The following is a 144179-nucleotide window of genomic DNA, read 5'->3' on the forward strand; positions in this document are numbered from 1 at the left end:
TGTTTTTAAAAAGATAAATTTAAACAGTGTAATTTAAAGCAAAATAATAATTTCACCATATAAACTAATAAAGGAATGTTGACTTTTCTCAGAGTAGTCAAAACCTGTATAGTGATTGTCCTCAAACTTAATATATTTGATGTTACAGTCTTCATTATAATGTAATCTAGAACTAATCTTAAATAAAAAATCATTGTCAATTAACAGAGTTATAGCTTCATATTTATATGTTTGCATACACATTTTTAAAAAAATCTGAGACTTTTCAAGTAAGGATTCTAAGTGTGATATTGGTAAACCCATGCTGGAATGTATCCACAAGTTTATTAAAGCATAAACAATGTTTTTCTTTCAAAGTTGAGATGATTGTACTGATCTGAAAATTTCCGGGGAGTTTGTGGGGTGGGGGGGGGGGATATTTCTTTATGAAAACAATTCTTGCTGACCAAATTTGTTCATGATCTAAGATGTCAGGTTTGAAGTTGAGCATAAGTTTGACTGGATAGTTTACCTTGCCAAGCGGTAAAGATAGTTGAATATTTTACATATGCAAAACAACAAGTGTGCATTTCTCATGTTTGTAATTTGTTCATGAAGTCTGGCCCAATTGTTTACATGCAGTATTGAGCATGCTAGACTGCTGATTAACCCTTTCTGTGAATACACTAATTGTTTCATATTCAACCAGATTTCTATTTGTCTATTATACTCATGGTAAAAGTGTGAACACTCCTACCTAAGTCAGAGGGTCGCAAGTTCAAGCCTTACTTGTACAACCTGAGCACATAGTTAGTTGAAGGAATGTTGCACTGTTAAACAGTGTTGCTCGAGGCACTTGTTGTAAATGGGTCTGGAAGAGTTGATACTTGATTGACTACAGTAAGTATCACTATTGTGATGATGTCATAAGGACTTGGCTTGATCTCCATGTTAATACAGGTCATAGTCACGGCATGCAATGCAGAAATAACTGCAGCAGTACAATAAGTCATGTTTTTTACTCAGCAAGATTTCACGTAAAGACTTGAAATGTGGATATTTAATTCATTCTGTGTCACTTTGGACTTGAAGAAACCTACACTTGAAACAGCACTGATTGTTCTGTCAGGTAGACTTGAAAGAATCCAAGACACTGATCAATTCAAGAAGAAAATTGTTAAGTTTTCTCATATTTGCCTTGCCCATCATGAACATAATTACACTTTACTGGATCACTTAGCTTTTGGTGTTTTTGACATCTTCCTGTAATTAATAGGTAACTTCACTGCACTTTAACGATGGCGCAGAAAAGCTTTGGGACAATGAGACTGTCAAAATGCATGGTCTTAGTTTCTTTCTCTTCCTATTTGAAATGTGTACAGGAGCAAATAATGCTTATTCAGATAGCAACATCATGGCAGAATAAGGATATGATCGTGGTAGCACACCAAATGCAGGATGTTTACCTCGGGACATTGTTCTCTTCAGAAAATTGGAGTCAGCACTTTGAAGAAAGTCATCAAGTAAAGGAACCCAAAACTGCAACAATCTCAGTTTTAAACAATTATGGCGGTAATTCAATGTAGCTGATCCTGATTATGATTGTGATTTTGATTGTTCAATTTATTTCCTGCCAAAAAAGATGGGCAAATAATATTTAAATGTAAGCATTTAAACCAATTTATATATAATCCGAGGTCAAGGTTGAGGGCTTTGCTGAGAAAAGAAGAAAATCAGTTTTTTTTTTAACTTCATAGCAAGGTCCATCCTCAAGTATTATGTAACATCATACATTTCAAAAACTCACTGGTAATATAGATCATTGGCAATAATAAATCAATATTCCTGAACTGGCTGCAGGAACATTGGCCTTTTGTGCAGAATATTGGAGTACAGGAGCAAGGGGAAATTACAATAGTTGCACGGGGCCTTGGGCAGGGCCTTGGTGAGACAACTCATTGGTCACTCTATTCTCTTTGATACCTTAGATCTGAAGATATGAAATTGTGATTGAAGGAGTACAGCGAGGTTCACCAGACTGATTCCTAGGATGGCAGATTTATCATATGCGCAAAGATTGGGAGAGGATCTCATTAAAACTTACAACATTCTGACATGGCTGGACAGACTGAATGCAGGGGCGATATTTCCCCTGGTTGGCGAGTCTAGAACAAAGGGTCAAAGATACAGGATGAGGGATGGTGAACCTATGGAATTTTCTACCACTTATGCAATGAAACCAAGTCACAGAAAATACTTAAATAAAAGATGCAGATACATTTCCAGACAATGAAGAGATATGAGGAGAGAACGGGAGCATATGTTGAGATAGAGGATCAACCATAACGATATAGAATGGTGTTGCAGGCTCAATGAGCTGGGTGACATAATTTGCACCTCTGTTTCCATCCGTGCCACTGACTTGCATGATTGATTCCAGAGATGAGGAGTTTGTCTTGCAAAGAGAGATTGAGCAGTTTAGTCCAATACTCTCCAGAGTATAGAAGAATCAGAGGGTAGAAGAATTGAGGTATATAAGATGCAAAAAGAGATTGACAAAGTTGAGACAGAGAGGATGTTTTCTCACGTGGGGCACTCAAGAATGAGGTCATGGTTTTAGGATAAGCGGTACCAGGTTTAAAACAGAAATGAACAGAAATTACTTCTCTCAGATCTTGAATCTGTGGAATTTGCTTCCTCCAGAACATGATGGATGCTGGGACATTAAGTAAATTAAAGGAGGTGATAGTCAAGATTTTTAATTAGTTGAAGGGTTATGGTGAGTGGGCAGGAAAGAGTGGCTTTGAGGCTGAAATGAAATGGGTCATGATTATATTATGTGGTGGAACATGCTCAAGAGGTTGAATCACCTACTCCTGGTCCTAGTTCTTATGTAAATCAACCTGAAAGGTTGCTGCTCAGTCAAATAAAATTCACATCTGCATGCTTTCATGATATTGTTAATTGCATTCAGTGTTTGCCATTAAATGATTTATGATTTTGTATGTTGCTGAACCTTATTGGAGAAGATTATGGAGATACTCATCTTTCCTTTCAGAGGCTAAAGCTTTAAGTCTTTCTGACAGAACAATTTGTCCAGTCCCTGCCTTGATATCAGTAATGTCAATTAACTCAGAACACGTCATTATACTGACTGATGCTTGAAGTACAATATAGTTGAATAAAATAATCAGAATTCCTGTTTTAGATAGAAACATGTTTTGCACTGTGTATTTAATCTAGAGACATTGATAAAATAAATCGATTACATTTTTTATATTTATTGCAGTGACTATAATTGAAATTATCATGTGCAATAACAGCATTATTGACCATAATTGAATCAAAGCTAAAAATACATTGTCATCTCCTAAAATCGTATATAAACTGGCAGCTTTCAGAACTTTAAATCTGAAGGTCACAACAACATAAGCAAGTATTAAGAAAAGCCTTTATAACTTTCAGGGGGATGGAGTCTATTTAATAAATAGAATATCTCCTGCACATTCATGTGACACAATATTTGTTCTTATTGTAGTCAGTATTCATGTCTGCTATTGAAACAAGAGTGCAGAGACTATGAAAGTGTCTTTCCCACTATGTGTCTCATTGTGCCTTGGAAGGTGTTGACTTCATCTTCACTTTAAAGGAAATGGAAGCTCATCCAGATAGTTATCATTCACCTCCAAGAGTTGACTGTGGCTTTTGGTATGCCATCACACACTGTGGATAGAGGAACAGACAAAATTGATTTATTCTCCCCAAGTAACCACACACTTACGTGGAAGGTAGGAATCCTGTTCAGCTCTCCCTTCCTTAACAGGGGATAGTGCATCTAACTACTGCTAACATTACCCAAGCTTTGGTCTCTGTTCTCTTTAGTCTGGGATGGACTAGAATTTGTACACGATTTACAGATTGCAAATAAAGGCACAAGGCATAAAGCAAGACTGAGCCATCTAGCTTGGCAAGGCTGATCCAACATTCAATGCTATCACAGCTGACCAACCAAGAAATCATACAGGATACTTCAGCTATTATAAATACAAAGACACAGCACAGTCCCCTAATCCCCTTGCCTACTTCCTGATGTTTTGAAATGACAATTCGGCTGTCTATAATGTATCAACAGGGAGCTTGCCACACAAGAACCAGTAGCATCAGCACAACTGCAACATTTGTTTCTTTTTGCCTTTAATTCCCACACACAGGAAGAAAAGCATTCACAGTTCATAATTATAGGTCACTGGACAATAGTAATAGTATTTCATCAGAATTGCTTGTCAACTCAAAATCTGTGGGCTTTGTTCGGCCAACTCAAGTATATTTTGTTATGGAGATACGGCAGCTATATTTTACAAAACCTGTTTGATGTCACTGATACTTCTGGCTGATGATTGGAAGATGTCAAATTTTAATCTGAACTATTTGGAATGTCTGCAGAGTAGAATGTATCCTCGGAAATTGCTTTTTGGTCTCAAAGATTTCTTGAACTAAATTAGAAAGGCTCTTTGATGTAGAGCACAAAAACCAAAACTCACTCAAACAAGACGCTGATAAAACTAATAATGCATAACAAGCCCAAGAAGGTGTTTTTAAAGTTCAGTGAGGAGGTGAGACTTAAGGTATCAAACACAACTTACTCTTCTTGGTGTGTTGACTGTGGAAATGTTTGAAAGAGGACACAGGATTTTTGATCTGTTTTATTCTTCCACTGAAAATGAAAATACACAAACATTACCCGCTCCATGGTGCACAAATATTCAAATATTTATCTTGTTTTCTCTCTGAAACCTTTTACTTCTGTGAGAGCCTTGGCTGCTTCCCCTAGTTTCCCAATTAAAAACAGAGTGCGCATGCAGATGGGACTCTGAAGCACTTGGATTGCTTGCACTGTTTAAACATGAATAACTATGAGATAAGTGTTAACATTTTGTTTAGTAACCATGCTCAAACTCGACAAACACCCTGCCCTGCAGCAATGTATCAGAAATATGACTAACCTGGTTTTGGATCTATAATGATATTTGGAAGTCATACTGAAGACCACTGCTTTGATCACTTTTTACTGATTCCCAAGTAAAAGAAAATCTGCCCATTTCTCACATTGTAAACAGCCAAAGTGCTGTCACTTTAATGTTATCCTCAAACCATCTGACAAACTGACAGATTTATTGGAATTTCCATTCAGATTTGTTTTGTTGCTGACTGCTAATGGGCAGTACTGTGTTACCTGCAGAAAGTAACGTTAAACATTTGTATAGTATTCCACTTTAGAATTTTATATTGGAATGAATAAAGTGAACATGTTGCTCAAAGCTCTACGTTAAATGGTCAGATGCTGCATCATCATGTGACTATTCACTCTGTTTTATTGTTCGGCCAGGTGGAGGATTCTCACATATTGAAGGCAGTATTTTACAGACAGCTGAGTAGCAAAAAACAAAAGTAATAAATGAGCAAGCACAAATAAAAGGACATTCAGAAAGCCAATTCTGGAGTTTGAGAGTTGAACTCTACTACATAGCAAAAACAATAATACACAGTTCCAAATAATAAAGTTTGTGCGATCAAGCAATTGGCATTTGGGAGGATATAGTTGAGTCCAACAGGACAAGGTTCTGGATTAGAGTGATGCTGGAAAAGCACAGCAGTTCAGGCAGCATCCGGGGAGCAGGAAACTCAACATTTGGTCAAAAGCACTGATGAAGGGTTTTTGCCCGAAACATCGATTTTCCTGCTCCTCGGATGCTGCCTGAAATACTGTGCTTTTCCAGCACCACTCTAATCCAGAATCTGGTTTCCAGCATCTGCAGTCATTGTTTTTACCTATCCAACAGGACAAGTAAACACATCACAAAACCAGTGTTTTGACATATGCCTCACAAGTTTAAGGAGACAGTGTGTAGTGGTAATGTTGCTGGCCTAATAATCCAGAATCCATGACTAATATCCTGGAGACCCCTGTTCGAATCCCACCATGACAGACAGTGAATCAGCTAATTTGATTTTAATATAATCTGGAATTAAGAGCGAACATAATGATGACTATGTAACCACTATCAACTGGTATAATAACCCATCCAGTTCATTGATGTCCTTCAGTGGAGGATATCTTCCATCATCACCAAAATATGACTCCAAAACCACATTGCTGCAGATCAGGAGACACATTTAGGTAATGATGGAAGACAATCAATACTAGCTGAGCCAATGATACCTCCATCTGTGAGCAAAAATAAGGAACTTCCTATGTAATATTTACAATTGGAAGACAAATGAAGACTTGGCTTAATATCAGATATGAAAAATATACAAAGTTAAAAGGTGAAAATTGTTCTCCTTTGTGGTGGAAGCTATAATTCCCCATATGTTTTGAGACAGGCCCTAATTGGGAAAGGACTCCAAAAGGAAAATTGAGAAATAAACTGGGTGGGTTAGTTGCTAAGAAAACTAACATTGAGACTGATATTGGAAAACAAAACTTCTCAGGAGACTGAGTGTGATTGAGATCATATATAAAAAAAGAGCTATCAAAACACTATAGTCAGAAGTCACACAAGACCACGTAATAATTCAATGGGTTTATTGAACATCACAAGCTTTCAGAGCACTGCTCCTTTATCAGGTGATGGGGAGGGAGGACCGAAAGAGGACAGACCCTCGACCCAGAAACTAAAAGGAGGCAAATAAATAGTTGCTACAGCCGATTCTGTTATTTGGAGCATTAGTGGATTTACAGAATCCAGCATGAGAAGAAATGAGAAAGTTCTGCAGACATATATAATTTTTTGATGAAGATCTTGCCTGTGAAACTTGGATTGATAGTGTGCTACTGTTGACTGAGGACCAGGTTGAACTAAAAAGGATTAAATTCTTTGTAAGGAGGACAGAGAACTTGGTGACTGATAATGATGACATGGTTTGGATTAACTGTCAAATCAATTCATAAGATTTGCCCATGTTCCATTTTCCATTTGTTTGAAATAAATTAACAAGGCTATTATTGTCTATATTTAAATCAAGCTGATGCTGGCTTTAAAGTGCAGTGGCTTAGCTAAGGTAGCATTTAGTGCATGGTTTGACTTAAGTAAAGAACATGGAATCCCATGGTTTTCATATTTACAGTAAATAACGAGGATTGCGACCTTTTTAATGTCAACAGAAAGGTTACAGATCTTGACCAATGTGAATTTCCCTTTGACAGCAACTTACAAACACACAATCTGGGAGGAAAAGGCAGCAGCTGTATGGGAAAACCATCCTCTCCATGATCCTCTTGATAGCACACACTATCTTTACCTTAAGTGAAATTGCCATTCTTTCTCTGTTGCTTGGTCAAAAAGCTGAAGCAGACTTTCAAACGGCACTTGGGTGAACCTCCATCTCAATAGTTCAAGGTTTACAGCTCACCAACATTATTAGGGGCATTTGAGCAATAAATGCTAGTCTAACCAGTGACTCCTACATCTGTGAAAGATTAAAATAGACTTTGCTAAATAATCATCCATGGGTGGAAGATAAGAATACATCATTGTGCCCCAATTTAATTTTCAAAATTTCGAAGAAAAAATGAAAGGTGAAAATGTAGAACATTCAAAACTTGAGACTTTGGAAAGTATCACAATCCTTGATTAAACTTACTTTATTCCCAACTGGCAGTGACCAGATGAATTGGATCGGCACGCATCTTATTTTCCACAGCGAGTAGTATAAATGAGCACAAGATGTCCTATTCTGATTGTATCCCATAACAAAAAGCCTAAGTTTACCTAATTGCTAAACAGCAGACCATATTCCAACAACTGCAGGCCTGACAAGATGAAACTTTGCAGCCAATCTTTTAGATGGCTGCATCTGCTCAAATGTGACTACAAAAGCATCTGAGATTTGCTCCATCTCAACACCAGATCGGCAAATAATTCCATGCTCTCTTCTGTTAAGTCTTAATGGTCTTTTATTATGAATTCTGTAGAAATGGAAAGATAAAAAGGCACTTGGTACAAATACAATTTCAAGGGTAATATAGCTGAATTTTAAAAAGAACTCATGTTATCAGAAACATTTCAGAAGAACTTCAATTTTCTTATCAATATTGAGCAGTGGAATTGAAAGATACAACATCATTTTGTTTTACAATCAGTTAAATGTTGATGATCTAATTAAAAATCAACATTAGTTCTAATGAAACTAAATGGAAAATGAACATGGAAATATAAACCTTTCATATCTGAACAGAAAAAGGGATACTGGAAATACCAATATTCACATTAGTAACAGAATCATAGAGGCTGTAAGTTTTGCCTGTTTAGTCAGTCACTGGTCAGTTTTCCTCTGAATTAGAGACGCATGCTGCAGTTCATTCATAATGAGAACTCTGTCGAAGTAATCTACATTAGCATCCTAGCCCAAATTGCACATTAACTGGAAAGGATGTCAAAACATAATGCACATTATCCTCCGTCTCCTGAATGCCAGTTTCAGGATGTATCAATAATTTTTCTTTTTCCTCCCTGCCATGTCCTCACTTACATTCTTCACTATTCAAATCATTGAGAGTGAACTGTTACTGTCTTAATAAACTCAGCAGTCCACACATAACCTGTAGCTGATGGTTGCAAATCCCACTCAAGAAAATCAACAAAGTAATAATATGGGTATAAACAGAAATGCTACAAATCGGCATGTGTGTAAGCTATGATACCCAAGAGACAAACAAAAACCACAAACCTTTCTTCAAAACCAATTTCATTGTTTGCATTTCAATATTGCATGGGGGAAAATGTCAGTATTGGCAAAATGCAGGTTGTGGCGCATTTCTAGTGCTTTGATCATGTGCTTTATTTTCAAGTATCAACAGGTCTGATATCATGACTATAAATACTAAGCTGCACTAGGCAGTAATGGAATTGCTCATGTCACATAGCAGTAAAGATTACTCCACACAATTGGCTATGAGAACCGATGAATACACGTTGTCACCTGTACCTCAAATGAGAGACACTTGCTATGTTATAGCAGCAAGTGATTTATCCTAGAAATAGTGATCTCCAAGCTTTAATTGCAAAGCTCACCTTGAAAAGGATTTTGGGTAATTCAAGATGGAGGACTGGAAAATAATGTGGCTGTAAAAGCTGCTTTTTTTTTAGGCATTTTTAGTACTGATGCTGATTTCCCCGAATTCTAGGAGCAGTAATTATTGTTTTATAAGCTATTGCATTGTTTTGGAATTTTGGGGAAAAAAAATTAAAACAGTAGCACTTTAAAAAGGAGGAAGAGAGAGACAAAGGTAGTGACCCTGTGGGAAGTGAATCGAACATCAAAATAAATTTACACAGCTATCTGACCTAGAAGTGAAAATCAGGAGGGGCATGGGTAAGGGTGAATAACCAAGTCTTTTCCCCAGGATGGGTGAATGCAAAATTAGAGAGCACAGGTTTAAGGCAAGAGGGGAAAAATTTAAAAGGGACCTAAGGGGTAATGTTTTCATGCAGGGGATGGTGCATGTATGGAATGAACTGCCAGAGAAGGTGATGGAGGCTGGTACAATTACAACATTTAAAAGGCATTTGGGTAGGTATATAAATAAGAAGGATTTAGAGGGATATGACCAAATGCTGGCAAATCGGACTAGATTAATTTAGGATATCTGCTTGGCATGGACACGTTGGTCCAAAGGGTCTGTGTCCATGGTAAATATCTCTATGACTCTATAACTGGTTCAGAATATCTGAACCCACTGTAGCAATATAACATTCTTCACATATATTTGTTTCTTATCAGCGTATGTTGCTAGTTAATAAGATTAGTTGATTAAAAGACAATAACAGACTTCAAATCCATAAAAATCACAAAGTAAATGAAAAACAACTGTATTAATGTTCCAAAGAAGCTGTTTATATTTAGTTTCTCAGAAAGGTTGGGATTTGCTAGTGATATTTGAACTTCTGCTCCTGCTGCATGTAGCTACTCTTGCCAGGGGATCTGCTGTCATGATATGTCACACTTCTCTGTCTTGTACCATCCTCATACATCCGCTGTAGCTCATCTGCAACTGCTCTGTGACATCTGTCATCCAATTACGCCTGAGTAGACCCCTTTTTCTGTGCCTTGCCACTTTGCTCTGTAGGAGAGATCTCAATGGTTTTTCAGCTTTCATCCAGTTGCTGAAACACTGACATGGCTTTTATGAATGTCTCTTTTTGAAAGTTATTCTTGCTGTTGAAATTGCGAATAATTCTTCATTCATTATATGGTCTGTGCATAACAGCTTTAGTGTGCATCTTAATATCCAAATTTCAACAAGTTTCTATTTTATTTCCCATAATTTTCATTCTATTCAGGTTTATGAGGCATACAGGAAAGTGGATAGAATGCAGCATTTTATGTGCTTTTATCTTGTAATAAGCATGTGAGTTCTTGTTGAAAATGCATGTTTCTTACTCAACAACCTTATCCTGGCTATGTTCTTCTTTTAACATCTGTCAATACCTGTTAGCAGTTGTTCTAAAGAGGCTAACTTAGCTACTTGTTCCCATGTTACACCACCTATTTCAATCAAGCTTTTGTACTTTTGACATTCATACTTGATCCATATTTTAAACTGAGATTTTTTTGAATTACAGTATTTTGCAGGACATCTTCTGATCCTGAAAATGCCTTTGTGTGCAGTCTGTGGCAGCCATTAAGTACATATTACTTGCAACAGGGTGTCAGAGCAGTACAACAGAAAATATATGGATGTCCTGAGCTGTAAGAGAGCTAGCAACTGAACAAAACAGCAAGGAAGAGAAAAATAAAATAGTATGCAACTTTTAAGTGCTGGGCGAGTCATTTTCCAGTATCACTTGCTATGGATATAAAAAGGTTTAAGAGACAACATTGGACCTTTTTTTCTACTCAGTGGCAAAACAATCAGCGACAGAACTATTTTTTAAAAATCCTGAGAATATAAGAGTGGTAACCCTCATACCAATGCTAAAGAAACAGTGCTGTATTGTTGCCTGAATCTCACAAAAAAGGAGAGGACAGGAGAGGATGTGAAGGTACACTTTGAAACCGATTATACTTATAAACAGTAATTGTTCAAGTTAAGAGCTCATGGGTTTGGAAGAGTATTAATCAGTCTGTGAGTGCACTGAGACATTTAGCTGAATCCTGAGATTTTTCCTGAGAAAGATGATTTTATTAGATATTAAATTGTCATAAGCATAAAAGATGCTGCCCTTTGAGCATGTTTCTTGAGAAAGCAGGAATTTACTCATAGAATGTTACTAATGTGCAGAAGCACCGATGTTGGCAAATCATCAGTTGGATGATCTTAATGGGAGCTGAAAATGTGTTGCTGGAAAAGCGCAGCAGGTCAGGCAGCATCCAGGGAACAGGAGAATCGACGTTTTGGGCATAAGCCCTTCTTCAGGATCTTAATGGGAGAACAAACAAGGCTTTGCTTTGTGCTGAGACACATTTCAGACCAATTGAGAACAACAGATTGTTTGACAGAAAATAAATATTTGCAGAAAAGCTGCAGGAGAGAGGACATTGCAGGGGTTATCTCACAAAAGAAAAGGAAACATGTCAAGTGTGTCAAGAATGTCATGTGAGCAATGATTTAACAGTTTAGCACACATTTCTTTTGCCCCAGGAAGTACATTTAACTCTGAGCATTTGTTCTGTCTCCTGATCAAATAGTGTTTTTTTGTATCTTCTCTTTAATACAAACCTTGCCCCTCTCTTAGCCTGAGGCTTGCTCTTTGATCCCAGTAAAGGTTTTTGATAAATTTCAATCTTCATCATCAATGTCACATTTCAACAGAATATCAATTCCTTTCGGTGATAATACCAAATTAATACTTCAGCATAGTCTATTATATCTTAATGTCTAGTTTAGTTCCAGATGTTTCTTGAAGATTTTGCTTGGATTAAACATTTTCCTGCTTGTTTCTCCTTCATCAGTTCCTGTTTCAAATATGTTGTTGTTGCATTATGTTGTGTTTTAATAACTTGACCCATTAGTTTTAAAATAATTGCATTGCATTGATTTAGTTATTTTATGTAAGTTAATAATGAATAATGATTCATGTGGAATATAATTTGAAAATGAAAACTCTCCCTCTGCATGCTAGGCTCTCAGTGCACATCACAGCAACAGGAAAACCTTGAGCACTGTACAACACATAATAAAATCTGACCATTAATCTTACTATTCAAAGTAAGCCATGCTGAAACCTTGAATCACATTATATATCTGCAAGCTGTAAGCATTAATTTTTCTTTTGAGTTTGAATGTGCAGCAAGAAGAATGCAATAAATTATAGACAAACTATATTTCCTCATACCAATGTATGTATTTAGAGAGAGAGAGACTCCAAATTAGTGAAATCCACATTAAGTAGCTTCATAAAACACCAGTTCATAATATTAATCAACAATAACAAAAGCATGCAAGTTTGCCAAAGACACAAATAAAGTGGCATTATCGAGATATTGACAAGTTGAGCAAATGGGCAATAATCTAGTTAATAGACCTCAATGTAAGGAAATGTGAAGGCATTTACTTTGAAATAGAAAGGGTAGAATACAATGCATTCTCAATGTGAGAGATGGGAGAAGTCAAGGTCCAAAGAGTCTTCACATACACAGATCATTAAATATCATGAAGAGGTGGAGAAAATAATTTTAAATATCACTGCCTTTATATCTAGGAGACTAGAATCAAAGGGGATAGATGCCATACTTCAGCTATCCAAAGCCCTAGTCAGATTTTACCTAGAGATACCATGAGCGGTTCTGCTTGCCACATGTTTGGAAATGCATACTGACCTTGGAGAGAATGAGGCATAGATGAAGCAGAATAATATCTGCACTCCAAGTGTTTGGCTTCAAGGAAAGATTACACAAACTTAGCAGTTTAATCCATGGAATTCACAAGGGACTAGACCAGTTATTAAATTGGAGTTAATTTTTTTCTTGTCAAACATATTATAAGAGGTTACAGGCAAAGTTGGGATTTGAAATTAGTTGATCAAACATGATTTACATTAAATGGTGGAACAAGCTGAAGGAGCTGACCTTCTCTACTTTCTATTCATTCCTCAAGATGAACAATGTGACAAGATATTTTGCAGTTCACAGTTGGAAAGTAATCATTAGGAATTAATTGAAGCATTTGCAGTTTTGGTAGTTAAAGTTATCTCCTTTCTTAAAAATAAAACTGAGTTTTTTCTAACACCTTATTCATATTTCAAAAACCATTTGGTAACAGTGCAAGGAATACATTTCTTGGAATCCCTACAGTGTACAAATAATTCTTCTGCCCAACAAATCCACATCACCCAGATCCATTCCCCTACCCTATATTTACCCTTGACCTAACCTACCCATTCCTGAACACTGTGGGCAATTTAGCATCGCCAATTACCTAACCTGCACATCTTTCTGATTGTGGGTCAGAACCAGAGCACTTGGAGAAAACCCATGCAGACGGTGGAGATTGTGCAAGCTTCACACAGATAGTCACCAACACTGGAATCAAACCCGGGTCTCTGGCACTGTAAGGCAGCAGTGCTAACCACTGAGCCAACGTGCAGCCCTTTGATTGACATTCCTGCAATTTAATTATTGCAGCCTCAGAACCTATCTGCAAAAGTTTGTCAGGGCAGCGACTTAGATCCAAACATCTTCAGCAGAACCTACAGCATCTTCCTCACTGAAGTAGAAAGTGAAGTGCTTTGTAGACACTTGCAGTGTTCAGATCCATTCATAATTCCTCAGGTACTGAAGCTGTCCATGCCTACATGCAATAAGACTAAGACAAAACTCAGACTAGGCTGATTGCTATCAAGTACCATCCAAACCATTCTAATGTCAGGCAACAACCATACTCAACATGCAAGTCTAATCATTTCATCTTTATGTTGGCTGTTATTTCCATTGTTATAGTGCACACCATCAGCACCCTGAATCTAACCATTGACTAGAAACTCAACTGGACTAGCCACATAAATGAGACTGGAAAGACTAGGTTTGCAACTCAGACTTTGAAGAGACACAAAGTCACTAATCATTTCAACCTTTAAATCTAGCAACATGCACATTTTATTTTAGTGAATCCCAGGACACTCTGCCAAATAAACTGAATCCAGCCAATTCATCTTTATGGACTGGCATATCAATTAGGAAAGTCAATCAAAAGTTCATTTTGCCCAGGTTGCAAAAAGAGCTAGAAATATCCTCACAGTGTTGATCCAGCTGAAGTGATGTGGTGTGGCTTCAAACATGAAAACTTATTATGGTATCATTTCCAAAAACTGAAGATTCACGGCAAAATGCAATAATAATTTTGAGATTTTGGCAACTGCCAATCAGCAAATTATCCCAGTACATTTCAAAAAAGGTCAGCAGAACTGGACAATATAACTTAAGTGGGTCCGACTCTGAACAATATATTGCCCATAAAATGGTTGCCATTTTTCAAGTGAATCCTGTTTCAAACTTACCTATCTTTGTGTTTCAGCCAATTTTCTCCTCCTGAAGGCAATGACTTTTTTTTGCTACAGTTCTTCAAATATTTTTCAGCCTTCAGGAATTGTAGTCCATGATCCTTCATGTAGAAACTTCAATTGCCAAAATTGACAGATTTTTCAGGGTACCATTACAGCAGAATCACACTCTGTCCTCACACCACTGTTAAGGCATGCTCATCTCTCCAGTTAGGGACATCAAGTTGCAATAAGGAGCAGCCTGAATCTGCAATGATTTATTCACTTCATAGCTTGATGACATAGAAGGCAGTTGTAAAACCCAAATTATTGTCCAGAAAATGTCAGTAAGATCAACTAGCTGCACACAGTCCAATGGCACCTGGGACATTCTGATCTGTATGACTCACTGTTACACAAGGTGATAGATTTATGCCCTAGGCCATAGCAAAGCTAATGCACAATATTTTATATCAAGCAAGATGGGACAAAAATTGTTAGAGAACTGTCATAATTTATCTAATTCTCCAGAGGTCAGTCCAGTACTCAATTACTGAACATATTAATCTAATTTTCAACTGGTTGTTGTCAGCTAAATGCATCCATAATGTTACTTCGCTTTGAATCATTGCCCAACTCTTCCACACCAGCACTTAATACAACCATAAAATGTTAGCATACAAATAAAGGTAATCATGCCAGATGCAAGAAAAATTCTAAAATAATTGCACCCCTCCTCTCAATACCCAGGAGAAAATAGCACAATTACTTAACTAGTTTAGAAAGGATCACACAATAGAAATGAATAGTGAACACAAAGACCAAAGAACAGCGGATGCTGGAAATCAGAAGCAAAAATGGAAAATGCTGAAAAAAACAGCAGGTCTGGCAACATCTGTGAAGAGAAAGCAGAGTTAAGAATTTTGGGACCAGTGACCTTTCTTCAGAACTGTGTCCTCCATCCAAGTCTCACAGACATGTGTGACAGACAGGAAATGCCTTTTCATAGTCCCAGCTATTAACACTTATGGACTCCAATATTGCAATTTCTTCAGCAAGTGATATACGTTGTAAATTGGAATTGTCTTTCCATGTAAATTAAATCAAAATTTTCAAATTGTTTCCATGCGGGAAGCAGCTGTTAAAGATTATTTTTCATGATCAAAAGGTTTCTTTTTGCATTTCAAACCCTTCCTTTGAGACTCAAAAGACAGAAGATGATAGTTTGCGTAATATGTACTTTAAGTCTGAAAACAGAAGGTATGACAGTCGCACAGTGAAGTCTAGAGACTGATTCAATCTGCACTCATTCTGTTTACACAGCACTTTCATTGCCATTGGGAAACAGTTACAGCTTTTCAATGATGCTAAGAATTGTGTCTGGCTGCAACCTAATCTAGTCATTAACCTTGCAGATTGCAGTGACAACAATTTAAATTGCACACCAGTTTTGTTAGAAATTATCAGGCTTAAGTTGAAACTAAATCTTCCAAAGATTCATCAGCAGTCAGCATTTTAAAGAAAACTGGTCAAGTAGCTAGAAAAGCAGATGATACATTTTAGTTGCCAACAAGGGAATTCAATCAAATTTGCATCAGTAATAGTTTTTGGTGTAGCTGGAAGAGAGACAAATACATGAGGAAAAATATTGCGTCGTTTAAAATGGACTGTTTGAAAGGCAATAGAGATATAATTCAACAGTAATTTCAGGAGGCGGTGTAATAGAAATTTGATGAACAGTGCTTAGCTTTCAGTTTGAAGTTCTTGGGATTATCACATTAATTAAGAACCTTCCTGATCTTGCATATTGCAGCAAGTACATGAGCTGTTTAGTATGCACTTGACAAGGTATCGTGAGCCAGGACTAAACTCAATTAAATGCAAAGTACCATGACATCTACTGAAAGCAATGCATTAGAAGGTGATGATCGGTTGCAGGCCAATGATAAGCCAAATCTTCTGGGCTTGAGAAATTTGGCAACGTGAAGAGTGAATCAGAGGTTCACTTGAGGGGTTATGATTATGTATCAACAGTTTCCAGAGTCCATGCGTATTATTGGGATAATGTGTGGATATTATGGGAGAGGAAGAGAGAAAGAGGAGAGACGAATGATAGATGTTTTGTAGAGTTCCATACAAACCAATTGAACTTGATGCCTTTGGCCCTATATTAAGTCATTAGAATGTCCAACTTAGAACATCCTCTTTTAGGAAGGATGGCAAGAACATGGATTGGTCAGAAATTGGTATTCAAAATAACATGCCAGGAATAAACCACTTTAATTATGAAAACTTAAGAGTTATTCAGAAATGTGTCTGTTCTATTGGAATGAGAAGTGCTTTCAGAAATTGTCAAATTATGTAAAGTTTTGCTAATGTTATTTGGGATAAATTATTTTTATCTTTAAGTCAATAACTAATTTAATATGTTCACTTAGCAAAAGAGTTTTTTTATGATGTGGAGAGTTACTGGGACATAAAATGCCCTGTCGAAAAGGTGGTAGAAACTAATTCCTTATGTAAGAATTTTATAGGTTTCTGAAGAAAAATGTGCAATAGCATGGGAAAATGGCAAAACAGTGGTACTAAATAGATATTTTTAATTCACTTCATAATGTGCACCCTGACATACCTTTGGAATAGGTGGGACTTGGTCTTGAGCCTACGTCTTCTATCAATGTGTCCCGAGAGCCCTGGCATGCATTGTGTATTTGACATATGATAGAGATTGACCTTAATTGGTCATGACTTAAATGTTGTGATTGCATCAACACGGTTTTCATGACACCTTCAGAGACTTCTTTGGAAAAGAAATGCCAAGTGGAAAAAGTCTGACCTCAGAATTGTAATTTTCCAAATACATTCCAAATACATACGATGAGATGCATGTTAGATGTCATGTATGTTTTATCCACATACATTATTCTTCAGCATACTCCGGGTTCAGTTACTGCTTTCTCTTAAGATTTAATATTCATGAGGATACATATAGAGGAACTGCACTGAGGGTGTGAAAGTTTATAATCCTGGATATCACCAAGGTTAAAAGAGTTGGAGAAACGAAAGCAGTAACAAATGCTGCACTGGGGATTTTGAGGTCGTAGGCTGTCATAAATGTATAATGCTTCAAAGAGATGGAACAGGCACAATGGACAGAATGGCTTCGAAAATGTAAATTGCAAATATCCAGTTCAATAGCTCGAACTTTGCAAAAGGGAAACCTATAGTGAGTGCAACCCAAGTTCTTTAAAAGTTCTGATGAATTAAGTTTTGAAATGTAATATGGAAAACTAGTGACAACTACATTTGATATTTAAGGAAATACAAATTTTATAAACAATGCTTGCTAAGGAGTGATTGATGCCCTGCTTAGTGTTCAAAGGCCTAACTCCAAAAGAACTATTACACTCCTTTGCTGCAGACAAAAATAAGTATTCAGTTTCTCCTTTATCTGCTAGACATGTCAGTCCTAAAGTAACAAAATAATCATCTGACAACGATGTATCTGTTTTTACTACGGCTCTGTATAACCAACAGAAAAACAGTAATGGATGCCACTTTTACTCAGAAGCATGCATAAACATGCACAGATATGACTCCTTAATTGTAGTTTCACAATTCAAGGGAAATTGCTTACAGTTGTTGGGAACCTGTAGCTTTGCCTGTCGTGTTTCTTGTTAGAGATTGAACAAGTTACTGAACTAAAATATACAAGATTGCCTTTTCACTGTTTTCCTTCAAAATATGCCTATGGCAAAAAATAAAACCTGCTCTTTCTCCCTTGTGCAAAACATTTCTGTGGTTTGCTCAAGAGCATTAATTCATATGCCCTGCTGGGTGCTATTGTTAAATACCTCAAGATGTGTTCTCTGAAAGAAACGTCGCAAATCTTGGATAGTGTGATTGTCACTGGCTATCATGTGAAAAATCCCTGCAGTTACTAGAAACAGTAGTAATGTGCTGTATGCAATTTGAACCTCTCCATCAGGTACCATCACAACACAGGGGGCCTGAATGCTATTTGGAAGCAAACGCTGCACTTCAACATGATCGGAGGCTTTCTTTTGACAGCCTACGACCTCAAAATCCCCAGTGCAGCATTTGTTACTGCTTTCGTTTCTCCAACTCTTTTAACCTTGGTGATATCCAGGATTATAAACTTTCACACCCTCAGTGCAGTTCCTCTATATGTATCCTCATGAATATTAAATCTTAAGAGAAAGCAGTAACTGAACCCGGAGTATGCTGAAGAATAATGTATGTGGATAAAACATACATGACATCTAACATGCATCTCATCGTATGTATTTGGAATGTATTTGGAAAATTACAATTCTGAGGTCAGACTTTTTCCACTTGGCATTTCTTTTCCAAAGAAGTCTCTGAAGGTGTCATGAAAACCGTGTTGATGCAATCACAACATTTAAGTCATGACCAATTAAGGTCAATCTCTATCATATGTCAAATACACAATGCATGCCAGGGCTCTCGGGACACATTGATAGAAGACGTAGGCTCAAGACCAAGTCCCACCTATTCCAAAGGTATGTTAGGGTGCACATTATGAAGTGAATTAAAAATATCTATTTAGATTAGTTGCTTACTTCTTGGTAATGGGCAAATCAATTGCACAGCAAGTACAAGAAAGGCATTCAAAGCAAATAAAGTCATATAGCAGTTGGACTCTTCAGTCCAACTCGTCCGTGTCTACCAGATGTCCTAAATAAATCCAAGCCCATTTGCCAGCATTTGGCCCATATTCGTTTTATTCATATAGCCATCCAGATGCCATTTAAATGTTGTAATTGTATCAGCCTCCACCACTTCCTCTAGCAGCTTATTCCATACACACACCACCCTCTGCATGAGAATGCTGTCCCTTTGTCCTGTTTAAATCTTTCCCCTGTCACCTTAACCATATGCTCTCTGGCTTTGGACTCCTCACCCCAGGGAAAAGATCTTGGCTATTTTACCTATTTATGCCCCTCATGATTTTATAAGACTCTATGAGGCCACTACTCAGTCTCTGACACTCCAGGGTTAACAGCCCTAACCCATTCAACCTCTCCCTACAGCTCAAACTCTCCAACCTGGCATAGTCCATGTCAATCTTTTCTGAACCCTTTCAAGTTTCACAGCATCCTTCATATAGCAGGGAGACCAAAATTGCACATAATATTCCAAAAGTGGCCTAACCAATGAATATACCTCAATAGCATTTTGCCAGTAAAATTGATATGGCAACTAAACCAGCAGCACTTAACACTGATCATGTTTCAGTCATTTTTAATGTGGCATGGCAATCACATTCCATGGTAATGTCCTAGAAGTTATGAGTTCAAGTCCCACCTGCTCCAGACATGTAATGTAACACATCTGAAGCCAATCCAATTAAATTAACTATAACGTGCATGTTTAATTGTAGCTTACACTACTATATCAACACATCCCTTGTATATAGATGAATTAAGACACTTCTACACTTAATCTGTCTCCCTGGGATTGATCAGCTCTTTGCTAAATTAATGCTTGATAATTTTAAATCTGGCAATACTCTAATGATCGTGAATAATTCCTTGAATAAAATTTGTTATATTGAACATAGTTTTTCTCACCATCAAATCCATGTAAGTTAGTATCTCAAGGAAATGAAAGACAGTATGTAAGGAAGATCATAATAAATAGGGACAGAAGCAGACTATTCAGCCCCTCAAACCTGCTCCATCATTCAATAGGGACATAGGTGAAGCAGCATTCTTTGTATCCACTTTCCTGTGTTTCACTGTCACCCTTGATTTCCCTATTGATCAAGAATCTGTCTCAGCCTTAAATATATCAAAGGATTCTGTCCCTGTAGCTCTCTGTGACAAGGAGTTCCAAAAACACTCAACCATCTGAGAAGAAAGCCATCCTTATCTCAGACTCTTCCAGGAAGGGAAACATCCTCTCAATTGGTATCCCTTAACAAACCTTGATGTGTCAACGAGATCACCTCTCATTCTTCTAAACATCAATGAGTAGAGACCCCATCCATTTAAATATTTGCTTGTAAGATAATGCTTCTCCACCAAGGATCATTCCAATGAACCTTCTCAGAACTGCACCAATTAAATAGTATCTTTCCTCAAATAAAGGACATAAGATTACACTCAGTACTTCAGATGGGGTCTCACCCAATGCCTTGTACATTCACACCAAGGTTCCCCTGCTTTTATACTCCAAACCCCTTGAAATAAGATTTGTGTGCAAGCTTTATGTGTTTTGAGTACATGTACCCCCAAGTTCCTTTGTGTTCCAGATTTCTGCAGTCTTCATCCATTTAAATAAAACTACTATTCCTTTGTTCTCCCTTCCAAAATGAACAATGGTTCATTTTCCCACTTTAAACTCCATTTATCAACTTCACTTAACCCATCAATATCTCTCTGAACTGTATCTCTTTAACAACTTGCCGTTCTTCCTAATTTTGTGTCGACTGAAAATTTGGCTGTAATACATTTACTTCCTTCCTATATAGTGACCAATAACAGTCATAGAGTCATAGAGTCATAGATGTACAGCATGGAAACAGACCCTTCGATCCAACCCGTCTATGTCGACCAGATATCCCAACCCAATCTAGTCCCACCTGCCAGCACCCAGTCCATACCCCTCCAAACCCTTCCTATCATATACCCATCCAAATGCCTCTTAAATGTTGCAATTGTACCAGCCTCCACCACTTCCTCTGGCAGCCCATACACGTACCAACAATGTTGACACTCATTGAAGGACTCGAAACTAAACAACTTCGGTTATCTGAACGTCAATGATCCAAATTTCAGATTATCCGAACAAGATCTCAAGGTCCCGTAAAAACATTAGCCGTTATCCAAACAATCATTTATCTGAACAATCAGTTATCCGAATAAAATACTCCCCGCCCATCCCTCGTTCAAATAATCGAGGTTGCTCTGTACACCAAAAATCAGAGCATAGCCTCTGCACCAGAGCCATGGATCCCAAAGTGGCTTCAAGACTATTACTAAGTATCAATTGTTTCATTAAGTGCATGCATCCAAAATAATGTTACATGCCCTGCAACCATATGCTTAATTAGATGTAATGATCAGATTGTTAATGCACATTAACTCTGAACCAAGTAAATCAAGGAAGATTTGTTTTCAAGTTGCCTTTGCATTTAGAGACTGAATTCTCAGAATCTGCCAAAATCAGTTTTCTTTTCCTCTGGATTCGCAAATTCCATCTAAAGGTCATTCAAGGGTATCATTGTACATGTTGATTATTGGGAGAGATTACACATTGAGAGTGCACATAAAAACATGGAAAATTATCTTCTCCATTATGTCAAGAAGATTTCCTACTTCTTTCCTTCTTTTTCCATTTAATTTTTAATTTTGCTCTAAATAGTGAGCTTCATTTCCAGACCTTACTTTACGATGGATCTTCACATTCTAACTGCAGAGAATTACATTGATTAGTGCATTCATGGTGAGGCTGCTAAATGGATCACCTTGTGAGCAGATACCAATTCATCACAAATAACAAATGTCTCACTCTCCTCAGTACAAACACAGAGGTTGCTAACTACAATCTCAAAACAAGGAGCAACCAAATTAAAACTGTTTGTAGGGAATTGTTCTATTCAATGGAAGCAAAATGAAAATCAAAACTACAAAGTTTTGGAGTGTTCTGGATAATTATCTATCTTCTTCAGTTTCTATGCGAATGGAACAAAGCTCTTGTAGTAGAGTGGGACTGTCCCTATCTCTGAGCCAGGAGGCCTTGGTTTAGGTCCTAAACATTCCCGAGGTGTATAAGATCACGACTGAACAGGTTAATTCGGGAAAATATACGTACAGAACAATCACAGTCTCAATTCATAGTCTGTGACAATTGGTCTGATAGGGAAGACAGAGTCTAGATTAGAGTGGTACTGGAAAAGCGCAGCAGGTCTGGCAGCATCTGAGAAGCAGGAAAATCGATGTTTCGGGCAAAAGCCCTTCATTCCTGATGAAAGGCTTTTGCACGAAACATCGATTTTCCTGCTCCTCGGATGCTGCCTGACCTGCTGTGCTTTTCCAGCACCACTCTAATCTAGACTCTGATCACCAGCATCTGCAGTCCTCACTTTTGCCTGATAACAAAGACAGCCATTTGGATGCTAGAATCATTTCAATTGCCCTGGAAGATGGGTCAAAACAACAGCAAAGTCAGGGTTCCAGTAACTTTGAACAAAGAGAACAAAGAAGAACAAAGACAATTTACAGCCCAGGAACAGGCCCTTCAGCCCTCCTAGCCTGAGCCGATCCAAATGTACTGTCTAAAACTGTCAGTCAATTCCTAAGCATCTGTATCCCTCTGCTCCCCACCTACTCATGCATCTGTCCAGATGCATCTTAAATGAATCTACCATGCCTGCCTCTACCACCTCTGCTGGCAATGCGTTCCAAATGCCCACCACCCTCTGTGTGAAGTACTTGCCACGCGTATCCCCCTTAAACATTCCACTCTCACTTTGAAAGCATGACCTCTCATTATTGAATTCTTCACCCTGGGAAAAAGCTTGTCTCTATCCACCCTGTCTATACCCTTCATGATTTTGTAAACCTCAATCAGGTCCCCCCTCAATCTCCTTTTTTCTAGTGAAAACAAACCAAGCCTACTCAAGCTCTCTTCATAGCTAGCACCTTCCATACCAGGCAACATTCTCGTAAACCTTCTCTGCACCCTCTCCAGAGCGTCCATATCCTTTTGGTAATGTGGTGCCCAGAACTGTACACAGTATTCTAAATGCAGCCGAACCAATGTCTTGTTCAATTTTAACATGACTTGCCAGCTCTTATACTCAATACCCCAGCCGATGAAGGCAAGCATAGTATATACCTTCTTGACCACTCTATCCACCTGTGCAGCAACCTTCAGGGTACAATGGCCCTGCACTCCCAGATCTCTCTGCCCATCAACTTTTCCCAAGGCTCTTCCATTCATTGTATAATTCGCCCTAGAATTAGACTTGCCTAATGCATCACCTCACATTTGTCTGGATTGAAAGCCATCTGCCACTTTTCCGCCCAACTCTCTAGTCTGTGAATGTCCTCCTGTATTCTCTGACAGTCCCTTATACTTTCTGCTACTCCACCAATCTTTGTGTCATCTGCAAACTTGCTGATCATGCCAACAGTGCCCTCTTCTAGATCATTTATGTATATTACAAACAACAGTGGCCCCAATACTGACCCGTGTGGAACACCACTGGACATCTTTCTCCATTTCAAGAAACTCCCTTCTCTGTCTCCTGTTGCTCAACCAGTTCTTTATCCACCTAGTTAGAACACCCTGCACACCATGTGACTTCATTTTCTCCATTAGTTTACAATGGGGAACCTTATCAAATGCCTTACTAAAGTCCATGTAGATGACATCAACAGCCCTTCCTTCATCTAACAACTTGGTCACTTCCTCGAAGAACTCTATCAAGTTGGTGAGGAATGATCTCCACCGCACAAAACCATGTTGCCCATCACCAATAAGCTCATTCCTTTCCAAATATAAATGGATCCCATATCTCAGTACCCTGTGCAGCAACTTCCCCACCAACGACGTCAGGCTCACTGGTCTGTAGTTACCCGGAATATCCCTACTACCCTACTTGTACAGGGAGACAACATGAGCAACCTTCTAGTCCTCCGGCACCTCACCTGTATTTAAGGATGCCACAAAGATATCTGTCAGGCCCCCAGCTATTTCCTCTCTCACCTTCCTCAGCAACCTGGGATAGATCCCATCCTGTCCTGGAGATTTGTCCATCTTAATAACCTCTAACATACCCAACACATCTTCTCTACTTATGCCAATGTGATCCAGACTAATCAAACTTCTATCTCTAATCTCAAGATTCATCGTATTCCTCTCCTCAGTGAACACTGATGCAAAGTAATCATTCAGAATCTCACCCATTCTCTCAGGTTCGGCACACAGCCTTCCTTCATTATCTTTTAGTGGACCAATCCTCTCTCTAGTTACCCGATTGCTTCTTATATAAGAATAAAATGCTTTGGGATTTTCCTTAATTCTGCTTGTTAAGGCTATTTCATGACCCCTTTTAGCCCGCGTGATTCCTTGTTTAAGACTTGTCCTATCTTCCGATATTCCTCCAGGACCCCTTCTGTTCTTAGCTGCCTAGACCTTATGTACGCTTCCCTTTTCCTCTTGGCTAGTCGTACAATTTCTCCTGTCATCCATGGTTCACGAATCTTGCCCTTCCTAACCTTTGCCTTCAACGGGACATGATTATCCTGCATTATCTTTAACCTATCTTTGAAAGCCTCCCACATCTCAAATGTGGACTTCCCTTCAAATAGCAGTATCTAATCCACATTCCCAGCTCCTGCCTGATTTTGATTTCATTGGCCTTGGCCCAGTTTAGCACTCTTTCCTTAGGACCACTCTCTTCTTTATCTACGAGTATTGTAAAACTTACAGAATTGTGGTCACTGTTCCCAAAGAAATCCCCCACCACAACTTCTACCACTTGTCCTGGTTCGTTCCCCAGTACCAGGTCCAATATGGCCCCTTCCCTCGTCGGCCTATTGACATACTGCTCTAGAAAACTGTCCTGGATGCTTCATACAAATTCTACTCCATCCAGACCTCTGATGCTAAGTATATCCCAGTCAATGTTGGGAAAATTAAAATCTCCCATCACCACTACCCTATTGCCTCTACACCTATTCATAATCTGTTTACCTATTTGTTCTTCTACCTCTCGCTCACTGTTGGGCGGTCTGTAATAAAGCCCCAACAATGTAACTGCACCCTTCTTATTTCTCAGCTCCACCCATAATGCCTCACTACCCAAGACCGCCATAGTGTGCTCCTTTAGCACAGCTGTGATATCGTCCCTGACCAGCAATGTAACTCCTCCTCTCCTTTTACTTCCCTCCCTGTCCTGTCTGAAACGTCTATATCCTAGAACAATCAGTTGCCATCATCATGCCCTTCCTTCAACCAAGTCTCTATGAGGGCAATAACGTCATACTCCCAGGGACCAATCCAAGCCCTAAGTTCATCTGCCTACACACTATACTTCTTGCATTAAAGTAGATGCATTTTAGGCCACCAGTTCTTTTGTGCTCACCTGCTCTCTGCCTACTCTTCCGTTTATTAATGCTATCTTCATAATTCTTACAGTCTGCAGTCTCCACCTCGCTGCCTATTTGTTTTCTCTTCTGGTTCCCAGTCCCCTGCCACACTAGTTTAAAACCTCCCCAACAGCAGTAGCAAAAACTCCCCCAGGGACATTGGTTCCAGTCTGGTTCAGATGTAGACCATCCCTTTTGTAATAGTCCAACCTTCCCCAGAACCGATCCCAATGTCCAACAAATCTGAACCCCTCCCTCCTACACCATCTCTCAAGCCACGTGTTCATCCTGCCTATTTTTTCATTTCTACACTTACTAGCACGTGGCACTGGTAGTAATCCCAAGATCACTACCTTTGAGGTCCTCCTCTTTAACTTCTCTCCTAGCTCCCTGAATTCTTCTTTCAGGACATCATCTCGTTTTCTACTTATATCGTTGGTGCCTATATGCACCAAAACAACTGGCTGTTCACCCTCCCCTTTTAGAATGCTCTGCAGCCGATCGATGACATCCCTGACCCGAGCACCTGGGAGGCAACATACCATCCGGGAGTCCCGTTTTCGGCCACAGAACCGCCTATCTACTCCCCTCACAATAGAATCCTCTATGACTATGGTCTTATGAGACTTTTTCCGGCCCTTCTGAACAGCAGTGCCCGCCCCGGTGCCATGATCTTGACAACTGCTGCCCTCTCCTGGTGAGCAATCTCCCCCAACAGTATCCAAAACGGTATACCTGTTTTGGAGGGAGATGACCGCAGGGGAGTCCTGCACTGCCTTCCTCCTCTTTTTCTGTCTTTTGGTCACCCATTCATTGTCTCCCTCAGCAATCCTAACCTGCCGTGTGACCAGTTCACTAAATGTGCTATCCACGACCTCCTCGGCATCGCGGATGCTCCACAGTGAGTCCATCCGCACCTCCAGAGCTGTCATGCATATGTGTCAAATGGGGCACATGTCAGGTGAAGTTGTGTTGTCATCATCATCATTGGCACTCCCTTGCAGATGGGATGACGCTTTTCCACTCTCAGGGTGAGTCCGTAAGAAGCTGTCCAGTCTGATGTGGCTTTCACAGGCTCTGTTACACTTGGGTCAGCAGGTGGTCATGGGAAGGGGTGGGTGGAGCATTGGTGAGGCAGCGCATTTCTTTTGCTGTTTGTGCCCAGGTTCCACCTTTTTCCAACAGCCAGTCTGGAGATGCTGGAGGCCTTTCTAGATGCTCCACCTCCACTTTGGGCCAGTGATTCCCAGATGTCTGTGGGAATGCCGCACTTCACCAGTGAGGCCTTGAAGGTGTCTCTGAAGCGCTTCCTCTATCCACTTGGGGCTTGCCTGCCATTTCAGAGCTGGGAATAGAGCACCTACTTGGAGAATCTCGTGTCAGTCATGTCGACAACATGTCCAGCCGATCGAGGGTAGTCAGTGCCTCGATGCTGGGGATGTTGACCTGGTCAAGGACGCTGGTGTTGGTGAGTCTGTCTTCCCAGTGGATTCACAGGCAGCATTGGTGGTACTGCTCCAGTGTCTTCAGGTGTCTGCTATAGATGTGAAGTTGTAATGTACTTCATGGTTATATAGCTTGCACATATATGTCACCAAGAGAGAAATACTCACGGTTAACAGTCCATATGGAATGATAAATCGAGCAAGAGTCACCACTCTTAAAAGGTGAAGGACAGTTTGGAAGAAAGCACAGAAAAAGTTAGAAAAAACAGAACAAATGCAAAAAGGCAGAGAAAAAGGAGATTCATTTCACTTTGAATTGGATAATCTTGGCAGAAAAATATAGATTTCTGGTATTCTAATAATAGAAGGTACAATGTAAAACCGCTTTATCAATGAAGAGTTTGTAGTCACTAGTTCAGTCAAATGCAGATGAATAAGCTAACTTTACAAAGCTGTGCTTCTACTCTGTCGTTTCAATGCACAGTTACAGCCAAAATCCCATCAAGACAGATGCTGCTCAGTTCTCATTGCAGAAAATTTCATCCAATTGACCAGTTTTCCAATGCATCACCCTGTCGTTATTCAAATTGTTTCTACAGACTGCAGCACAGCTTTGCAGTGGTCACACCTGAATACTAAAACTCCATTTCTGTGCACATTTGATAAACATTACACGGTCCGTCATTCACAGTTAATGTTGGTTCCTATTCAATCAAAACATGATATTTCCATATTGAGTAAAACCAAACCAAAGAACTACAATTGCAGAGTGTTAAAAAAAAACAAATCCCTGAAAAAAATGAGTTTCTCTCTGCTCTGGAAATGCACTACAAACAGGATTTCTACAGAGTTTGTTCAAAACATGTCACATTTTTCATCAATGACTAATTACTGAGATATCTCAACTGCAATGTTTCAAGTAACAGCATTGCTGTTTCAAAAAAAAGACTTCAGTCAACAAGAACATGAACCAACATATTTTCTATGTATTTGGAAAATGCAATAAGAATACCAGCTTTCAGCCACATTTCAAAACCAAACCATGTCTTGCGAAAACAATCGCATTTTTACATGAGATTCCTGCAAGTGTTGTCAGATAGCTCATCAAGACATCTTCATATTTTCATGCCATGACATTGACTGCAATTTACATGTATATGTTGTTGATATCATTTATTGCAAGTTTGGGGTTTTGTTTTTTGAATAACTAATATGTGGGTATTTTGTGTGTCTGAAGTTAATAATTAACCTGTAAGTACTTTGGTATCTGTGGTGATTTTTTCTTAAACAGTTTTTGAGGCCTAACTTTGGAATGATTGGGTTTTTGCGTAATATTAGTGTATTTTCATTTACCTTCCAACAGTTCTGTCGCCCAGCAATGTAAATACTGGGATCTCAAGTTCTGTAAAGAATTCTGGATTTTTTTTTTAAGCTGAAAGGCTACAGCTTAGAGAGAGTGGATATTTTTATAGTTTTATTTCTGAGCTTTGAACAATCTTGTAAATTCCTTGGCTAAAGATAGCTGTATAGACAAGTGCTTCTATGAAGGGAAGGATATAGTGAAACTAGATTACCTTGTAGTAAGCAGTTAGTGTAAGATCCAGACTAGAAGCATTGGGATAAAACCCTGAAGAGGTCACTTAAAGCTGGGCATGTTTAAACTTGTGTGTATAAATAGCTCCAGGAATAAACTATCTGGGATTCCATCATTAAGTTAAAGCTGCAGTGACTTTGACCTATCCAGGTGTTAGAGAAGGAACTCAGATGTGAATACTGTACAAGTGGAGGTTTTAGTTCCAAGACAAATTGTGTTTTGGGTACTATGCATAAGCTGTGATGTTATTCAATTTATGAAGCAATACTTTGGGATAACTCAGATCATACGTTACTGTGTGCTATCAGTAGATCTTTTGGTTTATTCTGTCTTATCCTCTTTTTTTGTATGAAGGGGTTTCTGTGTTATTGTTGAGACAGAATCTGCAGCATTGCACACTCATGTTTCAGTGAAAGATCACTTTGTTAAAACCAAAACAGAAGAATAATTATCTATCAAGCCAGATTTTTGTTTGTGATCTGATCAGTCCAATATTAATGTCAGCTAGGATTATAACACCGCTCAGCACCATGTATTAAGATTGAGCCTCTTAGAATCTTATCTTAGAATCTTAGAATCCTTGTATAGGATTTTTATGGCAAAACAAATGGTGGACATGACAAAATTATGTTAATAAAATGCCAACAAAACTGACATAGAGAAAGTAAAGAAGCTTTCTTTACAAAAGCATCTCAAAATGTTCATTTGTTAGATGAAGCCATTCAAACCAAGCATTACACTTACAAATATAGAACATAAAATGGAAATATTCAGCAAAATATTCAGTAAAATACTCAGGCAGCATCCATCGAGAAAGAAACATAATTAATGGGTGAACCTTCCTCTCTTTCTTGGTGGCAAGCTTTGAGGCATGAAAAGCACTTAATTGGTCTGGCAGCATGTGGGCAGAGAGAAATGGAATTAACATTTCAATTCCTGCATGGTTCTTTGCCAGAATTCTGAGCTTTAGTTCTGTAGAGGAGTCATACTGGACTCGAAACTTTAACTCTGTTCTTCTGTGTGCACAGATCATTGAGGTTCTCCAGCATTCTGTGCTTGCTTCAGATTTCCAGCATCTGCAGTATATTGCTTGTATTGAAACATTCAATGTTGTGCGATGGAAGCACGTCAGAATCCTGACACCTTTGTGCCTCTCCCTGTATTCAGTCCTGGTGGACTGGTTTGTAGTTGACCCTCCCACCCTGCCGTTGATTGGAATTACAAATGGCCAAGTACAGAAAATCTAACGGCACATAAGGAGGCCGTTCAACCCATTGTGCCCGCACAGACTTGTTAAATGAGCATCATTATCTAGTGCCAATCTCCTTCTTTCTCTCCCAAAACATTTGCACATTAGTTTCATCCCAATAATAACCCCAATGTCCTCTTGAATGCCTGAACTGATCATAAATCTACCACACCTCCAGGTAGTGGTTTGCGTACTGCAATGACTGGCTGAGTGAAAAAATGTTTTTTTTTTTCTCTTTGGCAGATAATTTTAAATCTACACCCTCTCATTCTTCTTTGTTGTATGAGCAGGACAGTTCTCCCAATCTACACAGTCCAGCATCTCACTATTTTGGAAACCTCGACCAGGTTTCCTTTCAGCCTTCTTCTCAACAGCAGTCCCAACATCTTCAATCTATCCTCATCACTGAAGTTCCTCATCCCTGGATATCGGAGAAGTGAGCCCAATTGAACAGAGACCACACAAGCCAGATCGGGTGAAATTGACAAGCTGTTTATTACAAGTGATATCGCTGGAAGAGAAATTGACTAGGCTGACAGTCTGTGCAGGTAGATCAAGGGTTCTCTTCCCTGAGCTGAGAATCAAGCCAGTTTTTATAGGAATACTGTACAATGATGTGAATTAAAAATAGGGAAAATACAATGGTCTTGATAATCAAGTATTCCAGTAATGATAATGATAATCGCAAAGCAGTTATTAGAAGAATGTCCTGAATCTAGATACAATGAAGCATCCTGGCAGCATCAATCAGTTCTTAATGGGATCAGGAGATGCCAGTTCTCTTTGAGGGTAGGTGAGAATGTCCCTTTCCTTGGCAGTAAGATGTTTCCATTGTTACTCTCCTATGAGCGAGGTATTCTGGTCCCTCTCCATCTGACCTGTCCTTTGTGTGGCTTTGGTATCACTGGGGTACGAGACTGCCCTTAGGGCTTTGGGACAGCTGTGTTAATCGAGTCCAGGAAGCTTCTTGTTGGTTTGTCTTGGGAAGTGTATTCCTTCGTCTACAAGTGACTACGGTCATGTCTGGTTTCTCTTGTCAGCCTGTTTGGTTAATGTGAGACATTCTGGGCATTTCTTGTATGGTTTGGACAGGCTTGATTTTCTGTGTGGCATCCTGTGGGTGGGCAGGGTGGCAGAGCTTTTCCCACACTGGATTAATTCATCCAAACCGTTTCTGTGCCCTCTCAATGCTTTTACTATAATGTGGGGCACAGAATTGTATGCATTAGTACAGCTGAGGTCTAAGAAGTGCTTTAACAAGTTTACCATCACCTTCTTGCACTTGTATTCTTGACCCTATTAATAAAGCTGAGGATACTATACACTCTACTAACTGCTCTCTCTACCTGTCTTTCTATTTTTAATGATCCATGCACATATACCCTCAGGCCCCTCTGCTCCTATGCCCCCATGCGCCCCCCCCAACCCCAACACCCAATCTCCTTTAGAGATTATTTTTAACAAACATAGAAGGATATCATCCTACTCCAGCTTGTAGTAACTATGCTGCAGGTTCCTGTCACCTTGCAAAATGCACAGTATCTGAAAACACATCGTCAGCTTGTCATTCAAGTGTGTTAGTACCTGATTAATGGTTGGGAAGACTCCACCATCAAAGGTACACAGTGTCTGATCAAGGAAAGAAATAATAGGAAAGAGGGGCTCAGATATTGATACCCTTCCCTGCTACCAAATCACTTTCTGTGACCCACAAGTCTGAAAGACCAGCAGCACTCAATAAATGAGACATTGTCCCACCCTGGGTTCAGGATCTCAGGGGAAAGCCTACCTTAGGCCCGACAATTCTCTGATTAACTGGTGGTTCGGTGCACCTCTCCTGGAAGAGGCAATGAGGGTATCTCACCTGCTCTCCAGACCGCAGACAAGACCACCACTGTCTCAATGAGATTCTGCCTAACATTTCAGGCTTGAGGATTTTCATCCAAGCACTTGAATACAATCAAAGAGACAAAAGGAGATCCCAGCAGAAGCAAGGAAAGAACAATTTCTGGATAATTGTTCCTGGAACCGAAATGCTCATGAATTAAAAACGTAAATGAGAGCAACATACTGTAGATATTGGTAACAAAATAAATAAGTGAAAATACCGGAAATACACAGCAGGTCTGACAGTATCTGTGGAATTAGAAACAGTTTATATTTAAATCTCTGACCTTTAATTGGAATAGTTGGTTCACTGAGTTTTCAGAGAAGGTGTTTAGGGCTCTCTTGTCACCAATGAACTGAATTCTCATCAGCAACCAATTGCTTAACTCACCCCGTCAACCAGAGTAGACATGATGGGCTGAAAAGCCTCCTTCTACATTGTAACAACTCTGTGGTTCTGGGAACTCACCACAAATCTGTATAGTTTCTTACTGAGTGAAATTTTATTGAGATATGGCTTTGTATAGTCAGGAGATATTGAATGAAAGTGTGAGCTAATTATTGACCTTCATACTTCTTATGGATATTTAAGATAACAAAGTTACAAAACCTGAATATTTGAACCAAGTGGGAAATATTGATAGTTAAAAATGTGCAGTACCTATTGTAATGCCAGCCATAGATTCATAATAAAATCAAAACCGCAGGGCAGTTCTCTTATTAAAGGAAGTTGACTGGTGGTGGTTTAACCAAAAGCTCACTACACCTCAGGTGAGAAGAGAGGTTGACAAGGAGAGTTCATCACAGTAAACTCATCCAGTGCAGGAATTGAAACCCATGCTGCTGGCCTAGCATCACTGGCCATCCATCCAGCCAACTGAGACCTGATAGGTTTATGACCCCAATGACAGAATACATCTGGCAGCATCTGTGGAGAGGAATCAGAGTGAATGTTTCCAGTCCGGTGACCCTTCCTCGGAACTGCTTCCAGTTTCTGATTTCCAGCATTTGCAGTTTTAACAGAATATGCCAAGCAAGTCATCAATTTGGCAAAACAGTCTTTCAAAAATTTGTTCATAGACTGTGAGCATCATTTACTTGGCCAGCAATTACTGCTGGTCTCTAAAATTGCCCAGGGGCATTTAAGTGTCAACCACACTACTGTGGTTCTGCAGTGAGATGCAGGCCAGACCAGGTAAGGGTGGCAGATTTCCTTTTCCTAAAGGACATTAGTGAAACATTTTATAACAATCAACATCATCATTATTAGGCTAGCTTTTCTATCAAACCAATTCAAATCTCACCATCTGTCAAGGTGGGATTTGCGGCCATGTCCCTAGAATTAGTCGGGGACTTTGGATCGCTTGTCCAGTGACAGTATCATTATGCAAACACCATTTCCTATTCTCCTACACAGAAAGCTATTAATTAAAAGTTAATTTAGAATTTACTTCAGCTACATTATCATTTCACTTTTAAGAATATGTAGATGACCCACCACCCCACAGAGGATTCATACTGAAACAGTCTATTTAGCCCTATATTTAATCAAAGTCATCTAGTAAGAATTGGGTGGATTAGGGTCAGATGTGTATTTAAATTTCATTCAATTTTAATCTTAATTGAAGTCAATGTGAAATGAATGTGGAAAACATGAAAGAACTGAATTGTAAGGATAAATCATTCCCCACACTATAGTTCAAATAGGAGTCATTGACAGAAGTGTCAAGGGTGAAGGAGTCAGTGCTTTCAGGCTGTTATTTGGCAAATGTGTGATTTCATTTATGCTGGTTGCAAGAATTATTCACTCATTGAGTTGCATTGTAAAAAGTGAAATTAAATATTCAAAAAAATTGAAAAGTTTAGCTAGTATCATTATTTTCCAGTTAGAATTCCTTCATAATAACTTTTATTTTGCCCTGACCTGTCCTTAATTTGAAACAAAAGAGATTGTTCTGCAGACCGGTCACTGGAGCTGAAAGATTAACTTTTTCTCTTCATAGATGCTGTCAGACCTGCTAGGTTTCTCCAGAAATTTCTGTTTATCTTTCAGATTTCCAGCATTTGCAATTCTTTGTTTCAGCTTCCTTAATTTGTCTGCTCATTTGGTTTAGCACATTGTTGTTAGGGACTTACTATTCACATTAGGGGTGGCACGGTGGCTCAGTGGTTAGCACTACTGCCCCACAATGCCAGGGACCCGGGTTTGAATCCAGCCTCAGGCGAATGTGTGTGGAGTTTGCACGTTCTCCCCGTGTCTGCATGTGTTTCCTCCGGGTGCTCTGGTTTCCTTCCACAATCCAAAGGTGTACATGTCAGGTGAAATGGCCATGCCAAATTGTTCATAGTGTAAGGTGCATTAGTCAGGATTAAATATAGGGGAATCTGTCTGGGTGGGTTACTCTTCAGAGGGTTGGTCTTGGGCCAAAGGGTCTGTTTCCATACTGTAGGGAATCTAATCATGATCTATGACCCACCATGAATGGGACACTTGAAAATCTTCTATATTCCGATGAAAACAGCCCAAACGTACCAAGTCATTCTCATGAACAAAGTCCATTACTTTAGCAAGTCTCTTCTGTTCATAACCTTGTTACTGAAGTGAAACTGGACCAAGTTCCAAATGCAATCTGAAGAGTGATTTGTATTAAGTTTGCATTGTTGCAAACAATCTATAAGTCAGATCAAAATGTGTTACACCAAAATGTGTTAAAGCAAGACATGTGTTATGATCAAACGCTTGGCAAGGTTCCGAATGTGTTACACCTCCAGACAGGATACCACAAAGTGTTCAGTTCCTGGGTGAGGAGGGATGGACTGGATTCCTGCTTTTATTCATCCACCTCCTTAATTAGTTGCAACAAGGTTAATTGGCAAAAGGATCCTTTGCTTTATGGATTTCTTTCTCCCAGATCCAAATGAACTTTTAAAAGGAGTCAATTTAATCAAGCTTTCTTGAATGAACAATATGTAAGTTTATTAATTAGTATGCATGGGAAAAACTACTGATGTTACCCACATATACACAAATTCAAAATAAGAGACAAGTCCAAAAAGTAAAAACAGAAATTGTGTGGATCAGTCTCGCAGAAACAGTATTTAGGACAATGTTGTGGTTGTCATTGTGTTGCTGGCAACTGAACAGATGATTTCTGGGATTGTGGGTTTTATAGGTTAATGGAAGTTCCTTTGTCCTGATTCCTATATTTTGAACTGGTCTGCAATATCCCAATTGAGAGGAGACCATCCTTTACTGGTAGTACAGAGGTAATTACAGATCCGTTCTTCAATTGCGATCATCATAGCACACTAACACTCAAACCTAGGATGGTACACCCAATAGCATTCAGTCCCATTAATCCACTCCAGTAAAGATAAATTGGTGTTTTAACTCTTGTTCTTGAGTACTTTTCCAAAGTAAATTCACAAAAGCTGTCTCTGGTTTGGAACATAATCCATCAAATGAGGTGCAGGGTGAGGTTGTCAACCTCCCAGTAATATTTTTAGCCACAAGAGAAACTGTTTGAAATTTCTTTCTAGTTTTAGGTATTGCATTCCATCAGTCTCTCTGGACAGCCACCTAATTTGCATCTGCAGTCAGTTTTGGCTATGTCAGCACTCTTTTAGAAACATAATTTGGAATTACAAGTAAAAAATATCCACAGCACTTTGGGTTTCTGACCTATTGCCCTGCCATTTCTGCTCATGAACAGTTGGCATTGGAGATTTTTCAGTTATTTGAAACAAAACTCTAACAGATGCTGCTACACACCTCTGAAGGAGGTAGGTCTTGAACCCAGGCGCAGAGGGAGAAACACTACCATTGTGCTACCAGCACAGTCAGTATGGGAAATTGGGTTAGCTCAGTTGACAGGATCGTTGGTTTGTAGAGCAGTGCGATGCTAACAGTGTGAATTCAATTTCCAACACTGGTTTGAGGTTACCATGAAGGACTCTCCTTCTCAATGTCTTCCCTTGCCTGAGGTCTGGTGGCCCTCAGGTTAAATCACCACCAGTTGCTTCTCTTAAATGAGAGCAGCCCTTATGGTATGCTACAGGTGTTATATATTTGGATTATGTTTATTTTTCTACTAGAGCTAACCTGAACTCTTGTAAGGAAATGCGGGGTCATCACAAAATGTGATTCAAGAGTACTGCCACTTGGTGCCTTCATTACTAGTTCCAATACACACGCACACACACTCACAAACCAGTCAGTGCATCTTATCCACCACAGAACACACCGAACTGCCTCCTTCTTCAAAGACTGCAATTTCCCCTCCCACGTGATTGATGGTGCCCTCCAGCGCATCTCATCCACATCTCGCACCTCCACCCTTGAACCTCACCCCTCCAACCACAACAAGGACAGAACCCCCAGTCCTCACCTTCCACCCCACCAACCTCCATATACATCACATCATTGTCCACCATTTCCGCCACCTACAAATGGACCCCACCACCAGAGATATATTTCCCTCCCCACCCCTATCCGCTTTCTGTAAAGACCGTTCCATCCACGACTACCTCATCAGGTCCATTGCCCCCCCCCCCCAACCCATCCTCCCCTCCCAGCACCTTTCCCTGTCTCTGCAGGAATTGCAAAACCTGCACCCACACCTCCCCCTCACCTCCACCCAATGCCCCAGAGGAGCCTTAAGTTTCACCTGCTCTTCCACACATGTCACTTACCATATCCATTGCTCCTGATGAGGTCTCCTCTACATTGGGGAGACAAGATGCCTACTTGCAGAGCACTTCAGAGAACTTCATTGGGACACCCGCACCAACCAACCCCACTGCCCCATGGCCGGACAGTTCAACTCCCCCTCGCACTCCAAGAAGGATATGCAGGCCCTGGGCTTCTTCCATCGCCACTCCCTAACCACCTGATGCCTGGAGGAAGAACACCTCATCTTCTGCATCAGGACCCTCCAACCCCACAGCATCAATGTGGATTTCACCAGTTTCCTCATTTCCCCTCCCCCTACCTTATCCCAGTTTCAACCATCCAACTTGGCACTGTCCTCATGACCTGTTCTACCTGTCCATCTTCCTTCCTTCCTTCCTATCCATTCCACTCTCCTCTCTGACCTATTTACTTTACCCCCACCTCCATCTACCTATTGCACTCTCAGCTACCTTCCCCCCAACCCAACCCCCCCTCCCATTTATCTCTCCACCCCTCGGTTCACAGCCTCATTCCTGTTGAAGGGTGTATGCCTGAAACATCGATTCTCCTGCTCCTCGGATGCTGCCTGACCTGCTGTGCTTTTCCAGCACTACACTCTTGACACTCATCAGCAGTCCTCACTTCCGCCTAGTACATCTTATCTGCTTGTTCTAATCCTAAATTGCTGTAATGCAAATTGGACAATACAGAACAACTTCAATTATCCAAACAAGACGGGTGGGGAGTATTTTGGTAGGATAACTGATTGCTCGGATAACTGATTGTTCGGATAATGGATAACGTTTTTACGGGACCTTGAGATCTTGTTTGGATAGTCCGAAATTCGGACAATTGATGTTCAGATAACCGAGGTTGTTCTGTAGTTGGGTCAGAAAAATGTTACATCTTCACAGTAACAAAGTGCTGAAGCGTGTTGATTTTCAACAGTGCATCCCACAAAACAGTTTAGAATTCTGATCAAGACATCCAATTTGTTTGCCCTGCGTGAAGTTTTCCTGGGAATAAATATCGATTTTAATCAGCAATATAAAGAGCGTTTACCCAAGGGCATGGATCAATAAGTTTCAGTAATCCATTGGTTGCAGACAACTACCAAATGCACATTGGGCAAGTTTTAATGATCATGAGAAAGTATATCTAGTTCAAAAAATATGTCAAAAACTCTTCCACAGTGTAATGATGATAATAATTCAAATGAATAAGGTTATCTTTTCTTGGAAACATTTTAAGTTAAATGAATCACAGAGGAGTTGAATCTACCCACTGATCCTTATTCTTTCTGAACTAAAAGAATCACAACATCACACAAAAACACAAGGCCACTGGCCAGAGACTGAATTCACTTAACTAAAATCTTATTAGAATTGTGCATCTTTAAAAAAACTCACTGCAAGCCTTCGCCAGTTCAGGTTTCACCTGACTCTAACCTTCCAGTCCTCAGCAAAAGTTAAATGTGGATGGTTGAAACTAAGAAATTTTAACAGAACGCTTTGTTTTGTTAATGTAGCAAAAATAAACGTTGGAAAAAACTTCTAACAAGGTCAATTTCAGCACAGTTGCACTAAGAGTTTCAACTTTAAAAGAAAGATATCTCATATTAAAGGGGGGGGTCATTGCTTCGTGGTATTATCACTCAAGCTTAATCCAGAATCCCAGCAAATGTTCTCAGAACCCGGGTTCAAATCCAACCCTGGCAAATGGCAGAATTTGAATTCAATGAGGAAAGCCTTGAATTAGGAATTTAATAATAAACATTGCCAAATATTGGAAAAGCTCATCCAGTTCATTAAGTTCCCTACATGATCTGGCAATGTGGATGACTCTTAACTGCCCTCTGGGCAACTAGAGATGGACAACAAGTGCTGGCCTAGCCACTGATACTCTCATCCCATGGATGAATTTTTCAGTCCCTTCAACTGGTTAAAAAAAATGTGTCAAAAACACATGATCTCAGCCTCATAACAATTCTTCCTGACTCCCTGGAATTTTATGGAAAGGAACTAAATTGTACACCTCAGCTTGAAGGTCCTTTAGTGGGTCGAAATGTCCTTGGGAGGGAGGAGGAGCAAGAGTTATCGAAGTCAGGAGATCGAAGCAGGGTGCCAAACAGGCAGAGTTTCAGTCAATTCCCAATTTTCCATTTTTCAATCAGTGTGTGTGTGTTTTTCATTGCCTAGTCCTGTAGGAACATACAATTCTCAGACAGGTTGGCAGGGTAGATACTAAGAACTTGTTTCCCCTTTTGGGAATGTCTATGTCAGAAGGCAAAATGTCACCCATTTAAGGCAGAGATAAGGCTGAATTTCTTATATTCTAGGTGTGGATCAGTGATTGCAGAATTGTTTACAATGGAGAGTTGTTGAGTCTTTGTTGTTAGTATATTGAAAGTTGAGATGGCAAGATATTTAATCCAGGGTTATGGAGAAAAGGCAGGAAAGTGGAATTCGGGATTATCAGTCCGTCATGGTCTCATTCAATAACAGTAGCAGTGAAATGTTCTCCAGAACACTCACAGCTGTCTCCTTATTTAAAACATTCCTAAATATATCTCTCTATTCATGTTTTTGGTCATCGGTCTGAAAACCGCCAGTGTGACTTACTGTCAACTTAGGTTTGATATTGCTTCTGTTAAAAGAGCATTGTGTTGAAAAGGAGAAAGTGAGGACTGCAGATGCTGGAGATCAGAGCTGAAAATGTGTTGCTGGAAAAGCGCAGCAGGTCAGGCAGCATCCAAGGAGCAGGAGAATCGACATTTCGGGCATGAGCCCTCATGCGCCTTTCCAGCAACACATTTTCGATTCTGTTGAAAATACTTCATCAGTTTTACTTGATGAGCACAAAGGTACATTTAACACTTTTATTATTCCACGACATATTTGAGCTCTGCTGTACAAAACAACAATGAGCATTTCTTTTTATTCACGCACAGAATCATTGGTTGGCCAGCATTTATTGCCCATCCCTAATTGCCCAAAGCCAATTAAGTGTCAACCACATTGCTGTGGGTCTGGAGTCACATTTAGGCTAGACTAGATGAGGATCATAGAGTTCCTTCCCTAATGGGCATTAGTGAACCAGATGAGTTTTCTTAACAATGGGCAATGGTTTCATGGTCACCATTCGACCCTTAATTGCAGATTATTTTACTGAATTCAAATTCCACCATCTGCCATAACAATACTTGAACATAGATCCCCAGAACATTAATAACAATATTATTCAGCCATTTCCTCCCTAGCTCTGTTGACTGGATCGTAGGTTCACAGAGCAATGTGATGCCAACAGCTCTCTCTCATGAGAGAGAAGCCTCTGTAGTCTGGTAAGATAATGGTGACACAACAACATTTCCTCACTGTTCTCGGGGCTTTTAAAAAACTGTTTGCTAATGGATTAAAAATAGTTCAGGCCCAAGGAAATAACCTCCAACTGAATCATTCCTCTCAAATATACAAACCTACTATGAATTTTCACAATTATATGTTATTTGTGCTTTTATAAATGGCATGCTTGCTTTATACCTAAGTAAATTTACATTGTGAGTTTTTATTTTGAAGATTTCTTGCTTCATCATTGAATTTTAATGATACCTCCCACATTTTGTATAATAGACTGCTGACAGTGAGTTACAAAGCTGTAATTTAAATCAACGAAATCAGACTGTGAATATCCAAGAAAACAGGTTATGTCTGTCATTTGGACTTTATGATCGAATTACAGGAAGAATTCATAACCAATAATTATCTGTAATATTATGAAGACATTGAAGCAATTTCCTTTCTTGGCTAAAACGGTGCTATTTTAGTTGAAGATTATGATGGAGTAAATGTCAAATAATATAGCAACATAGTAAATCAAACAAATGGTTCAACAATCTGAAAATATCTAATGTTTAACAGAAAATGGACAATTAGAATGGCCGATTACTACATATTTTCACTTTGAGGCAATATCAATTAGGAAGGCAAACTGCGTTTGGGAAAGGGGTTGGTGTACAGGTAAATAACGTATTGCTACAGTTGTTTAAAAACTTTGGAGAGACAATCCTGACATAATTTGCACGTTTTTGGTCTCCATGTTGAGGGAAAGATTTCCTCACTTTGATGGTGGGGAGAGTAAAATTTCACTAAATTGATTCCTGAGATGAGAGGCTGAATAAATTGGGCAGATATTCTTTCTCTCAAATTTAGAAGAATGAGAGGCAATCCCTTGAATTATACACAATTCTGAAACAGCTTGTCAGAGTATTTATGGAGCGGTTGTATCCACTGCTTGGGGAATTGAGAAATTGGAAGGGAATGATGGGAGGGTGCAAACAGTCTCAGGAAAAAGAGGCTGATCATTTATTACTAAGTTGAGAAGAAACGGATTCGCTCAGGCGATTGAGCATCTTTGGAATTCTCCTACCCCCAGAGGATTGTGGATGCTTTATCATTGAATACATCGATAGTTTTGTTCCCCTGGTCAGTCAAAGAATCTGGAATTAATGGTCTAATGATGACCAGAAAACCATCACCAATTATCATGAAAACCCATCTGGTTCACTAATGTCCTTTAGGAAAGAAAATCTGCCATTCTCACCTGGTCTGGCCTACATGAGACATGGGGAGCAAGCAGCACAGTGGACTTAAGGCTGATAACATGATGGAGGAGGCTTTAAATGGGTACTGCTACTGTTTTACATGTTCGTATGTTCTTCTCAATCTCCCAAACCTGCTTTTACAAAATATTCATGGATCAGTGTTTAAATTATAATTAAATTATTAATTCCTTTCATTTAATGGGTACGTGGATATCTCTTTACTGTATTTCCCGACCACTTGTTTCTGATCTCTCCTCTGTTAGCTAATTATTTGATAAGCCATGTGATTTTTTTTGAAAGACGAGGAGAAATTTTGGATGCTTTCAGTTTTGGAAGACAGGCAACACCACTCACATCCATGAAGAACAAACATATTCAGGCACATCAGTATTCACCTCAGCACATGTAATTCATGGAATAATGGACAGGAGGTGCACTCTGTATGCTGGGTGCAGACATTTGAAATAATTATATTGTACAGGCAAAGCAGCACAAATGTAACACACTGTAAAAAGGACATGTATAAGTGAATGAAGTATAAAGTCACCATTTTTAATACCTGATCAGTCAGAATCAGTCTAATTTAGACTAAAGTGCATTGAAACAATTTGTCTAAATAGTCTTACAACAAAGAAACAGACAACCAGTCCAAGTCGACCATATTCCCATACCAAACTAGTCCCACCTCTCTGTGCTTGACCCATAACCTTCCAAACGTTTCCTGTTGATGAACTTATCCAAATATCCTTTAAGCATTATAACTGTACCTGCATCCACATTTTACTCTGGAAGTTCATTACATACTTGCACCACTCTGTGTAAAAACGTTGCCCCTCATGTCCTTTTTAAATCTTTTTCCTCTGACCTTAAAAAAATTCATTCAGACTTACACTTCTCCTTAAAATACTTCATATTGTCTGTTCCATTTACATTGCAAGTTTTAGAACTTTGCTTCTGTACTTGATAAAAAAAACTGCCTAATTTAATAGGGTCATGAATATTCAAATCAGTGATCAATAAACCAGTGATCAGCAAAAAGGCATACAGATTAAGTCTTTACATGTTTTCTGCACTCGAGACTGAAATGCTTATGATATATAAATATATTTAAAATGTGAGAAAATTATTTGAGATAATAGATAGTTTTGTGAAGATTGTGCCCTCTAATCCCCAGCAGACTCTGGTTCAGTAACTTCTGTGGTTCCCCCATCCATAGTAAATACAATTTTTCCACTGGATCTTGGTGCTAATCATTACTCTTCATTGTTTTTGAGGCACTTTAAATAAACTAAATTCTGTTTTCAGTGCCAAGTTGGAAAATCATTCATCCATTAGGCATGTGATCAATGCAAGTCAAGATGAGACTTTTTACTTTTGAAATGTTCATGCATTGAATATGATTGACCTTCCACAGTCCATCAAATTCTCTGGCCCAGGAAAAACTTGTACATTAGGGAGGTTCAACCTATATTTCCGACAGGAGTAATTTTATTACGCTGATCTAATTTACTCAACTGTTTAATGTCAACCAAATAAAACATTCTACATTAGCAAGCTTGCTAATATCAGTGCAACTCATAGAAACACAAAACAAGAACCTATTACATTCCAGAGACTGAATGCAATTAAATGGAATTTTATATGCAGTGCTTCAAGTAAGAAATAGTCTTCACCTGACAATACATATCTGCATGCAGCATGTATTAGTTGATAACAAACCAGACAAGGAACTCTGTGTTTCCTCTTAACTCAGGAGGAAGTACAACAGGCCTGTCACCAGCTGAACCGAGATTTCTAAATCCACAGAGATAAAATCAAACTCACCTCTCCTACAATTGTGATTATTCTCTTCAGAACAGAGGACCTTAAAGGGATAGGTTATTGAAATGTTCAAAACTGTCTCGGGAATGTGACAGAATAAATATGGAGTAATTGTTTCCAGTTGGAGTTGGTAACCAGAAGACAGAAACAGAAGATAAGGAGTTTCTTTAAATCCTGAACTAAGTTATTCAGGGGTCACATTCTAAATCTGCTAATGACACCAAACATGGAAGAGCTGTGATAGCGACAGAATTCAGGAGGACATGGAAGGACTGCCAGAATGGTGAACATGTGAAAGATTAAATTTATTAAAGAAATGTATGAAGTGTAATATTTAGTAGCAAGAAGTATATGCAACATAAAATAAGGGGTGTAATACTGAAGACTGTGAAATAACAGAGATATCTAGGAGTGTATATACATACACAAATTGTATATGATGGTAGGGCAGGTTGAAACTGTGGTGAAAAAGACATAGTTAATCCTGGGCTCATTAGAACTTGGACACACAAAAAAAACTGACTTGAAATAAAATGTATGCAGTAAATTTATGTAGTATAAAGAGGATGCTTATTGTTTGGTTTACAATTAGCATGGAGATATAGCAAGAACAGTTAACTGTCAATCTTAATTCTCAGTCAAAGCTAGGTAAATTCTGATTGTTCAGAGCATTGCCATGGAGATACAACTGAGTTTGACTGTCTCCATGACCCTTTGTTTCAGACAAAGTATACAATGCATGTACAAAAAGCAATGAAGTTAGGATAAACTCTGATAAAACACTTATATGGTCTTTACTGGAGTACTGTCTCCAATTGTGGGCACTACTATGGCTTTACAGAGGGTGCCAAAATGATTCCCAGGAATGGTTTCAGGAATGGAGACCAAGTATAAGATTGGAGAAGATGAGATTTTTCTTTTTGAAGAAGAGTAAGACGAGCAGATTTAACAGTGGCGTTCAACATGAAGGGTTCAGGACATCATGAGGTATTGGTGGAAGTGTCAAGAGCCAGAATATCCTGTTTGTTGTAAGGTGGTTGGCAAAAGAACAAATAGTAGCATGAGGAAGAACCTTAGAATACACAGTAGCGAGGATTTGGAATGCAATGGCACAGTGTGTGATTCAAGCAAGGCTTTCAAAATTGGATTAGGAAATGTGCTGAATGTAAAGAAATAGCAGAGCTATGCAGGAAGGGAGGATGAGTGGGTTTTGTTGAGTTGCTCTTGCAGAGAACTGTATAAATGAATGCAGGTGAAAGGCCTCTTTATGTGCTGTAATCATTCTATGATTCTGCAAATATGTTGAATCACATTGTCTATATGATAGCAATCTGGAGCACATTATGGGGAAAGAGCAAGGAAACGGGGCAAGCTTGTTGAAAGAGATAGCACAGCTGAATGGACTGAATGGTTACCTCCCATGCTACATCATTCCAGCTTCAGAAGATTGCCATTCTTATTTATCAACACACATTAAGAATTCACTTTGAAGATCTAGACTAAGTTTTATATGAACTTTTGGGAAAAAAAAATCACTAAGTTCTTTGACTCTGGATATATAAGGGCCACTCAAGGAAAAACATGTAAAAGAAAGTTTCTGTAGAAATCATAAAAAAGAAGTTGAAAGAATTGGACTGTGTCATCAATCTCAATGCATTCTCTTTATTGTGAGCAATATCTGGACTGAACAGAAGCTAGAAATTCGAGTGCTCTGGTTTTGAGTTGGGTATGTGATTTATACACTGCCTCTGCAGGTTTTTATTGAGATGGATAAAATGCAAAATATGTGCCCCCAACTATTTGCATGCTTACCACATGTGGCTACATGGGTGTGTTGCTGAACCTCTCTTGTTGACACTGACAAGTGCCTCTGGATAGGCAAGGGGCCAAACATCATCACATGGCCATCACACAACACAGGGACCAAGTTTTGTTTTGTTTTCCATTTCAAAGAGATGCTGCACAGAGTAGTGCTGATCATCGAAAAGCTGAGGCTCCAAGGTGACAGATACACAGCTGGAGACTTCAGTGTTGGAACTGGACAAAAGGCAAGGTGTTGTGGTTCCTGAGGTGGAAGCAAGAAACCTTCTAGGGCCATTCTCCAGTTGGCATGCATGTCGATGGCTGGGGGGTCTTCTCCCAGCTGAGGATCTGATAGCTTTGCTACATAAATCAATGAGTTTATCCAGGAGTTGAAGACAGTGAACATATCTCTCAGAGGCATGTACTCCATGACACTCGCACGTGCACACGCCCACACACACACATACACACACACTCTCCCTCCCTCTCTGTCTCTCTCCCTCTGTCTCTCTGTCTCTCTCTCTCTCTCTCTCTCACACACACCCACACATAAGTCTATGGGGTGAATTTGCATTTGCAGATGCATTCTATTTTGTTCAAAAAGCACACAATCTGTAGGCAGTCAGTCCATGCGACATTTTATAAATTCCTACTTTGGAAATACAACCAGTCTGACTCAAGGTTGAAATACAGACAGACTCTAACCTCACACCTTTAATGCATTGGCTGAGCTGAGATGTCACTTTTTTTTATATAACCGAAGTTATCTGTGATTTGAAAAAAGTTCTGGGATTTACATATTAATGATTGAAACCCATTCTAAGTGATTAAAGACAACAGTAATCTAGGTTTATTCAATACATCACATTAGTTGGATGACGCTTTGATCTTTTGCTGTAAATTCTGTGTCCTATGATTCTGCCCGGATAGCTACCTGATGAAGGAGCAAAGCTCCGAAGGCTTGTACTTCAAAATAAACCTGTTGGACTATAACCTGGTGTTGTGTGATTTGTAACTTTGTCAACCCCACTCCAACACCGCACCTTCACATTATATCTTCAGAGGAAACTGACTCTCCACTATTTTCTCATGTTACCCAATTGTTGCATAAGGCTGAAGATATTAGAATCGATATGAGACTATACAGTGGACTGGAACAAATTAGCTGCAAGCCACACAGAAGGTATTGTAGAAAATGGTTCTGTAAGATAAATGGGTTACCACACCCAAGTTTGAGCTGCGGTTAGGAAGAATGAACAGAATGACAGTCCAGCTGCAGTGAAGACCATACAGGGAGCTAAGTTATGATTGAGACCAGAAAACTAGAGAAGAATTTGTAGAAACCAAAGGAATTTGACAATTGACAGCTATGCACAGTAAAAGCATTTGAAATTGAACAAGTTTTACAAGCAATTCCAAATAAGGAAATTGAAATGCCAACTTGGGAGGTCTGAACCGTATAAAAACAGCCTGGAAAACCCTCATTTTAGCAGTAACTCTGAGACTAATAATTGAAGAAATACCGTATGCCAGAAAGCATGGTGACAATGCCCAGGAAGAGTTCCAACATGGCCAACTCTCCCAGGTAATAACATTTAGAGCTGGTTACACAACCCAGGATAGTGAAAGGCAGTGGTTGAGATATCTCTAGTAGTTAATGGCATGTATGATTCCCTTAAGTCCTGAATAAATTAATTAAGTTTTATGGAGCTCGAAGTGTCTCTGCTCTATCTTTGTCTATGTACACACTGCTGTCGCACAGAGACAGGCAACACAATGCATTCAGAACTCATTATTTCCCCAGCATCATAGCCCTGGTACTTGAGAACTCACACTTCACATCCAGATACTCCACCTCAAACTCTCACATCAGTGTCTGCCTTACAAGCAGATCTTGCTGTTTCCACATACCTCCAACTATCAAGCAAAAATGTCACCTGAACAAAAAGTAATTTCATCAATAACATTGTGTTCTCTCCATTGGAAGACAAGGTGGCTCACGAAAGAAGGGAGTGGAGTAGAACTAATGGGAGTTAAAGGTGTCTGCAACTCCTGTCCCTCACAGAGGGAATGGCTCTCATCATCACAAAGCAGCAAAAGTCATGTCATCATCACTGAGAGCACAATGGGCAACAAAATGTTCCTGTCCACATCCCTTCTCTACTCCTTTCTCCTGCCATCTCTGACATAATGAGCAACCTGTTCGAGCAGTCTGTACCCCTTGCATCTCTTCCTACCTGGGTTTTCCATCACATTAACTTGCTGATTCTGAGTTCCTGATTTCAGACATCTGAAAACCTCTTCCTGCCCTGACACAGTAACGCAATAAGAGTTATTATTTATTGTTAATAATGAATTGCTTTTTTTTAAAGATATAATTTTAAAGATCTATTGTCCGTAAAGACTGGTTAGAAACATCTGGGCAGTTTAGAGGACAATTGAATGTTTTAATTTCACCGTGTGAGAAATCCAGTGATTTGTGAGGTTGAATCAGTTTATTGTGCTGTCCTTGTGTCATAATACAAGTTGTTGTGGCAGATTGGCATGTAAACTGGCTTGGAATGTATATATTTAACTTTGACAGGGTCTCAGAAATTATTTTTCCCCAAAATGGATTCAGTAATGCAACAATAAAATGTGGTCTGACAATAATGCTGTTCAAAACAACATGGCTCAAAACAGACTTGAGGAAGAAATAATGTTTTTTTTTTGCCAAATTCTATTAATACTTCTATCCATTGCCAACATAAAAACAACTTTAATATTATTCCTTTTGGTGTATGGAACATATTGAACAAAACCTCCTAACACTGAACTAAAAAGCAATTCTGCCTCTTTGGACACATGCATACTTGCTGTGCAAGGGATAAAATAGCTTATAAATGATTGCTTAACAATATTGCATTTCTAAAAGCACGTACTGAGTAATAAAACAGGAGCTGAAAAAAAAACAGACTGAGTAATGAAATAAAAGCCAAAAATAACCCTCAATATTACACATTACTGAACAGCACATATTATAAAGCATTTTGGTGGCTGCACACCATTACATGTAATGTGGAGATTACCCATTGCCTGTCATTGAAATGGCTCACTCCTCACAATGTTTAAGCTTTCCATTTAGAGTTCAGCATTAACTGTATCCAAGAAAACTAAGCCTTTTCACATACATATGCATATACCTTTCAGAGCAAAATTCTCTTAAAATAAAGATAAATGAAATACCTTGAGACTTGCAAGTCTAAGAGAAGTCTACCTTTCCAGCACTAATGGTTCAGCGAAAGTAATGTGGAGGATCAGCGTCATGATGTCTCATGTATGGGGCATCAAGAAAGAATTCTCCACTCTATTTATTTTCTTTTGCTCTATTTTTCTGGGTGAAAGTGGCAAGTTCACTGTGGATTTTTGAGGCAGACGAGTTAAAAATGCCCATCTCAGTTTTCCGAGATTTCATTCCAATTGCTTTGGTAAACACAGGATCCTCTAGTACTCATCCCTCACATTCTATCAGGTCTCACTCATGTCAAATCATCAACCCCAGCAACAAATTTTGTTCTTACACTCTCCGTTTCAATTCACTCAGTACCAACAGAGAGACCAAAAGAATCAGGCTGAGAGAGAATAAAGAAAAGATCTGAATATCTACACTATAATATGTTAACACATTCATGAAAGCTCATTCAAAACTTTTAAAATATTGCAAGTACTTAACCCCTTATTAAAACAAACTGATTTGTATTCATAACACCACATCTATTGCAGCTAATCCTTAAACAATACATTCAATCCATCAAACTGTGAACTCTAGCCCTCCCCTTCATTCCCTGACATAATTACTGGTTGTAGGAAAATAGTCAAACATCAATAATAATATAATGACAACAACAGAGTAACATCAGTAAACAGCAATTGTAACTGCTCAAATATGGTTTTCAACCCACAAAGACTGGCAGGCATTTTTATTATAAAGGATTAGGGATATAAATAACTTCATAGCTTCATTGTTCAAGATTATGTTTCTGCTTTTCTTGAGCATGTATGTTTTTTTCCATAAAATTGCGACTCTTGCACTGGGACTAAGGTCTTTGCTCAAGCAAAAACAATAGTCCATTTGAATTCATCACTGCGTACAGGTGGCCTTGCTGAGTTCAGGGCTTGAGTCACATTGTATTCCTTTGTGCTAGCGGTAAAAATGGGTTCTATCAGGTACGGGGTTGGACTTCCAGATTCAGACCATGATTTCTTAAAGGCCCACAAAGTTCACAACATCACAAATTTGTGGCCCTTTCTAAGAAAGTTCTGTGATATGGAAATTCTCCATTGCGTTATTCTCCTCTCAACAAAGACAGATGGAAGAGATTTAAATGTGTTAAAATCCTTAAGGGATAGATGGAAGAAATAAGGACAATTGCTGCCATTAACAGAAAGTCACAAGTCAGAGGACATTTTTTAGATTTCAGATTGGTCATGGAACCAGAAGGCAAGTAAAGATTTACGCACACTCTCCCGTCGTCATCATTTTTATATTTTTTTCTTCAAAATAACATGTCATGTTTGTTATATCTCATCACTCCTTTCTCCTAAAATACATCTAACAAATGGTAAGTCTATATATTTGACTTAATCTCCTTCATTAGCTGGGTAAATTACTGAACTCGTAAATGTGAAAAGACAGTGTTCTAACTATTGGAAGCCACCATTCTTGTTCAGTTAAACAGTTCAGTTAATTATTTTCAGTCAGTTTGTGTGCATTTTCACAAACACATATACATATATTGTTCACTTTGGACAATAGTGGAAAGTCTAGCTATTCTGGAGATAAATTTGAACCTTACATTTCTGAAGTAGAGGCAGGACATCAAGAAATACCATTAAGTTACACGACCACCATCAGCTTAATGTATGCAAATATGATACCTTGTTTTGTAAAACAAGGAGATTTCTCCATTGTCTGAGTCAATATTCATGACACAGCAGTCATTCAATAACAGATAATACAATCGACCATTTGATCCCTGCACTTTCAGGAATTTGTCATATACAATTTGACAGTGAAATAGCTTGGGGACAGGATGGGAGATTGGCTCAGTTGACTGGATGACTAGTGTGTGGTGCAGAATAAAGCCAAGAGTGCATTCCAGTCATAGATGGACTTGGTTTGTGGTTTTTCATTGAGATTGATCCTGTTCCCTTACTCCATGCTTGTAGAGTGGTCACTTGCTGGTTATACGTAACCAGGTGAGCAAATCTGTCCTTCTACAGTTCAATTATATAACTTAGAAATGTATCTAAGTCCTTTGTGAAGAGGAGAAAATGTATAGTACTCTACTGTTCTCAACAGCCATTTGTCAGACAATGCGGCATGGAAGCTTTCATAGAATTAGAGATTATGAAAATGAACCACTACTCCTATGGAGTCTATCACCTTCCATCAACAGTAGATACCTAATTAATACAATAACAACATGGATAGACCTCTCATAGGACAAGTTTTGAGAAGGTATCACTTTTGAATCTGATTTGCCAAGGTTAAAAATATATTTATTTTGTCAGTAAACTTGATTACCACTGACCTTGGCAGCATCGATCAGTGAAACTTTCAAACCTCAAACCTTACCTTCAAAATCACGGGTCAATATATACGCCAAGTATAGAAGTGAACCAATGGCATGAGTTTGGACAGTCACCATTTTTGTCATTCATCATGCTGACTCTGCTCATTATGTGTGTGTGTGTGTGTGTGTGTGTGTGTGTATGTTTTTCTTAGATTCCCATGGATCCCTGCAGCTTGTTAAATCTAATATATTCACTTATGGGCCACAAAATGATTGCTAATACAGACATAGTACATTGTGATTGAAAGAGGAATGGTAGTATTTAATTGATACATCAAGTAAATGCAAAAACATGATTTTCAGGGCCAGAGTGATGGGGTCATCTTATACACCAGCTAACTGTACATGTCACTGATCTATGGAACACTTGCCATTTCCTTCTCTGATGTTGTTGAACAATATATCGCAAAGATATAATTTATACAGCATCTTTCATACAGCAGAATTCCTCCAAGTGCTTAAACATTAAGGAACAAATACAGGCAAGAGAAGCAAACTGGATAAAGCTGATGGTGTCAAGCTGGAGTATAGGAAAGGCAGAATTGAGAAGCCAGATGCAGTTGTATGGATAAAGCTCAAATTTTGAAAATTCCAATATTAATGAATTCCCTGCAACTATGAACAGGTGTGAAGTTACCAGACAATTCAATTCTTAGATCACCTTACATTATACATATTATTTGATTTGATTTATTGCTATTGTCACATGTACTGAGATATTATGAAAAGTATTGATTTGCATGCTAACCAAATCATACATTACATAAATACATCAGGGTGTTGGAACAGAATGCTGATCATAGTGTTACAGCCCCAGAGAAGGTGCAGAGAAACATCAACTCTAATGTATGAGAGGTCCTTTCATAAATCTGATGATAAAGGGGAAGAAGCTGTTCTTAAATCTTTTGATAGGTGTTTTCAAACTTTTGTATCTTCCGCCAAATGAAAAAAGATGAAAGAGAGTATAACCGGGGTGGGAAGGATTTTTGATTATGTTGGCTGATTTCCCAAGGCAGCAGGAAATGTAGATGGAGTCAATGGATGGAAGGTTGGTTTTCATGATGGATTGGACTGCATTCACAACTCTAATTTATTGTGTTTTTGGGCATAACAAGCTGTAATGCATCCACACAGGATGCTTTCTATGGTGAAACTACAAAAATTGGTAAGAGTCCTTGTGGACATGCCTAATTTCCTTAGCCTACTGAGGAAGTAGAGGTTTTGTGTGCTTTCTTGACCATTGTGTCAACGTGGATGGACCAGGATAAAAACTCTGAGAGACTTGAAACTCTTGACCAAACATTATTTATAGATACAGTATTCCTTTGATATATATTACCTTCAAATACTTTAAGACAGTTTGCTGAAAGAATATCTCAATTTTTCCAACATATAAATTGTCACTTATCTACCCTGATTTGATGACTGACCCAGGTCCAGCTACTCTAAACTACTGAAGGTTATGCGGCAACTGGAAATATCTAAATGCCACAAGTATCTAAATAGTTAGAAAATAGATGGTGTACAAGTGTCATAATGTTTGATTATTTAGTAACCACTGCAATGCTTTACATGACATATGCATGCCAATCACTATCGATGTTGATAATGCTACTCCATGATTTAATTTTCCGTAAAACACTAACATCCATCAATTATGTCTATACCTTTTGATAAGTCTCAATGCAAAGGATTTCCCATTATTGGAAAGATTTCCTGTACTAATTGGTTAACATTCTTGACCATTGTGTCAACGTGGATGGACCAGGATAAAAACTCTGAGAGACTTGAAACTCTTGACCAAACATTATTTATAGATACAGTATTCCTTTGATATATATTACCTTCAAATACTTTAAGACAGTTTGCTGAAAGAATATCTCAATTTTTCCAACATATAAATTGTCACTTACCTACCCTGATTTGATGACTGACCCAGGTCCAGCTACTCTAAACTACTGAAGGTTATGCGGCAACTGGAAATATCTAAATGCCACAAGTATCTAAATAGTTAGAAAATAGATGGTGTACAAGTGTCATAATGTTTGATTATTTAGTAACCACTGCAATGCTTTACATGACATATGCATGCCAATCACTATCGATGTTGATAATGCTACTCCATGATTTAATTTTCCGTAAAACACTAACATCCATCAATTATGTCTATACCTTTTGATAAGTCTCAATGCAAAGGATTTCCCATTATTGGAAAGATTTCCTGTATTAATTGGTTAACATTCTTAAATATTTCAAAAGTCAATGAAAAAATGACAAATATTTGAAACAACAGTCTCAACCTTAAAAATATCATTTGTCCAGTGCAGGGTCATTAACACCCCGTGTACACCAAATTAAAACTCCTTTAGTTATTTTCTGTAAATGGAAAATCTAAACTGTGGAAAATGTAATAGCTGTGTAAAATTGTCTTTTCTGGTGACAATAGAATTATTTCCAAATTGAATTGTCTCAAAGAGTTCTCTTGTAGTGGCACAATTTCCCATTAATTTCAAACATTAATTCTCAAATTGATTAAATTTCTCCTGAATTCCTTTCCCTTAATGGCTTCTATAATCATTGCATGTCTCATAATCAGACACTGTTCATATTGAAGTTCAGAGGCTTCAATTTCATGTTTGAACCTGCACATTTTGCTATTTTGTTGCAAAGGAACTAGCCAGACTTTATTCAAAGTGCAAGGATTCTAAACTGTCATTCACTAAATTTCCACTTCATGACAAGAATGCATTGATGCCAATCTATGACTAGTATTAAGATGAAGTAGGGATCTTGTTGCATGTTGGTAGTGATCCTATCTTTGAATAGGAGGTGCAGGTTCAAGTCCCATCTCTGAATGACATCTCTGAACAGTTTGATTCAAAATAGCTAAATTTAAAGATTTTTACTCTATTTTTTAAACAGAAAGGATTGGAATGATTCCAACCCATTTTAGCGATTTCCTTCTGGCACCTGCACCTGGAATTTGACTTACAATGGGACCAGAGACATTTGATACAGTCAATGCTAAAGAACACGGTGTTTACAAATTAACAGCTTGTAAATTGGTGCAATAACGTCTGCTAACAATGGGAATTTTAAGATTTTACTGGAAAGATTCATTTCCATATTTTCTTTTTCATGCAGTCTTGGATGTAGGGGGATACTGGCAAAGCTACATACAATGTCCATTCTGAACTTTTTCAAAGTTAACTTTCTCCTTGAACTGAAGCTCAACAGTGTTCACATAACAGTATGAAACAAAGACATTTGGTCCAGTAACAAAGAACAATGGTTGCAATGCTGTATTAAAATGGAATGTGATCTGGTAAGAAAGTTTCAGAGGATAATTCTTACACTAACTATGTTGCTGCTCATCCATCTTTGTAGCAGATGTTTGAGGTGCTGTTTGATGAATCACTACAGTGCATTCTATTGAGAGGATGTACTGTGACAGTAGAGGGGGTAGATATTGAGTTTCATAGCAAGGTGACAATTGTACAGATTGTCATGTTTAGAATATTATTGCAGCTGGAGCCATTTGAGAAAACGTTGATCATTCCCATGAAAAGATCTTGAATAGTTAAGTCGCCTTTGCAATGGGTCAAACGTCTGACCTGATCATATAGCTACAATTTGTTGTAGCACTAGTCCTGTTACATTCTGGTCATTGGTGACATAGCCAGGCAGAGAATTCAAAAATGATGGTATGAACATCAGAGAGTGGTAACTAGACTGTTCCCTGCCAGGGATGGTCTTGAAAAACAAGTACATGACAAGGACACGAGCTTCAATTTGTCAACCAGAACCTGGTGATTTCCAGATTATGTGAAGGCTGGCCAACGGTTGTTCTATTATTAATGGAGTTCTCAATAGAATAGGGGGAGTAAAGACAAAGAAGATCAATATGGAGCTATTTGAAACTTTTCAGATATTCGTGAAAATAAATATCTTGATCTTGGCATGGTCAAAAGAACAAAAAACTACAAAGTAAGGCTTGAGCTTCTGTGTTTAATGGAACAGGAATAGGTCATTCTCCCACATTTCGGTTCTTACACAAGATACATAATTCCTCCCAACTTCTGTCTCTGGGATAAGTTAATCAAAAACTAAAATGATGAAGGAAGTTAAGCGTTTTGAGTATCAAGCAGATATAGTATCAGCCTTTCTCTAGTTGGGCACTCTGTTTTTTGGGGGAGAAAGTGAGGGCTGCAGATGCTGGAGATCAGAGCTGAAAATGTGTTGCTGAAAAAGCGCAGCAGGTCAGGCAGCATCCAGGGAACAGGAGAATCGATGTTTCGGGCATTCCTGAAGAAGGGCTTATCGAGAAACGTCGATTCTCCTGTTCCCTGGATGCTGCCTGACCTGCTGCGCTTTTCCAGCAACACACACTCTTTTTTTAACAAGCAATTTAAAGAGCATTAAATTAAGATATGCCTTCTTGGGACAGGGGAGGCAAAAGAACAATTGGCGAAGGAAAAGAGTTATAAATAACTTCTTCAGCCAAACTGTAAACAATCCTCAGCATTTAGCCAAAATAATCTACATTGTACACAATCACGTACACAGTGATTTCTATGATATATAGTGATGTATTGCAATATAGTACCACATTCAAAGTAGGTAATTCAAGACATAATTGATCACAAAGTATGTAATACTGACAAGACAAAACAGTTTTAGTTTAAATCATGGTTAACCCCACTTCAATTAATATTCTCTCAGTTTTATGTTATCTAAATTTCTACCTGTTTGCAAACAGTGTTTTCTGTAATGAGACATATTATGATTTCCTATCATTTGTGTGCAGACTTTACACAGTTTAGATTGAAGTGATGAGAAAATTATGAAGTCACAAAAAGACTCAAATTATTTTCAAGCTATTTATTCTGGTTCTTGAGTCTAAGCATATTATATGGATTGCTGAGGTTTTAAGTGTTTGAAGAAATCAATGTTGAAATTGAAAGCATCATTTAAGATGCATCTCAGTACAGTATTATATTTTCTGACTGATTTTTTAAACTTGCAATTCAAAACTCATCTTCTGCTTTTGCAATGCATTTAGGTTATCCAGTCTGATGCAAGAGTTTGTGTCTTATTTTTAATGTCAAATCTGACAAAAAAGTCCATTTAATGCACATAGCAGCTAATGCACAAATGTATCACTGATTATTGATGCCTTTCTAAAGTGAACTGCAGAGTAAATGGGAAGCACTTCATCACCATCTGCTGTATGGGGTTTTCCCACAAGCTAAAACACAAATTGGAAAATTCCCATTCCAATATTAAATACTTCTACCAAATTTCCCTATGTCACTAACTTCATAAAAGTTGGAAATTTTATCCCAAAGATCACATTGAGATAAACTTACAATAACACTTGTGGTTCTGTAAAGTCTATGAATAATATGCTAAAGCACTGGAAACATAGAATGCTTCAAACAGAATTGTTGTTTAATCTGAGAAGACAATTTGTTTTCAAATGTAGCAAGATAGTACTGGAAGGACAGAACTGCAATGGAAAGGTTTACAATGACATTGATATAAATGCCCAAGTGAGGGAACACTGTGAATTAAGAGCTGATGGAAACCTTTTAATGGTAGACAATGGTCCAGTTGATTTTCAAATATGTAAAATTGCTCAAGTGGCTTTGAAAAAAAACCCTTTGGGAACAATTTTCAGAGTGGGCCTTGTGGTGCCCAGTCAGAAAGCCCTTCTTCACACTGTCTTAAGCTTTTCACTTCACTAATTATGCAAGCAGGGTCTTGCTGTCTTTCTCTGGGAATTGCACACTCAAAGAGATAGAAGCATTCATCACTGCTCAGAGTTCCTGAGGTACATGTCTCTGCCACCATATTTAAAGCCGAGCTTTTCATCACTTTGGACGTTGCAAGCCTGGAAGTGGCCCTCATGCTCCACTGCCTGACCATGATCACCAATGGTCACAGTGAATAGTCAAGGAGAGCTCACCCCCTGCTTTGCTGTCAGGTGCCTGGAAGTGTTGGAGAGGAGGGCAGTCCTTTTTCGAGCAGTCCCTCTCCGGATAACATGCCACCAGCCCAAACCCAGGTCAGTGCAATATCCCAGCTGAGGTGGGATGCTGGTTGTGCAGGAGGTAGGTCAATGATCTCCACAACGGGCACGTATTACCATCTTCTCTGCTACCTCACACTTACAGGGCCACTCCTAAGTCTAACTCTGCCAATGCACACACCGCTTACTAAGGCTCATTGTTACACCTCAGTTAAAGATTAGATAAAAACCCACAAAATTTCCTGTATTTACCTACTTTTAGACCGAGGTTGACAGAAAGCATGGGATCAGGTTTTTATACATAACTAGTTCTACTTGTTGCAATTAAATAGATTCCAGTTACAATTAAAACATTATGAACCACTGATATACAATTCTACTAGTTAAACTCTAATCCAATTACAAAACTTCCCTCACACATACAGAGAGACAAAATAAACCATGTTTTAGGTGGAGAGAAAACAGTTTCCTTTCTGTACATTTAATGGTTTCTGATCAAACATTCAGACCCACAAGCTGTTCAGCTGCCTTGGAGCCAATCACATAGTTGTTGTTAGACAAAGGGCCTTTCTTATCAACACTCAGTCACCAATTCACCGAACTTGTTGCCAGCCCAATCATACTCCTTGGTTCCAGTCTGTCTGCAAATAAACCTCCCCCACTGTTTGAACAAATAGTAATCTTCACAGCAAGTGTCAGTTATTGGCTTTAAAAAGTACAAATATAATTTCTGCAATCCCTCATTGTTTAAAACACTTCTCATTTCAGTCCACAATCACAGACATGGTAAAACAAATAAAAAGATCTTTCTACACATGGACTACCACTGCCACAATAACATGCATCATGTCCACTCAATAACACTCATTCATCTCATCTTCCAAAACTACAATTCGTCCCTACCCACTGCGATTCAGGCAAAGACCATTTCTTATACATGCACATTAAGTCATAGGGGTAAAGATTGACATTGATATACTGTTCATTGAAAAGATAAGTAATATTCTCTTTCATTTTCAGAACAAAGTATGCAATCAATTTACAAAAATGATGCCTGGACTTCAGCAATGAAGTTATGAGGAGAGATTATGTAAATTCTGTTTTCTCTATAATTTAGAAGGTTAAGCAGTGATCTAATTGAAGTCTACAAGACATTAACAGCAAAAGACAGGGTTGGTGAAGATAAATTATTTCCACTGGTTGAGGATTCTAGAACTAGGGGGCATATTCTGAAATTTAGGACCAAACTGTTCAGGGTGATAGATGTATTGAACTCTCTTCCATAAAGACAATTTAGATTAGATTCCCTACAGAATGGAAACAGGACCTTCAGCCCAACAATTCCACACTGACCATCCGAAAAATAACCCACCCAGACCCATTCCCCTACCCTATGTTTACCAAATGCACCAAACTATGGGCAACTTAGCACAACCAATTCACCTGGCTTGCACATCTTTGGATTGTGGGAGGGAATTGGAGCACCTGGAGGAAACCCATGCAGGCACAGGGAGAATGTGCAAACTCCAACCTGTCGCCCAAGATAAGAATTGAACACAGGACCCTGGCACTGATAAGGCAGCAGTGAGGCAGCAGTGATAACCACTGATCCACCATGCCATCCCACTGAGCCACCCTGCTACCCCAATGACATTCCCATACTGGGAGTTGAACCTGGGCTGCCTGGGTGAAAACCAAGAATCCTAACTATTAGACTTGATGCAAGCTCAATTATTAATTTTAAATCTGTGATAGGTAATATCTTTGCTTAACAAAAAATATGAAGGAAATGGGCCAAAGGCAAGTACAAGGAGCGAGGCTACAGATCAACTATGATCTAATTGAATGGTGGAACAGACTCAAAGGGCAGAATAGCCTACTCCAGTTCTTATGTTGCTATATTCCAGGATAACACAAATAATAAAAAAAAGTTTCCTGAAGTGGCAGAGATGATTGGAGCACCTAAACTCTATCACTACTTTAATTGAGAGTTTGTGCCTAGTGTTCTGTCAACTTAGTAACATTATTCAAAATGGGCAACATGTGATTAAAGCTCCAATTAACAGGATTGTTTTATGTTGTTATATAGGGATATGGAACCACTGTGGATCAGTCACTGGGATAGTGACCCAGGCTAGTTTAATGCACAGAGACACAAAATCACATTCCATCACTGCAGCCATGGAATTTAAATTCAATTAATTAAGCAAGCCCAGAATAAAAGGCTAGCAACAGTAATGATGACCATTAAACTACCTCATTGTTGCAAAAACTCATCTGTCACATTTACCCAGTTTGTCAATCCAGATCCACAGCAAAGGTAGTTCACCATCAATATCTCAAGGATAGTTAGTAATCGTTAATAAATGTTAGACTTGTCAGTGACAGTCGCATCATGTGAATTATTTTAGGACAAGTAATATGTCCTTTTGCTTTCTCAAGAAGTGGTTGATTGGTTCCAAGACTTTCCATATCACAGCAAAAATTCTCCCACTTCAGATGATACTTAGTAACCAAAGAAACATCATCCAGTCTATTCCATATATCCATCCCTCCACATTTCTGCATCTAATTGTGCTTAAATAAATGCATGCTTTTCACCTCAAATTCTGTGGAAAGCAATAGAAACAGTAAAAATGATGGATTTCCTAATTTTAAAATGACCATTTATCTATTTGAGCCCCAAGTTGCCAACTGACTGACAAACTCAAGCATGTTCTGACAATTAAATTACCTTTTACTTCACTGATCAGGCAGATCAACATTTGTTTTGCCTTTATTAAGTGCTATTTTGCATTAGCTAACCTTTACAACTATTGGTATTGAATGGAGTTTTACTCAGATGTTATCACAATTTGGTCATGCTTCCGATAATGGGCAACAAGAAACAAGAAGTAGGAGGTCTAAAATTTGATTATTTCTGGAGTTTATAGTGTGGTTATTTTTTTTTCCTTTGCAGTTGCCATGTTTCACTTCTATTTACATTAAATTTACTGTATAGAAAATAAATTCAACAGGATTCATTTGATGTATTGATTTATTTACTTTGCAATTGTCTGCAAATTTGATCAGTTGTCTTGGGCTTCTGCGTTCAACCCACATTGCAAAATAATAATCAGGAGTGTTACCAGGGGTGTTGTTGAGCAGCAACTCAGTCCTTCACCCCTATACCTCCAACAAACCTAATGTACCAATTAGGCTATTCAGCCCTTTGGGTGTGCTTTGTCATTCAGTAAGGTCTTGGCTGATCAAATTGTGGCTTTAATTCCATTTCTTGCCTACCTGATTTCCTTTGATTTCACTGTTGGTCAAGAATCTATTTACATCTACTTTAAAACCATTTAGTAACCCTGCCTCAACTCATTCTCTGGAGAAGAGAGTTATAGGGAATTGTGATTAACAGACAAAGAAATTTGCCCCATGCCTTTCTTGAATGGAAGATCCTTTATTATTAATTTGCATCCCCTCATTCGCTTGCCTCTCACATGGGGAAATATCCTTTCAGCATACATCCTGTCAAGTCTGCTCGGGACTTCATAGCTTTTGATAAAATCACCTTCATTCTTCTAAACTCTAGTGGGTACAAGCCAAACACATCCAACTTTTCTCATACAATAACGCCCCCATTTCACCCAGGAATTAGGCAAATGAACTTTCTCTGAACTGTTTATAATGCAAATATGTTCTTTCTTAAAAGTAGAGATCAGCATTGGATACAGTACACAAGACAAGGTGTCAGTAATGCCCTTTACAATTGTAGGAAACAATTTCCACTTGGATCACTCCCTTCTTGGTACCAGGTCCAGTAGTACTTCTTTGATTGTTGGACCATATTGGTCAAGAAAGTTCTTCTGAAAACACTTCAGAAAATTCTTACCCATCTTTCCTTTTTCTCTCATATTATCACAACAGTGATTTGATTCTTTACAGACATGTCCCTCCCAAATTTCCACTGCACATTTTTACCAAACCTGTGTGTTTTACCTGTACGTTTGCTCTGCTATCTATATCTCACTGTTTGCAGAGATACAAAATACCCCAGGAATATGATCATCTCTGTTTTGCTCCTCAATTTTAACCAAATTAATTTTTTTCTTGGCATTTCTTTTACCAACATAGTAATTCCTTCTCTGATCAGTACTGCCAGGCTACTTTTCTTTATTCCCTTCTCTATCTTTTCTAAACACTTTGTATGAGTGACTATTCAGTGTCACAATTTTTAAGCCACATTTATATTCCTACCATTGCATTCACCTTCCCAAATTGTGTTAGTTTCTCACAACCATATTCATCACACACCAAGTATTTACTAAACCTTTCTTTGTAGTCTTTGTAGTCCTTTTCAGTACCATTTCAGTTAGGCACAAACTCCATAATCTATATAATTGCACACAATTCAGTGTGTTTAAAATATGTTGCTGATCTGGTGGACAAGGGCACCACAGGTAATTGTGTGTGTCTGAACATCTGCAAATATTTTGACAAGTTTTCAGGCTAAGTAACAAAAAAAAAGTTCAGGAGTTACTGAATTAGACTAAAAGGAAAAGTAAATGCCAGACTGGCATTTCGGGGGTAGTATGGATCAGGGTGGCTCAGTGTTAGCACTGCTGCCTCACGGTGCCAGGGACCTGGGTTTGATTCCTACCTTGGGCGACAGTCTGTGTGGAGTTTGCACATTCTCCCTGTGTCTGCACAGGTCTCCTCTGGGTACTCCAGTTTCCTCCCACAATCCAAAGATGTGCAGGTCAGATGAATTGGCAATGCTAAATTGTCCATAGTGTTAGGTGCATTAGTCAGGGGTAAATATAGGGTAGGGGAATGGGTGTTGATTTGTTGGGTCGAAGGGCCTGTTTCCATACTGTAGAGAATCTAATCTAATCTTTTGAAATCTGCCATTAAATTGTGTAATGCATTACAGAGGTTAGAATTGTGATTGATTGGATTCATCCAATTTAACAAATTAACCTTGACGCAGACCTTAGCTCAGAACTGAGCAATCAGTCTGAAGATTTTATAGCAGAAAGTCTCCTGTGTGAGGGCAGGTTATACAGAATGCTACAAATATGGACAAACCAACAATGTCCTTTACCCAGGAGTCCTCATCAAGCACAAAATGGATTTAAGCATTGTGACTGCAAACCATGGACTTCTGTGCATCCCTGAAAGATTGGCGAATTCATTCAGTGAGTAGATGAGTAGCTGAAGCCACTGAATAGAGTATTAAACTTGACATTGAACTATAATTGTTTCCCCAGTCATGCCAACAGCAGATGCTTGGAAGTTTCTAAGTTAGATTTCTCATCTGTGCTGAGGCATACAATTTCAACCACAGCATCAACAACTGTCCTGAGAATTTCAGGGATGGGGGTAAAGTTATATCAAATAACCAATAATTCAAAATGAAAGAGGCTGTGTGGTTGGAATAAAGCTAGATAGATTCTTACAATCTGAAATTCATGTTATCAAACTCCATACTTCAAAGCTGGCCAACTGGCGAATATATTGAAAGATAATTAAAATCCATGGAGCTGTACAGTAGCACAGAGTCAATGTCTCTGTGAGGGAATAAATATTAACTAGACCTATTTGTAATTTTGAAGATTCAATTAGATGTCATCAGATTGTCAAAATATTTAAAGTTGCTTTTGCAAATATGCTAGAATGAGAATTATTTTATATTGAGAGGTCATATAATCACAATATTCAATTAATAGTTCATGAAACTCAAGATTTCATAATTACAATAGACAATAGACAATAGGTGCAGGAGTAGGCCATTCAGCCCTTCGAGCCTGCACCGCCATTCAATATGATCATGGCTGATCATTCCTAATCAGTATCCTCTTCCTGCCTTATCTTCATAACCCTTGATTCCACTATCTTTGAGAGCTCTATCCAACTCTTTCTTAAATGAATCCAGAGACTAGGCCTCCACTGCCCTCTGGGGCAGAGCATTCCACACGGCCACCACTCTCTGGGTGAAGATGTTTTTCCTCATCTCTGTCCTAAATGGTCTACCCCGTATTTTTAAGCTGTGTCCTCTGGTTCGGCACTCACCCATCAGTGGAAACATGTTTCCTGCTGCCAGAGTGTCTAATCCTTTCATAATCTTATATGTCTCAATCAGATCCCCTCTCAGTCTTCTAAACTCAAGGATATACAAGCCCAGTCGCTTCAGTCTTTCAGTGTAAGGTAATCCCGCCATTCCAGGAATTGACCTCGTGAACCTATGCTGCACTCCTTCAATAGCCAGAAGGTCTTTCCTCAAATTTGGAGACCAGAACTGCACACAGTACTCCAGGTGTAGTCTCACCAGGGCCCTGTACAGCTGCAGAAGCACCTCTTTGCTTCTATACTCAATTCCTCTTGTTATGAAGGCCAGCATGCTATCAGCCTTCTTCACTACCTGCTGTACCTGCATGCTTGCCTTCATTGACTGGTGTACAAGAACACCCAGATCTCTCTGTACTGCCCCTTTACCTAAATTGATTCCATTGAGGTAGTAATCTGCCTTCCTCTTCTTGCCACCAAAGTGGATAACCATACATTTATCCACATTAAACTGCATCTGCCATGCATCTGCCCACTCACCTAACTTGTCCAGGTCACCCTGTAATCTCCTAACATCATCACATTTCACCCTGCCACCCAGCTTTGTATCATCAGCAAATTTGCTAATATTATTGCTGATACTATCTTTTATATCATTAACATATATTGTAAAAAGCTGCGGTCCCAGCACGGATCCCTGCGGTACCCCACTGGTCACTGCCTGCCATTCCGAAATGGAGCCGTTTATCATTACCCTTTGCTTCCTATCAGCCAACCAATTTTCAATCCAAGTTAGTACTTTGCCCCAATACCATGCACCCTAATTTTACTCACTAGCCTCCTGTGTGGGACTTTATCAAAAGCTTTCTGAAAGTCCAGGTACACTGCATCTACTGGATCTCCCTCATCCATCTTCAGAGTTACATCCTCAAAATATTCCAGAAGATTAGTCAAGCATGATGTCCCCTTCATAAATCCATGCTGACTCTGTCCTCTCCTGTTACTACTATCCAGATGTGCCGTAATTTCATCCTTTATAATAGACTCCAGCATCTTTCCCACCACTGGGGTCAGACTAACTGGTCTATAATTTCCTGCTTTCTCTCTCCCACCTTTCTTAAAAAGTGGTATGATTTTAGCCACCCTCCAATCCTCAGGAACCGACCCCGAATCTATCAAACTCTGGAAAATAATCACCAACGCATCCACGATTTCCCGAGCCACCTCCTTCAGTACCCTGGGATGTAGACCATCAGGCTCCGGAGACTTATCAACCTTCAGACCTAACAGTCTCTCCAACACCAAATCCTGGCAAATATAAATTCCCTTAAGTTCATGTCCTTCAGCCACTGTTACCTTTACGAACGCATAGCAAAGTACATTATCCTGTGTGTTTCATGTGAAAACTCTATTTTTTAGTAGAAATAATTTTTGGAAAATGCTGTCATTAGTCAAGACATTGGATTCAACACCAAGGGACGGTGTGATCGGATTCCTGATTTAATTTAATAATAGAATTAATATTGTGTTCTCATACAGTGGAAAAAATACATACAGTTAGGCAGCAGAGGTTTTACAGGACAAAGCTTTGTGCATAATGTTGTAAAATTGCAGAGGCCAAATCCCAAAAGATTTATGTTTTAGCTTCTTTTCAACAAAACTGTGGCATCTTTTTCTGGGTTTGCCTTCACTTCTGATGTTTGAGTGCATCATTCAAGACAACTCACATCTCGAGAACTTGTATCATCTCCCAAGCGGGGTCTTTTGTTGAAGGCAGAAAATGGTGATTCTGTTAATTATATCAGCAATGTCAGCAAACTTGTATTACAGCCCAATGGGGAAGAGGGGGAAAATTTGATCTGATAATTTGAAACTTGCATCAAAATTCTCTCTAATCAATGCAAAGCAAACGGGAACAGTCAAGAATTATATTCAATTTTAGTGTTTGTCCTTCTCAACAAGTGTTCACATTTTCTAATGTATCGAAGTTGATTCTGTCATCCAGGAATCTTATGACATGCATGGAGAAACAAGTTCTCACTTGGAAACTCATGGGCACACAACAAAATACCAATGGAAGTCAACCAGATTTAGCAAAGGCAAGAGATCTCATTCTTCATAGTATTATGTGCCAAATCAGGAACAAATCTTCAAAAGGACAGTTGGCAATATATATTTTTAAATCTAAACAGAATGACCATACCCACTGAAAGATACGAAAACAGGCAATTGAATCAGTGCCAAGAACTTTACATGTCCTGTTTGATTTACACGTGCACGATAATTTCAGATTTTGGGAGATGAAAGACTTTTCTGCCGGTTAATAAGCTTGGAATGAAACTGGGCTAGATTTTCACATCTGAACTGTAGAGTAAAGAGAAGGATAAATCAATTAGTGACAACAATAATTGGAATGTTCTCTTTGCCTGTTTTGTTTCAACATCTCTTAAAACAGCACTTGGTGAAAAAGCAACTTAGAAAAACATGCATCAATAACTCAAGATTTCTATAGATTCTGTTACTGCTGTAGATATGACCAACCTTTGACCAAATGTAACTTGAGGTTTATAACTGACATTCCAAAGGCTCAGGACTTTTCAACTGCATAGCCCTCTATCTCTGTGTCTGGAGCAAACACTTGCCCTTTTAAAGTTAATATTTGTGTTTCTCAGTGTGTTTCATGCTGCTTTCTTAAAATTGTCTCTCTCTGGTTTAGTAGGTAAGAAAATATCTCTTTCTTTCAATCAAGAAATTCTTGTTAATTGGCTCCTCAACTTTCTCATGAACCATGTATTAAATGAAATGTGCTGAAAGCAAATGAAAATATTTGTTCTGACCAACCAAGAAGGAATTAAACAAAGGGGAGCAAACTCCCTTCCTTAACTAGTCAATGTAGCATCTTTCAGTCACTCGCAATTTTCAAAAATAGTTTAAAAAAGATTTTAAAAAGGGAGTCAAGACTTGAGTTACCTTGAGTAGACTAGGCGGATGATGTTCTGATTGCACCTAGAGTTACTACATCGGCCAATGAAGGTCAGACGAGCAAATCATTTAAAACAAGAACAGAGTTCAATTCAGGTACATCAATGGTATCATGGTTGATCTGTGGCCTAATTCTACATGCTTACCTTTGGCCTATATCCCTTAATGCCGTTACTTCATAAAAGTCTATCTATCTCAGATTTAAAATTAACAACTGATCCAGCATCCACTCCTGTTGGTGGAAGAGAATTCCAAATGGCTACCACTCTGCAAGTGTAGAATTGCTTCCTAATATCTCCCCTGAACAGTCTGGCCCCAATTCTCAGACTTGGCCTCCTAGTTCTAATATCTCCAACCAGTGAAAATAATTAATCTTTATCTACCCTGTCTCTGCCTGTTAATATCTTGAAGACTTGAATCAGATCATCCCTTAAACTACTCAATTCTAGAGAAAACAGGCCTGATTGCATAATCATGCCTAATTATATAACCTCAATTTTATGATCCTCTCTAGAATTCACAGTCAATTTAATTAATCTATTCTTACTCTGCAGCTTCAGTTAATGCTCAGCTTTCAGGATATTTTATTTCCTCTGGTCATCTTAGTTCAAAGAAATATAAATGAAGAACAGTGAGTAGGATGAGTAAAAAGATTAGTTTCATAATTCAAGACTTTTGAAGTTCTGCTAATCCCAGTTCATTTCAGAGAATTTCACAAGCGAGTTAAAAGATACATGAGAAACATTAGCAGGATATATTCCAGAACCAATCCAAAGCACCAAGCACGTTGAATGACAGGGGAAATATATTAGATTTTAATATAAAGTGTTTAACTTGTCCATTTCTTTCATACCATTTTCTTTGAGAATCTGTAATTTGATTAGCATGCAGAATAAAAGCTCTAAGTCTTCCACTCATTTAAAGATTCACTAATAGGGCCTAAAACAAACTCACCTACATCTTGCAGGTAACCAAACCTGGTTTCCATGGTGATGTTCAATGGATAAAGATTCATGCCTTTTTACTCGAGCTGTTTGACCATCAGCAAGTAAAATACAGACTTTTCATGATTTGATGGGGGATAAAAACTCTGCTTTTGTCACTTACATTCATAAATTAGATTGCAGTCTTCAGCACTGGTATACAGCTTAAGGCCATGATTTGAGAGACAAGTGACTTCACTGTGAGAAATGCTTCATAAAACTTTAGACTGTGCAATGTTATTTTGCTGAATTCTCAAACTTGAATTAGTTAGAAATGCAATTCTCACCAAATGTAATTTGATATAAACAACAAAGATGTAATTTTGAATACAGCGAGTTGAATGTCCTTGTCTTCTCTGCAAAAAAAGTTATTTTGGGGTTCAGATTTTTTTTCTACATTCAAGATACAGAACTTCTTCATGTCTCCAATTTGGATACTCTGGAGATGATGTAGAAAGAAAAAATATTAGTTTTGTTGTTAAAGGCTTACATTAGCCAATTTTAGAACTTTGAAATTAATGCTTCAAAAGTCATGGGATAAACTACTCTGTTCCATTCCACATTATGGATCCAGTTTCCCAAAGCAGGTAAAATTTGTCCAAAGTGTGGACTTCAAATTACTGTTTCAGTAACTTTTGGCACCATTTTTATGTAACAGTATAATGCACCATTTTGAATTTGTTGAAAAGAGCGCATTGATCCGATGCCATTTTGCAATCAATGCAGTGCTTTTTAAATAAACTTTTGTGCATTCTTTCCTTAAACATTAATGAAATTAAAATGATAATAAGCAGAGGCAAGATGAGAGGCACATCTCTCATGTTATGATCTGGAGTGGGAGAGGTCTGAAAGCAGATTCAATAGTAACGTCCATGGTAAGTTAGGATCAATTTGAAAATCAAATTGAAATGGCTATGGGAATAGAATCAAAAGGTGTGAAACTAATTGGATCACCCTTTCAAAAAAAATAAGCATGGGTACAATGCATCAAATGTCCTCCTCCTGTACTTTGTGGTTCTGTAGTGCTGCATAAAGTATTAATTCTAAACGACTTAGTGTTGGAGCTTGCACTGGGCTGCACCCAACCTAGTGATGTCACAGGTTCTGAGGTCAGACATGTCATCCCTCATTCTTGAAAGTCTTAGTAATTCTGTCTAACCAGATGGTTTAACTGCCAGTATATTGCATGATAGAAAGAGGGACATCTTGTTGGTAAAATAAATGCTTTGTCTTCTTGAGTCTTATGAGTGGTTCACCTTCTACCTCTGTCGACTGAACCGGCCCAAGACCCTGCATAAGGAAGTTTGGTGGCATCATAAGCTGCCAGTGTTTGGTCCTATCAATTTAAAATTTGCAGTTCTCTTCATTTGTAGGTCTGCTAAAGTGTCAATTAACTTCAATAATGACCCTACTTTTCAGTCTACTCAGTGTCTTTGATATCCTCTGAAGTATTGTAGTGCTGTGTGCTTTGATGTTGAATGAAAATCTACGAAAAGACTAAGCTGCTATGAATATTGTATTAATGAAACAATCCCAAAGCTTTTGCTGGCAACAAAGTATGGCTTGAATTTCTGTCAAAGTCTTTGATAGTTCAAACCATTCAAGTTCCAGATGATATCCCATCAACAGAAGGTTATGCTGTTAAAAGATTTTGATTTAAAAGAAGGAATAATAATGTGTAGATAGCACCTGCCTTTGCTTTAATGTTTTAACCATGTTACGGTGTTAATATTATCAAAGTGAATGAGATAGACCTTGTAATGTCAATAAATTGAACTTCCCAATTTCTGGCTGCAAGTTTATCACTTTTTAGTCGAAAGATTTTTGCAGCATTTTTTAAAAAGCATGGATTTACTGGGAAAATTTCAATTCAATGCAACATGAAGCACACGACAAATGCATACAAAACTATTCCAACTTTCGGGAGGTGAAGGATATTGGCAATATCACTAGGTTACTATTCCAGCACTCAGGATAATGTTCCAAGGACATGCGTTCCAATCTCACCCTATCTTATGATGAAAACTGAATTAAAATAAAGACTAATCATATGATAATCTTGGAGCCATTTTGGACTGTGGTAAAATCTATTGGGTTCATAAACGTTCTTTAGAGAAGGAAATCTTCTGTCACAATCTGGTCTGGCCTACATATGACCCCAGAACCTCAACAATCTGGTTGACTCTTAAGTATCCTTTAGGCGAATAGGGATGGGCAATAAACATTGGCCTACTCAATAAAATCCACTTCTAATGAATGAAAAGTTATAATTAAAACAAAAAAATTGGGCACCAACTGTGTCCATGAAGTTTTATTTCCTTAGCCGCAATGTCAGTTTGTAATTCAATAAATAATTTGTTTCGAAGGCACCATACCATTCTCAATCTATGCGCTGGAAGGAGTTGCCAGAGCATTTTTTTTTCCTTTGCTTCCTATTGATCGTGGTTTATTCCAACTTAATAAGCATGATTGATATTTTAATGACAAGCTTGAAAGGTTTTTTTGTTGTTTAAATTTTTATTGATGTTGTTTATTTATTCTCAGGGTACAGGTCTCACTGGCTAGACCAGCATTTATTCTATTCCTCATTGTCCGAGAGAAGATGGCAACAAGTGTCTTCTTGAATCGCTGCAGTAGTTGGGGTGTAAAAACAATCAACCTGCTGTTAGAAATGGCGTTCCAGGGCTGTGACCCCCAACAATAAAAGATCATGGCATAGTTTCAGGATTCTGCAGGGTTCCTGTGCATCTGCTGCCCTCAGCTGATGTTGCAGGCTTGAAAGATGCTATCAGAGCAGCCTTTGTGACCTATTGCAATGCATCTTGTAGATAGTACACATTGCTGCCACTATGTATTAGTGATTAAAGGAGTGCAAACTGAAGGTGGTGAATGGAATGCTAGTCCAATAGGCTGATATTGTCTTGAAGTTGTTGGAACTGCAACCAGAGTCAGTAGCAAGTACTCCAAAACATTTCTATTTTGTGCATTGTACATTATGGATAGGCTTTGCAAAGTCAGGAAATGAGTTTCTCATTGCATAATTCTCAACCTCTAACCTACTCTTCTTGCTGTGGTATTTATATGACAGGTCCAGTTCAGTTTCTGGTAAGTAGTAATCACCAGAAAGTTGATAATGGGTGATTTAGAAATGATAACATCTTTGAATGTCAACGGGAGATGGTTAGATTCCCCGTTATGAGAGAAAGTATCAGCTCAAGCCTGAATGTTGTCCAGAAATTGTTGCATTTGATCCTGGACAGTTTCGGCATCACAAAAGCGCTATTAGCTTCCTTAAACGTTTTTCAGCAGTTTGAAGAGGTAAGGTAGAATATGTAAGTACCTCGTCAGGATTATTTTTATGATATTCAAATTTAATTAAGATAACTTCTTTCATAAATATATAACAAGAAAAAGATTGATGCAGATATGTGACAAATAGATTGACAACAGGAGTAAAGGTTCTGCGGGCAGGAAGTTCATGCAGAGTTTAGACTTTCGATAAAGTGTAGTTATGCTAATATCCATGGTTTAGGTGATGAATTCAGTGAAAAGTTTGTTCTTCGATGCCTTCAGCAGAGCTGGATTAAGTAGTTCAAACATTCTCAATGCCAGGAATGTGCTTTTTGGAAAAGGACACAAAATCAGAGATTCTCATTATACAGCAGGAATTGCACAACCTGCATCCAGTGTCTACACTGATATTACATGTACTGAAATCAACAGGACAATTCTTAGTCAGCCTTGTCAGTACCCTCTAACTCATCAGCTACACCATGCAAGGAGCTGACAAAAAAGGAAAAATAACCTTGCATTTGTATTCATCTTTGTGAGAATGACCTTTGCCTTTCATGTTCTGAGGATGTTCCCAAATGACTTCTCAGTAATACAAGTACTTCCACAAGATAGTCACTGTTACAATGTACATACTGTAACAATCAATTTTGCTCATAGTGAGGTGTCACTATTGTAATGACCAGGTGATCTATCATTTTACTGGTGCTATCAATGGGATAAATGCTACTGGAACACAAGGAGAACTCCCTAGCTCTTCTGCTAATGTTACTTGCATATGAAAATTATTCATCTGCTCAGCTTCAGTTCCACCACATTCATTTAACTCCATGCCTCAAGTACAGCCATGATAGCGAAGTGGACATAGAGGTGACCTTGCAGAGAGCAGGACATCAAGGAACCCAAGCAAAGCTGCCATCACCTGTGATTTGATTTATATCCAATGCAAAGGAGAATAGTTGTAAATTACTAGAGAACACTCATTGCAGTCCAAGGGTGTTGCTGCTTCTCAACCTTTTGCTGCTTTGCTGAACTTGCTTTTACCATTATGTGAACCCTGCTTCTGTACAATATCACTTCTAGAACATTCAGCTCTATTCAGAACTCCTCAAATAATGAAGAGCCCAAATCAGCCTACACCTTGAACATAGCCAACAAGCAGTTTCAGCTGACAGATGGCAATTAATATTCAGAATGCTTTGTGGAGAGAAATGGCTGTTATGCAAGGTAATGATTCTGAAAGGGTTAATGTTGGAACTGCATCAGACTCCATTTAACCCAATAATGTCACAGTCTTTGGATGGAGAATCAGACTAACATGAGCTCCTGAAGGTGAAACATATGCTATCTCTGTCTCCTGATTGTCTTTGTAATTGTGCCCATCTACTCAGTGTAACTTTTATCTATTATTAACCTTGATCTTGTTAAGCTAAGTGCCTCTTCTTCTTAAGAGTCATTCATGGTTTATCCTTCACTCCTGACAGAAAGATACAGCTCAATACAGAAAGCAGAATTACTGGCAGCACTCTGCTTCAACCAGGCCACCAGTGATTGGTACTGCAACATTTACCAATGACCATTTCTAAAAGATACATGCCAAAATACCTGCCACACCCACATTTTTGGGAGTGAACACTGAGCAGAAATTTAATTGATTTAACACTGCAGCAGCAGCAGACAGAAATTGTTCACCACCTTTGAGAACAGAATTGATCTGTGTCCCTGCCCCTGAATCCTGAATCGACTGCATCCTTTACTACTGGCACAATTGAGGCATAGTATCTTTAAATTATATGATGCACAATAAGAACTTAGTAAGATCATTTTCACAGCATTTCTTAGACCTTTGACTGTGACACTTAGGAAGAATGAAAATACCCCATCACCTGCAAGTGACTCCTGTCACTAATTGTCCTTTCTGTGTTGAGTTATATCTATTTGGCAGTAGTGAAGGATAAACCATAAATGACTCTTAAGAAAAAGAGGCACTTGCCTTATTCCAACATTAACCCTTGTAGAATCATTACTTTGCACGACAACCATTTGTCTCCACATAATAGTCTGAAAATTCATTGCTATCTGTCAGCTGAAACTGCTTGTTGACCAGGTTCAAGGTCCTATTTGGGTTCCACTTATAATCCTCATCAAGACATACAATACTGTTTAATTTCAACATCCTTGGGTTAATATTCTGGCAGTTCAAAGTGAGGACCAACAGGACAAGAACCAAAAACATCCAGGCAGATCACCCTTAGACCTTCTCAGGGATGGCTACAGACTGTAAAACACATCCACATCCAGAAAACAAAGGTCCCAGAATTTTACAGCACAGGACGAGATCATTTAGGCCACTGTACTGTGCTTTATGTCTTTGAAAGCCATTCAGTCAGTCTCAATCTCCCATTCTTTAATCATAACTTTGCAATTATTTCTTCTTGACTATTTTCCTTTTGAAATGCTTTGCAAGTTACCACTCATTTTACTTCCACCATCCTCTCAAGCAGTGCTGCCTAGATCAAGACTGTACAAAGATTCCAAGAAAAGGGTGCATGATCGAAATAATATCTAATCTCTGCACTGGTTCTTACCTGTTCATTACTGACCTATCTAAAGCTGGAAACAATTTCTCCTGATAAACTCTGTAAAGACTTTTTTTTTCTCAGTTTCGTACACCTCAGTATCTCCTCACCTACAGAACCAAAAAAAACAGAAATTGCTGGAAAGCTCAGCAGGTCTGGCAACATCTGTGGAGCGAATTAGTTAACATTTCAGGTTGAGTGGCCGTTCCTCAGAACGTTCTCCCCCCCCTTCTCTCCTTCATAAGGGAATAAGCCAGCTTTGCTGGTCTCTCAGTATCATTCTAGGGAATCTCCCCTGCCATCTCACCAATCAATGAACAAATAAAATACATTTTAGATCCTGCCAATTCAAATGAAACAAATTATGAGTAATTGCAAATAGCACACAAAAGCAAACCAATCAAGTTGCTGAGGGGTGCAACAGGGACAGGGAAGAACGAGAATGATTGTGCACAGTGCAGGAAGGAGAAAATTCACTAATTTGATACTAAATCTTCCAACAAGGATAACTAACAGTGTTGTTGCATACAAAAAGGCAGCTAACTTAAATACATGTAAAAATGATCCTAAATCCATCAGAATTAAATTGGTAGAGCTATGGCCCATTTCAGTGGCTAAATGTCATTTTATTGCCGACTTTCATTCAAACCTGAAACTCCACAATCCTGATCCCCGATGCACTTCATTAACCTTGACCTCTTCGATAGTCATTAATTAGATAACGCTGACTTTTCATTTCAACTGTACACGAGGTACAGTTCAGCAAGATAATTGTTTTATTATGGGTTTTCCCCAAGACTAAGTAGCAGTTCAAAATAGTATGGAACTTAGCCATATGTTATCACATCCATTTATCTCTGTGGCTATTACATTTAAACGGTGCAAAGTTCAGGTTCTAAGTTTAGATTCATCTGCTTTTTAGCTTCACCTTCCACACAATTTATGATACGTTGTCTTCTCATACTATCATCTAATTGATTTGGAAAGAGGAAAGGTTTGGCTACTTAAAAAATGATTAGCCAGATCTCAAGAACAGTACAAATGAGGGAGAGCATTTGGTTCCCCTTCAGTTCCCCCTCTAAGCCTGAGCCGATCCAAATGTACTGTCTAAACCTGTCGCCCAATTCCTAAACATCTGTATCCCTCTACTCCCCACCTACTCATGCATTTATCCAGATGCATCTTAAATGAATCTACCGGGCTTGCCTCTACCACCTCTGCTGGCAACGCGTTCCAAATGCCCACCACCCTCTGTGTGAAGTATTTGCCGTGTGTATCCCCCTTAAACTTTCCACCTCTCACCTTGAAAGCGTGACCTCTCGTTATTGAATCCTTCACCCTGGGAAAAAGCTTGTCTCTATCCAAAACATTTTTTATTAGACTAGATTCCCTACAGTGTGGAAACAGGCCCTTCGAGCCCAACCAGTCCACACTGACCCTCCGAAGAATAACCCACCCAGACCCATTTTCCTCTGACTAATGCACTTAAAACTATGGGCAATTTAGCATAGCCAATTCACCTAACCTGCCCATCTTTGGAGGAAACCGGAGCACCCGAAGAAAACCCAGGGAGAATGTGCAAACTCCACACAGACAGTCACCCGAGGCTGGAATTGAACCTGGGACCCTGGTGCTGTGAGGCAGCAGTGCTAATCACTGAGCCACCACATCACCCAGTTAAGATCTGGAAAGATCTTTAAATATTCCCAATGCAACACAATTTTTTTCTTTAAAAAGATATTTTCAGGTTTTTGCCTCTAATCTTGATACAATCACTGAACATTTGCTATGAAAGCTACTGTTTTATGATGATATGTACTGACCGACATCTGAAAAGGCAGCTACATGACACGGTGTCGATCAGCACACAATGTGTACATGCGTTCATGTTTTGTGTAGACATTGCTCTAGGTAGCATCCAGATATGTTTTCTGTCATTTTAAAGTATTGCTGATTTTAAACACATGAATATTTTATTGAAACTCTGCAATAACCACAAAGCTGGCAATATGGACTTAAATACTGAAAAAATAAAGTAAATATTTCAAAGCAAGCCAAGCTATTTACAAATGTTTATATCTAATACAGGCGCCAGATTTCTGAGAGGGCAGTTGAGCATATTGATATTAATGACATGTTATGCATCATAATGTAAAAAATACTCAAACTGAGTACATAACTGTAACTGTATCAATGGCCTTCCTGTCATCATAAGGTCTGAAGTGAGGATATTCACTGATGACTGCATAATGTTCAGAACCATTTGTGATTATTTGGACACTGAAGCAGTCCATGTCCAAATATAGCAAAGTCAGAAATCACACAATACCAGGTTATAGTCCATAAGATTCATTTGAAATCACAAGCTTTCGGAAAGTTGGTCCTTCATTAAGTGAAGTTTCTGACAAACAGCAGCACCCCAAAAGTTTGGGATTTCAAATAAACCTAATGGACTTTATAACCTGGTGTCCTGTGAGTTCTGACTTTGCCCACCCCAGACCCACACGGCCACCTCCACATCAAATGTAGCAAGACCTGGACAACATCCAGGTTTGGTCTGGCAAAACGGCAAGTAACATTTGTGGTACACAAATGTCAGGTGATGACCAACTCCTTCAAGAAAGAACATAACCATTGTTCCTTAATATTGAATGGCATCATTACTGATTCCTCCACTATCAATATCCTGGGGATTACCAAGTACAGAAACTGAATTGGACTAGCCGAGTAAAGGGAGGCACTGGCGTAGTGGTAATGTCATTCAACTGGTAATCCAGTACTAGTAAAATATATAGCATGTGATCCATTTAAACCCTGTCAAATAATTAACGCCTTATAAAAACAAATATTTGTATTCATAACTGCACATCAAGGATATCTATTCCCTTTATAACCACATGGAGCTGTCAATCAAGCTAAAAACATCCCCCCCCGCTGTGATAGTAAGAAGTTGTAAAAGCAAACAGTACTAATATATCAATATTCCTTCATGTTATGCAACTAGCTATTGGAACTGTAGGCATCAACCTTTTTCAAAAGTAATCTGCTTTTTATTTCAACATTTAAAGGGCTGAAGATTTAAAAAGCTTGACATCTTGACAATTCTACACAGCTTAGTTACCTCTTCAAAGCCTGTAAGCCGACAGTTAAAAATTATGAGTGGAAAGGTCATCACTGTGGAAAATGGATCTCACTCCAGCAAAAACAGGATCTGTTTGAAATCAGTATCGAGTTCAAATAGACCTGCTGGCACCACCTTCCTCTCTGAGTGAATCACACCTGGGCCTCTTTCCTGCTGATGAAAACAGAATTTGTTGGAAACTGAAAATTTCAGGATCTTGGCCTTTATCTCTTATTCTTCTTGAATAAATTATTTTCATTTTAAATATAGGTGTATCATAACCTTCAAGTTTAAACGTGTTTTGTCATGCTGTATGTGGCAAAATAAAACAGGCAGTCAATGCTGTTCCTTAGAATCTGTTTGTGATATTTGTTTGTAACTTGCGTAATATACCTCTTTTAGCCATTCCTAACACAAGTTTGTTCACAATCATTTTCAGATATAATTCTGCATTTACTGAGATACATGAGAAAGGAAATACAGAAATTAATTCCCTCCTGGTGCATTAGTTATGGATCATACATCATGAAACGGTGTCACATTTATCTTACTCTTGATCAAACTTCAACAAAGAGTAAAAGGACAAGAGTCAAGTCCTGTGGATTACATATGCATGATTTTAGAATAAAGTTAAGATGTTCCACATCAAAGATATCTTTTTCAAAGCATTGCTGTTGACTATTTATCCTGATTCCTTTCTGTTTGAAGATGTTATGAAGCAGGATGATGTAAAGGCAGTCGCTGTGATCAAGAATGACTTTGATACCATTTCAAAAATGGGAAATATCTCATCTGCTGATGTTTCTTGCCCTGTTCCTGTGAAAGCTACATTGACAGATGCTGAACAAAGCAGTACTAGAAATGTTTCAGTCTGTGGCAGTGGACATAATCAGCTCCATGCTGAGACAAACATATTAACCCAATCACTTCACACTTGAATACTTGGAGAAAGTCTTCAAAACGTTTCGGTGCTGTGTATTGCAATTATAATGATTTAATATTCAACAGAGCATTGAACCCTATACCTGTCACCCTGGGTGTTTATCTCCACTTCTGCACTGTAATCTCTCATTCTGACCAAACACCTGATTCAGTACAACCAAGGCGCACATTCATCACTTATTCTACTCAGAGCTTGGCTTTTCCTATGTTCTCCTTGCTGGTCAACCAAGTTAACACCTAGTTAAATACATGTTAACTTCTGTTGGCTCCATTTTTGGTTTCTATATCAAGTCCTGTTATCCCATTAGTATTTTTATCAACAGTTTTCAGTGACTTTTTAGACTCAAATCAAAATTGTCTTCATGGTTTCAAATCCCTTGTGGGCGTATCCTTCCCACCCCACCCAGTCCTCCAAGCCAATACACACCCAGTTCCCTGAAGAATCTGAAGTTCCTTTGAAAAACTCCTTTCTGCAATTTCTCTCCTCAAATCAGACTTGTTCAGATGCATTAATTCACTTCATCAAACACATCTAATTTTCCTTCTCCCTCTGAGCTTTTAAAATACTCCTCAAAACTTAACATTTTCTATTACCTAACTTCAATTCTTATCAACTTAGATTTTTCACCTCTGAAACACTTCACACTTTTGATAATTTAAAACATTCCTGTCAATCATGACACATTCCCAACACCAATGATTCAGTTTGACAAATTGCTCATCAGCCTGAGGTAGTATTTGCTGCTTTTGTGATACGTTAGGCTATATCTTATGGTGAGACATGCTCAGGATATCATCACTGAACCAAAGCATGTACCCTGAAGGTAAAATGGGGTCATACTTTATCTTACACCTAGTTCCACAACACACTACAAAAAGCTTGCTGATCTGCATTACTTAAGAGGTAAATTATATCACCCAGACACTTACATGCCTATGAATATAATATTCGTACATGATAGCTGTTTGTAATAAACACCTCTCAGAATCTTCAATACCACACCCAATTTATGTTACAGTGGTAACATAAAGATTTATCACAGTAGGTAGAACAAGCAGTTGTAGGCAAAATCACATCAACACATACTCTATTGAATTCAAGCTCATGGAATTAGAGAATAGTTGCTGTGGCAGGTTTTATTAGTTTACCCAGACTTTGTGGTTCCACCATTCCATTGCTTCATTTATCAATCCAAGCTTTCACCTTTACCATTTTATCTCGTAGCCTATTCTGAAGATTGATCACTCTATGCATCCTGAGAGCAGTCGCACATTTAACTTTTATTGATTTGAACCAACACCTTCTTACTCTAATCTCCATTTTAAGTAGTTAGTTATCTCAGCTGGCAAATAGATAACACTAACTTTGGGGTAAACCCTTTGAAGCTTGGAAACCCAAGTTGTTTTCCAAACTTACTTTATAACTAAGATATCAATGCTGAAATTTTGGTGTTACTACTGGATATATGTCTGATTGGAAAACTGCATTATTTGAAAATAACTGACCTTGATTTTTGTACTATTGTGTTAGATTGATTTACCACTCTATTGGTAGGCATTTACATTTGTTGGAATTGATTATTGGTTTTATTAAGACTGTTCAATTTATTTGAAAAATATGCATCTGAGCTCTAGTAGTAGTAGTACTTAAATCTCATTCTGTATACTCAGTTTAATTGAATACAGATTTAAAAGACAGTTTTTACCCACCTTACAAATAACTTGATAAGAATTGGCAGGCTCAAGAATTCAAATAAATGTTCTGAAATGCTTCATTCTTGTGTCGGATGTTACTTTGTGAGAGTAAGGAAACAAATTGTTAACACAAACCTTCTGATAATGTTTCAAGAAATGTTTTCAAATTGGATGGTTATGGCATGAATAAGCAATGTGTATCTCTTTCTGTCTTGAAATTACCTTCCACTTATCTTGTGGGTTTTAGCAAAATTGCCTTTTGATGCAAATGCGATCATGTATTTCCTCTGATTTTCTGGACCTTTAACCTGAATAGGCTAAAACCTTACTTAAAACTTAATTTATTTTTTTTAAAAATAGACCTAGATAATCATTCACAAGAGCATGAAAAACCATGCAGCTGTTTTGCAGAACTATGGAGTGGCCACACTTGGCTGCTCTTACTGGGAAGACATGTAAAGATTGCAAAGATACAGTAATTAGGAAATGATGTACTCCCCAGGAGATCAGCCACAGGAGATGGTTCCCATCCACTGCCTTTAAGAGGATTCATTACATTTTTATGCAAAACAGTCACGGTTTAATAAATATTTCAGAAAGCCTATCTTTACAAGTGAATCTGTAGAAAGAAGTGTCTTAAGTGAGGCGAATTTTCATAACATACTTACCCCTGACTGTTTCTTCCATCACTGTAAAAGTGAACATAGTTTTTGCTCATCCATGGTCCTACATTTCAATCATGACCACAATTCAAGAGATATTTCAATTGATTATTATGCAAGTTTGAACCTCCTTAGGTTTTAAGGCACTATGTAAATACAAGGACTCACTTCACTGGGACATTCATATGACCTATATCATGGTCATATGACCTATATGACTTCAATTGTCAGCATTAATACATTTAAATAGTGATCAGCTATGCATCTTTCCAAAGTAAAGTTGGGCTATTATTAACATGGGCAAAGAGGAACAGCATCTTGGCCAGCAATTAGGTTATTGCATCCAGTTCTGGGACATGCAACAGAAAAAGTGCATAGACTTTGGAGAGGGGGCAGAAGATGTTTATTAGAAATCATCCATGGATGAGAGATCCTTATCATTTGGATAGAGTGATGAAGCTGGAATTATTTTCTTGGAGCAGAAAAGATTAAAGCTAAAGCTATTTTAACAGAGATACTTAAACCTTGACCAGTTTAGAGACAGTAAATAACTTGAAAGTATGGAATAAAACATTGAAAGTGATTACAAAATGGCTTGAACGTATTTCAAGTCAATTGATGACATTGAGATTAATCAAAAATCTTTTCTGTTTTGGAGGATGTTTATTGGTTTCTTCAGTTGTGTGTGTGCGCGTGCGCGTGCATGTGTGTATGTTGTGAGAGAGAGGAAGACTGAAAGAGTGAGAGAAATTGAATTATAATGAGGGAGAGAAAAAAGTGACTGCGAGTATGAGTATGTAACAGTTGTGAAAGTGAGTGCGTGAGACAAAGTGCGCAAGAGAGACAGTGTGTGCGAAGGAGTGAGTGAGTATGCAAGAGCGAGTGAGTTTGTGCGAGAGAGTGAGTGTGTGAGCATGAGAGTGTGAGAAAAAGTGTGCAATAGAGACAGACTGTGAGAGTGAGAGCAATAGATCTCTATATATAATTAGTAAAACCTTTGACAAGATTCCATACGGGAAACTGATTATTAATGTAAGATCACATGAGAATCAGGGGGAGCCTGTCAATTGGAAACAAAATTGGCTTGAAGGTAGGAGTGGTGGATGGTTGTGGATGCTTGTTTTTCAGACTGGAAGCCTGTGACCAGTGGTGTTACACAGGGATCAGTGCTGGGTCCACTGTTGTTTCTTATTTATATAAAAGATTTGGATGAGAATTTTGGAGGGATGGTTAGTAAGTTTGTGAATTGCATCAACACTGGTCATATAGTGGACAGTAAAGAAGATTATGCAATATTACAAAGAGATGTAATTGGGCCAATGGGCAGAGGACTGGCAGATGCAGTTTAATTTGGATAAATGTGAACTGTTGTATTTTAACACTTTAGCAAGGTGAACAAGGGCAGGGCTTACACAGTTAATGGTAGGACTGAAAATGTGTTGCTGGAAAAGCGCAGCAGGTCAGGCAGCATCCAAGGAGCAGGAGAATAGACGTTTAGGGCATGAGTCCTTCTGCCTAACCTGCTGCGCTTTTCCAACAACACATTTTCAGCTCTGATCTCCAGCATCTGCAGTCCTCACTTTCTCCTAGAACAGTTAATGGTAGGACCTGGGGAGAGTGGTTGAACAGAGAGATCTATGGATTCAGGTACATAATTCATTGAAAATGGTGTCAAAGGTCAGCAGGATAGTGAAGAAGGTGTTTACCACACTTTGCTTCATTTCTCAAACCATAAATACCATTTTGAGGTTGTACAGGATGTTGATGCGGCCATTTTTGGAGTACTGTGTACAGTGGTCGCCCTGCTGTGAAAAGATATTCTTAAATTGGATAGGGTTCAGAAAAGATTTACCAGATTATTGCCAGGACTGGAGGTTTGAGTTTATATGGAAAGATTGGATAGGCTGGAACTTTTCTCACTGGAGCGTAGGATGTTAAGGAATTACATTACAGAGGTTTATAAAATCATGAGGGGTATAGATAAGGTGAACAGCAAAGGTCTTTTCTCTGTGTTGTATTTTCTTTGTAGGTGTGTCTGTGAGAGCGAGAGAGACAGAGACAGGAGTGAGTGTGCATGTGTGAGTGTGTATGAGAAAGAATGAGTGTGTCTGAGAGAATAACTGTAAGAGTGAGAAGGAGAGAGAGAATGTGAGACTGTGCTTCTGCATTTTGTATGTGTGTGGGAGACAGTTGGCATGCTAGATTGAGAGTGTGTGACAGTGTGAGTGAGTGTATGTGGTCAGTAAGTAAGTGTGAGTGAATCTGTGGCTAAGCATGTTGAGAGCATCAGTGAGTGTGAGACAATGAGTGGGCATGTGTGTGCATGAGAGAGCAAGAGTATTTGAGTGTGTTTTGCATAACAGAAAGCACGCGCGTGTGTGCGTATCTGCATGTGTGTGCATGTGTGTGTGTGAGAGAGAGAGACAGAGAAAGACAGACAAGAGAGTCAGTGTGTGCACTAGAGTATGAGTTTGTAACAGTGCGAGTCTGAGTGTGTGTGAATTAGAGTGTGTGCATGCACATATGGGCTTGTTCAGATAATTAATAGCTAGCGCTTGTTTCATCTTAGTCTTTAGTGAAGACATTAATAATTTTAACACTAGTCCAGAATTTCCATTAGAAAGATGGTTGTTGTAGTAGCATAGACTGGAATTGTGTGTCAGAGCCAGGTAAAAAATCCCAACCATGCGGATGTCCTGGCTCAACAGACTCTCTGGGAACTCTGAGAAATGGAAATTACCTTTGGACAGTTCCCCAGTGTTTAGAACCCTCTAAGATAAAGACTTGAGAGATTTCTAACTCCCTTAAGCTTAATCATGACCTGGAAGTTGCTACAGGGTTAAAACCTGCACTAACTCCTCGGTGAGTATTAAACTGAACTGTGGGAATCATCACTAACCCTCAACATCTACATACAAAAATTCCAATCACACCAGACCTGACACACCCATCCTCATGTCTAACCCATTTCTTTCATCTATCCTAAGCCCTCATCCAGTTAGCTAACACACTGGTCCCTCACCGTAGCAGCACCTTATCCCTCAGTCATTTGCAAACCGAACTCTCCAATCTCTCCACTGCATCCTAACCCCCCAAAGCAATTGTTAACCTAGCTCCAACATTTACTTTATATAGTCACTGTCTGTCAGGAACTTTCAAAGTGGCCAAAGGACCTTTCAATCACAGAATACAACACTGATCGCTGAGAAAATGGAGCATGGTTTCCCCTGCACTGCTTGTTTAGTGGATTGCAGGATTAGTCTGTGCTGTTTGAGATAAGAAGACTCCTGGTCAGGAAATTATCAAGATGAATGCATCCAAAAGTATCTTCATATTTTATCTGATCAAGATTTGGATCAGAATCAGAAAGGAGGCCAGCATGGTTCCCCAGGTGTGTCAGTAGTGATGCATTAGATTACATGAAAATGGAGAGGTTCTGAAAAGAGATACATTGACCTCAAGCTTAGTCTTAGTGTACATCGCCTGTAGATTGTAAATCAACAGTTATCTTGAAAAGACTGTTTTCAACAATTGTTAAAAAAAGCTCTCTTTGGAAATTTAGTGCACTCAGTCTCTCCTCAGACACAAAGAAACAGTTTCCAATGTCTCAAGAGTTCACAACCAAAGGGTCGACATGGAAAATGATCATCAAGAGATCCACAGAAGTCAAGAGACTAGATGATATTTTTATGCAGTGTGATTAGGTGTTGGAATGCACTGCCTGATCATATGGTGGACACCAACTCAATAGTAGCTTAAAAGGCAAGTTGAAAAAAAACTTGAAGGAGAAAGAACAATGCAGAGATATGGGGAAAGATCAAAGATTTCCTGGACTATTGCTCCAAAGTGTTGGCATGGACTTGATGGGTTGAATGATCAACGCCCTGCACTGTACTATTTTATGATTCCATGGATTGATGACCTATTGGGTATGTGGAGAAGAGAAATTCAGTTGAAGACTAATTTAATGTTTGTACTCCAAAAAAAAGCACACACATCATGCATGAAAGTGCATCCCCTTTTGGGTTTTTCTATTGCAATTCTGTTTGCATTTGTTTAACATGCTACACCATTTCTGCTGTTGAAAATCACAACAAAATATTTGTCTCTGATAGCCACCAGATGTCTCAAAATCCTTTACAACCAATAAAGTACTAATGGAAGTACAGCCACTGTTTTAAAGTAGGAAATCTTAAACCAATTTGTGCACAGCCTGCTGTGAAGAGAACTGACACTGTGATAATCACAAAATCATTTGTTTTTTCTGATGGTGATTGAGTGATAAACATTGGCAAAGCCATGTAATAATAACTTACCTGCTCTTCTTTGAAGTCATGCCATGAGGTAGGGTGATAGCTACTTGAGAAGGCAGAGATCTGATGTTCAAAGGTCTGATCTCAAATCAGACTAATCAGCAGACAAGCCCCAGGTGGACAGAGGGTATGCAACAGGGATATTCTTGAGGCCTGACTGATGAAGTGCAGCATTCCCAGTGACACTTGGGAATCACTGTCCCAAGATCATCCAAATGGAGGAGAAGCATATGGGAAGGCATTGAGCAATTAAAGACTTGCCGGTGGGAAAAAGCACAATCTAGGCAAAAACAGTGCTGCAACACCAATGCCCCGTGCACTCCTTCCCACAGCCACCTCCTTCCCCACGTGTGACAGAGCCTGCAGTAGCTGCATCGGATTGTACGACCACTTAGGGACTCACCCAGAGAGTGGAACAGAGTCATTCTCATCTGCAAAGGAACGCCAATGAGAGGTGATGGGATCTGAAATCAGCACCTCCGACAAAGCAGCATGTCCTCAGTACAGCATTTGGAGGGTCAACCAGGAATTTCCTGGAATGGGATTTGAACTCTTCTGAGTCACATTGCACTGAATGTTAGGAACTGAGCTACAAGAAGCCCACAAAAGACTAAAAAGTTATCTAGTTTCACTATCAGACATAATGAAATGTAATGCAGCAATGATTACAACTGCCAACCCTGGATGAACAGGCCAAGTGCTTAGTACTTGGAGCTTCCAGCAAACTTGAACAACAAATTATCCACAATATGCAATATGCCAGGAGGTAAGTGTACAGAACTGATTAGCAGTGAACTGGCACAATGCATTTGCACAGCTGGCAAAATGTAGTTCACAGTTTATAGATGTCATCTGAACCTTTATCATCATGTTCCTGCCGAACAACATGAACTAATTTGTTATTCTGTAGTGGAAATTTAATGCAATGCACTACTTGGGGCACAGCCAAACAGTAGATTATAGTGAGGAGATTTAAAGCTTAAACCCATAGGAAAACAGACCGCTAAGCTATCAGTACAATGGCAGATTACTAAGAACCTGCAGTTAGATGGCTTACCCGCTGGTCTTTAAAGAACTGCAAACTATCAGTCTACGTGACAATTTATGTTGAAGTAACACAAGCATGACATTTTATATGATTTAGATTGTATTAACAGTCACTGGAAGGAAGTGACCATCTAGAAATTACAAATTTGGGAGCAAAAAAGTCTCAAAGTATGTCTGTTGTATTTCTTAAATATTCCTGAGGAGAAACCTTTCTCCATTCATTTAGTTACAGACGTTGTACATAATAACAGAGTAAGAGTAAAATATGGAAAGGTATAGGTCTAGAACTGCTAAGAGAGTGGATCAGAAAATGCTCTCAAGTTAGATTTACATTAGTTTACTTCGATAGTAGAGTGTTCGCAGACATCTAGAGTTGTTGTTAAAATTATTATTAACCTTTTCAAATGGAGAGGTTGATGTGGACTTCGCAACATAGAGTTACTGATAACAAGAGGCAGACAGTTTATGTTAGGTATCATTAATAAGAGGGAAAAAACACAATGAACTAAGGATCGGTCAATTCTAATTATGTGAGTCTAGTAGCTTGTATAACAAGTTTGGAGACAAATTGTGGCTAAATAAGTCACATGGATAATTATATCCCATTTTGTCTTTCATTTCCAAAGATGCACAGGTTAGTTGGATTGGCTGAGCTAAATTGCCCATAGTGTCCATGGAAGTGCAGGCTTGGTAGGTTAGCCATGGTAAATGCAGAGTTACAGGGATATGGTAGGGAGGTGGGTCTGCATGGGATAGTCCTCAGAGGGTCAGTGTGGACTTGATGGGATGAATGGCCTGCTTCCATACTTCAGAGGTTTTATGATTAATTTGTATCTGTTTCACCATCATCCCAATTTACCTGGTATCAAATGAGCTTAAAAGGTAAAAATCAATTGTAACCATAAAGGTACGCTGAGTATAAACCAAACTTCCACAGTCTTCAATGCTATTTCACGAAACATTGCTGGAAACTGATGCTGCCCACAAGGCTGGCCATAACTCCAGATACAGGTAATTACCATGGTCAGTTTATCTGGATTGTGCTCATTCAGTGAAGTATGTCAATTCATGCAGAAGAAAACTGACTACACTAAACTAATACATGTCTCAGACTATTCTTTCTTTGGAGATAACTTACTGACAAAATTGGGTTACTTCCAGGTAGTGGTCTCTTGTCCAGTTGCATTGCATTATTTGAATTGGAGTAGGTTATCCACCATCAATTCAGCAATAATTTCTTTCTTCACTCTCAATAAACTATACATTCTGGCTTACAGGCAAATGGAAAATTTTATTTACGTCTTTATAGAAATCTGTCAGGACAGAGACTAGAACAGAGTGCTGAAATTAGCAAAACAGAGTAATTCCAAAACCAGTTTTTGCTCAAACTGATGATTAAGCCAAATGCAGAAAGTGCACCTCAAGACCTATTATGCAGAAAATTCATTCATTACCAATTACAGCAGCTGATATCCCTGCAGGATTTATTGGTCCATCACAATTGTACAAAGTGTATGAAGAGCTCTCTGTAACACTACTTCACAACTCCTAAGGACTTCACCATAAAACGTCAAGTGTAAAGTGTAACATTTAGATTATCCCCCCCACCAAAATAGTTACTGAGGTGTATTAAAGGACTTTCACACAAGGTAATCAGTAAAAAAAACTTGTTATTTCAAGGTTTGTGATTCCTGTATAAGAGACTACAGCAGAAATTATCAAGTCACGCTTCAGGGTAGTTTTTGACTTGATTCAAAACCAACAGCTGAAACTCAACCATATTTTGACAAAACATGATTTTCAAGAAGGATTTCTCTCTATGAAGACCAAAGAGGTTTCTCTTCCTATTATCCAAAACTTCCTTTATCAATTACTTACCATACCCTTATGTCATACTTCATGTCCAACGTCAGCCTGATTTATCCAATTCATCATTCTCGGGGAATCCCTGCCACTTGTACCAACTTTCAGAGACCGTTGGGCACCTGATCAAGCAGTCAATCCAGTCCCAGACATAATATACAAGGGGAAACCGGCCTTCACTTTATGTACATATATGTGGGTATCTATATTTTACATACAGAGGTCATGGGTACAGGAAGATGTTCTATCAATTTCAGGCAATATAGCAGTAGACTTCGTTATGGCAGCTGTGGTCATTATGAATACCTAGTTGTGTTACAAAACCAGTAATGTTATCCCAGAAGACCTATTGATTCAAGAAGGATTGACAATTTTAGCACAATGTCTTTAACATATTCTTTCATTTGATTATAGTCTTAAAAGGCACTTAAGGGTAATATATGTTGCATTAGTGCAGATCTTTTTCTCCTGTGTCAAAGAGGTGTTTGAATCCAGAGTCTTAAATAGTTTGTTAGAGGATTAAATGTTTTCTTAATGATTTTAAAATAATTCCCATGGCAACTGCAATGCTCCCAAGGCAAGTATATACACAGTGCATATTGAGAGAATGACTTTGGAGCATGCATGAAGGAAGGCATAGAAGTAGTATTGAGAGTCAGAGGTGAAATAGGTGGATTGAGGATTGTAAAATGGGGACTGGGTAACTGGAAAATGGAGGCAGAACATCTAACTGGAAGCTCCCATAATAATATTGCACACAAGCCCAATCACTCATCATCTTGTGAACCTGGCCTGTGTGAAAAGACCAAATGCCAGGTAAAATTTCTTTGGAGCCCATTGCAAGGGCGATTCTGGAGGGTCACCGTCCTTCACTCCAATGAATAACACCTATCTGGCCATCAGAAATGCTGGGCCAAAGAGAGTAAAATTGGCCGTAATGAAGGCCCCCACTCATTGTGAAATTCAGTGGAAGTAGATCCACCTTCTAAAAGGCTTAACTCTAGCTTTGTTCACAGATAGATCCAATTCAGAGGTGGTTTACACTTTATATTGCAGGACTGTTTGAGACAAAATGTATCAAGGTGGCAGTGGATTGATACACATATTACTGGAACAGTTCCCTCGCGTACCAATTGTCAGGTTGGAAAGAGGGTCCAAAGCCTATATTATGTAAGGAATAGTCTGTTACATGCAATTCTCCTCAGGTCAGGCAATTACAGGTTAAAGAGCAGGATTTTTTTTAAATTCATTCGTGAGAAGTGGCTAGCATATATTGTTCATCCCTAATTGGCCAGGGGAAAGTTATGAGTCTGTGGAAGATACATGAGAGTCTGGAGCCACATGAAGGCCAATCTAGCTGAGAGAGCAGTTTCCCTCTCTAAAGGACATTCTTGAACTAGTTGAGTCTTTTATGACGATTGGCAATGGGTATGTAATTGCCATTAGGTGAGCTTTATGTTCAACTACAGATTTTTATGGAGTAAATTTTCACCATCACCACATCCTCAAAACATTTAGCTTAAGGGTTCAGGGGTTGACCACTTACTTTTATTCCACCGAAGATTCAACATCCAATGGAGGACAATGGGTGGGCTCACAAAGCTGAAAAACCACTCAGAGTCTTTCCAGCTTTAGCATAACATTAGTAGATGAGGGAGCCTTTTCTTCATCTTCTTTCAAAATGAAATTAAACTAAATGGCCTGAGCAACTGAGCCACCATTGTCCATGTGAGGTCGAAGGGCCCCTCCACAGGGTGGCCTGCTCTGCCTCTGAAGCCAAGGAGGAATATAATGCTTCCAATGTTAGCTGGGGCATTGCCCTTTATCCTGTCTGCCACCAGGAGGCAGCCTCCATGCAGCTGCAATATTCCCCAACACTTCCATTGTCTTGATGGCTAACTGGAAAATTTTAATTGTCTCCAACAATAAGCCTTAGGTGGACTTTAAGAAGCCCTTAACTAACAACCATCTCAAAATAGCTGTGGGATTGGGTAGAATAGAGTGATTAGCCACTTGGTCTCCACCATTAAATCCTACCTTCCTCCATGATTGCCACATTGGTGGCTAACAATCCTCCCTATGACATCAACGTGGGCAACACTAACATCGATAGAACAGTGTTCACACTAAAAAGGCTGCTCTCATCCAATTTCCTGAGTGAATATAAATCAACCTGAGATTCAATCTAATTTAGACACAACTTACAGAAAACTCAAAGGATTTTATCACAGTTTATTTTGGAAAATTTTGTTAAAAATCACAATGAAAGCATGTTTTAATGTTTTGAGGGAGGCACTGAGTGAAGAAAACTAAAATTAGGTGGTAAATCATCGATATTCCACAGTGCCTCAATAATTATTCAAATGATAGCATTTGCCAGTAAAAAGGTTCTGTAAAAAAACTATAGACATTCTTCAGCAGTCTGACAAGGCCCATTAAAAGCACTAACAAGGTTTTGATACTCCCAGTAGTAATGAGAGTTAGCTTTCAACTCTACAATCTTCAGTTGTCATACTGGAAATATTCCAATCAGGGATTTTCATTAGAAAAATTTTATAGTTCGCATCTAATCTATTTTTACAGTAGGTCACAGCTCTTGTTAATAGTGTAGAGTTCCATGCAAATTTGAAGGTCATCAGCTCTGAATTATTTTGTAGATAAACTAAGGGTTAAAGTCACCAGAGCGTGACTGGATCATAGGCCTGCCCTCTCATTAAAGACAACTGGTGGTTTAACCTGAGGGTCACCATACCTCAGGCCAGGGGAGAAATTGAGTTGGTACCTCAGCCAGTGTGGGAATTGACCCCAGGCTGTTGACATCACTCTGCATCACAAACCAGCCACCCAGTCAGTGTAGGGCTTTGACAGCCATCAAACAGATATCTTTGCTATGAAGTCCAAGCACAAAGATGTGTCCACATTTACTGTCTTTAATGATCACAAGATATCACAAGGAGCATTACAGCTAATACAATGCTTTCAGACCTCTGGTCACTGCTGTAATGTCGACAATTTGCACACAGCAAACTCTCATAAACAATGTAGCAATGGCAAGATGATCTATTTTCATGTTGTTGATGAAGGGATAACTGAGTAGGATACTGGGATAAATGCCCTGTTCTCCTTTGAAATAGTGTCTTGGGAATTTTTACAACTACCACAGAGGGTAGATAGAAGGTCAGTTAATGGCATATCTGAAAGATGCAGTCTTATTCCATGCAGCGCTCTCTCAGTACTGCACACACATGTCAATCTCCACTTTGGTGCTCAAATACTGGAGGGAGGCCTCTCCAAAACCCTATAACCTGTGATCTACTTTTTTTTTCTGTCTGAGTCCAAGGTCACAGTTGACTTCAGGATACCCTTTAGAGCACAATGCAATTAAAGATGGCAGCAGGAATATAGGGTCGAAAAATGGCAAACAACATACTTGTTTGAGTACCTGGAAGAATAGGATACAAAAGCATCAAAGTGATGTCCAACTTGTTCAATATTTTATGGACTTGTTGTATTGTGTAAAGTTTCGGACAATCAATTAATCAATTGAATTTGTAACTGTTGATAAGGTAAGGCACAAATTTAGTGGAGAAAGTGAGGTCTGCAGATGCTGGAGATCAGAGCTGGAAATGTGTTGCTGGAAAAGCGCAGCAGGTCAGGCAGCATCCAGGGAACCGGAGAATCGACGTTTCGGGCATAAGCCCTTCTTCAGGAATGAGGAAAGTTTGTCCAGCAGGCTAAGATAAAAGGTAGGGAGGAGGGACTTGGGGGAGGGGCGTCAAAAATGTGATAGGTGGAAAGAGGTCAAGGTGAGGGTGATAGGTCAGACTGGGGTGGGGGCGGAGAGGTCGGGAAGAAGATTGCAGGTTAGGAAGGCGGTGCTGAATTCGATGGATTTGACTGAGACAGGGTGGGGGGAGGGGAAATGAGGAAACTGGTGAAATCCGAGAATTTAGTGGAGAAGAATAAGGAGAATGAAGAGAGGATCAGAGACAGTGAAAGAGAAAGGAAGAGAGAGAAGTTGAAAGAGAGAGAGAGAGAAGTGAGACAGTGAGTCGGGAACAGGGAATAAGAGAGAGGGCGAGAGAAGAGAAGAGCAAAGGAGAGAGAAACTGAGAGGGTGAGGATGATGATGCCAGCAAGGGGGCAAGGGGGGGCATTAAAGGGTGGGGAGAGAATGAGGGCAAGAGAGAGAAAGATTGTGGGGAGAGAGGTCAGGAGAGTTTGGGGAGAGACAGAGAGGGCAAGAGAGATTGAGAAAGCCTGAGGGTGAAAGAGAGCACACTAGAGAGGGAGACAGCATGAGAGAGAGAGGGAGGATGCAGACTGAGCTTAAAGGGGAGGGGTAAGGTGAAGAGGGGGGTAAAAAATGAAGAAGAAAGGGAGAGAGAAAGAAAGATAGAGAGAGGTGGAAGCAAAGAGTGAGAGAAGAAGAGCTGAGGGAAGAATAGGAAGACAGAGAAGGTACACGAATGAGAAGAACATGAGAAGAATGACAGCAAACAAGAGGAGATAGTGCGAGAGAGGAGAAGGATGGAGGGTGAAAGGGAACAGGGAGAGAAGGAGGAGGGAGAAAGGGAAAAAGAGAGACATGGGAGAAGCGGCATGGGAGGGGGAACGTGGGAGAGGGGAATGTGGAAGAAGGAGGGGCGTGGGGGAGAGAGGTGAGGTACAGAATTGGAGCAAACAGAGAAGACTGTGAAGGAGGAGAGATAGGAAGGACTGAGAAGAAAAAGAGAGAAGATGAAGCAAAAGCGCAGGATGCAAAAGGGAGACACAGAGAGATTGGGATTATGAAAGTGAGAGATTGGGGCACCAGAGAGAGGGGGTGAAAGGGGTGGAAGCACGAGAGAGAGAGAGGGGGGGCACAAGAGAAAGAGAGAAGTGTGTGAGAGAGACAGAGAAAGAAGGGGGAAAGGGTGAGACAGATTGAGAAGGGGTGTAAGGGAGAGGTATGATTGAGAAAGAGAGACAGACAGACAGACAGAGACAATGTTTGTTGTGTTTGAGAGGGATACAGAGGAGGGAGAGACAGTGAGGGTGTCTATGAGACAGAGAGGATTTGTGTGAGAAACACAAAGGGATACATGTGTGTGTCAGACAGGGAGAGGGACAGATGCAAGGGTGTTGTGAGAGACAGACAGATAGCAAAGGATGTGCAAGGGAGACAGAGAGGGGTTGAGAGACAGACAGAGAGTAGGTGTGTGTTTGATTAGATTAGATTCCCTACAATGTGGAAATAGGCCCTTCGGCCCAACCAGTCCACACCGACCCTCTGAAGAGTAACCCACCCAGACTCATTTCCCTCTGACTAATGCACCTAACACTATGGGCAATTTAGCATGGCCAACTCACCTAAACTGCACATTTTTGGACTGTGGGAGGAAACCAGAGCACCCGGAGGAAACCCACACAGACACGGGGAGAACGTGTCCACACAGACAGTCACCCGAGGCTGGAATCGAACCTGGGACCCTGGTGCTGTGAGACACTGAGCCACCGTGCCGTGAGAGAGAGAGAGAGAGAGAGAGAGAGATCCTACTTCCCACATCGTCATGTCATTGATAAAGCAGTTGAAAATGGTTGGGCTGAGGACAATTGCCTGAGGAACTTCTACAGTGATTTCCTGTGGCTGAGATGACTGAACTCTACCAACCACAATTAGCTTAATTTTGTGGTAGCTATACAAATGAACAGTGTTCCCCCCCAATTCCTGGGTTCTTTGATACAACACATTGTTAAAAAAAAACTGACTTAACGTTAGGGCAGTTACTCTCACTTCAGCAGGTCTTTTGTCCAGACTGGGATCAAGTCTGTAATCAGGAACAGGAGCTGGGTGGCCCTGGTAAAACTCAAATGAGTGTTAGTGAGCACATTATTGTTGGGTAAGTCACTATTGATCATACCTTTCATCACTCAGTTGAAGATTGGGAGTAGACAAGTGAGGCATTAATTGGCCAGGTTAGATTTACCTGTAATGTTTTATTGTGGTTTCAATCTCAATGAAGAAATACTTAAAACAAAAATGCTGGAAATCACAGTGGGTCATGCGGCATCCATGGAGAGAGAGAAGGTTAACGTTTTGAGTCTAGATAACGCTTCATCAGAGCTGACGTGAAGCATGGAGGGAACAGCATCCATTGGAGAAATATCCTACTATTCTTTGAAATGATTCCATGGATTTTTCTTTTTACGTCTACTTCAGAGGATCCAGATTTTAGATTCAATGCTTTAGAGTGGGACTTGAATTCACAGGAATCTGATTCAGAGTTGATGATTCTATCACTGAGTCAAGGCTGACAACTAATGCAAGGGAGGTTCGAAGAAAGTTTTAGTTTTACATATACAATGGTCATAATATGGAAAGATTTTGAGGTCATAAATTATTTTTCAAGGGAATTAGTACTTCGGAAAGAGGAAACCAGAGATTATGGAAAGTGAGATGAATGGAATTTTATTACTCTATTTGGAAGACAATCACCATGGTCCTACCCCTGGACAGAGGCTGCCTTCTCATTAGAGAGAGAATATTGGGGGTGGTTTAACCTGAGAGTCACCCCCTCAGATGAGGGGAGAGGTTGAGCAGGAGGGTCCTTCATGGTAACATCAGCCAGTGTGGGAATTGAATCCATGCCATTGATGTCACTCAGCACTTCATGAGTCAAACAGGATATATTGTATAGTAACAGGTGATGAATCCCAATCCAACGTTATGACCATGGTGACCAGTGAAATAATTGTTTTGCCTCGTCAAATGTGTATGTTATATCTTCGCTAAATGCTCAAACCCAGATTCAAGATTCTAATATAGTGTGTGCACAACATTATAAAATATTAAATTTCTTTTTTTTAAATAAGTGACAAGATATGCAGTCAATACATCATATCTTGACCATTGCAACCACGTGCTGCTTAATACTAAATCCTGGTCACAACCAGATCCCAGTATTGGTCACAAAATTGTCGATGAAAAAAACAGAAACACCAATCACAGAATAGGTATCATACTGAAAAGAGGTGCAAAAATGATGAATGTTGTCATAACCCTTACCTGTCTGAATTACTGGTGCATCATGCTCATCTATTTACACTCAATAAGGATACATTTTTATTGGAGCAAATCCAGTGATCCAATGCAAGTTTAATCCCTGGCAGCTAAACTAATCCATTAGCCTTCTATCCTCAAAATACTTCTATTGAAAGCATTGAAACATTGTCAATTAAAATGCAAGAGTTAAGAATTTATGCAAAGGGATCAAACACTCATGCTTCCTAAAAGATGTGTCACCTTTTAGGAAGCATTACAAATATGCTGGCTCAATATCAACCTGATTTACAAACCCCAAATTCAAGACATTTTCTCCATCAAGAATCATTTATGAATTGTACATCATGTATCTTCACAAGCGCAGAGTTTAGATTTAATGGTGAATGGGTTATCTACAGCAGTACTGCAAGTGTGGACTGCATTGATTTAAGTGTGTGAAGTGCATAATTCAAACTGGCTAGTAAATTTTATGATGTATCTTCTAGTTCAGAATTTAAATATGATTAAGTCCACACAAAATCAGTCAACTCAAAACAAACAAGAATTCTGAACCATGAAAATGTGTCATACTATTTATCTAACAAACATAAATCATGCACCAATAATTATAAATCAGTTTAATCACATCTCATTTATAAATTAGTTCAAACTGACACCATGAAATTACCATTATCCAGAGATTGCTCAAGACATTGTTCTTTTTCAATTCAACATCATGACACTTATTTTCTATCCTCAGATATAGGCCCATTTTGAGATGTGTTGATTTGAGATTCTCATACAGAAATGTGTTTTACCCAAATGTGAAATAAAAATCCTCCAGGTCTGGAGCAGAACAGACTGGTGTATGGAGTGGACCAATCTTTGAACATGTTTATGGAATGGAATGGGAATGGGAATGCTTGCAAGTTCGTCCTCATGCTCTTAAATGTAGATCCAGATTGAAGTGAATTGATGTGATCAATGCATGTCATTATGAGAATCTAGATGGGAAATGCAGCTTGCAGTAATAAAACATGTTGACATCCTACGTTCAGAAGACATTTAATATTTCAGAGCATGCCACAAGAACTAAAATTGACCAGCTTCACTTTATTGGTGTTTGTTCAGCTAAGGACAAAGTCAAATATTGTGACTCATTTACTGAATAATAGGGACAAATATTCTATTCATATCAGAAATAAAGGAAATTAACAGCTGAGCTGATCTATTTATGAGGAAATTTTGCATTCATGAGATGTTATTTCCTCTCCCTTAACAAGTGACATTTAAATTATCATAATTTCACAGAAATAAAGAAAACTTAGAATAATGCTTCAAATAGAGTAGATGGATTGACAATTTTCCCTACTGGTTACTGTTGATATCACAATAAGAATTGGCTTAATGTCCTCACAATGTAATATGCACCATCACCAGTACCCACAAGCCAGAAGCTCAAAGCTCACAGGAAAACACAATTGCAAAACAGATTAGACATGGACTTACACTCAACAATGAACAAATTCTGATAGAAATTTAGCAGGTAACTTTCCAACACCTATTTATTCTCTTGAAGCCATTCATTCCAAAGGGTCTCTCACAGCATCCAATAGAATGGCTTACAATTCATGTGGGACCCACTTAAACTGAGTTGAAACACTGATCTTTGATGTAGTAGCACATCCGAGTGGGGCACGTGAGTGGGATTCCCCAAAACAAAGTTGCTCTGTTCTATAAAGCTGTTGGTTGAAAACTTGACAATCCTATTCAAGCTTGTCCTTGCTTCAAAATAAAATATTATTTCATAAGCAACCACTGCAGAAGTTAGTGTCCATGAATGGCATGTGAACTGGCTTAAGGAGTAATGGAGGTAGCAAACTTAAACATGGTAAGTGGCAATGATCTAAATTAAATCAGAATATGCTAAATAAAAACAATGTGTAACTGTGCAAATTATAAGTGGGAACGTTGAAGCCTCAAGGGTTCATGAGGTCAACATTCAAGAAATGTTTGTAACATCTGTAGTAGCATAATTAGGATACAAAGTGGGACAGATTGTTTGGAGACCTGGGATATGTGGAGAGAGATAATGTTGAGTTGCCTTTCCAAACATTATAAGACAAAGGACCTAGCTGTTTAATGTGATTAAAACAAAGAGATAAGACCCTAAAAACAAGCAGATGTTGTAAATGGTGAAGAGTCAACTAACTGTTGGGAACATGACACAGTTGTGATGCCAACTAGTGGTCAAGTAACTAGTCACGGATAATCTACCAAGGACTGATCATGCAAGTTGCATGCACAGACCGGGGTAGAAGAGAAAGTTTTGTTTATTCATTCACAGAATGGGGGCATCACTGGCTAGGTCAGCATTGGTTGCATAGAGGACAGTTGAGAGTCAACCACATTGCTATGGGTCTAAAGTCACATGTAGGCCCAGCCCAGGTAAGAATGACATATGCCTTCCCTAAAGGACATGAATGAACTAGATTTTTAATTTTCCCCTGATACTCAACAATGGATTCATGGCCAACATCATATTTCAATTCCAGATTTTTATGGAATTTGTATTCCACCATCGGCCCCAGTGTGATTTGAACCCAGGTGCTCAGAATATTACCTGGGTCTCTAGTTTATCAGTCCAGTGATAACACTGTTTATCAGGCCATGAATAATACCACTAATACACAACCATCACCTCCCATTGCTTCAGGGTAACAGCAGGCATGTTCAGAGAGGAAGTAGTCTGGTCAACTACTTGGAGACCAGTTATGGGGGAGACTGATCATCCATTGCAATGCAACTCTCAGACAGCCCAAATATTCAACCCACATATTTCTGTGAGTGTAATGCTCCTCATGCTCCTAGGATTAGTATTGTGGAAGGCTACATAAACGACTTGAGAGAACAATTTGGTTGTTGAATTGTTGATACGCAATGTAAACGTACAAATGGATAGTAAGTGCTTACAGTTCATTAACCTTTAGGAAGACTGAACTACATCAGCTATGAGATGCTTTTATCCTCATTTGCCAGACAGTACTGATAGAATTCAGTCCAAGAAACTATTTTCTGATGTATGATGAATACATCTAGTGTGTGCCTCTTCTTGCAAATACTTTATCCTAAAGAGGAGCAAGTTAATATTTCAACTAATGCTTCAGACACTATATGACAATGCTCAGCTTCTACCCTTTGTAAGAAGGACACATCAATTGCAAACCAAAAACATTTATCACAATTAACCAGCATTCTAATCTGTCTGTTTCAATCCCCATATCATCTGACATACTGTTACAACCTTGGAGTGTTCTTTCAGAGATGGAGATTATAAACTTCAGAGTTCAAACCATTTTTAGGATTACAGAGTGAAAGCGAAATTAGGAGTTTTTCTATTCTAATGATAGCTGACCTCCAGCTCAATGAAGAACTTTTGAACTTTCACTTCCTTGAATATGGGACATGTGCAAGAAATTAAGGATAAAATCATTTCGGATGAAAAGGAATCCAATCGGTATGTGAAATGTTGTCTCTAGCTTGATATTTCATTGTAACAAGAATTGTCTGGACCACTCCTACTCTGATCTCTTTAACCTTAACCTTTCTACATCTTTCAAATGAAACTTGATGAAAGGGCACCTCATAAAAATAATGTGTAACTATGTAAATACGCAGTCACAGCCTTTCAGACCAAATACTGAACAATTTCCCAACGTAACAACTGCTTTGTTTTATGACGATAAGGGGATGGGGATATCTAGCTGTTTCTATTTACACCTCATATCGACCCATTTTCATAGGAACAGGTGAGGCCATTCAGTGTCTCAAGCCTAATCTACCATAAAGTGGGATTGTGGCTGTTCTGTGCCTAACTGCGTAGAGCTGCCATTGGCTCACATCCTTGAAGGTCTTTGCTTAACAACAAATTATCTATCACAGATTTAAAAATAACAACTAATCCAACAACCACTGCTGTTTGTGGAAGAGAGCTCCAAAAATCCAAAAATGGTCAAATACTTCCTAATTTTGGTTGGGAGGGGGAGTTTTGTCCAATTAGCAGCTTCTTTTGCCTTGCACCATTATTCTCTGTCACTTGACTCATTCCTACTTCCTACTCTATCAAACGCCTTCCTTTTTGTTCTTTGCTTCTGTTGTGACTTTCTGATCTCAGGACTTGTTTAAAATTGGTTACATCTATAATATTTTCCAGATCCATATGGAGCTACAACCCTGAAAGTTTTGTGTTTTTTCTCTCCACAAATGTGACCTGACCAATTGACTATTTCCAGCATTTTCTATCTATATTTCAAAAGAAAAACATTAATTGCAAAAGCTTCCATGAATTCAAAGTTTGTGCGAAGATTTGTAGCTCGGGTGCTCGTTGTTGTGGTTCTGTTCGCCGAGCTGGAAGTTTTTGTTGCAAACGTTTCATCCCCTGGCTAGGCGACATCATCAGTGCTTGGGAGCCTCCTGCGAAGCGCTTCTTTGATGTTTCCTCCGGTGTTTATAGTGGTCTGTCCCTGCCGCTCCCGGTTGTCAGTTTCAGCTGTCCGCTGTAGTGGTTGGTATATTGGGTCCAGGTCGACGTGTTTGTTGATGGAGTTTGTGGATGAATGCCATGCCTCTAGAAATTCCCTGGCTGTTCTCTGTCTGGCTTGCCCTATGATAGTAGTGTTGTCCCAGTTGAATTCATGTTGCTTGTTGTCTGCGTGTGTGGCTACTAAGGATAGCTGGTCGTGTCGTTTTGTGGCTAGTTGATGTTCATGTATGCGGATTGTTAGCTGTCTTCCTGTTTGTCCTATATAGTGTTTTGTGCAGTCCTTGCATGGTATTTTGTACACTACATTAGTTTTGCTCATTTTGGATATCGGGTCCTTCGTTCTGGTGAGTTGTTGTCTGAGCATGGCTGTTGGTTTGTGTGCCGTTATGAGTCCTAGGGGTCGCAGTAGTCTGGCTGTCAGGCTGATGATGTCGCCTAGCCAGGGGACGAAACGTTTGCAACAAAAACTTCCAGCTCGGCGAACAGAACCACAACAGCTTCCATGAATGATTATCAAGAGTGAGAAGAGGCTAAGACCTCTTTTAATCAATCTCTCCTACATTAATAAAGATTCAACTGTTGTTCACTACATCAGCACAAACTAATAATTCTTTGAGGACTGACTTTACCATGGAAGTATGAAGGTTTTTTCACATTTTAAAATGTGCCAACTTCACAGGAGTAGAGAAGTATTGTTTTTTGTCCTTTGGACTTTAACATTCTTCCTGGCTTAGGCAAAAATGCTGTTCAATGAACTAATAGGATAGTCTGACCATAACCCTGATGTGCAACAAATTCATCAACATATTGAATCAAATTGGCAGCCTCTACAGTTGAACTGATGAAGCAAATACATTAAAAACAGTATGCCATGCACAAGCTAACATTTGCACATCAGCCATTTTGTATTTCAATTCATCTTATCCTTAATCTACTGCAAAAGTTTGTCATCCTTTCTCTTGTTCTCATTTAATTTCCTTTTTCATCCTCATACGTTAATTTCCTAAAACTGTTTCACTAGCCTACTCTCGATGGTTCCCACTAACACTGTTACCTCCAAATATCTTCTGGTTCGATTAAAAGGTCAACTATTAACAAATCAAAACTGTTTCCCTCTTTGAAAATGTACTTTGACTTTAATGTTTTCCTGTACTTCTGATTTCATATTAGTTTTTCAGCATTCATGATTTTTGGATTTTGTTTTGAAGAGTTTCTTCACCCCTGAATGGACAAATGCATTTTCAAGTGCAATTGATGACCATGGATCCTGATTAATAGATAGATTAATAAATAGGAAAACCACCTCATGAGTGGTTTGTCAACAGATCTTGCACATCCTCTCCAAAACATTACTCTAATTGCAGATGCAATCATTGAGGCTTGTAAAAGAAATTTTAACATTAAACTCACCCCACTGCAGTACTGTGTTTGTTTTTCTTTACCTGATACAGTATCAGCAATTTCCTATTTATGTGAACCTGAACAATAGTAGTTGATTTTTCTTCAAAAAGGCCAACTTTTGGGGGAGGAGAGCAGAAGAGAGTCTGCTCTAGATTTTCTTGTTCCTATTGAATGTATCCAATCTAGTTTAACATGTGCAACATGCATTGTAAAGTAAATCAAACATATACTAACATGCATATAGTAAAACTATTGACCCAGTTCTCATTTATTTAGCCTACTTTCCATTTTTATTAACTCAAGGATTCAGTTCTTCAGGGATTGTAACTGGCTCCATAGAAACTGAAGTACTTTGGTATCATGTGCAAACAAAAAATGCAAAACATATCCTGGCTCCTAAAAATTCTCCAATGTTGCAGTACATAAACACTTAATCTTTTGAAATCACACTGCTTTCAGCTAATATAGAACACACGCTGCTTGCATGCAGCCACCTTCACAAGGTCATTCGAAATTAATCTTCTCAGGCAGTCTTCAATAAAAGTACAAAGTGCTATATTTCATTTTATGGTTATCATCATTTTCAGTTTTTCGAGGCAATGGTCTACTAAAAGAATGATAATTTAAGTGAATATTGCAACTCCATCAGAATCCATTTATAAAAGCCTAATATATCATTAAGTAGAAGATTATTCTCATTATGTTAGGTGTTCACATAATGAGTGTTCAAAACTCACTCTACTTGGGTGTATGGTATGATGAATCATGTGATTGATTCCAGAAGTTATGCTCTCAGACTCATGACAGCTCTTACTTTCTACACCATGAAGTGTTTAAATGTACGTCCACTTCTGATTATAGTAGTGTTACATTGACCAATGGAGAGTTAACAACTGCGTACAATGAAATTCAGTCAACAATTAGATTTCACAATTTTCCCAAAGTGGTGTTTTTGGTTTGTCACCCCTTTGGGTTCTTGGCTATCATTTATAACTCCATCCAATTAAAATCTGGATCATTGTCATAAATTAAAATGGTTCATGGCTGTGTTATCCTAATTTTAATAAGGTAGTAAAGATGACACTGGAGCTCCTGTTGAAATAGTGTCACTATCTCTAGGCTAGACGATCTAGATTCAAGTCCCAGTGCTGTGTCATAACATGCCTGAGTAGGTTGATTAAAGAAAAATAAAGGCGACACAAGGGGTTGAGTCCCTAACAACGTAAGCAATGTCTAATTGATTAAATGAAGCTTTTATTGTAAATTATAGCACCACTGTGTCATTTGGGCCCTCTACATTCACTGTGCCCATGAGATACAGAAGGCTCAGGTTGATCAGTAGACACTGCCAGTTCCCTATTTAGTACCATCTGGGCATAAACAAAGTTGCACAGCCATGGTGTACAGGCAGAAAGTGCCTTTATACTGGGCATGAATCTGTGAAGCTGGTTCCTATTCAGTTTTTTTTAAAATTAAGTCAAGATCTTAATATTTTGAATTTAACATAATCACCAGCCTTTAAAATAAGTGACATGCTTACAATAGGGTATGCTCCACTGAGTAATCAAATGAAATCTAAATTGTTTCTTATCCAAAGGGTAAAAGTTTAACTCTGTTTTTCAGAATTTCAAGCAAAATCATAGTTCACTAATCTGTATTTTAAACTACCTTCCATCTGTGTCATACAGAAGAATTTTCTTGTGTGGTTTATAGATTACTTTTGAGAATATTAAATGATTAGAACAAGTTAGATATAGATTTAAAGTTGAATTCGGGTGAAGGTGACCAGTATAGATTTAATTTCTGACGAGATCAAACCTGATGATTTCAAACTCAGAGAGACCCCGATTTCTTCAGCCATTACAAGTTCAAGCCTCGAATGTAATTTCATTGGAGCTTAGAATTCGACTGAGATGCCCTGAAATGGTTCCAATCGAGTTATGCTGCAAAATCTGTACATGTTAAATAACATGTGGCCTGATTTAGACTGCAGCAAACCGACTAACTGGATTAATCCTGACAGAGAGAAAAAAACCCGCAAATTGGAATTAATGGAAATGCTTTCGTCTCAAGTGGTGTGATGGGAAGCTTGTAATGTTATTTACTGTATGTTTTAGTCAAACAAAAATAAAAACCCTCCTTAATGTAGAGGAGTGAAGTGACCTTAAATAAAAGTGGGCAAAAACGCCTTTTAGCAAGATCCGATTCAATAGTGAGACTAGGCTGGCCAGTCGGGGCTGATCCCTTCAACTCTCAAAGCTTGTAAAATGGTCGAAATCGCAACAGCTTTAGAAAACATCAGAAGGCAAGGTCCAGACATTGATGAGGGCAAGCAAACGAAATGCTGGTATCTGGTCAAATTTTAGTGCCATCTGTCTCCCATCTGGAACGACAGGGACCTGGAATGGATCGGGTTTACAGTGGAACTGGTCGACTGAATACTTCGGAAACAGAGAGTCACACCAGCAACTGGAATATCTAAGCGGCCGCTGTTCAGCAGCGAAGTGTGTTGGAAGGGGTCGGTGAATCACACTAGAAGATTGCAGATCGGCGAGGCAGCCGAAATGCCTGAAAAGGTGCATTTATTGCAAAGGAGGACATTAAAGAACACTGAGAAATAAATCTCCCTCTCCCAAAAGCAACAACAACGTGAAGACGCATCACTTCGAGCAGAATTCGCTGGGGAGCTGGGTGCTGAAAGGACAGCTCCTTCAGTTACAGTACAGCAGTCTCAAGGGTGCTGAGCTGATTGAGCGGTCGGACCAATACATCAGCGCGCCGTCCCAGACTATTCTACCGATCAACTCCCAATAATCAACCCCCAACACCAATTCGTAGCCAAACGCCCCACTCGACACTAATAAGCTGCAACAGCTCGCGGCCGGCGATCGGGGCAACTGCAGAGAACAGCATCAGCAACCTCTGTTTCCGAAGAGAAACCCAGTGCAAACTAATTATTACCTACCACCACTCCCCCACCATCCCCCCCCCCCCCAACCCCACATCGACGGGGAAACCCATCTGGATTCCAGGACCAGGAGTTCCCGAGGCTAGAATCAGCTCCCTCAGACTCCTGGCAAAATCCAGCGGCAGCAGAACGCTGAGGATTGCTCGCCACCACCGCGGAGGGAATCAATGAAGTTAAAATAGTCTAAAAGGAGGAAACTTAGCGGCGGAGGCGATTAAACGGGCAGTCTGGGGCGTGCGAGCCTCAGCCTATTGTTTTAACTGCAAGCAAACGAAAGAGGGCGGTTGTCCCTTTAAACACTGCACATCATCCAAAGTTGGGTCACCTCCATTGAACATTTAAAAGGACAGTCCAGCAAGTTGGCCCTCTCTCCAACACCAGAACTGTGCACTGCAGGCTTTAAGAAATGCCCCGCGCTTGGTTCTGTTGTGAAACAGGAGCGATGTTGGTGAACTAATACCAACACTATGTAGATTTGCACAGCTCCTTCAGAACCAGAGGCTGTGTCCAACCAAACACTGCGCATTCAACTGACGCACCATTCACCCAGCTACCCAGGTAACACTCTCAAACTAAAACGGAGGGTTTTTTAAAGAAAAAAATATATAAAAATAGTGCCACTTCACAAATAATGTGTCGTGGATTCCATCGGGTAACACGAACCCAAGTTCAACTGAGGGAGTGCGTGGAAGCAATCAGTGCATACTTGCAATTTGCACTGAATCCCCCTGAAGCTCAAACCCTCAAGTCAGCCACTTTTTGGAGGGGGGAGCGGTGAATAATGACTTTTTGCCCGAATTGCTATTTAAACAGGCGACAGCCCGGGAACGTGATAACAACTCGGTCTGTCCGGTAGAAAGCATGGGAGTGCTGTTCCAACTGGAAACCAATACAAGATTTGAACTACACAGTGCCTACTATCACATTCACTTCAAACACAGGACTTGTCCGTGCAATGCAACAAAAAGAAAGTTTACAACTGCACGGTACATTCCAACACATTGGGTTCACCATTCGGCTACCAAGCCAACATTCGTGAGAGTATAAAACGCATCAGTTTTGACAGTGTCAGTACCTTGAGAAAGGAGGAGGAGAGCCATTCCTAAAAGGACGATGCCACAAACTGAAACGTGCATTTTCCCCTTCTTGTTTCTTTTTTTTTTAAATTAATGATTGTGTTTTCTTCTTCTTCTTCTTAGCTTGCTTGTTCGATGGTCTCGGAAGGGTTTAAACAAATCCAGCAGACTGAGCGAGCAAAGTGAAGGACGAGTGAGGGAGAATCGGCAGCAGCAGCAGCAGAGAGAGAGGTACACACACACTACAGAATCCTGCTCAGGCAGGCTGGTTGGCTGACATGCAGGAGCGCGCCCCCGCTCGGCTGTGAGGAACTGTGCACGACAGCCAGGCGCGCTCCCAGCACTTCTATCCCTTCATTGGCTCATTCCACAACGGGCTGTGCTACCAGAGTCTCGCTCCACTGATGGGCAGCAGCTATCATTGCAGAGGTCGGTGCAAATACTTAAAGAGACACCTCTCTGAGCTTTCGCACAGTCCCAGACAGGCTGATAGAACCACCCGATAGAAAGGATGAAACATTTCACCGGGGCGAATTCCTGTCTCCAGGACTATGTGTTTTATTTTCCCTTTAAATCTGAATAGGCGACCTATTCGGGTGAAATTTCTCCCTTTTAAACAGAGGGTTGCTTCCTCAAAGTGTATTGGAAGCAGATGCTATGAGAACAGTAAAAATAATCATTTGAGCCTGTATATGAAGTGGAATAATTTAGGGAATAAATTGGGGTTTGGGATAAAAATGAACAGGTATGAAGGTTCAAGAAGCCTCTTATATGTTGTAAAATTCTATAATTCTTTCTTCTCTAATAACCCGGGCTTCTAAATTGTAATCTACCTCCTCGAATTACACACTGCCACCTTCCTTACAAAAATGGGGAGTTTGGCAAAATGAAATGCCACCACAGCTTTTGGAGGTCTGGGCAATTGGGTAAGAGTTACATCATTCTTTGGAATGTTTGGTAACACTGCATGCTTTGGGGATGATCATCTTATATTCTTTTCTTTCTCCATACCTAATGAACACAGTTCTCAAAGAGGATGACTTCAGTGAAAACCAAATGTAATTGTGTGAAATAACAATGAAGACTGTGTCAGGAGGATGGAGAGCCAAACATTAGTGATTGGAAGGTGAGCTCTGTATTTTGAGAAGACTGCGCTTAGAATCGAAGCAATCACACCTTGATGAGAGTGTGTAATAAAGGTAAAGTCACCATCGTTCTATTATCTCTTTAGTGAGAGACAACTGGTGATGATTGATTTGAGGGTTACCACACCAGTCAATGGGAGAAGGAGGGCCCTTCATAGATGACCTCAGCCAATGCAGGAATTGAACCCACACTGTTGGCATTCACTAACTAGCCATCCAGCCAACTGAGCTAACCAACCCCAATATGTAACAGGTATAAGATACTAAAATTAATCAATTATTTCAGGAGCGTACAATTTGGGGCTCCATTGTGGTAAAACAATTGAGATACTTGACCTTTTATTTTCACTTGACGACTTGCTCGTCATAATTTTATTTGTAGTTCATTCTCTGGATCAGTGTATCATTACTGCATAGACTGAATATTGTAAACTCAGTCATATTTTTGATTTGATAAGCCACCACTTTCAAGGTTTTTGTAGAAAATAAAAGGTTCCAAAGATGTGTGGTAACTTATTGGTATGGATAGAAGATTGGCTGTCTAACGGGATGCAAAGAGTAGTAATAAATAGATCTTTTTCAGCCTGGCAAATGTCATAAGTGGTGCTATATGGGTTGGTGCTGGGGCCTCAATTCTTTACAATTTATATAGATGATTTGGCTGAAGGGACTGAAAGTATTGTAGCTAGATTTGCTGATGACACAAAGATAGATATGAAAGTGAATTGTGAAGGGCTCATCAAGGAGATGACAAAAGGAAGTTGATAGGTAAAGTTAGTGAGCAAAGATATATCAAATGGAGTACAATATGGGAAAGTGTGAAATTGTCAATTTTGGCAGAAAGAATAAAAAACAATCATGTTATCTGAATGATAAGAGGTTGCAGAGCGATCTTTGTGTCCAAGTGCATGATTCACAGAAGGTGATTGTGCAGATACAGCAAGTAATCAGGAAAGCTAATAGAATGCTATGTTTTATTGTAGGGTGAATTGAGTGCATGAGTAGATTGCACTTCAGTTTTATAGAGCATCGGTGAGACTGCATCTGTAGTGCTGTGTACAGTACTGGTCACGGTACCTGCAGAAGAGTGTTAATGCATTGGAAGCATTTCAGAGAAGGTTTACAAGACTAATACTTGGAATGTGCAGAATGCCTTATGAGAAAAGGCAAAGCAGGTTATGCCTGTATCCTCTGGAGCTTAGAAGAGTTAGAAGTAACTGAAATTGAAACATATCAGATCCTAAAGGGACTTGACCAGGTGGATGTTGAAAAGATGTTGCCTGTAATGGGAGAATCTAGAATTAGAAGTAAAAGTAAAAAAAAGAGATTGCTGATTAGACAGAGCTGAAGAAAAAAAGAGCTTCTCTCAGCGAGTTATGAATCTTTGGAATTCCCTTCCTCAAAAGACAGTAGATGCTGAATGTTTGAATGTTTTTTTAAGACAGAGGTAGATTCTTGATTGCCAAGGTAATGAAATATTATCTGAGTGTGATGAAGGAATGTAGTGCAGAGGTTAAAGTCAGATCAGCCTTGTTCTTTTTTAATGGTGGAGTAGACCCAAAGTGATGAGTGGCCTCCTCTTGTTTGGATACTTGACTACATTCTGCAGAACTTTGCGTAATTACCGTTGTCTTGAAACGAGGCTAAATATCATCCAGAAAAGAGCAGCAGCACTGGAGCTATGTGTTCACAAATCACGGAAGGTGGCAGACAAATTTGCCTTTGAAAACTGTCCACTTAGTTTTCATAACTTTCCTCCCTACCTCTCAGCCCTTCCCCATTTCTTGGCTGCTGCAAACCCTTGTGAAACAAATTTCACATTCTGTTTCATCGTAAACAATGTTAATGTAAATGGCCTTCAGGATAATGAATTATGACCCAGTATAAGATTAGAGAGCTCACCACAAATGTTCAAAATTGACAATGTTATTCGAAGAAGATTGACATACCTCTTACTCTGGCCCACATGTTCCTTTATCCCAACCTAATGAGACTACCCTCTATTACATCAGTATGCTATTTTCATATGCAACACTTGCTATCCTAGACTGAAGATTTGGTATCAACATAGTGAGTGCCTACTCACTTTGAGAGTTACATTAAGAAAAGACTTGGATCTCGGTTTGCATTACAGATTTACAGATAGAGAAGGACTTCAATTCCAGAGCCTTTGGAGGGTTTGAATGCAGTTTTGAAAGATCAGTGTCGAGATCACTGCAGTATGCAATCTTTCTCCTACTTTCACAGACTAGTTTTGTTTCACAAAAGCCATCTTCCTGCTAGGTTAGCAATCCCAGCCACATACCACTTGGCTTTTCACAGCTCCAAGGAAAGCCTGTCACTATTTTTTAAGCTTCCTCAAAAGAAAACTGGTCTTCAGCATGCTTATTAATTTTCCAAGTACCTCACTGCAGCCTTATGATTAACATATAGGATACCACACTGTCCACAGTTGCATGGGAACTATCCATTATACAACATAAAGAATTTTACTTTCAATTCAGGCTTATTTGCAATATGGATAATTAGAAGGATCCATTATCAAGTTCATTCACCCTTGTATTTCTTTCCATAATTCATCCTGAAATATGTAAAGTTCCTGTAAGATTATTTTTGGATTTGTCAGTAATAATTAGCAAATGACACTCTTATTTCTGCTGGAGAAACTGCATTATTATTTTGCACTTTTCCAAGATCCAGCCTTTGATTGAAACTAGAATAATTAGTATCAGGCTTAGAATCACCACTCTTTAGATGTATGTGAGAGTCCTTGAGAGGGTGCAGAGGAGATTTACCAGAATGGTTCCAGGCATAAGTGATTTTAGCTGTAAAATTAGATTGGAGAAGTTGGGATTGTCATCCTTGGAATGAAGGGAATCAAGGAGAGGTTTGATACAGGTGTATAAGATTATGTCAGGCTTAAATAAACAAAACCAAAAATTTAACTGTTGGTGCAAGAATTGATGGACACAGGCTTACGGTCAGGTCAAGAGATACAGACAAAGAACTTAATTTACAGTGGTGATAATGATTTGAAACTCACTACCGGTAGTGAATTGGAAGCTATGTTGATTTCCAAAGAAAATTGGATGAGCACTTGGGGCAAATAAACTTGCAGAGCTATGAGGATAAAGCAAGGGAACTCTGGATCACGCTGCAGAGAATTGGTTTGGAACTGATGAGTTGACTAGCATTCCTCTCTTCAACAATGACTGTATCACTCTATAGCTGAATTTTCACATTTTTTGGTAAAGTGAATGCCAGTGAGTTTCTTGGCAGATGGTCTGCCATGACCTATGTCAACTTTTGTCATGCAATCATCATTAATGACAACTAGTTTTTCTTCTTTTATTCACTCATGGGACGTGGGCATTTCTGGCTAACTCAGCATTTATTGCCCGTCTCTAATTGCCCTTGAGAAGGCAGTAGGGAGATCTCTTCTTAAACTGTTGCAGTCAATGTGTTGTAGGTAGACCCACAATTTCCTTAGAGAGGGAATTCCAGGATTCTGACCCAGCAACAATGAAGGAAAGCCAATAAATGTCCAAGGTAGGATTGTGAATGGCTTTGAGGGGAAATTTACAGGTAGTGATGTTCCCATATAACTGCTGCCGTTGTCTTTCTAGATGGATGAGGTCATGTGTTTAGAAGGTGCTATCTAAGCTCTTTGGTGAATCTCTGCAGTGCGTCTTGCAGATAGTACACACTGCTGCAACTGAGTGGTGGAGTTGTAGATGGAGTAGATGCTTGTGGATGTAGTGCCAATCAAGCGGGAAGCTTTGCCCCATCTTTGGAATTTGATTCACATTGCCAGAATCCCAGGTTTGATTCCAGCCTCGGGTGACTGTCTGTGTGGAGTTTGCACATTCTCCCTGTGTCTGCGTGGGCTTCCTCTGGGTGATCCGGTTTCCTCCCACAGTCCAAAAGATGTGCAGGTCATGCTAAATTGTCCATAGTGTTAGGTGCATTAGTCAAAGGGAAATGGGTCTGAGTGGGTTAGTCTTCAGAAGGTTGGTGTGTACTTGTTGGGCTAAAGAGCCTGTTTCCACACTGGAGGGAATCTAATCTAATCTAACCTAAATAGGCCCAACCTCCTTCCCATTGGTCACTTCACCCAAGATAGTGGAAAATTCTGCTCTCTGTCTCTTTAACATTATTAAAGAAATTAATACTTATTCTGAAGTTCCTGTTTTCTCATTTCAGGGGCTGTCCTGCTAACAAAAGTTGAAATATTTGTGCACATATTCTGAAAAATCAAAGTGTTCGGCTGCATAACTGGAGGAGTTCCATTCTACTTATGTGCTCAGAGACACCCGAGGTACCTTTGTAATCAGCAGACCAATTGATTTTTGTAATAAATTGTATGCCAATTCTGATATCTATATCTCCTGGAATGTTTTCAAAACCTGGTAGTTTTCAATCTCCCTCAGAAATAGTTACAGCAAGTTGTGCGACTCTGCAAAAAATGCATTGTAATACATTTGGGTCTACTACCTAGTAATGAGATTTTACTACAAATGACCCATTACATTCTTTATTTCAGATCCAATTTATGTCTTGGATAACCTTATTAATTCATTATCACCATCTTTCCCTTGCTATTGGGATTTTATTTTTTTGTTTTGCAATGATGCTCTGGAAGTTCGTTCCCTTACTTTATCAATTTGCAAAATGTATGGAGTTTTACATTCTATGTCTTTTGTTACACAGACAACAAAACCATCGTTGGCTGTGTAACAAAAGACATGGAATGTAAAACCATTGTTGTCTTGCTCTTAGCAATTTTGTCATATCCCAAAATTGGAATTTGATCATTTGAGCAGCTGCAAGCCATTCTTTTCATGGAAACAAAAACATGGAAGATAATGTTCATGGAGAATTTCCATCTTGTTCTGACTCGGCTATGAGTTCTTTTGCTAGAAGAAACAAAATATTCAACAGTTTGTAATAAAAACAAAGTGCTTCAAAACATATCCTGTAGCATCTATTGAAAAAAGCAGAATTAATGATTTAGCTCAATAGCCTTTCATCACAATGGAATATATTTAGAGGTTTGCAGCAAGTAGACAGGCAGGCAAAGTGGGCAGGTGTGGAGAAACAAATGGGTATGTTTTCCTTCCATTAGTACAGTGGAGGAAGCGAAGGTCAGAGAAATCCCAGCAGCAGTGGGACAGAGAATCAAAGTGATGAATGATAGGAAGCTCAGGATCATTCCTACAGGCTGTTTGGTACCACATCCACAAACATCCACTTCTTCCCACTGATGCTCACCAGCACAAATGTATAGTATTTGTAAAAAGATACATTGCAGTAATTCACCAAGGTTTGATAAACAGCATATTTCCAAATCCACAACCATGATCTTCAAAAAGACCAAAGCAGCAGATACATGGAACACTACCACCTGCATGTTAGCTTCCAAGCCACTCACCATCTTGGCTTGGAAATATATCATCATTCCTTCAGTGTTGCTGAGTCAAAATCTTCCCTCACCTCACAGTATTCTGGGTCTATCTAAAACAAATGAACTACAAGCACTTTACACGGGCAGCTTACCACTATCTTCGTAAGAGGAGCCAGGGATGGGCAATAACTGTTGGCCCAGCCTGGAAGTCACACATTGTGAAAAGGGAAGGAGTTATTGTGGCTGATTTAAGTATGACTGAGATTGCTGCAAAGGAAGCCATTCCATCAGAATGCAAAGCAGAAAAGGCAGGGAAGAAATGCTGACTGCAGGCATCACATAGAGATGAGAGAATGGCAGAAGATAATGTGCTAACTGTGGATATTATCTCAGTGGGCTGGACAGATGGTTTGCAAAGTAGTGTGATTTTCAATCCCCACACAGACTGCAGTTACCATGAAAGGCTCTCCTTCTCAACCTCTCCCATTAGCTAAGGTGTGGTGGCCCTCAGATTAACCACCATTAGTTGTGTCGCTCTAATGAAAGAACACACTTATGGTCTGATAAGACTGGAGAATTAAACTGCTGAGATAGATAATGAGGAACTGAGGGCAATATAAGATGATAGATGTATAGGAAACAGAATTGACACAGTCTAACGCACTGGCAATGCAGTGGAGGAGGAGGATACTTAGTTGAGGAAAATGAAGACATTTTGCCATGAAAGGTGGATTCATCAGCCCAGATACAATAGAATCTGACAATGTGACAAAATTCAACACATTCCTACAGAAATCTGGACAGGAGAAATTGTGGTCAATCTATAGGTGTCTTATATCATTTCCAGTCAAGATTAGAATGGTTCTGGAAAAGGACAGCAGGTCAGGCAGCATCCAAGGAGCAGGAAAAGCCCAAAACGTCGATTTTTCTGCTCCTCGGATGTTGCCTGACCTGCTGTGCTTTTCCAGCATCACTCTAATCTTGACTCTGTGTTTCCAGCATCTGCAGTCCTCACTTTCGCCTTATATAATTTCTAGTCAGCAACCTGGATCCTGAAATGGAGAAAAAAAATCAAATATTAACCATGTGAAAATCTGTTGTGGTTCTGTTCGCCGAGCTGGAAGTTTTTGTTGCAAACGTTTCGTCCCCTGGCTAGGCGACATCATCAGTGCTTGGGAGCCTCCTGCGAAGCGCTTCTTTGATGTTTCCTCCGGTGTTTATAGTGGTCTGTCCCTGCCGCTTCCGGTTGTCAGTTTCAGCTGTCCGCTGTAGTGGTTGGTATATTGGGTCCAGGTCGATATGTTTGTTGATGGAGTTTGTGGATGAATGCCATGCCTCTAGGAATTCCCTGGCTGTTCTCTGTCTGGCCACAAACTCCATCAACAAACACATCGACCTGGACCCAATATACCAACCACTACAGCGGACAGCTGAAACTGACAACCGGAAGCGGCAGAGACAGACCACTATAAACACCGGAGGAAACATCAAAGAAGCGCTTCGCAGGAGGCTCCCAAGCACTGATGATGTCGCCTAGCCAGGGGACGAAACGTTTGCAACAAAAACTTCCAGCTCGGTGAACAGAACCACAACAACGAGTACCCAAGCTACAAATCTTCACACAAACTTTGGACATGTGAAAATCTGGCAATTTAGGTAGCAAATTTGTTTCAAATTTTCCATTTCTGGGCAAGAGCAAGAAACAGCACAAATATATTCATCAATATGGGCGGCACGGTGGCACAGTGGTTAGCACTGCTGCCTCACAGCGCCAGAGACCCGGGTTCAATCTTCGCCTCAGGCGACTGACTGTGTGGAGTTTGCACGTTCTCCCCGTGTCTGCGTGGGTTTCCTCCGGGTGCTCCGGTTTCCTCCCACAATCCAAAAGATGTGCAGGTCAGGTGAATTGGCCATGCTAAATTGCCCATAGTGTTAGGTTAGGGGTAAATGTAGGGGTAGGGGTATGGGTGGGTTGCGCTTCGGCGGGGCGGTGTGGACTTGTTGGCCGAAGGGCCTGTTTCCACACTGTAAGTAATCTGTAAGTAATCTAATCTAATCTAAATATATTGGGTAAAAGATGTGAGAAAGGGGTCCTAAGTAAGAAGATACTTTCCAGTTTTTTTTCCACAAATGAAAAGCAGGGCTGGGTCCCAATCAGTTTGCCATTGCAACATTTTGTTTGGAGGGAGTGAGTGGAGGCACATGAGAGATTGTTCACAATTAAAACATGGCCAACCAAGCAATGGATGGTGATGGTGGATCAGGACTTGTTGAATTTCCATTCAAGCAAAAGGTAGAGAACCTTCAAGAAATCCTGGTGAGGAATGATGGTGTAGGGGTTTTTTGATACCTCAAGCAACAAAGGGGGCGGTTTGGGCCAAGATACTGGAAGCCATTAGAATGATGCATAGTGTCAAAAGCATTGCAGATGAACGTAGGAAGAGATTGGGCAAAGACAGAAAAAAATAGCTATGACAGGAAGGAATCACTTCTGTAAACAAACACAGGTTGAAATGATGGGATCCCTAGAGCAGTCCTCTTTGTGGATCTTACAAAAGAATCAGCAGTGGGCTGTGTGGATTTCAGGGGCTATAGGTTTGGAAGTCAAGGAGAGACAATTCCCACAGGTAATAACATTAGTTATGACTTTGCAAAATATGGCTGAATGCTTGACAGTATGGCATGGTCCCAGAGAAATATGTTGGGATGTCAGAGAATTGACAACCTCAGTTAGGAAGAGGTCAGAGATTAACAATAACAGCATTGCTCTTTACTGTCACGTTTCATGACAATGCTGAAGATTAAATCTAAGAGAGATGATGACTGCTTGTTCAGAAAGAGGTAGTTAGGGTGACTGACCAGGAACAAAAATTGAGACAATTTGAACAACACTGAAGATTCTTGGCCAAAGAAGTGGGCATGGGAGTGAAGAAAACCTTCACACAAAGCTTGGAATATATTTAAGTAGGGTTGGAGAGGATTCAAAACTGAGGTCTTGCAGTGTCAGATAACTTTAAAGGGTTGTGGAAATAAATCCAAATGGGATTGGAAACATGGCAAAGGATGAGCTTGGAAGAGAGTCAAAGGAAAGTGAAGAGCAAGAGAATCAAAAGAAGCATTGGTATTTAAAAGTTGAGACGTCTTGCAATCTTTGCAAACTAAAAGGAAGAAAAGTATTTTTTCATTTCTGAAAGAGGTAAAAGATGAAACGGAACTGGGACTAGCACAGCTTTGAGACAGACTGAATCAATGCTATTAAAGAACATGCTATGAGGAAGTGTATGTTGTTCAGGATAGATGTTGAGATGCACTGAGAGCTGTAGTTCGAAACATGCTAATCATCATGGAGACATCAGTAATCATGGTGGGATTTGAAATATGAAAGGTAAAAATTCACCTCGAATCCAGGTAGTTTCAGTCAGAGGTAGAAGCAGTTGCTGGAAAAACAAATGCAGCTGTAAAAGTAAATTTTGATGGATACCTGATCAAAGATGAGAATGGAACAAGATGATTATTAGAGTGAATAATTTCATTTGTTTATTTTTAAAAGATTTATTTTTTATTTAATAATATTTAGCAAATGACAATAAACTATAGCTACTAAATATTAATTTCCTCCAGTAGTCAGCAACAAAAGCTAATTCAACAAAATTTTATAAATACTGACTGCAAGCTCCTGTCAGTTCCCCTTAAAGAAATAATCTGTTTGCCATAACAATGTTTTCACTTATCCCATACATTAAAGTTATGTGGTTCATCTGTTCAGACAGTTGTTGTTATTCTAATATGACAGCAAAATACAGCAGAGACTGCAAGCTTGAAAGGGAAAGTGATGGCAATATTTACAGAGGTCAGTCAACATCAGTGGAAACAGAAAGAGAGGCAGTATTGCAAGTTGAAGACCTCTCATCAGCTTTGAAAAAAGCTGCTTGATATGCTGAGTGTTCCTAGCACCCTTGCAATTACTGTGATGTTTTGTTGAAATCCGACTTTTTGCTATCTTAGTAAGAGTGGCTCAACACCTTGCAATAATGGGTATGATGTTAGAATGGCTTATTGAGTCTATCCAACAAGTAACTGAGCTGGAGGAGAAGAAAGTCATGGTAATCGAAAGTGCAAAGCATGTGATATCACATCAGACATGATGTTTTATCCCATTGATGAGAATAGATCTGAATATCAGCTGCTGAACACAAAATTTGGTTGATTTGATGCATTTTGCATTGTCACCTGAGATGAACTTTGAACCCTAATATTTAAGTCCATTCTTTGCTGTGTTCACTAGTTCGATACTTCATAGCTATGTAGTAGAACCAAGTATGAGAACTAATGAGCTAGTGTCAAAGGCCTTGATGCTTGTTCCCATGCCCTCTTCTCACCATAATCCATCCCCACACCAAATAAGGAGAAAATTGTTGAAGCTTCCTGCTTTTGATCATAAATAACCTGATTGAAAACAGATTCGGAATTAGAATTGGAAAATGCCTCAAGGATGAACTACTTAGCAATTTTCAAGGCTGGTGTATAAACATTGGTCAATGAACCAAAGCATAATCAGAGCAAAGAAACCAAGAGTCACGAGGCTGAATCTTGTGTGTTTTTAGCGAAGCATCAGTTTTGTCGAGTTTTGTTTGCAAACTTCCTTCTGTCAGGCTTAGCAAGATCTCTCACCATAACTTACCAAACTCATCTCACTTATGACCAATCGCACACCAATGGTGCCCCTCTGGCCCAATTCGAGCCCCATTCTGCCATCAGCTTTTCCTAGAACAAACCACACATCACCAGATATCCAGTCAATAAATAGCAATACTGCTCCCCTGTGTTATCTTTAAAAGGCTGTTGTGCAGCCAGACAACTTGCCATTGCACAACATTGGCAGTGTAACGGGCACAGCTTCCACATGATGATCATGGTACATACCCAGTAGGCTGGCACTGCCTCGCAGGCACAGTCCCATTTTCTCACCCTAGCTGATGTGTAATCACAGGCCACACATTTTACCTCCTGGTAACTGCATCCCATCCAAGCACCCTCTCTAAGTCGCCAGTAGTCTGTTCTCAATGCAAGTTGGAAACCTGCATTTTGTTATTGTTCTGTGAGGAAACATCATGTACAAGCAAGAGATTGAGCTGTTCCAAAGATGAGCTTTAATTTATAGCAAGTAAACGAGAACACAAAAATGTAAACAAATAGAAACCGCAGTTCACCCCCACAATACAAACCAACTGCTGGCATCTTGACCAATGACTATTTAGAATTTCAATGGTGGTCTGCTGTGTCCTGTTCTCATCGGTTAGAAGCGGGTGTCCGTCAGCTCCTGTCTTATATTTGGCACCAGATACAACCAAATTCTGATAAACTGCTTTCTTACTACTTTTATCTCTTTATTCTTTCATGGGATGTGGGCATCACTGACAAAGCCCATTGACTATTCCTTAATGCCCTGGAATTGAGTGGATTGTTAGGCCAGCTCAGAAGAAATTTCTTTTAGTTTGAAGGTCAGACCTGGCTAAAGAAAGCTTGTTGTAGTTGTTGGAGGTCAATCAACTCAGCCCCAGGACAATTCTGCAGGTGTTTACGGCCCAACCATCTCCAGCTGCTTCACCAAGGCCACCATAAGAGTTGAAGTGAATATGTCTGACAATGTTCAGCACCATTCATGGCCCTTTGAGCACTGAAACAGTCCATGTCCATGTGCAGCAAGCCTGCATGACATCAGGCTTTGATTGAGGTGTGCTGTAAACTTACTTGTCAGGGAAGTGCCAAACAATGACCTTCTCCAGCAAGAGAAAACCTAAGTTGTAGTAGGGGACTGCTTTGATCACAATTCTATAAGTTTTAGAATACTCATAGACAAAGATTATAGTGCTCCTCAAGGAAGAGTACGAAATTGGGGGAAGGCCAACTACAGCAAAATTCAGCAGGAGCTGGGGAATGTGGATTAGGAGCAGTTGTTTGAAGGTCAATCCACATTTGATATGTGGGAGGCTTTTAAAGTCCCTGTGAAAATGAAGGATAGAAATGGCAAGATTAGGGAACCATGACAGACAAGTGAAATTGTGAGACTAGCTAAGAGGAGGAGTTGAGACAACCCTGGTAATTATAGACCATTGAGCCTTACTTCGGTTGTGGGTTAAGTATTGGAAAGGGCTATTAGAGATAGGATTCATAATAATCTGGAAAGGAATAATTTGATTAGGGAAAGTCAACATGGTTTGTGAAGGGTAGATCATGCCTCACAAATCTTATTGAGTTCTTTGAGAAGGTGACCAAACAGCTGGATGAGGGTAAAGCGGTTGATGTGGTGTATATGGATTTCAGTAAGGCATTTGATAAGGTTCCTCACGGTAGGCTATTGCAGAAAATATGGAGGTATGGGATTGAGGATGTTTTGGCAGTTTGGATCAAAAATTGGCTTACTGAAAAAATACAGAGGGTGGTAGTTGATGGGAGATGTTCATCTTGGAGTTCAGTTACGAGGGGTGTTCCACAAGGATTTGTTTTGGGGCCACTGCTGTTTGTCAGTTTTATAAATGACCTGGATGAGGGTGTAGAAGAACGAGTTAGTAAATTTGCAGATGACACTAAGATCGGTGGAGCTTTGGATAGTGCCGAAGGATGTTGCAGGTTACAGAGGGATACAGAGCTGAAAAATGTGTTGCTGGAAAAGCGCAGCAGGTCAGACAGCATCCAACGAGCAGGAGAATCGACGTTTCGGGCATAAGCCCTTCTTCAGGAATGAGGAGGGTGTGCCAAGCAGGCTAAGATAAAAGGTAGGGAGGAGGGACTTGGGGGAGGGGCATTGGGAATGCGATAGGTGGAAGGAGGTTAAGGTGAGGGTGATAGGCCGGAGAGGGGGTGGGGGCGGAGAGATCAGGAAGAAGATTGCAGGTCAAGAAGGCAGTGCTGAGTCCGAGGGTTGGGACTGAGATAAGGTGGGGGGAGGGGAAATGAGGAAGTTGGAGAAATCTGCATTCATCCCTTGTGGTTGGAGGGTTCCTAGGCGGAAGATGAGGTGCTCTTCCTCCAGGCATCGTGTTGCCATGGTCTGGCGATGGAGGAGGCCAAGGACCTGCATGTCCTTGGTGGAGTGGGAGGGGGAGTTAAAGTGTTCAGCCACGGGGCGGTTGGGTTGGTTGGTGCGGAGGTGTTCTCTGAAATGTTCACAAGTAAGCAGCCTGTCTCCCCAATGTAGAGGAGGCCACATCGGGTACAGCAGATGCAGTAAATGATGTGTATGGAGGTGCAGGTGAATTTGTGACAGATATGGAAGGATCCCTTGGGGCTTTGGAGGGAAGTGAGGGGGGACGTGTGGGCGCAAGTTTTGCATTTCTTGCAGTTGCAGGGGAAGGTGCCGGCAGTGAAGGTTGGGTTGGTCGGGGGTGTGGACCTAACGAGGAAGTCGCGGAGGGAGTGGTCTTTCCAGAATGCTGATAAGGGAGGGGAGGGAAATATATCCCTGGTGGTGGGGTCTGTTTGGAGGTGGTGGAAATGACGAAGGATGATACAATGTATCTGGAGGTTGGTGGGGTGGTAGGTGAGGACCAGTGGGGTTCTGTCCTGGTGGCGATTGGAGGGGCGGGCTTCAAGGGCGGAGGAGTAAGAAGTGGAGGAGATGCAGTGGAGAGCATCGTTGACCACGTCGGAGGGGAAATTGCAGTCTTTGAAGAAGAAGGCTATCTGGGTTGTTCGGTATTGGAATTGGTCCTCCTGGGAGCAGATGTGGTGAAGGCAAAGGAATTGGGAATATGGGATGGTGTTTTTACAGGGGGCAGGGTGAAAGGAGGTGTAATCTAGGCAGCTGTGGGAGTCGGTCGGTTTATAGCCAATGTCCGTGTTGAGTCGGTCGCCCGAGGTAGAAATGGAGAGGTATAGGAAGGGGAGGGAGGAGTCTGAGATGGTCCAGGTAAATTTGAGGTCGGGGTGGAAGTTGCTAGTGAAGTGAATGAACTGTTCAACCTCCTTGTGGGAGCACGAGGTAGCGTTGATACAGTCATCGATGTAGCGGAGGAAAAGGTGGGGTGTGGTGCCAGTGTAGCTGCGGAAGATGGACTGTTCCACATATCCGACGAAGAGGCAGGCATAGCTGGGGCCCATGCGGGTGCCCATGGCTACTCCTTTGGTTTGGAGGAAGTGGGAGGATTGGAAAAAGAAGTTGTTCAGAGTGAGAACCAGTTCAGTCAGTCGAAGGAGGGTGTCAGTGAAAGGGTACTGGTTGGGTCGGTGGGAAAGGAAGAAATGGAGGGCTTTGAGGCCTTCATGCTGGGGGATGGAGGTGTATAGGGACTGGATGTCCATGGTGAAGATAAGGCGTTGGGGGCTGGGGAAGCGAAAATCATGGAAGAGGTGGATGGCGTGGGTGGTGTCCCGAACATAGGTGGGGAGTTCTTGGACTAAGGGGGATAGGACTGTGTCAAGGTATGCAGAGATGAGTTCAGTGGGGCAGGAGCAGGCTGAGACGATGGGTCATCCGGGGCAATCAGGTTTGTGGATTTTGGGCAGGAGGTAGAAACGGGCGGTGCGGGGTTGTGGGACTATGATTTTGGAGGCAGTGGATGGGAGGTCCCCTGAGGTGATGAGGTTATGGATGGTCTGGGAGATGATGGTTTGGTGGTGGGAGGTGCGGTCATGGTCAAGGGGGCAGTAGGAGGAGGTGTCCGCGAGCTGGCGTTTAGCCTCAGCAATGTAAAGATCGGTGCACCAAACTACCACTGCGCCTCCGTTGTCTGCCGGTTTCATAGTGAGGTTGGGATTGGAGTGGAGGGAGTGAAGGGCTATGCATTGTGAGGGTGAGAGGTATGGACAGGTTGAGGCGGTCAATGTCACGGCCGCAGTTGGACATGAAGAGATCGAGGGCGGGTAAGAGGCCAGCACAGGGTGTCCAGGTGGATGGGGTGTGTTGGAGGCGGGAGAAGGGATCGTCAGAGGTTGAGCGAGAGTCCTGATTGAAGAATTGTTCGATGTCTCGCCGCTTGTTGAACTCATTAATCCGGAAGCGTAGGGGGATGAGGGTGAGGCCTCTGCTGAGGACTGATCTTTCATCCTCAGAGAGGGGGAGGTCTGGAGGGATGGTGAAAATATGGCAGGGCTGGGAGCTAGGACCTGGTGTGGGACTGGAGCTGGGAGTGGGGGCGGGGTTAGATGTGTGGCGGACTTAGGCGTGTGGGTGGAGTTGGGTGTGGGGGCAGGGTTAGGCATGGGGGTGGGGGCGGAGACGCCTGCGGCGTGGTCGTTGTGCAGGTGAGTGACATCACTGGGGGCGGAAGTAGATGCGGTGACGGCAACTCCGGGGCGGAAGTGGCTGTGGCGACGGCAGAAACGGTGTTGTTTTCGGTGGCTGTGGACCCCGTGGAGGCCGCGAATCTGTCAGCGATAGTCTTCCTGGCGATCGTGGAGGCGGTTGTCTGGGCGGCGATCGCGGAGGCTGCATGGTTGGTGGAGGCGGAAGTGACGTCATGGTTTGGGGCAGCAGTTGCTGCAGCAGCCGCGTGGGTAATGGCGCCTGAGCGGTTCCAGAGGCTGATGGAAGATACTGGAACGGTTGAGGAATCTGGAGTATGGGGGTAAATACATGAAAGTTTTTGGTACTTACTGTCTTTAATTTCCGATATGGCTAGGAAGAACTGTTTGTTTATGTATGGATTCTTCTGAGGATGAAGAAGAGTAGAGGTCCTTTGCAGGTCTGTGAGAGTGTTGTCCTAAGCTGGGGTAGGGCTGACTGCAGGGAGTGTAGGTAGCGGCGCATGGCTGCGAGCGTGGAGCAGAGGATCCGGAGGGAGGTGTGTTGCTGGAGGCTTTGGATTTGTTGTAGGTACTGGATGTCCTGGTTGGGTCCAAATTTTGTTGGTCTGAACGTAGTCCGGAGTCCATGCGGGGTCAGTCGGTTCTGTAGACAGGTGCTGAGGAAGGACACAGAGGGACACAGATAAGCTGCAGAGCTGGGCCGAGAGGTGGCAAATGGAGTTTAATATAGAAAAGTATGAGATGTTTCACTTTGGAAGGAGCAACAGGAGTACAGCATACTGGGTGAATGTAAGATGCTTGATAGTGTAATGAGCAGAGAGATCTCAGTGTGTCCATGTACATAGATCCCTAAAATTTGCCAGCCAGGTTGATAGGATTGTTAAGAAGGTATACAGTGTGTTCGCTTTTATTGTTAGAGGGATTGAGTTTCGGAGCCATGGGGTCATGCTGCAGCTGTACAAAACTCTGGTGACACTGCACTTGGAGTATTGTTTACGTTCTGGTTGCCGCATTTTAGGAAGGATGTGGAAGCTTTGGAAAGGGTGCAGAGGGGATGTTGGCTGGTATGGAGGGAAGGTCATATGCGAAAGGCTGAGGGACTTGAGGCTGTTTTTGTTAGACAGAAGGTTGAGAGGAGACTTAATTGAGACATATAAGATGATCAGAGGATTAGGTAGGATCAACAGTGAGAGCCTTTTTCCTCTGATGGTGATGGCTAGCATGAGAGGACATAGCTTTAAACTGAGGGGTGATAGAGGGTGGTAGTTGATAGGAAATGTTCATCTTGGAGTTCAGTTATGAGTGGTGTGCCACAAGGATCTGTTTGGGGCTACTCCACTGCTGTTTGTCAGTTTTATAAATGACCTGGATGAGGGTGTAGAACAACGAGTTAGTAAATTTGCAGATGATACTAAGATCAATGGAGTTGTGGATAGTGTCAACGGATGTTAGAGGTAGTTTTTTTTACTCAGAGTAGTAGGGGTGTGGAATGCACTGCCTGCAACAGTAGTAGACTCACTAATTTTAAGGGCAATTAATGTAAATTGGATAAACATATGGATGAAAATGGAATAGTATAGATTAGATGGACTTCACAGGTTGGCACAACATCGACGGCCGAAGTGCCTGTAGTGTGCTCTAATTAGATTAGATTACTTACAGTGTGGAAATAGGCCCTTTGGCCTAACAAATCCACACTGCCCCGCCGAAGCGCAATCCACCCATACCCATTCCCCTACATTTACCCCTTCACCTAACACTATGGGCAATTTAGCATGGCCAATTCACCTAACCTGCATATTTTTTGATTGTGAGAGGAAACCGGAGCACCCGGAGGAAACCCACACAGACACAGGGAGAACGTGCAAACTCCACACAGCCAGTCGCCTGAGGCGGAAGTTGAACCCAGGTCTCTGGCGCTGTGAGGCAACAGTGCTAACCACTGTACCACTGTACCATCGTGTCACCCACAAATGTTCTATGTTCTATGAAAAAGGAAGCATATGCAAGGTATGGGTGACTGAAAACAGATGAAGCTTTGGAAGAATATCGGGAAAGTAGGACCAATCTGAAATGAGGAATTAAGAGAGCTAAAAGGGGTCATGAAATGTCTTTAGCAAACAGGGTTAAGGAAAATCTCAAAGCCTTTTATTCGTACATAAGGTGCAAGAGGGTAAGTAGGGAAAAGGGTTGGCCCACTCAAGGACAAAGGAGAAAAGTTATGCGTGGAGTCAGGAAAAATGGGTGAGATTCTTAATGAGTACTTTCATCAGTATTCATCGAGGAGAGGGACATGATGGATGTTGAGGTTAGGAATACATGTATGGTCAAGTCGGCATTAGAAGGGAGGAAGTTTTGGGTATTCTAAAAGCCATTATGGTGGAAAAATCCCTAGGTCTGAATGAGAGCTGTCCCAGGTTACTAGGGAAGTGAGAAAGGAAATAGCTGGGGCCATAACAGATATCTTTACAGCATCATTGAACACGGTTGAGGTCCCTGGAGAATTGCTAAAGGCAAACTATATGGTAAATGGAAAAGCCCTGGGGAGAATTGACATTTAGAGAGATTTGGGTGTTCAGCTCCATTATACCCTGAAGGTGGCATCTCAGGTCGATAGAGTGGTCAAGAAGGCATACGGCATGCTTTACTTCATCGGCTGGCGTATTGAATACAAGAATTGACAGGTCATGTTACAGTTTTATACAACTTTGGTTCAATCACACTTGGAATATTGCATAGAGTTCTGGTTGCCACATTATCAAAAGGATGTGGATGGTTAGGAGCGGGTGCAGAGGAGGTTCACCAGCATGTTGCCTGGTATGGAGGGCACTAACTATGAAGAGAGATGGAGTAGATTAGGATTATTTTCATTAGAAAGACGGAAGTTGAGGGGGGACCTGATTGAGATCTACAGAATCATGAGAGATATAGACAGGGTGGATAGCAACAAGCTGTTTCCCAAGAGTGGGGGACTCAATTACTAGGGGTCACAAGTTCATGATGAGAGGGGAAAAGTTTAAGGGAGACATGCATGGAAAATTCCTTACACAGAGGGTGATGGGTGCCTGGAACACATTACCAACGGAGGTGGTAGAGGTGGGCACAATAGCATCATTTAAGATGTATCTGGACAGATACATGAATGTGCAGGGAGCAGAGGGATACAGATCTTTAGAAAATAGGTGACAGGTTTAGATAGAGGACCTGGATCAGTGCCGGATTGGAGGGCTGAAGGGCCTGTTCCTGTGCTGTAATTTTATTTGTTCTTTTTTCTAACATTCTCCCCTTAGCGTTCATTAGTATGATCACTTTCCCCACTATCAATATTCTAGGGGTTACCACTGACCCAAAACTGGACTGGACTGTAACTTTCTTTGTTCTTGTTCTTTGCTGGACATGCATATATACTATGTGTACAAGAGCAGGTCATTGGCTCAGAATTCTATAATGAGTAACTCATCTCTTGATTCCCGAAAGCCTGTCCATAATTTACAAAGTACAAATCAGGATGGAGATGAAATACTCTTTACTTGCCTGAATGGGCACGGCTCCAAAGCATTCAGAAAACTCAACAATGTCCAGGTCAAAGCAGCCTGCTTGATTGGCACCCCATTTCCGATCATAAAATCTCATTCCCTCTATCACAGCACACATTTAAGTATGTTCCATCTGAAGAGGCACTGCAGCAGCACACCAAGGCTCCTTCAGTAGAACTCTTCCAACTTGCAAGCTAGAAAGACAAGAGACTCAGATCCCTATATTATACTGAAACCTGCAAGTTATTTTCCAAAGTCACATAATATTGAGATGTGGAACTACGTCACAGTTCCTTCACTGTTACAGGGTCAAAATTCTGAATCCTCTCCCTCACAGCCCTGTGGTTATACCTACACCCCAAGAACTCCATGGATGCAAGAATATGGCTCACATTCTCTAGGGTAAATAGGGATAGGTAACAGTTGCTGGCCACATGAACAAATAAAAGAAACACTTACAATTGTTAGCTCTTATTGATTTATGCTACCTGAACGTAGGACTTTAAAGGTTCTTAATTTACCAAAATAGAACTATAAATGAAGATTGTACAGCAAAATAAAATACAATTTGACTATGGAAAATGCAGAAAAATAAATCAACATGTTCTCTTAACTGGAATTAATTCTATGATTATTCTGGAATAAATGAAATAGGTGTGAATGGGAAAACAATTGGCTGCTGTTCAATTTTTATATGTGTAATACATGTTCTTCTACTAAGTAAACAGAGCTGATAATGGTCATACTTTATTTATCTTAATTTTTCCCATTTTATATAGTGTTCTGCACTTGCCTATATTCCGCAATCACAGTATTAAATGTAACATTAATCTTTTGTTCAAAGGAGAACGAAGTAATACACTAAATAAATATTATGACTAGTCATAACTCGGTGCACTGATGTCTGGCGCATGGCTCAGAATATCACAATATGGTAATAAGGAAGTGCATAGTCTGTGAAAGCAATTAGATCTTGTATACAGATGGATTTTCCATTTATTCTCCTGACAAACAAGTTTATTACTTTCTACAAAAAGCAAAATAACATGGATGGTGCAAATATGAAATAAAACCACAAATGCTGGAAATACCCAACATGTCTAGCATCAGCTGTGGAGAGAAATAACAGATGAATTCTTGTGTTGTTGATACTGACTGTAGAAATCTGAAAACCCCCAGTTTGCCTCTTTATTTGGTCTGTGCCTAATTTGTTCAACTGAGGTACTTAAAAGGCCACCTTGGCAAAGGACCTGATGTGTGGAAGCAATGGTCACTGAGAGTTTTTATCTAGTTAGAGACTAGTTGGATGTAAAAGCCCATTTGGTTGATTAATAACCTTCTGGGAAGGGAAACCTGTTGCCCTTACCTGGTCTGGTCTATTTGACTCCAAACCTACAACAAGAACACTGACTCTTGACCGCCGTCTGAAATGGCCGAGTAAGCCATCCAGTTTATCGACAGACTGTGAAAACTTCCTTGCCATGTGATACTAACACCTCAGGAAAACATGAGTTTTTTTTTCAAAGTTACATCTGTCTGGTTTTGTCACACAGTTTCTGTTATCCAATAACATGAAAAGTTACATATTTGCACCCTGGATGCTGCACTAATTTAGTTAGAAGTATTTTAACTGCTCAAAATAAATGCGACTAATTGTTACTGGATAATTATCCAATTTTAGTTAATAGGGATTATGACCAGCCAAATGTTTGTGAGTCTTTCTATTTCTGTGTTGTAATATTACTGGTTTTGAATTGTTATTCAAATTCTTGAAATTGACTCTTTTTTTCTAATGACCAGGAAAATCATCTCCATCTTTTTGTGATAAAGGTGGTGCATCCGTAATTTTTGTGTCCTGTGCCATTTTTTCCCCCAGCTGCACACAGTCTTCTTTATTAAAAATGTTTTGGAAACACTCATGCCTCCTGTTCCTCTGTTACATTGAATATTTTGCAAATTTTTAATATTTTTATGAAGGGTTTTATTTCACAGTTCCAGAAAGGCATGCATATTATTTTGTCACTATACATTTCTAGCCTGCAATAACACATTGATGGCATGGTTCTGACATGGTTTATTTTTGAACTCAGCAATCGATGTGTGACTCATTGCTTTACTGATATAAATATCTGTAATGGGAAAGAGTTCAACAATACATTAAATTATAAATGTAATATATTGTTGTGAGCGGTGTGGTTTTAAAGCTGTTCTGAGTAGATATCATTTCATGACGTGGAATGAATTAGTTGTGGCAAACCATGATGCAATTAGACTGAATGCTTCCCTTAGCACTTGGTTAATTTTGGATTACAGAAACAGTTTCTACTCAGTTTAGAATATTTTGATAACTTGGACCAGCAGAAATTCAAGTGTCATATAGTTTTTCATTTGACTTTCAACTTTCTCCTTGGTTTTGCCTCTTTCCCATCTGCCTCCTTGTTCTCCATTTATTGATTTCAAGGCTCTCTGGACAAATCAGTAACATGGTCTGGTAAATATCAGAGAGAACTCTAGATTGTATCCCTATTTTTTGCTGACTAAGCTGAGTGCGTGCCATCATACTTGTACAAGGAGGAGAAAGTGAGGACTGCAGATGCTGGAGATCAGAGTCGAGAATGTGTTGCTGAGAAAGCACAGCAGGTAGGGCAGTATCCGAGGAGGATTGGGGCGAAGGTAGCTGAGAAAGTGATAGGTGGATGAAGGTGAGGGAGAAGGTGATAGGTTGGGGGGGGGGGGGCTAATGGACAGGTCCAGACGGCAGTGCCGAGTTGGAGGCTTGGGACTGGGATAATGTGTGTGTGTTTTGTGATGTGTGTGTGTGTGTGTGTAAGCTGTTGAAATCCACATTTATCTCATGTGGTTGCAGGGTCCCAACACAGAATATGAGCCGTTCTTCAGGCGTCGGGTGATAACGATTTGGCGGTGAAGGCTCAGGACCTGTATGTCCCTGATGGAGTGGGAGGGGAATTTGAAGTGTTTAGCCATGGGATGGTGGGGTTGGTGGGTACAGGTGTCCCAGAGATGTTCTCTGAAGTAATCCGCAAGAATTACCAGGAGTGGGGTGTGGGCTGGTGGGGGGCGTGGACCTGATGAGAGAGTTGTGGAGAGAATGGTCTCTCCAGAAAGCTGATAGGGTTGGGGAGGGAAATACATCTTTGGTGGTGGCATCCGTTTGGAGGTGGCGGAAGTGGCGGAAGATGATGTGATGCATGCAGAGGTTGGTAGGAGGGAGGGTGAAGATCAGGAGGGTTCTGTCCTTGTTGAGTTGGGAGGGGTGGCGTTCAAGGGCAATGGTGCGTGAAGTGGAGGAGATATGCTGAAGGGCATTGTCAACCACATGGGAAGGGAAGTTGTGATCTTGGAAGAAGAAGGTCATCTGGAGTGATGATGTTAAAAATACAAGCCCGAATTCCTAGTTTTGGGCATTCATTATAAAACCCATATTTGTTTCTGATGGGAGACCATTTTTACCTTTCTCTGCAATACAGTGAAACCATGTTCACCAGCAGGTGCAAATACACATTCGTCTAACTTGCTGCTCATTGAACAGCTCCTGGTTTGCAAAAAGTCCTTGGTTGTTTACTGATCTGTATAGTAAATGTGGGATCAGAAGATCAATAGAGTCTTCTACATCTAGTCCTTTTCCTTTCTTAGGATGTAAGTATTGCTCGCAGAAGCCAAGAGTTATTTTATAGCCCTCATTGACCTTGAGAAAGTGGTGATAAGTTACAGTAATGTAAATACATCCACAACACTGTAAGGGAAGACTTTTTTTAAAGAATTTGACCCAGTGACAGTGAAGGAATGACAATGTAATTTTATGTTAGGATGGTGTCATTTGAAGTAAAGCTTTTAGGTTGAGGTCTTTCTCTGTTTCTGTTGCTTCTTCTCGGTGATCGAATTTGCTGGTTTGAAAATTGTTGTTAGAGGAACTTTAGTGAGTTGCTGCAGTGCAGCTGTTGCTACTGTACCCTCATGTTGAGGGATCAAATATTTAAGGTGTTTGATGGGGTGCTAATCAGATGGATTGCTTTGTCTTAGGTACTGTCAAATTTCTTGAGAGTTGTTGGACCTGCAGTCTTCTGGGCAAGCAGAGAATATTTCATCACACTCCCGGCTTGTGCCTTGTACATACTGTGTAGGAATTGGGGAGTCAGGAGGTGAGTCACTTGCCACAGAATTCCCAGCCTCTGACTACTCCACAGTTTTCATCTGCCTTGTCCAGTTAAGTACATAGTCAAGAGTAACTCCCCAAGATGTTGACTGTTGGAGATTCAGTGATGTTATTACTGTCAATTAGAGATTGTGAGATTCTCTCTTTTGAGAAGTGGTTTTTATCTGGTATTTGTTTAGTATAAGTGTTACTTACCAATCCAAGTCTGAATGTCATCCATGTCCTGCTGTACATAGCAAAAAAGTGTCTCAGTCTCTAAGGAGTTGCAAATGAAATGAATATATACAATAATCAGTGGACATCTTTACTTCTGACCTTATAATGGAGACCAGGTCATTAAGAGTTGGATAACATGATTGAACATCAGACATTGCTATGAGGAAATAATGAAGCAGTATCCTGGCCCAGAGATGGTTAACCTACAAAGACCACAACCATCATTCTTTGTGCTGGTTACAGTTGCAGCCAATGGAGAGATATCCCCTTGATTCACATTGCTTTCTATGCTGCTAAGCTCCTTAATGGCATTGTTGGTGAAATGATTCCTTGATGCTAGAAGCAGTCACTTTTACCTTGTTCCTGAAATTAAACTCTTGAGTCAATGTTTGGACTAGGAAATCTGAAGCTGAGTGGTCGTGGTAGGACTCAAACTGAATGTTACTAAGAAGGTTACTGCTGACTAAGTGCTTCTTGATAGTGCTGTCAATGGCAACATCCATCACTTTGCTCTGATGGAAGGCATCTCAAGTGGAGGTCAAGATAAATCTTCTACTCAGCACTTCTAGCGAAAGGCTAGAAGTTGACCCAGCTTTTTCTTTGACAAGCTTCTGACAGACCATCATCTGGCAAAAGAAGCAATGGCAATTTCCCCACTCAGTTCAGAAGTAAGATTGTTGTTGAGGCCTGACATCATAAGCTAACTATAATCTGCAAATATAAATTCCTATATTCACACAGCTCAGAAAAGGCCCTTCGATCATTGAGTCTGCACTGACATAACTGCCACTAAAAGTGTGCTAATCCCAATTTCCTGCACTTGTCCTGTATCCTGGAATGTTATGATATTTGAAGTACTCACCCAAATATCCAAATCTATTACCAAGGCTTCCTTTACTCAGTCTTTCTGATGATGTGTTTTCCGTTTGCTTTATGAGCATGCTGTACCTGGCATTCTAGGTATTCCTTTCATACTGGGCTGCCACTCTTGAATCTCTGGCATCTCTCATTCATTCATCTTTATCCTGAAATAAGGATTTTTTTTCCATTATGAAACAGAATTTACACATTTATATGCAGTTTACTGAATACAGCCATTTAGTGTAGTCTTTTATTAAATCACTGTTACAGGCATCTCATTGCTCTGCCCTTCTATTGTAGTCTTATCAACTGATCAACTGATATCAGGGTAAGATAGAGTCATAGAGATATACTGCATGAAAACAGACCCTTTGGTCCAACCTGTCCATGCCGACCAGATATCCCAGCCCAATATAGTCCCACCTGCCAGCACCCTGCCCTTATCCGTCCAAACCCTTCCTATTCATATACACATCCAAATGCCTCTTAAATGTTGCAATTTTACCAGCCTCCACCACATCCTCTGGCAGCACATTCCATACATGTACCACCCTCTGCGTGAAAAAGTTGCCCCTTAGGTCTCTTTTATATCTTTCCCCTCTCACCCTAAACCTATGCCCTCTAGTTCTGGACTCCCCCATCCCAGGGAAAAGACTTTGTCTATTTATCCTATCCATGCCCCTCATAATTTTGTAAACCTCTATAAGGTCACCCCTCAGCCTCCGACGCTCCAGGGAAAACAGCCCGAGTCTGTTCAGCCTCTCCTTGTAGCTCAAATCCTCAAACCCTGGCAACATCCTTGTAAATCTTTTCTGAACCCTTTCAAGTTTCACAACTTCTTTCTGATAGGAAGGAGACCAGAATTGCACGCAATATTCCAACAGTGGCCTAACCAATGTCCTATACAGCCGCAACATGACCTCCCAACTCCTATACTCAATACTCTGACCAATAAAGGAAAGCATACCAAACGCCTTCTTCACTATCCTATCTACCTGCGACTCCACTTTCAAGTAGCTATGAACCTGCACTGCAAGGTCTCTTTGTTCAGCAACACTCCCTAGAACCTTATCATTAAGTGTATAAGTCCTGCTAAGACTTGCTTTCCCAAAATGCAGCACCTCGCATTTATCTGAATTAAACTCCATCTGCCACTTCTCAGCTCATTGGCCCATCTGGTCCAGATCCTGTTGTAATCTGAGGTAACCCTCTTCGCTGTCCACTACACCTCCAATTTTGGTGTCATCTGCAAACTTACTAACTGTACCTCTTATGCTCGCATCCAAATCATTTATGTAAATGACACAAAGTAGAGGACCCAGCACCGATCCTTGTGGCACTCCACTGGTCACAGGCCTCCAGCCTGAAAAACAGGCTTCCACTACACTGTCTGTCTTCTACCTTTGAGCCAGTTCCAAATGGCTAGTTCTCCCTGTATTCCATGAGATCTAACCTTGCTAATTAGTCGCCCATGGGGAACCGTGTCGAACGCCTTACTGAAGTTCATATAGGTCACATCTACTGCTCTACCCTCATCAATCTTCTTTGTTACTTCTTCAAAAAACTCAATCAAATTTGTGAGACATGATTTCCCACACACAAAGCCATGTTGACAATCTCTAATCAGTCCTTGCCTTTCTAAATACATGTACATCCTGTCCCTCAGGATTCCCTCCAACAACTTGCCCAGCACTGAGGCCAGGCTCACCAGTCTTTAGTTCCCTGGCTTGTCTTTGCCGCCCTTCTTAACCAGTGGCACCACGTTTGCCAAACTCCATTCGTCCGGCACCTCACCTGTGACTATCGATGATACAAATATCTCAGCAAGAGGCCCAGCAATCACTTCTCTAGCTTCCCAAGAGTCCTCGGGTACACCTGATCAGGTCCTGGGGATTGATCCACCTTTAACCATTTCAAAACATCCAGCACTTCCTCCTTTGCAAGATGTCACCATCTATTTCCCTACAGTCTATATCTTCCATATCCTTTTCCACAGTAAATACTGATGCAAAATTTTCATTTAGTATCTCCCCCCATTTTCTGTGGATCCACACAAAGGCCGCCTTGCTGATCTTTGAGGGGCCCTATTCTGTCGCTAGTTACCCTTTTGTCCTTAATATATTTGTAAATACCCTTAGGATTCTCCTTAATTCTATTTGCCAAAGCTATCGCATGTCCCCATTTTGCCCTCCTGATTTCCCTCTTAAGTATACTCCTACTTCCTTTATACTCTTCTAAGGATTCACTCGATCTATCGTGTCTATACCTGACATATGCTTCCTTCTTTTTCTTAACCAAACCCTCAATTTCTTTCATCATTCAGCATTCCCTATACCTACCAGCCTTCCCTTTCACCCTGACAGGAATATACTTTCTCTGGATTCTTGTTATCTCATTTCTGAAGGCTTCCCATTTTGCAGCCTTCCCTTTACCTGCGAACATCTGCCTCCAATCAGCTTTTGAAAGTTCTTGCCTAATACCATCAAAATGGCTTTTCTCCAATTTAGAACTTCAACTCTTAGATCTGGTCTATCCTTTTCCATCACTATTTTAAAATGAATAGAATTATGGTCGCTGGCCCCAAAGTGCTCCCCCACTGACATCTCAGTCACCTGCCCTGCCTTATTTCCCAAGAGTAGATCACCTTGTCTAGTAGGTACATCCACATACTGAATCAGAAAATTGTCTTGTACACACTTAAGAAATTCCTCTCCATCTAAACCTTTAACACTATGGCAGTCCCAGTCGATGTTTGGAAGGTTAAAATCCCCTACCATAACTACCCTATTATTCTTACAGATAGCTGAGATCTCCATACAAATTTGTTTCTCAATTTCCCTCTGACTATTGGGGGGTCTATAATTCAATCCCAATAAGGTGATCATTCCTTTCTTATTTCTCATTTCCACCCAAATAACTTCCCTGGATGTATTTCCGGGAATATCCTCCTTCAGCACAGCCGTAATGCTATCCCTTATCAAAAATGCCACTCTCTCTCCTCTCTTGCCTCCCTTTCTATCCTTCTTGTAGCGTTTGTATCCTGGAACATTAAGCTGCCAGTCCTGCCCATCCCTGAGCCATGTTTCTGTAATTGCTATGGTATCCGAGCCCCATGTTCCTAACCATTCCCTGAGTTCATCTGCCTTCCCTGTTAGGCCCCTTGCATTGAAATAAATGCAGTTTAATTTATTAGTCCTATCTTGTCCCTGCCTGCCCTGACTGTTTGACTCACTTCTGTTCTCAGCTGTACCCATCTCAGATCAATCTCTTTCCTCACTCTCTCCCTGGGTCCCACCTCCCCGCCTTACTAGTTTAAATCCTCCCAAGCAGTTCTAGCAAATTTCCCTGCTAGTATATTAGTCCCCTTTCAATTTAGGTGCAATTCGTCCTTCTTGTACAGATCACTTCTACCCCAAAAGAGATTCCAATGATCCAAAAATGTGAGTCCTTCTCCCATACACCAACTCCTCAGCCATGCATTCATCTGCTCTATCCTCCTATTCCTGCCCTCACTAGCTCGTAGCACTGGAAGTAATCAGATATTACTACCCTTGAGGACCTTTTTAAATTACTGCCTAACTCTCTGTAAGCTCCCTTCAGAATCTCAACCTTTTCCCTTCCAATGTCGTTGGTTCCAATGTGGACAATGATCTCTTGCTGGCCCCTCTCCCCCGTGAGAACATTCTGCACCCTCTCTGAGACATCCTTGATCCTGGCACCAGGGAAACAACACACCATTCTGCTTTTTCTCTGCTGGCCACAGAAACGTCTGTCTGTACCTCTGAATACAGAATCCCCTAACACAATTAATCTCTTGGAAGCCGACGTACCTCTTGTTGCATTAGAGCCAGACTCAATATCAGAAACTTGGCTGTTCGTGCTACGTTCCCCTGAGAATCCATCACCCTCTACATTTTCCAAAACAGCATACCTGTTTGAAATGGGTATATCCATAAAAGACTCCCTCACTAGCGGCCTACCTCTCTTACCCTTCCTGGAGTTAACCCATCTATGTGACTGTATCTGAGACTTTACCCCCTTCCTATAACTGCCATCCATCACATACTGTTGCTGTTGCAATTCCTCATCGCTTCTATCCGTCTCTCCAACTGATCCACTCGATCTGATAAGATTCGCATCCAACAGCATTTATGGCAGATATAATCCGCAGTAACCCTTAAACTCTCTTTAAACTCCCACATCTGACAAGAAGTACATATCACTGCAAAGGCCATTTTTGCTCCTTCAAAATCTACAGACCCAGAAAATAACACCGTCTTATTCCTCTACAAACAGTGCCCCAGGTTAAATTAATAGCTATGGCTTATATTTTAAGTTTAATCAAGAGACTTATCTCCAAATACATATCATCAAGAAAGAACCCACTGTACTCACTCCAAGCCTTTGTCTTGGACAGACTTAAAACAACAATTAACTTATCTGATTCTGTGCTGTGAACTTCGCCAACAGTTCCTCCAAGATTAGTTGTGAATTTCACTGTTTGTTCATTTTCCCAGATGCACTCCGATGTCCAGCAATACACGAATTCAAACAACAAAGGGGGTAACTGTGCAGGTTTTCTCTCTCTCTCTCTCTCCTGCACTGTCCTCACCATGTGCTTCCTTTGTCTGCTCTTCTCCCTTTTAAATCTGCTGTTGTTTTGACTTTTTTTTCAGCATCATTAGGAAATTCATGTTCCAGTAAACTACATAGGAATGTACCCTATGGCTTCAGATAGATATTTTAACTGCCTTGACAGAAGTAAAAATAAAGATTGACAACATGATTTGGGGGAATGTAAGTCCACATGCCACTTGGTGGATGTTAATTCTTTTCCTTCCAGTTTCCTCTGCAGCAAGTATTAAAATGAGCCTCCTTTTCCCTGACCCTCCAATTCCTGGAATCGTTGCAGGTATTAAGTGAGTGAGCATGTTCATGAGGTGATGACATGAGCCTTCCATTTGTTTAATGAGCACAGATCTCTAGACGTCTCTGTACATGTCTTGAATGCTTCAACAGAGGAATGGCAGACCAGGATGAGAAGGATGGGGGAAAAAAAACATGCAATAACTGAAGTCCACTTACCATCACCTTCTTTTCTTCATGTAACATTTTGTCCTGTCTGTTTCTTCCTTAAAGATATTGATTGTAAAATTTCATCAATCCCAAAAACTAGTGCGGGGATAGTGATATATGATGAACCTACATTTATTGTTTCTGGATGTGGGCAGCATTGCCATTGTCTAACCAGATCCTATTATACCATAGCCTGTTAACTGAACTACTCGCTTCACACACTGCTCAATATGACAACTACCTTCTATTTATTTCCAAAAAAACTTTTTGTCAAACATAACACATAGTCCATCTTCATATTTTGGCCTTAAACACTCAACCCAGCAGAACTCATGTTTCACAAATGTGAAGTCTGTCATCAATTCAGTCATGTCAGCGTTATAGACCAGGCCAGATATCCTCAAAATATTTCAAGAAAGCAACTGAGACCCGAATATATTCTTATTTTAAAGGCAGATTTGAAGTGGATATTCCAGGAGTGATGCAGTTGGTCAAACCACTCAGCTTTAAGCAAAACAGAATTTATTAACACACCACGGTTGAAACATGAACAAAAGAAAAGAGAATTTAGAATAACTTAGCTATTTGAAAACTCAACCAACTTGACAAAGGAACTTAACTAAAGAGCTGTTCCAATCCCATAACATCCCACAGACACACCCCTTGGCAAAAGGTAAATTCACACACAGTTTCTTGTAGGCAGGATAGACTTCAGAGAGAGAACAGTCAAGAATCACCTGCTAAAGCTTGGAACCTTTGTCTGGACTGCAACAGCTTCTGACTGTCTCAGCTACTAGCAGCTTCTCTGCAACAATTATAAGAAACTAGAAAAAACCTAAACTTGGAGAACTGGCCACTCCTCTGCCTTTGTTACACTGGGCTCTTTACCAGACAATTTGGAACCTCTGCTTTTACAACCTCGCTTTTAAAAAGCCCAAGAGCAAAGTAACCTTTGTAAAGGGGTAGCATCATCACAGCAGGGATATTTAAACGTATTGCAGCACACTCACTGATAGACCTACCTGTTTATTATACGTTAAAGTAGTGCACAACCAAAGGTAACAGTGTAGATCTAATGAGGGATGGGCATACGGCTGTATGCCCTTTCCTTGATGGAGTGATTGCCCTGATGGAGAGTGAAGCCACATGCAAGTTCTGCTGCAGCAGAGACCATGCAGAAAAAGTCGATTATCATGCGTACAGAACTCCGTGGCATATTTACCGTCCATGTCTGTCAAGTAGCATGCTGAAGTCTAACACCAAATTTGCACATGTTGTGCTGGGCTGGGAGTGAATCATTTCCACAAAAAGTGATTTCTGTATGTAAACCAAGTCTCTTATGAAGCAAACTCTATGACTGCATAGAACATTGTTCCCAATTACCCTCTAATTAAGATATCACCCATTGAAGATCCAACAAGATTACAGTACATTTTACAAAAATATTTATGTGATAGAACAATATGAACAACTTCAAACTAAAAGATTGATCAACAGGTTCAAAATTGCATATGGAAAAAAAAGATGAAAAATGTTCAAAACAAATTGAATAAAATGAGTAGCAATAAAGGGTGATGATCGAGAGGTAAAATGCTTATTTTAAAACCTCGTTCTTGTACAATGTGGAAGAAAGAACCTTCAAAATGCAATATTATAACATGAATTTTGTAGCTCACAGCACAGCCAGACCCCTGGATTGCCAGACAAAGGAAACTAAATTATTTGGAATGTGAATTCCACTCGGGTCAACATCTCAAATTATAATTTCCTGAATATAAATCAACAGGTATTAGCAAATCACCTAGTTTCTGAGGTGGAATGGTGATATTTGTGAAGAATCATATTCTATTAATTCCTTTGATGATTTGGTTGTGAAACATAGCATTATACGGTTCATCAACTTACATAAGGTACTTTTCAAATAGGCTGATAGCCATGCACTGCCACACAGATAAAATTACTTTCTGCAGAGATGCAGTTGGCAGACGTTAATCTTCAATTAGGTTTCCAAAGTCCACCTCAAATTATATGCAATGAAATGCAGAAATCACCGATTTTGTTCTACACAAGGAATAGAACAGGTTTGCTTGTTAAGGCTGTCTTGTGTTATGATATTTTCCACATATAGCTATGGGAGAAATGACGACTAAATGAAATGGACGAGATGATTGACATAGATACATTTGAGAGACAGAGACGATAATGGAATGATGCATCGATGGAGAAGGTTAGGACAAGGATCCTGTGGAGCTTAAATTTCAGTCTGTACCTATTAAACCAAATGGCCTGTTTCTGTACTGTAAATACTTTATAATTCCAGATCATGACTGTGCTAATTGGAAGGAGTGCTGCGTGGAAGCAAGTCATTACCAGCCTTCTCTGTAACCACTAGAATTTGTTATAGAGCAGGATAGGCTTAAGAGTAAATTACCTCCTTTTACATCCTCTCATGTAATAGTTTTAAAGCAAATAAATGCAGCATTTTCGTTCGAAAGCAAATATACATACAGAATAAAAATAGCATGATGCATGTTACATGGAAGAAGGCACGCAGAGTAACACAGCAAGATGTTGAGAAAGCATTGTAACACTAATTATTATTTTGACCAGTTTTTAGTGTGAGCTGAACTCTATTATATTACATAGTTCAAGATTTGATATTGTGATAAAGTATGAACAGTTGTCATTCCTCGGATTAGGAGAGAATTACACAGGTTTTGCACAGTTATTTTCTAATTCCACTAGTGTTGGGCATCATGGCAGACAAGAATAAATGTAACAATCACAATATGCATCATGATAATCTGTTGACAAGGCTCATTGAAAAAAGGACTGTGTAGACACACAATTATCATATGATTTGAATTGAAGTACCTTTTATTTCCCTAAATGTTACAAGGAAAGATCATATTCTACATGAATAACAATGCTTTGTTGCACCAGTTGACCTATTTCATAGTCAGTCGACTTGAGTGCACTTAGCTAGATGCTTGCTGGAAATGAGTTTGAATATATGAAACTGAATTTAAATTGACAAAGGTGATGTTGGAGCAGCAACAATGAGGCTTTGGCTATTTTGATTACTGCATTCCTTACAGTTTTCAACCCATGCACAGATTTGTAAACTGACTTTCCATAAATGTTGAAGCCTCAGTGTGAAAAGGCAAATGAGTCTGCAGAAAAAAATTCTTTCTGTTTAAATTGGGCCAACTCATCCTGGAGAAATGGCAACAAATTACCGATATGTGTTACTAATCCACAATTAGACCAGCAAATTCAGTTGATATACGGAAGCATTATAAATTGCAATTCTCCAGGTTTTGTTTGTCAGTTTATGTTGCATCACATAAATCACATCTCCATCTCTTATTACTTAAGGAACATGCTATATTTGCACTTTAAATAGGTACTAAACTTGCCACAGAAATCAAAAGATATAATAAATAGCATATACATACTTCATCATTGCTAATGTAATCTCAATCAACTTCAACCACCCAGAAATTGAATAATTTAGATTGAATCTCATTCCTGCACGTAGCAAATGTTGAACTCTAAAAGATGTGAATTTAAAAATGTTAACATCTTCCTTTTACCTCTTTCGATTACTTCTCTTTTTTTAATCCAAGCTTTATTTTTTTTCTGCAGATTTACATCATTATTCTGATTTGATTTCCATCACTCCTCAGTTTCTTGCTCAATGATTAACTATTGTGTTATGTTACAAATTTACACCTTCAACAATTTAAGATGCAAAATATTTTCAGCAAAAGGATGTGGGCAAAGTCACATTAACAGTGTGTGTTCGAAAGGTTCCACTCAGCAAGATGATACTGTCCAAATACTCATCAAAAATGAATTTTTGCTGTTGAAATTGTACTATGGCCCAAGATTAGTAAAACTTGAATATAATTTGATGGGTAAAAATGAAGACGTATACAACTTATGTAAAGTACACTTTAAAAAATAATGAATTAAACCTGTGTGAAGTATCCATCAAACAAAGGGCACAAGAGTGCTGGTGATGAGGAAAATCTCAGTCTTTAATGAATGAGATATAAGTGGAGCCTTCATCATCTGATCCAAATGTTCATGTAACAGAATTTTGCATAATTAATCAACACATATTTAAATTTTTAAAGACAAAATTAAAATATAATATATGAGCTGAGTAAATCACAAAATCAGCCTCTGTATACTTAGCATAAATCACATACTGTACTGTTCCACAGTGGGATACCATACAGCAGAATGATAGTTTCCCTCTCTCAGGGTAAGAAACGCTAGAACAAAAATGGAAATTGATGGAAAACTCATCAGGTCTGGTAGCATCTGTGGAGAGAGAAAAACAGGGTTAAAGTTTCGAGTCCCATTCTGTAAAACATAGAGGATTTCAGACCCATGTTGGTCATGGACTATAAGTTTGTAACCAGGCTAACTAAGTTAATTATCAGTCCATATACACTTCCAATCAGCCTGATGGCAGCTGCTAAGAGTGGGAATGTCTCTTGGTCAACTAGTCTGCAAAAGGTAATGGCAAATCACGACTATATGTTTCTTACAAACATGGACCAATCCAATGGAACTTCATGGCCTAATTCTATGAAACAAGAATGAAAGACAAACAAACATTGTTAAACATCACCAGAGGTACTCTCCTGGACATTGACATTTTCATTTTCTCTCTTGTGTATATATTGTTCTTCAGTATTTAGAATTTAGGGACAAATATTAAAGTAACTTCAGGAAAGAAGGAGGTGCGAATTTAAGCACGAATATCTCCTTTTGATTTTGAGAAAGTGCTATTTACTATTTGCAGATTGATTAGCTATCTCCCTCACATTTGGAATTATTTAAATGGTGTGAACTGTGATATTTATTTGATAGGTATGAACTAATCTCATGATGGAAAGTTAAAACTTGTCAATTCAGTTCTAATGAGGTATTTAATAATTTGTTAAGTGATGTGATTACTTACATCAACCACCTTGGCTCTGAAAACAAATGATTTCAAGTATGAATTTTGATTTTATTTATTAATGGAGATATTAACAATCATAAATACAAAATTGTAAAATATATTTGTATTTATTTTTCACTTTTTTTTTCTTTCCTTTATTTGAATCTTTCTTTCCTTTTCCTTATTGCTTGCCCTAAAGCCATTAGCCATTGAGTTAATCCATTCTAATTTATATTTCTATTCCAATCCTTGGAATAATCATTTCAAAAACTTCTAATTTCATTGGTTAGGGGGACATACAATTATTTCCCCTAGTTACTCAGTTTCCAGATTTCATGCTTTCATTACAGGTAAGGCTGATGAACCCAGGAGATGTTTGGGAACATCAGACTGGATCATCATAGCTACTTCAGAAATTTGGCTGAGGGATGAACAGGACTGGCAGCTCAATGTTCCAGGTTTGAGATGCTACAACATGGATAGAAAAATAAGCAAAAGAAGGCGGGGAGTAGTTCAAGTCATCGATAATTGGCAGCTAGTCCACAGACTAATCAGCTACCTGTTGCTGACCAAAGTTTGCTCATACACATCTCTTGGCTCCAGTCGATCTGTGGCATGGTGGCTCAATGGTTAGCACTGCTGCTTCACACTGCCAGGGACCTGGGTTTGATTCTACCCTCGGGCAACTGTCTGCATGGAGTTTGCACATTCTCCCTGTGTGTGCTTCGGTTTTCTCCCACAACCCATGCCAAATTGCCCTTAGTTTTCAGAGAATTGTATGTTTGGTGCATTCGTCAGAAGTAAATGTACGGCTATAGGGTAGGAGAATGGGTCTGGGTGGGTTACTCTTCAGAGAGTCAGTGTGGACTTGTTGGGCCAAATGGCCTGTTTCCGCACTGTAGGGATTCTGTGATTTATTCATCTCGGACAGAATTTTATAGGGTTTTGAGCAACATAGGTTATGTCATGATGTGTGACAGAATGAAGTGACAAATGTGGCAAGACCAATCTCAACATCAAGAGCAACTCATGCCTTTTTACAAGCAGCATGGCGAGAAGCTTGCCAACGGCAGTGAGTTATCAATTGATGTTGATTATTGGTTGTTAAGGGCCTTGTTAACAGGTCAATTAGCCTTGTAGATAGGCCAATTCCCATCTTATTGAACTCGCCAAACAAGCTCAATGTCTGAAAAATCAGCAAGGAAACCAGTCAGGAGTGCTCTGAGCAACCGCCATTTTGGGCATCAGACACCTTCATTTCAGGGCACTATGCACACATGCCCATGGACGTTGACAACTAAGTCACCTCAGCATCAAGTGTCAGACTTGAATTTGTCATAACTACTTGTTCATGAAGCTGTATGACCATCTGACTCAATTCATTTGCATATGCTTCAATTATCTTAAGTGGTGCATGCTGTACATTGAATGTCTCTTTGCCTATGTCTCCTGCTGACTCTTCGAGTATAAACCCGCTTCAGTTTTAATAGCAGATTACATTTTCACCAAACCAGTATACTCACAGCTAACTATTTTATTGATGATATGAAACAAACTTCTTAGGCACTGTTTTCTTGAAAGTCCTACCTGGGTTTGGAAAACCTTATCAAATCCTTTTCCTGCCTGTTTCTTAGCAAGCTGTTCCTTGATTTTTTTGGTACTTTAAACTCTTCCACACTTTAATGAGATTCCGTTCAGTCCACTATTTTTCACTATTTTTTGGACGCTTCATTGCAAAATTGTTCGAAGCTTATCTTCAATCTTAAATACAATATCCCCTCCAGCGTATGGTTACACCTATGTCATTTGTAGACAAAGTTTTCTTAACTGAGACTCACTGATAATATTGCGACACCTACTTCAGTGTCTAACGTGAAATTCATGAGATGACCATTGACATAAACATCAGCTTGCTAAAATGCTAAAATGCTGGATCTCCGTTATTTATTTCCACTAGAAAACTTATTGTTTAGCTTAAATCACAGGTTGCTTTACATTATTTACTTTATGCTGCTTGCAGCTCTTTTTTTTTCTCTACTATGGCATATTTTCTGGAAGTGGGCTATCATTTTATGATAATAATATTTAGTTTTAAGAGATGAGCAGTGTTCACATCTGTGAGGTTCCTGAGCTCCACAGCATTGGCAAAAACATTTGGTATCTAGAGTCTGTCATGATGCTCATGATCCAGTCTTGACTGTGACTTTCTATCTTGGCCTTGTTGTTCTTTGTCTTTCCAGCATGTTATCTGCACACTCTTGTGGTGATGGCCAAACTGGGGATAACATTTTTCTTTTTTTTTTGCCCCTTCATTCTTTACTACAGTCCCATTTATCATTTCAGTTTTGTAGAACAGTTTTACGTTTGACTGAAATAATCTCTGATGTCTCTTCACTCACTGGTTGAACTCATATTTGGGAATGCTCCCACGGTCTACTGTCTCATGCCTACAGTCTGTACTTCTGCCTTAGTGCCACTGACTTCTTCTGCTGCAGCACATTTGATTTCAGGTCTGAAACACTCCTTATCATTTGTTGGAGCATACTTTCATATTGAGTGTTGGCACGAGGTTTTCTTCTCTAAGTTTAAACAGATCTTCAAATATTTTTCAATGCTGTGCACAAGTCTGCTCAGATATTGTATAAGGAGACAGTCAATCTTTAGATCCCAATCAGATCTCCGCTGATCATTATCCATGTGTGGTGAAGCTAAAGTAAGTCTCTGCATTGCTCAGCATGGTGTATGGGACAAAAAAAAACCTGGAGATTTAAATTAGATTACTTACAATGTGGAAACAGGCCCTTCAGCCCAACAAGTCCACACCAAAGCAGACCCATTCCCCTACACCTAACACTACAGGCAATTTAACATGGCCAATTCACCTCACCTGCACATTTTTGGACTGTGGGAGGAAACCAGAGCAAGCACCTGGAGGAAACCCACGCAGACACAGGGAGAATGTGCAAACTCCACGCAGTCAGTCGCCCGAAGCAGGAATTGAACCAGGGCCTCTGGTGCTGTGAGGCAGCAGTGCTAACCACTGTGCTGCAGTGTTGTTGCCGATTGCTGAAATCTAAAGTAGACAAACAGGATTTCCTGGCTTACTGTGTTTTTCAGCCCCCTGCCAGTATGGTGTGTGGTGCAGCAACTACATTAAATCAGCAGATTTCCACTGCTATTGCCCCATGTTGTATGGTAAGGATAAACATCATATTGCTGGTGCTGCCACCAATACTTCCTAAATAAATGTTTCTCAAGAGCCTGTATGGACTATTATGGAAGAGGATAGCCACTTTCCGACAAAGTAGAAAACTCTTTTGTTGTAAAGAAGATATAGTTTATTGAATCGCAGCAACTATTTATGTCTTACATGGATATTGTGAACATACTACAGAGACTGTCAGGAGGATTTGGTTTTAGATCCGAATCCTTCAATATCCTGAGATACTGCGCTGACTTGTTCTCATGGCATCTCCATAGTGGGTGGTGCCTACAGCTTGCAATCAGTATTGACACTTTCAAATCTTTCCTGAGCCTTAGACTCCATAATGAACTAATAATACCACGAGAAATATGTTGGAATCTTTTAAACTCTAATGTTCTCTTGTTTTCTTCTTGCAGATACTTAGAAACACAGGGGACTGTGTGTCAATTTGGCATCCTTTCCTTTCTCCAGTATTTTGTTAGCACCAGTGGATTTTGTTTACTTGTCAATTTTGTTTTCCATTAACTCTTGCAAGTTACTTCTTAATCCAAACATTCCTTCTGCCTTGTGAAGATTTTCCCTTTGACTTCTCTAAGACTTCTTGTCATCCCTTTGTAACATTCCCCTGTATTTTTTCACAAGCCTTTAAATTTTGCTCATGCACAATATTCTGCTTTCATTATCACTATCCTCCCTCCTACATCCCTAAATCTGCATCTGGGGGAGATGCACTAAAATAATAAAATGGATTCAGAAAGCTGAGTAGAAATAGTTCACTTTCATTCAACCATTACAGAGCTTGTCTCAAGCCAATTGAAAGAAACTTGCACCTGTATCAGAAAACTGTGTCAGAATGGAATAGAAATGGACAGTAAATGTATGAAGTTCAAAAGCAAATGTATGAAGTTCGAAAGTAAATTTATGAAGGTTGAACAGATAGACACTGTATAGAAATAGACACCCAATACCTTTTTATTTGTCATTCAGAGATATCACGTAAGGAGATGTAATGTTGTCTATCAATAGAGATGCAAGTGCTGAAATTGCTAAGTTTCACAAGTGGTGTGAGCTCTAGCTGTAGATGAGTGTTGGAGAATCTTTTACAGATTGCACCATGATGATTATGGTAACCTGGGAGATTACTGAGTCTGCAATGCTGGATGTGAAGGTTCATGTACACAGTTACAGGACCTTTCAAGGGCCCCAGGATGAATCTTTCTATTGCAAAGAAGCAATATATTTACAATTACATATACTTTTCCTTTAACAATGTTTTCTTGAATTATGTTTTTTTTGGTGACGGTACTTAAATCATGCCTTAAGAAGAGTTGAAGAGTGCAATTACTTTGAGGGTTCTGAGTGTATTGCACAATCAGAATCATAAAATAGAGTTTGTAATTTGTACCTGGTTTCCTAAGAGGAATCTGCCTTCATTCTCTTTTATTCATAATTGTACATAACACTGGTGTTATGGGCCAGACCAGACCCCCATCAAAATATTTTAAGAAGGTAGCCTAGATCCTAACTTTTTCTTGTTTTAAAGGCAGATATGAAATGGATATTACAGGTGTGATGCAGCTGGTCAAACCACTAGGTTTTCAGCAAAACAGAATTTATTTAAACACCACAGTTGAAACATGAACAAAAGAAAATGGAATTTAGAATAACTATTTGAAAACTGAACTGACCTGACTAGTAACTATTGCTAATTAACTGTTCCAAAACAGTAACATCCCACAAATGCACCCCTTGGCAAAAAGGTAAATTCATACACAGATTCTAACAGGCAGGATGGAACAACATCCAGAGAGAGATTTCACAGAAAGTCAAAGGAATCCTTTACTAAAGTTTGCATCTCTTCTGGACTCACACATCTTGTGGCTGGTCCAGCTAAAAAAAAAAACTAGAAAGCCTGAACTGGAAGAAATGATCACACCCCTTCCATTGTTAAACAGTTTAAAAAAAACCCAAGGGCCTTAAACCTCGACTCTTCGGTACCTCTGCTGTTCCAATCTCTCTTCAAAGGAACCAAGGATAAAATAACCTTTTTTTAAAGTGGCAGCATCATCACACCAGGAACAGAGGTAGCTGTTCCTGAAGAAGTGATGTTTCCCCAGCTTGAAGCTGTCCTGCTCCTGGAGCACGGCATGCTGTTTATATATGATTAGGCAATATAAAAACATTCCATTTGCAATGACTACAGATATATTATTTTAATGGGATAGAAGGAATCAACAGGTCAGGGCAAAGAGCTTGCTCTGACAAAGTTCTCTCAAATGTAAGGTGTTAAATATTATGGTCATGTATTTAGCAACGTTTACTTTTCATCTTGTAACCTACATGATTGCAAACAGTTCTCAACACATTACTTTCAAGAAGTTTGTGACCACTGAAATATGATCACAAATGTGAATGCATAATAGCCAGGAGATTGCCAGTGTTTGCGACACCATTAGAAAAGAGGCTAAGGTACTGGGAACAATTAATGCAACATGGCTTCTGATCTTAGCGAATAACTTCGTAGCAATAGTGAAGACCATTGGCTTGGATATTTCAGTATTTGCTCCTGCTCTTCAATTGACATCACCATCTACGTGATGTGACCTGTGGATCTTTGAAGCAGTAAATTAATGTATGAAATGGGAATGTTAGCTTCAATGTCTCAATTCTTTTCAGGCACTACAGATAACAAAATAAATTTGAGCTGTGATTGGCAGGATTCCTCACTCCCCAGCCCCAAAACGACAATCCAAAAGTAGTTATATTTTCAAGTAGACAAATTAATCATGTCAATCCAAAACATTTTTTTTAATCTTTTTAACCTCATTGATAAATTAATTTTTGACATGAAATAAGTTGCAGAATATTATGAAAAAATGCTGATCCTCTGTAATCCTTGTTGCTGTAGTCAGCCCTTGCTCTGATACACTTAATATTAACTTGTCACCGGGTACCCAGCAGTAGTGTTGACAAATGCCAGGAACGTTTTGCTGACAGCGAATTGTTAGTTTTTTTCTCCTGTGGTTCACATCAATGTCTATGAATATGCAGGAAACACTGGAATGAGGACTTCAGGGAATTTCTTTTAACCATATTCAGCATACCAGGTAATCAAATTAACTTTCAGTAAAACGTGCAGCTTTAGTTTGAAATTCCACTCTTCAAGAACACTTTTTCTGAAGAACTGTACAAAACCTTGCTCCTTTATATCTTATGTTCGACAACAAAGGTATGTGTCACAAATAAAATCTCATGACACAAAAACACAGTGTATTCCTATGAACAATAGTAACTGCTTTACTCAAATTACTTTACTCAAACAAGATTTCTTGCCTGAATTATTCTCAGATCCTTTGAAGGATAGGCTTTATTGGTAATTGATTGTCTTATACTCAACTTAATATTTCCCTCCATCGATATTTATTACATTAGACAACAAAGGTACACTTTAATCACCTACAGTTGATTACATTACTTTTATTTATTTCCTTGCAT

At 39.7% G+C, this 144179-nt stretch overlaps 2 long non-coding RNA genes across 2 annotated transcripts; one reads left to right on the top strand and one right to left on the bottom strand.

The window, feature by feature from the left end:
* Positions 1-3568: 3568 nt before the first annotated feature.
* On the bottom strand, positions 3569-102988 carry LOC148142277 (uncharacterized). Its single transcript, XR_015752053.1, has 3 exons — positions 102861-102988; positions 4623-4693; positions 3569-3702 (listed from the first exon to the last, which is right to left on the bottom strand). It is a non-coding gene; the product is annotated as an uncharacterized LOC148142277 (long non-coding RNA).
* A 174-nt stretch (positions 102989-103162) lies between these two features.
* Positions 103163-108613, top strand: LOC122540710 (uncharacterized). Its single transcript, XR_006309386.2, has 3 exons — positions 103163-103290; positions 103886-103987; positions 108210-108613. It is a non-coding gene; the product is annotated as an uncharacterized LOC122540710 (long non-coding RNA).
* Positions 108614-144179: the final 35566 nt, after the last annotated feature.

This window comes from Chiloscyllium plagiosum, unplaced genomic scaffold, assembly GCF_037043375.1.
Source record: "Chiloscyllium plagiosum isolate Xiang-an unplaced genomic scaffold, Cpla_swu_hap1 HiC_scaffold_29, whole genome shotgun sequence".
Lineage (NCBI taxonomy): Eukaryota > Metazoa > Chordata > Chondrichthyes > Orectolobiformes > Hemiscylliidae > Chiloscyllium > Chiloscyllium plagiosum.